Source organism: Capsicum annuum, chromosome 5 (assembly GCF_002878395.1).
Source record: "Capsicum annuum cultivar UCD-10X-F1 chromosome 5, UCD10Xv1.1, whole genome shotgun sequence".
Lineage (NCBI taxonomy): Eukaryota > Viridiplantae > Streptophyta > Magnoliopsida > Solanales > Solanaceae > Capsicum > Capsicum annuum.
In genome coordinates this window covers 170680881-170825059 of record NC_061115.1, presented here as the reverse complement: position 1 = coordinate 170825059, position 144179 = coordinate 170680881, and the positions used below count along the sequence as shown (strand labels likewise).

The 144179-nt window shown below is 33.1% G+C and overlaps 1 protein-coding gene across 8 annotated transcripts; it reads right to left on the bottom strand.

Moving 5' to 3' along the window:
• Positions 1-72286: 72286 nt before the first annotated feature.
• LOC107870929 (serine carboxypeptidase-like 19) lies at positions 72287-138534 on the bottom strand. Of its 8 annotated transcripts, none has more exons than XM_016717627.2 (14): positions 138197-138534; positions 118823-118968; positions 117824-117900; positions 106527-106649; positions 106250-106352; positions 106080-106117; positions 97522-97623; positions 91008-91094; positions 90687-90821; positions 74947-75018; positions 74742-74860; positions 73330-73443; positions 73175-73220; positions 72287-72641 (listed from the first exon to the last, which is right to left on the bottom strand). In XM_016717627.2, exons 1-14 carry the CDS (start codon positions 138331-138333, stop codon positions 72558-72560), a joined length of 1383 nt encoding a protein of 460 aa, XP_016573113.1. In that variant the 5' UTR covers positions 138334-138534; the 3' UTR covers positions 72287-72557. The 8 variants fall into 8 exon arrangements, with proteins under 8 accessions (XP_016573113.1, XP_016573114.1, XP_016573115.1 ...); XM_016717628.2 differs by having other exon boundaries at positions 74742-74857; XM_016717629.2 differs by lacking the exon at positions 91008-91094.
• Positions 138535-144179: the final 5645 nt, after the last annotated feature.

Sequence of the window (144179 nt, the reverse complement as noted above, 5' to 3'; positions counted from 1 at the left end):
ATACATAGTGTGCCCTCACAATAAACAAATCCCTTTCTCACTCATATCATGCATCAAATGTTTAACATAGGGATAATCCACATATCCTCACTCTCAGAATAAAGTTCCAATCATTGTATGTCATTTGCCATAGGTTTGCCCTTATTTTCATTTCCAAGGTCTACAGACATGTCAGCTAGGATCACTATAGGACTTTTTCTCGGCTTGTAACGTAGGCTAGGGGCTGGTATGATATTCAAGGATATTTAAAGGGACTACGTCTCCTTGACACTACACTAACCTCTTGGGGTTTTACTTCTTAACCTTTTTCTCTTTCTCTCTTTTATTGATCACACATGCTCAAAATGGGTGCGGTCTTTTCAATAATTAAATTATCTTTTTCTCATCTTTTACACAGCTTTTTCTTTTCTTATTCTTTTTGCGCCATACTCGGATTTTTATTCTTTTCTATTGTTCTACCTCTCTTTATACTCATTTTGCATCACGCACCCCTATGATATCCACCCTCAACTTAGGTTATTTGCCTAAGTCAAGGTGCATAATATCTAAGGAGGACCAGGGCCAAAATAGGTTCATTACAATGTTAATGTGAAAGTGATAGGCGTATCAAAAAGAAATAGGCAATTAAGGCTCAAAGTAGGAATCAAGGGATCTCATGCACACTGGGAAGGTCATTTAGGCTAAAAGTTGACTAAATAAAAAAAAAAGTGGCCTATGATCCTTTCCTAACCCCTATCCAATAACCTAGGCAAGAAAAATTAGGCAAGTTCTGGATTTAACACACAAAGGGAACTAGGTAGTATCTCATACACACATGGTACAAAGGTACATCACAAGCCACTACCTATCCGATTTATGCAATTGTTACCAATGATTATCATGTCCCCAGCACTAATACCATAAAAAGATTCACAGCAGTCGTATACAGATGCACATCACACAGTTAACACAGACAATTGGAAAGGTAGTTATCATTCCAAGAAAAATCAACAAAAATATGTCAACTGTTGTAGATACTTATTTTTCTCCCAATTAACCACAATGCAAAAACAATACGCCTAAACATGCCGGCTCTACTAGAAACAAGACTCCGGAGAAAAGAGGCACGACAACAAAAACCCCAGGAGGACATCAACACCCATAAGTAGCCCCACCTTCAACTTAAAACCATGAAATGTCCCTAATGTGTCAAACCAAAACAAGAGAGTCAGAAACATATCTGTGGCACCATGGGTGCGAAGATTTGATGTCAATCACATAATATGAATAAAAACAACAAAATACCTTGGGTTGCCTCCCAAGAAGCGCCTAATTTAGTGTCGCGGCACGATAATATTTAGTCATCCTTTATCCCTCCACTTAGACGATTTAAATTGTTGGCCCATCTTTTAATCTTTACATCTTTTAGGTTTGTTGGGAAAATGTGAGGGCATAATAAGGAATGCTCGATCACTCCACTTCAAAAACTTAAACCGTTTGCCTAATTTTGCATTGAACTTTCGTGTGGGCTCATTTGGCAATGGTAAGAATCTTAAACAGCCACTAAATGGACATCGATCTTTAGGCTTCTTGGCCTTCAAGATTGGGGTTGTAGTATACCCTTTTGGAAGGACAAACTCCAAAATGTAAGAATCTTTCTCCTCATTTTCAAAATTCATCATTTGCTTGGGTGATTCGACTTTCATCAAATCCACCAAGCATAATATTGAAAAATGGTTCGAATGAGGACTAACTCTCAATTTTGGGGTAGCATCCCTATTAGTATTTTTACCCTGAAATGGACTAGAGTCTTCACAAGGATTGTGGTTGATTTCTTCTTTTGACTCGAGTACCATCTCCTCGTCTTTGGCATCTTCATTCATAAATAGTTTGGTTGGTTGGGAAATCACCGAGGGTTGCTCAACATCAAGCTCATCATCAATATCAAATTCTTGCTCCTCATCTTCACACTCATCCATTATGTTAAATGATTCCACACACAAGACATCATCTAAACAAAATATGGAAAAGTGCTTTGAATGCTTGACCTCTAAATCCATATCTTGTATCATTCCTCTTTCCTCATTATTTTCCCTTATGTCTTGATGTATATCACGTATGATATCATTCATTGTTTCCATACACTCCAACATTAGTTGAAGCATAGCTTTAATGCCACTCTTTTCAGTGTTTCATTCTTCCTGTTCTTGACCATAAGACCTATCAAAATCATAAAAAGAACTAAAATTTAGGTAAGCATATCGGGGAGAGGGGGAACTTGGACAATCACTCCAATGTCCATCTTGACCACCACATTACGAACAATCATACTCTCGGTAGGATGGAGATGGTGCACACATCTCTCTCTGGGGAGTATATCTACAATCTTTCCAAAAGTGAGGTCTATCACAATATGGACATGGATCATCAAGATAAGATTTCCAACCACCAAGCTCATGTTTATTCCACGATGCCAAAGTAATAAGTAAACTAAAATAAAAATTTGCCTAACATAAGAAATAAAAGAAAACTAAAAACAAATATTTGCAAGTTTGAACTCAAGCAAGTAGGCTAAAATTCCAAACCAACTTAATACACGCCAAATTATTCCCCGACAACGGCACCTTTTTTTGATAATGCTCAACTTACACGTTAATTTAGTGCAAGGCGGTCGTTGTCAATATATTTACCTAACTTTGGAGTCGGGGCCGAATCAAGGTTTCAGCTTTTCCTCGGAATAGACGACGCCATTTCTGATGGCTTGTCAGACACCTGATGGCTTGTGCGGAATATCGTCAAAGCTTCCAGTATAATAGCATCTTCTTTTCCTGACGATAAAATCTTGACGGCTTATCAAATATGTGACTACATGTCAGAAATATCATCACATCCACACTAGCAATCATCATGTTCTGCTTTGAGTTGACGGCAATTTTGATGCCTTGTCATAGTTGTGATGACATATCAAAAATATCATCACACTTTACTTCACTTCTTCAGATTTTGTCTAAGCTTGACGGCAACTTTGATAACCAATCACCAGGCTAACGACGTGTCAAAAAAATGTCATCAGAAATAATTCAGTTTATTTGAACCAGATTTTACTTGGTTTATTCCTCTTTTCTTTAATTTCCACCCCTATCACTTACACCTGTATTTACACAACAAAAACAATCAAAAATAACAAAAGTTGCTTAAGACTTCACAATTATTTAGAGTTAAAGCCTCAAATGTGTTAGCATCTGCTCACACATCAGATACTAAGTTGTGTTGGGAAGGTTGCATATGTTCTTGAGTTACCTGAAGATTTGTCCTCCGTTCACCCTGTGTTTCATGTGTCCTTGTTAAAGAAGTGTATTGGTGAACCAGCAGTTGTAGTACCCTTAAAAAGCACAGATATTCGTGATAGACTCTCTTATGAAGAGATTCCAGTCAAATTCCTTGATCACCAAATTTGTAGACTAAGGAACAAATAAGTTCCCTTGGTCAAAGTTCTTTGGCGGAATCAATCCATTGAGGCAACCATTAGGGAAGCAGAAGTATTTATGCGAACCAAGTACCCTCATCTTTTCGCTGCAGATTCAGTTTAAGGTAACAAGCTTCCCCTTTCATTACAAGTTTCAGCTTTATATAGCCATTCTCTTGATAATTCTTGCACTTGCAAATCAGTTTAGTTATGCTTTCAGTTGTGCATGCCAATTATAGCCTTAGTTTTTTAGTATCTTCACTTCATTAGTCTCATTCGAGGATGAATACTCCCAAGAGGGAGATATTGTAATACCCAGAATATTTCTAGCTCATTCCAGCCCATAGTACTTACTTGAAGTACTTAGAACTTGAAAATAAAGCTAAGAGTTGATGGACTTAGTTATTTTGACTCCCTTTAAACTTTGAAGATTTTTAAGTTGACCTTCCAGGCTCCAAGATAATGATTTTTGAGCTAAATTATATTCAAGGGTGAAAATAGCATATCTCAGGTAAGTTTCAGAATTTTTAGATGAGTATTGGATTGCATTCAAATTGGCAAAATAGTAGATCACCATGATTAGGTCATTTTGCGGTAAGCATCGCGGTGGAGGCAAAATTGGCATTTGTCAGTTTCCAGTATCTCATCGTAATTACACCGCATCGCGTTAAGTATCGTGAGCATGCCATCACGTCACGATGAGGCCCTAATCGACAATTGTAACAATACGGTGAGTCACCGCGATTCCACTGCGTCATGGTGGGTATCACGATGACCCACTCACTACCTTGCAGTTGGGCCTTAATAAGTGTTCCAGTGGGGGGATTTTAAATTCCAAGGGCAATTTTATCTTTCAGCAAGCCCCCAAATCATGTAAATAGAAGATTAATCAGAATATTGAGCAAAATATATTCATTGTTCATCACATCCCTCTGAATTAAAATCCTAGGCTTTAACATTCAACATCAAGAATTCCCAAATTTCCACCATTCTTTTCCTAAAATAGTTCAAATTCAAGGTTTTCAATTCACGAATTCCAAGAATCAACCTTCAAGAGTACAAATAGGATCTCAAAACCAAGCTTCTTCATCTAGTTCATCAATTAAGGTATATGAGATTTTGAACAAGGATAAATTTTTCATCCTTGTTCCCAAAACTAGATTTAATTACAAATTTACATGATTTTACATGAATTTTGATTAAGGGTTCATACCCATTTATTGTTAGTTAAAGATTTTGAGATTTCAAGTGATTTGAATGCTGAATTACATGTCTACTATCTTAAATTCATGTGCATGACTATACTTTCCAGATTTTGAGTTGAATTATGAATATTTTCATTATCAAATACAAACTTGATGATAATATGACATGAAATTGCTGCATGGGTTATCAATCCCTAGTTGGATATTGCTATTTCAAGAATAATTATGCTTTTAAGCATCCCATGATATGTTTATAGACATCTTTGAATAAAGATTTGATCTTTTGATCTTTAGCTAAGATATGGAATCCACTTTACAGCTTAAATTTAGTTTTGAATTAATAGATGCACAGTTAGCTTGCAGTATGAAACATTATGACTTTTAAAAGTGGATTTCCTATAGAATGAGCATACAGATTAAAGAGAGTAGTATTTAGCAATACGTGGGTAGTGTGGGTTTAGCGCATCCTACTTTCCTAGAACTACGAGCCAACATAGGTACAAATTCAATATTATGGATGACAATTATAGATGTAATCACTTAGCTCAGGTTATACTTCCTGATAAGAGTATGATACCTCTCCCCAACATGAGGTTTTCCCCTTAGGGGAATGAGATGTTGAACTCCATGACGTCTCACGTGGTTTATGTCAGTTAGAAGAACCTCCCTAATAGAAAAGCTTTTACTAGAATTTCCTATAGTCTAACAAAAAAGAATGATAGATAACAGCTCAATTTTTAGACTTGAAATATGATAGCTCACCAGTTTTATACAGTACGTTTTATTGTTCATGATCTATGATTTTTAGCTTTGAGTTATTCCAGCCATTTATTACATAAAGCAAGCATATTCTATGAATTTTAATAACATTGAGATATTACTTTTACTTATGCATTCAACCACACATGCTCAGTACATCCTTAAAGTACTGATCCACATATATGTTTATGTGTAATATTGTTTAATAGTGTAGGTTCAGGTGCTCAGTCTCTGCAGCGTGAGTGATTTTGAGAATCTCTATCTACATCCTGACTGCCCATGAGTCCTCATGGTTCAAGGGCCCATTTATCCAAATTTCCATCTTTCATAGTATTTGATTAGATGCTTTCAGTTTAGTCTGAGTCAGTTGGGGGTTTTCACCAATGGCTCTCTAGTTTCTTAGCAGTAGAGACTTGTCAGACTACTAGCTACTATTTAGACTTTTAGTATTAGTTATTCAAATAATACATTCAGTTCTTTTCGGTTTAGTTTTAACATAATTCAGTATTATTGCTTGATTAGTTTCTTTAATATGAGTTCCAGACCTAGTAGAAGGCTTACAAGGTTAGCTTGAGAGTACTTTTAGTCTTGAGTATTGTGTGACGTCTAAGGACTCGATTCTAGAAAATTATATAAAGTCAGTCTAACTCTTCAACAGCTACAGCAGATCGCCCGAATAAGCATGATGACTTATTGAGTACAGCCGGTGGACAGCGCTAAGATAGGCTCCTTGCCCTTTAGACTTTAAAGCATCAATAGGGTTCTTCTACTGTGGTCGCTAGTATGTTACAACTCTTTCGTATTCATGTCTATGCATTGTTAGATCTTGCAGCCATACTTTTCTTTTGACTCCCTATACAGCAGTAGACTTGGGTGTGAGTCCCAAAATTCTCTCAAGACCCTTCTTAGTCTCTACTTCAGCAGGTAATTCAGTCATAGCCAAATGGGTATACAAAAATTGCCTAGTTATAATTTTCCAGAAATTTACCTCAATCGTTCTTATAGAGTTAAAAATGACAGATTTTGATACTATCAAAGTATTTTTCTCTATTGCTCTCCTATGTCCAGACTAACTCATGAGAAAGTCAAATTTCAGTGGTCTGATCATTGTAAGAAAGACTTTAATAGTTAAAGACTGACCCACAACCCAATTTTAACTCTTCCAGTGATTTTAGATGGTTTTATGGTTTACTATGATGCTTCCAGAGTTGGACTTGGTTGTGTGTTGATGCAACATGGAAAGGTTATAGTATATGCCTCTAGACATCTCAATCCTCCTGAGAAGATTTACTCAACTTATGATTTTGAGTTGGCAGCAGTTGTTTTTTACTTAAAGATTTGGAGGCATTATATCTTTGAGGTTTATTTTGATGTGTTCATAGTTCATAAAATCCTTCAGTATGTGTTCAGTCAGAAAGATCTAAATCTTCTTCAGGAAAGATGGCTAGAGTTATTGAAGAATTATGATATGAGTATCTTGTACCACCCGAGTAAAGCCAATGTGGCAACTGATGCTCTTAGTAGATTATCTATAGGAAGTGTAGCTCATGCAAAAGATGAGAAGAACGAGTTAGTTCGCGAGGTTCACAGACTGTCTAGATTAGGAGTTTGGATGGTTGATTCAGCGCTAGGTAATATCTTGATTTAGAATGGTTCAGAATCCTCTTTTATAGGTGAGGTGAAAGAAAATCAAGATAGAGATCTTGTTTTGCTTAAGCTGAAAGAAACGGTTTGGATTCAGAAGTTTGAGCATTTCTCCTAAGGTGGAGACGATGTTCTTCATTGTCAGGGAAAATTATGTATTCCAGATGAAGATGATTTGATATATCATATAATGATAGTAGCTCATAGTTCTTGATATTCTATTCACCTAGTAGTCACTAAGATGTATCATGATTTATGAGAAGTCTATTGGTGGAATGGTATGAAAAAGGATATCGCGAAATTTATGGCTAAATGTCCAAATTACCAATAGGTTAAGGTTAAGCATTAGAGACTTGGTGGTATGCTTTGGGATATTACTATTCCTATTTAAAAGTGAGAAATGGTTAACATGGACTTCATTATAGGGTTTTCTCACACACGTCGACGATATGATTCTAGTTTTGTCATTATGGACTGAATGACTAAGTCGACCCATTTTATTTTAGTTAACACTTTAGAATCAACCAAGGATTATGATAGACTCTACCTTATGGAGTTGGTGAAATTGTATGGAGTCTCTTTGACTATCATCTCAAATAAAGGTACTCAATTCACCTCTTAATTTTGGAAGATGTTTTCAAAGGATATTGGTACCCAAAATTATCTTAGCATGGCTTTTTACCCATAGATAGATGGTCAGTCAGAGGAGATCATTCAGGCCTTAGAGGACATGTTGAGAGTATGTGGCCAATTTCAAAGATAGTTAGGATGATCATTTTCCTTTAATTAAGTTTTCTTATAATAACATATATCACTCCAGTATTCATATGGACTTGTTTGAAGCACTTTATGGTAGGAGGTGTAGATCTCTAATTATTTAGTTTGAATTTGGTGAATCTACCTTCATAGGTCCAAATTCAGTTCATAAGGCAACAGAGAAAGTTCAGGTTATTACAGAAAGGCTGAAAACAACTCAGAGTCGCCAGAAATCCTATGTAAAATAAGGAAAAGGGAACTTGAGTTTGTTATTGGTGATCTTGTCTACTTGAATATTTTGCCCATAAAAGGTCTAAATAGATTTAGTAAGAAGGAAAAGCTCAGTTCCAGCTATTTTGCTCCTTATCTGATTGTGGGTTATTTTGGCAATGTAGCCTTTGAGTTAGATTTACCTTCAGACATAACATTGGTGCATCCAGTTTTTATATGTCCTTTTTAAAGAAATACATTAGTGATGCCGCATCAATGATGCCGATATAAAGTATGGGTGTGAAATATAGTCTCTTATACAAAGAGGTCCTAGTTGAGATCCTTGACCATCAGGTTTGTAAGTTGAGAAATATGGAGGTTGCTTTGGTAAAGCTTCTTTGGTGAAATCAGTCAGTTAAGAAAGATACTTGGGAAGAGTCAGATATGATGACCAAGTACCCTCCTCTTTTCTCTCTAGCCTCAGCTTCAGCTTGAGGTAATATTTTTCCCTTAATTAATTCTTTTTGTTTTATTTTTACAGAGTTATGTCATGTCATAACATGAATTCACGAGTTTAGTTAGGTCCATGTTTCAGTTATAAACTCAATTACCATGTTAGTAGTCATATCTTAGAATTCGATGTGGGAATTATAGTTTAACTCAATTTTCATTCGAGGACAAATAACCCTAAGAGGAGGATATGGTAACACCCTAAAAATTCAAGCTAAGATTTAAATCATGCTTTAAGTACATATAAAATCAAATATTATGAAGTGATTTATATAAGTATTAAGTCCACAAGTGACTTCTTTCCATGTCCAAGTCAGAACCTTCCTTACCAATTAATTTCTTAAGAAGAATCATGCTATAGTCAACTTTAAACGAGCATGACTCCTCAATTTTTAATGGATATTAGTATTAATACTAATACTTACTTATTGGAAGTGTTAATGGATATAAGTTACTTGAAAGGTGTTATGGACATTGATCTATAGTAGATATTATTGAATTGGGTAGACGGGTGTTGATGTTTTTCTACCTAATTTCTCAGGATATTAAATGAATCCCTAACTTTTAGGGTGCTAATGCATAACCAGTATATTGAAATGAGGTTTAGGAAATATTGAAAAGTTAATCCTTATAGTTCTAGTTCAATTGTGAAGTCATGTGCACTCTTATTTAGCCTAGGGCGGAGATCTAAAGGTTGGTGTATTTGAGAGGACATGTAAGTTACTTAAACTAAGTGATGACGCAAACTATTGACTGAAAGGATTTAAACTGCCTCATTATTTATACATGATTTGTCTTGAATTTTTGTATTATATGTTATGTGCTTTAACCTTGGTCGGCCAATGATGCCTACCAATATGTGTTGTTTATATTGATTCTATACTTGATATAGCCTTTTTCAAATAAAGTCTGGTTGTAGGGTTAGCTAATATTTCTCAGATGACATGGATAGTTATCTACAACGGTTTCTACACTTCTCATTTCTATGATAGGAGCTAAATACTTGGTGTTATAATTCACTTGTTAGAAGCTCTTGTATCTATTTAGGCTAATTGTTCAGTGAAAATAATTTCAATTGTATTTAGAGTTTTATAAATTAGGTGTAATAAATATAGTATTTTGATGTTTCTCATTGACTTTTATACATATTATAAATGGATAGAAAGGGTTCTCCTATCTAGGTGGATTAGAGTAGGTGGCCACGCGATTCGAATAGTTGGGTCATAATATGATGATATTCAACTATCTCCTCCTCTCCATTAGTTTTGGGTTTGGATATTTCTTTTGTTGTTTACTCTACTTTAACAACCTTGATGGAGGTGAGAGCCGGTGGAGAAGCAGGATTGCGTTTAAGAATTTTTTTGGTTTTGTTGTTCTTTGTACATAAAACCTCATATTACCTTTATAATTGGGGTAAATATCACTTTCATAAGCTTAAATGAGGTTATTTTATGTATAAGATTTATAGATCTCTTGAGGATTTAAATGCAAACTTCTCGAGGATATTTATATATATGATGCATCTCAGATCCTTCGCTTATGCCCCTCATTATACCTTGTAAGGTTTTTGTTTTCTCCTCAAGATCGAAGACAACGGGGGTTTTCAGGTATTTTCAGATTATTTTTGAAGCTATGAAAGGCAATATTATCCAGTTTCCTTCAAATGAGGTGGATTTTATTGGAACAGCATGGTTCATGAGCTGATGACATACTTGAGAGTTTCTATAGAATATTTGTACTTCATTGTCTACGGGTTTTTTTATATGTTTTCCCCTCTTCAGGGCGTTGTAATATACTCTCATATAAATTTTTGCATTTTTCCTATTACAAGGATTGCATTTTTTCTATATTCTCTTCAATGTATGATCCATTCTGAATTTGGTCAAGCTATTTTCTTATTTCGATTTTTTGCAATGTGTTTTTCTATTTTTGTCAAAGTCGTGTTGGGAAAGAGGCAGGGCATTATCAGAAAGCCCGATAGGGTAACAGCGGAAGAATTCCAAGTCAAAACTTTTCCTATCAATTTGAACCAAGAGGAGATAAGCAAATTCAAGCAAAACAAAGAATTTGCAACAATACATCAACCACACAAAAATGCGAAGACAAGAATAAAACCAATTAAGCGAAGACACCAAATTTACATGGAAAATCCTTCGGTGTGAAGAGTGAAAATCACAGGACCAAACCTCCACTATAATCACCATGAGTTATAATATTATTCTCCAAAATGGCCACCAAACAAGTGCCAAACAAAGAGCAACAACACAACAAGATAGCACCAAGACTAGAGAATAAAAAAGGAGCAAAACACCAAAATGTAGATTTGTTCAGGAATGAAAAATAAGAGATACAACCACCAAATCCAAATCAGTCAGTTTCTAATCAAAGATTGAGATGGGAGGAACAAGCAGCCCAAAAATTAGCTCAATCGAATAGAAATGAAGTAGGAATCGCAACTTGAAGTTGTCTATTGTGGCTGAAAAATTTGGGCGAAAATCAGCTTTGTTTTCTCTCTTTGGCTACTGAAAACTCTCTTTTATGATGGTGAAATAAGACCTAAGAAGATCTATATGTATGCCCCATAGTAATAGGCCAATGGTCAAAGTGGTTTGGTCCAAATTGGGTTTTATTTATCCACATAAGAAGGGAAAAGACCCATGACCTAACAATTCTCCCCCTCTCAACTATATATAGGAGACCGCCATTCCGGCGATCATGCAACAATCTTCAAACTTCCCTCTTGGAAAAGCTTTTATCATCATGTCAGAACCATTATCATTTGTATAAATCTTCTCAATTTCAAGTAACTTAGAATCCAACACATCTCGAATACAATGGTATCTCACATCAATGTGTTTAGACCGTCCATGAAACATAGAATTCTGGCCAAGTTGTATAGCACTTTGACTATTTCAATAAAGCACATACCTCTCTTGAGAAACATCTAGTTCCCCCAAGAATCTCTTCATCCAAAGAAATTCTTTACAAACTTCAAAAGCAGCAAGAAGCTCAGCTTCTGTAGTAGATAGATCAACATATTTTTGCAACCTAGATTGCCAAGACACAGCTCCCCTTGTAAAAGTAACCCCCTTGTAAAAGTAACCAAATACCCTGAAGTATACTTATGAATATCAACATCACCAGCCATGTTTGAATCAGTATAACCATAAAGAATAGGCTTCCCTATACCAAAACACAAACTCAGACTAGAAGTGCTACAAAGATATCTCACAATCCACTTCACAGTATTCTAATGTTCTTTTCTCAGACTAGAAAGAAAACAGCTAATAATACCAACAGCATAAGTAATATACAATCTTGTAAAAATCATTTCATACACCAAACTACCAACAGCTGAAGCATAAGGAATTCTCTTCATGTGTTCCTTCACATCATCTCTAGAAAAATACTGATTCGTGCTCAATTTGAAGTGCATAGCTAAAGGTGTAATGACAACCACAGCCTTATCTATGTTGATCCTTTGAAGTACTTCCTGACTGTGCTTCTCTGGTGATAACCACAACTTCTTGGCCTTTCTATTATGGATAATGTACATGCAAAGAATCTGCCTTACTGGTTGATGATAGGCGAAATTACGCGCCTATATCAATATATTTTGCCCATATTTTAGCCTAGTTTCGAGAACTAATTATCTATTTCGTACACTTTTAGTCCTTTTTCCTGTAAATGAGCTAACAAATGTGATTAGGAAAGTTTCAGGTATAAATGATGCAAAATACAGCAATTTATGGCTTACTTGACGCAAAAGAAAGCTCACAAACGAGATGGAAAGGAGCTGGACGCATAAAGGACTAAATCTGCTGCATGGAAAATCTGTCCCGGGCTAAAACAGCATTTCTGAAGACTTTGGGACTTACAGACGCAAAGCTGGATTTTTGCCATAATACATTAACCTAGTGCAATTAGGTTATGTGTTTCATCATTCTATTTGGATTATAATTTTGTAACCTTACCCTAGTACAATTTGGGTCAAGGATTTCATTAGTATATTAGGATTTGGTTATTTATTTTATTAGTTTAGTAGGAGTAGGATAGGAGTATTATAAATACCCTATCATGTTAGAGATTTTAAAGAGGGGGGGAGACATTCTGACAATTCATTCATCTCCTTACAATTAAGACATCTTCCTACAACCCATTCTCAATTCTTCATTCTTCTACTCTTAAATTCCACAACAAGAGAATCGTTACTTGCTACGGAATCACTAAAACCACACGCCAAACACCTACTATTCACGCCATCCACCATGCAAAACGTGATATCCTTCGCATTCATGGGTAACTAAATCTCTTAGTTGGGGTTATGGAAGCCGAATGAGTTACTATCTATAGCTATGAGTTTGTGAGTTCAAGACAAGTATATTGCTTATATCATTATTCTCTTCATCTTAAATCTACATTCTTTGCGGTTCAAACACAAGAACACGCCATTCTAACATCTAACCTGTTCGAGAGAAAGGTTATTTGTCTAGAAAAGAAGACGCATAGACCAACGCCAGTCTAACATCTGACTTGTTCGAGAGAAAAGTTATTTGTCTGGAAAAGAGATAATGTCAAGGTAGTAGGACACCCTTTCCTATTAAAAAGCTAGTGCCGTACCTGGACTAACTTCTTGGAGAATTCGTACCGTTAGTCACGCTTTAAGCTCGAGAGAGTTAAAGTGAAATAGTCCTTGTTTAGGTCGAGAGACGCTTGGATTTACCATCGACTACAATTCTCTATAAGCAATTACATGTCAAGACTCTACACACTCATAGCCAATAGAGACGTATACCTCAGAAGGTGGACATAACCCCAACGCCTCAATTCTCATTGTTTACAACACACGTGACAATCTCTCTTTATTTTGCTATTTTCAGTTCTTACATTCTTGTTTTGGTTACATACTACAATCCCCCCTTTCCTACGAGACTTGCACTAAAAGTCTAGTAATTTCTCTTGCTTGTTGGCCAAGCTATTCTCTGTGGGATCGATACCCAACCCAGGTTGGGTTCTATATTTGCTAACGACCGCTTTACACTCCCACGAGAGCTGTAGATTGAGCGTTATCACTGGTCCTAAGTCTTTTATAGAAAAAGACTTACTCAACTTTTGAATCCTGCAAGCATTATGACCAACAACAACCATGTCATCAACATAAAGCAACACAATAATAAAGTCACCATCAGAGATTTTTTGCACAAAACACAATGGTCTGAAGTAGTCTTCTTAAAGCCCCGTTGACTCATAAAGGAACCAAACTTCTTGTACCACTACCTGGGAGCTTGTTTCAAACCATACAAGCTCTTCTTCAATTTGCAAACATAATTCTCTTTTCTCAAGACTTCAAAGCCTTTAGGTTGTTCCATATAAATTTTTCATCTAAGTCACCATGGAAAAAGTAGTTTTAACATCCATTTGCTCAACCTCTAAATCTAGACTTACAGCTAAGCCTAGAACCACATGAATGGATTACATCTTCACAACTGGAGAGAATATCTCATCAAAATCAAATTCCTTTTTCTGGTTAAATCCCTTTACAACCAATCTAGCCTTAGATCATGGAATTAGGTTACCATCTTCATGATTCACCCAAAAAAATAACTTGTTTTTCAAAGCTTTTCTATCTTTAGGTAGCTTAACCAAATCAAATGTATGATTATCATACAAAGATTTTATCTCATATTTCATAGCACTAAATAACTTTTCTTTGTCTTTACTTTTCATGGCTTTATCAAGACTCTCAGGTTCTCTCCATTCAGGTAAAAGTACATACTCACTAGGAGAATAACGAGATGAAGATATTCTCTCTCTAGTAGATCGTTTGAGAGAACTCTCTGGAGCATCAACAATTGGTTGCTGACCAACCATATCAACTTTCACTGGAGCATCAACAACATCATTCTGGACAAGATCATCATCTTTATTATCAACTTGATTTTTATCATCATGAAGATTTTCTTTAGGAGCAGTAGTAAAGGAATAGGATCAACATCAACTAGACTCTTACTACACTAAGAATCAACCTTCTCAGCTTTGTCAAAGTCTTCGATTATTTGGTCTTTAAAGAACACAACATCACAGCTTATTACAAGTTTTTTCTCAACTGGATCATAGAGACAATAGCTAAATTTATCTTGACCACAACCAATGAAGATACACTGCCTAGTTTTGACAGCCAACTTTAACCTTTCTTTCTTAGGAACATGTACAAAAGCTTTACATCCAAAGAATTTAAGATGATTATTGTTGAGTGGTAATTTTATCACTCATTAGCACCAAACATTTATGCACACTACTATATTTTGTATGAGAAAATAAGAAATCAACATGATTTAAATGCACTAATATTCATATTTTACAGGTATATAGTTGAGAAGGTGAAAAGATATGAATTAGAGCTAAAAAGGATCAAATGGATGCAAAAGGAGTGCAGCTGGAGACCTGGAGCAGTTCAGCCTCAGATAACACAGCCGCGGTCCTCAGGCTGTGGTCGTTGTCAATCACAAAGGTCAAGAAAACATGATTGCAGAACACAACCACAGTCTCTTTGTCTGCGATCACGGACAACCTCACGCGATCTCAGCTAAGCGGAAGTATAACCTAGGGCAGATTTGTAATTTCTCTTGGACGAACCCCAAACCTTATATAGGCAAAAATCTTTCTTCTTTAGGGATAGATTACCTCATAGATATTTTAGGAATTGAGAAGAAGAAACCCTAATTGGTCAAGTGTGCAACTACTCTTGGAGGCTTAATTTCTTCATAATTTTGTAAAGAATGAATGTTTTGGATAATCCTTATAGTATATCTCTCTCTACTTTCTTCATGAGTAGCTAAGTAATTTAGTCTTGGGATTCTATTGAACTAAAGTGTAATTGTGTGTAGGTGTTGTTGTATTTACATGATTTTTAGTTGTTAAGTATGGATTCCATCATTGGTTGGGTTAATGAGTTGGAATTTGATGGGTAAAAACCCAAAATCTCCAAATGGATTTGATAGGTGAAAACACCAAACTCTAGAAACCCTTCATCATCCTTGAAAGAGATATGGAGGTAAATATCTGGTAACCCATAACATCCTTGAAAGAGGGTTATAGGGGGACAAAACAATGGTGGACAATTGAGCCTATGGTTTACTATTTTTCAATCATAGAAATAAGTATGATTAGTGTGTAAGACATGTCAAGAGCATCATCCTAGAAATAGGGATACTTGATTGAGTTTTTGGGTGATTATAACTTGTACACTTGTTTGGTGCTCGAAAGTGCTGATGGGTGAAATCGTTGTGGCTTTATTGAAAGATTGCTCAGAATGACTATAGACCTAGCCTATCTTTACTTAACAACTACATTTTATATTAAACTATTAACAACCCATATGCTTTACTTTTAGGTAGACGTAATCCTTAGATACCCTCAAATCTTGATTTCAAACAAAAAAGTGTCATATTTGTGCATTGTTAATCAATAATTATTATAAACCATCTTTAACTCAAATCCCCCATTTTAATTTATATCTCGTATTTTTTAACATTTTGGGTAATCTTTTAGTAACTAGAACACCCATAGGATTTGAAGTCTATAATTTATTTCTTGTGGATTCGACCCCAACTCTAGTTAGATTATTGACAATGACTGCCTCACCCCTCAAGCATGGGAGTGATTTGAGCATTATCAAAATGGTACCATTGTCGGGGAGTGAAATGTAGATTTTGCTTGTATGGTATGCTTCTGACTTGGATATATCTGGGGTGGTGTATTTTACTATATTTGTTGGTGTTAGACTTCTTGTAGGTAACCCTAATGTGAACGAAATTATAAGTGAAACCACTAATGATGTGGAGTCATTTGATGTTTTGCTTGACAGAGAGAGCCAACCAAAGGGTGAGGGCTAAACGGGAGCAACCAGTATCCCTCCTCATGGGAACGAGACCCTCCACTTGATGAGTGTCATGGTTCATTTATTGAAAATAAGGGTTTGTACTGGGGCAAGCACATGAGTACCTACATGTTTACTTAAGGAATTTCTTGGAGGTATGTGCACGATCCAACATTGCACACACCACTCAAGAAGCCTTTCAGCTCCATCTTTTCCCATTTTCACTAACAGGAAAAGTGGTGTTGTGGTACTGTTCACTCCCTACGACTTCAATCACTTCATGGAATGAGCTTACAAAGGTATTTTTGTATCCATATTCCCTTTCTCCAAAGGTGTGACACAAAAGATATGAGATCGTCAACTTTAGACAAAGGAGTAGGGAGTTGCTTTATGAAGTATGGGAGAGATTTAATGGAAAGTTAGCAAAATGCCCAAACCAAGAGATTTCAGAGAAGATACTTCTCTAAATATTCTATCAAACGTTAGACCCTTGGAACCAAACTATGGTGAACAATGCGGCGGAAGGTTCTCTCTTAAACTTACACTTCTATGAGACTACAAAATTGTTGAGATCGATGACTAAACACAATCGGGAATGGCATACCTAGGGCATCAACATCCTGAATAGCTCTCCCTCTATACCCATGGCCAATATAGAACAAAGAAAGTGGGATGAGGAACAAGAGGAGACTATGGCAAAGATTTTGACCCAACTTGAGCTCCAAACTAAATATGTTATGGGTGCACATACAAAAATGGGAAATGTCACAACTTCAAGATCCTATGGTGAGGAAGCTAAAAATTTGGATGAAGAGATCAAATATTTGCAAAACTATTCGAAGAATTTTCAATCAGCCAATCAACGGCAGGGTAAAAATCAAGGTTGGATGAATTAGGATGGTGGTTGATTTTGTGGAGATTGCGAACATACTTATTGTTATTTTGTGCCCCACCATGGCAGAGTTTATAACAAAGAGCCAGGCTCAATTGATCCAATAAAATTTAGGATCCAAGATGTGCTAATAGATTAGAAGGTACGAACAAAATGGTCCATAAATTTAAAGAGGACTTATCTCAAATCTCTAAAATCATGGTATCTCGCTCCACTTCTATTAAGAAATTCGATACCCAAATTGAACAAATCTATACTTGAATAAATTCTAAGCCTAGAAGTGGTCCCTCTAGTGACAAAAATGCCAATCCAGAAAGCGATGTAAAGTCTTGGCAATATGTGTAAGGAGTAAGAAAATCGAGGAAGAATTACCCCAAAGTCAAGACGAAGAAGGGAAGAAAAAAATGGTAAAAGTGGACACAAAACAAATTGATGATGGAGAGGTTGATAAGCGGGGACTTGCAGAAATCCCTTGAAAATTGAGAAAGGACAATGTCGTGCCATGATGATAACTAAGGCGCTATGTGGGAGGCAACCCAAAAATACCACGAAAGTGGCTCGTATCCTTGTGGTTATGTTTTTGTAGTGTCAATTCTAGGTTTTTTACATATAAATAACTCATGCAAGTGTGGAACTATTGAGTGCATTGTGTAAGTTTTGAAAGGGGTAAGTATGTGAAAATGTGCATTACAAATTGAATAGGGATCAAATAGGTGTAAAATGAAAAAGAGTTGAACAGGGGAAAATAGGGGAGCAAAAATACTCTTAGTTACCGCAATCGCGGCACCAAGGCACGATCGCGGTCATCTGCATACCCATAATTGCAGTCACTTAGTCATGATCGTGGTCATTTTATCCACTTATCCCCTGATTTCCCTCGCGATTTTTGCACACTCCCTTTCAAGTTTTTGACTACAAAATTGATCCAATCTTAAGGGGAATGATGGTGATGCAAAACTTGAGAGCAATGTTAGCCCTTGATGTGTTTCCAGGAGCACCCTTAGCCCTTTTATTCTTGATTATTTATGTAATGGGGACACTACTACCTTTTCAAGTTGTGGGTGTCTCCTTATTCATTTGATTTAGGCCTATATTATTGACATTTCTGCATACATTTCTGCTGTTTTGGAAAATTCTTGTTTGGGTTGTAATATTCAGGCACTCTGATGGTGCCCACATTTGCATGGATTTGTTACTCTATTCTTAGTTTGTCTCTCTATTTTAGTTTTAATAGATTATATTTTCCATAGTGATTGGGTTTCTAACCATAGGTGCATGGGAAGTCTAAGTACGCATGGCATCGAGGCCATAAAATGCAAGGGAAGTTGGAGTACCTGTGGCATTGATAATTTGAGATTGCATTGATATACATTGGTGAATTCTGAGTAGCCATGTGGGTGGTCTGCCCGTATTAGAGCCACAATGTGAGACATTAACTTGGGTTGTTGCCATGATTAGCAAATTATGCATGGTGCGGATGCAAAACAAACAACCCATTCATCCAAAAAAAATTTAAAATTCGAAGTCTTGGACGTGAGCAACCTTGTGATAAAACTATTACTCTTTCTATGACTCCAAAAATTAACTTCGGGAGAATAGTGAATACTTCATCTTTTTCTTGAGAGAGAGGAAAATTGAACCTCTTTGATGAGATTCACATGCCATGCATGTGAGCTTAATTGTCTACATCTCATGTGTATTTGTACCATCTAAATTTTCCCCATTAGTCTTTCAAAGCTATATATTGATTGTGCTTGGTTGGTAAAATGAACATAGGACATCTTGTAACATTGGAAGCCTACCAATACATTGGAGTTACCCCTAGTCATCCTCTTTGAACAGTTGGACTTTTCTTTGGCAAACACATTACAAGCCTTGACCCTTCTATTCTTCTTATTTTGAACCTTACCTCCTTGAACTTAAGAATACAAGTTGAGGCTAAAAGCTTAAGTTGGGGGTGGTGTAAATTGAAAGAGATATAGTTGGGAATGAATTTATAAGAAGGTGCCTATGAGCTTAAGCAAAGAAAGAATTTTGATTTAAAGAAAGAAAAGATCCCACAAAAGAAAGAAAGGCATTATCTATGCACATAAAAATGAAGAAGAGAAAAAAAAAAAAGTGGGAAAACCAAGAAAAGTCAAAAATAGGAAAATAGTAAAAGAAAAAGAAGTGGCCCAATAGTAAAAAGTGAAGAAAACATGATATAGAAGTTCAAGGAGGGTTTATCCCTTGTCCTAAGTTGATATCCTACCCTACCCTAAACCTACATTACAAGCTCAAAAAATCCTTTATGATTCCTAACCAAGTGTGATCATTGTAGTGTCATTGAAAATAGGGTCAAGCCTATGGCATGGTACTTGTTAACATAGAGAAATTTCTTGAGAGAGAGAGTATTTGCACTTAAAATTCCCTGTTGCATGATTAGTAACTAGGTGTGTGAAATATTCTTTCTTATGAGGAGTCATGTGAACAAGTTAAGGTAGGTGATTTTGTCATCTTCTGCACAATAAGATAAAAATAAGTGTAACATGGTTGTAGTCAACAAGCGAGTCATTTCTAGAGTGTTAGTGGTTGTTACATAGTTGCTCCCCAAAGTCTAATGTATCTTCTAAATGTTCCATTATATTGAGGGGTGTAGTTAAAATAATTTTGCCCATGTGCAAAGAGCTCTTTGTGGTAGCAATCAAGTTTAAGTCATCATGATTATTGAGTGATAGAATGAGGGCATACATGTGAAATTGTCTCATAGAAAAGGGTAGTTTTGCTTGAGGACAAGCAAAGTTTTAAGTTGGGGGTGTTGATGAATGGTGATTTTACCACTCATTTGCACCAAACATTTATGTACACTACTATGTTTTGTATTAGAAAATGAGACATCAACATGATTTAAATGCACTAATATTCACATTTTATAGGTATATAGTTGAGAAAGTGAAAAAATGTGGATTGGAGATAAAAAGGATCAAATGGAAGCAAAAAGAGGGCAACTGGAGACCTAGAGCAGTTCAGCCTCAGTTACTGCAACCGCAGTCCTCAGGCTGTGATCTCGGCCAATCACAAAGATCAAGAAAATTCAATTTTGGAACACAACCATGGTCGCATTGGCCGCGATCATCGACAACCTCATGCGATCACAGCTAAGCGGAAGTATGACCCAGGGCAGTTTGTAATTTCTCTTGGATGAACCCCAAACCTTATATAGGGAAAAAACCTTTCTTCTTTGGGTATGGCTTACCTTATATTTATTTTAGGAATTGAGAAGAGGAAACCATAATTGGGCAAGTGTGTAACTACTCTTGGAGGCTTAATTTCTTAGTAATTTTGTGAAGTATGAATGTTTTGGATAATCCTTATGATATATCTCTCCCTAATTTCTTCATGAGTAGCTAAGTAATTTAGTCTTGGGATTATGTTGAACTAAAGTGTAATTATGTGTGGATGTTGTTGTGATTGCATGACTTTTAGTTGTTGAGTATGGATTCCACCATTGCTTGGGTTAATGAGTTGGAATTTGATGGGTGAAAACCCCAAATCTCCAAATGGGTTTGATGGGTGAAAATCCCAAACTCTAAAAACCCTTTATCATCCTTGAAAGAGGGATGGAGGTGAATATATGGTAACCCATAACATCCTTGAAAGAGGGTTATAGGGGGACAAGGCAATGGTGGAGAATTAAGCCTATTGTTTGCTATCTTTTGCAATCTTAGAAATAAGTGTGATTGGTGTATAAGACATGTCAAGAGCATCGTCCTAGAAATAGGGATCCTTGATTGAGGTTTTGGGAGATTTTAACTGGTACACTTGTTTGGTTCTCGAAAGAACCAATGGATGAAGTCATTGTGGTTTATTGAAAGATTGGCCATAATGACTATAGACCTAGCCTATCCTTTACTTAACAACTAAGTTTTATGGTAAACCAATAACAAACCATATGTTTTACTTTTAGGTAGACATAATCTCAAGATCTCCTTAAATCTTGATTTCAAACCAAAAAGTTTCATATTTATGCATTGTTAATCAACAGTTATTACAAACCATCCTTAACTCAAATCCCCCATTTTAATTTATATTTTGTATTTGTTAGCATTCTGAGTAATCTTTTAGTAACTAGAACACCCATAGGATTTGAAGTCTATAATTCGCTCCTTGTGGATTCGACCCCAATACTAGTTGAGCGTTATCAATCATAAGAAACATTCTTACCTAACCAAACTTTATCAGGGACATCATCATCCAAAGAAATATTAGGAGATAAATTAATAACATAAGAAGCAGTATTAAGTGCTTCTGCCCAAAAAGAATCTGGTAGCTTAGCATCAGAAAGAATATATCTAACCTTCTCAACTAGAGTTCTATTCATCCTTTCTGCTAAACCATTTGTAATGCATCAGGAGTACACCATGGATGCCACACAATGCTTACAATCCCGAAGGACCACAAGCTAACCCATGAGCTGGTAACTAATGTGAGCATTGAATAAAATAATAAAAAACATGTCAGGAATTTAACTGTAAAAAATTCCATAAGGTTTTAGAACATAGTTTTGATAATGTATGTAACACAATACTGACAATACTGATAAAACAACGGATGATAACGACTGAAAACTTACTAACTGTCTGTACTAGTTTGAAAAGCCTCTATTGACTGACTGTGGAGATAATGGGAAAAACCCCCAACTAACTCCGAATGAATAAAAAATGATGAACTGATAAGGTAAAATGAGATAAACAACCCATGTCCTCGAAGTATGAGGACTCACCACTGCTACAATCGATAGTCTGGTATGTCTATATGCGATTAGGGAACTGAGCATCTGAACCTATTATATGAGACATCATAGCTCAAGAAACGAGTATATGGTCAGTACTTTGAATATACTGGTATGCTAGATCGGGTTAAACTATTATACAAGAGCTCATGTATATGAATAGTAATTGACTAAATAGCATGAGATAACTGAATAACTGATATAAATGTGTGAATGCTATAAAATCTGAAAATCCATGACCAAGCATATAATATGACTCTGAAAATAGTCTGTAACCTGAAATACAAAAATCTGATAACTGACTAATTGATGACTGTATGCTATGGTCAATGCAAACTTGAACTGAAGTATATTGAGTACTGAACTGAGATTGTAGGAGCTAGCTATAACCGACAGTCATAATGTACTATCAGGTTCCAACCTATAACCCCAATTGGAAGGGTGTCAGTACCGTGCCACGGGTACTAACAATGGTTGTGTGGATCCACTAATCTAATGTCCTGAAGGACGAGGGTGCCATGCCTATCTGACAGGGGACCCCTTCAAATATACGGTGGCACCGTAGGTCTAGAACTTAGGGACTGCTACTAACATCTCATGCCTACTGACGATGGAGAAAAGTGTCTTATGCCTACTGACGGGGAAGATGCCATCCCTTTGTTCACTCGGTGTTAAGATTTATTTCCAACTGAAAGACACTAAATTCTGGAGTGATCTAAATTTAACTGAATATGATAACTGTCTGAACTGAAGACACTCATGATTCATCTAAAAATATTCTGTAAATATTGAAACTATGTAAACAACTAAGTTTTTGGGTATTCATAACCCCCAGGGCTCGATAGTAATAACAATAAGAACACATCAGAGTATTTGAAACCATAAAAAGTATGAATTACTCCAAAATCTTCACTTAGGCATTTCATCAAACACTTGAGGGTCATGAATTAAAGCATTTAAAACATAAGATGGTAGTATAATTTAAATACAAGACCAGAATTAATGATTTAACATGACAAATTCCACTATTCAAATGTGGAAGGCTAGTTCAATCGAAAATTACTTGTAAATGTATATTCAAAATTTGTAAAAGTTTCATGAAGAAAATTCATGTAAACATGTGAATTCGTGATTTAAAACATGAAAATAGGTTCTTGGACCCCATGGGAGAAAAGGTCCCATGGATGAACATCAAACATACCTTAAAGTTTTCATCTTGAAAGACAATTTACTTTTTAACGTTATTGGATTAGGAATTATAATTTCTTAGTTTTCTTGAAGAAGGGCTTGAATCTTGTTCTTGGAAGATGAACAGAGAGGAAACCCTAATCTTGTTCTTAGGAATAAAGAGGGTTAGGATCTTTTAAAACTGATTCATAATATCTAAGATCGTGTTTTTGGTGATTTATGTCGTGGGAGGTAAGGTTTGAGGTGAGGGGAAAAAACCAAAATACCCCTACGAAACTAAATAATAATTGCTGAAATTTTTAGTTGACGACTTGGGTTGATAAGTCATCACTTAGGTGACAGCTAATCACCTCAAGTCGTCACTTTTGTGGCTGAAATTATCACGTATTGTTTATGGGTGACGACTTCATCTAATAATTCGTCACTTAGGTGACGGAATATCACCTCAAGTTGTCACTTGGAAGCTGAATTTGATGAGTTTCTGGTTGGGCTGATAGGTTTTCACTTATCAACTCAGGTCGTCAGTTGGAAGATAAAATTGATAAGTCAGACGACTTGGGCTGATAAGTCGTCACTTAGTTGACAGACGGACATGCTGACGTAAAATGAGTATAACTTTTCACTCTGATATCGGATTAAGGTAAAACCAAATATGTTGGAAAGAAATTCAAAGATATTTCATTTTATATAAAGTAGGACACATAAATCATTATGTACAAGAAGTAATGGTCGTTTAAAGTTGATCCAAGCTGAATCGTTCCCTAAAACTTTATCAATAGAAGCGTTCTCAACTCGTCATTGGGTTAGGAGATTCTTATGACATCGAATGATATAAAAGGACATTTCCACACTATAGAATTGATAATCACACATATATAGAAATTGAATCATTGGTTTCCAATTTGCATACTTTGTAACAAGAGTTTGAATTCTAGCCCAAAAATGTGGGGTGTTACACCATTCAACTAAGGAGTTTTGGGAGAATTTTTTTTATATCGAATATCCTGCTCTCTACAATTTCTTTCAAAAGGACCAATATACTCACCACCATTATCTGAGCAGATGCATTTTAATTTTTTCCCTGTTTGTCTGTCAATCAAGGCTTGAAAACTCTTGAACACATCAAGTACTTGATCTTTGAACTTTAAATAAAATACTCAGAGTTTGCGAGAATGATCATTAATAAAAGTCACAAAGTAAACTGCACCACCATGAGACCTTACTTTAAAAGGACCACACAAATCAGAACGTACCGGCTTGAGTAAATCAAGCTTTCTTGAAGGTGGATGAATCTAAAAAGAAATTCTTTTCTGTTTACCGGCTAAGCAATGAACATGCTTTTTAAAATTTTCTTGTTTCACTCTAGAAAGTAAATTTTTCTTAGCCAAACTATCAATACCCTTCTCACTCATATGACTCAACCTTTTATGCCACAACTCTAATGAAGTATCATTCTCCATCAAGTTTATAGAGCCTTTAGAAGTAGAAACCTAAAATACATACAAGTTAGACAACTTTTCACCTCGAGCCACAATCATCAAACCTCTAGTAAGCTTCCACTTTCCAGAACCAAGAGTGTTAACATAACCCTCATCATCAAGGTTCCCTACCAAAATAATATACAAGCGAACATCTGGAGCATGCTTGACATTACTAAGAACTAGTTTGTAACCATTGTTGTTTTCCAAACAAATAGTGCCAATGCCAAGTACTTTTAACTTCATCATTATAGTCCATTTTCAACATTCCAAAATTACCTAGAGTATAAGAAGAAAATAATTCCTTCTTTGGCGTAAAATGTGAAGCGCCAGAATCCACAAACCAGCTAAACTCATCACAAACATGATTAATGGCATTCTCACCATAAGCAACAAGAAAATCATCATTAGCAACACGGTTTTCATTATCGCCTTCTTTATTTTGTTGTCCCATATCCCTCTTATACTTGTAACAATATTTCATGATATGCCTCTTGTTGTTGCAATAGTCACATGTAACATTCTTGAATTTGAACTTCGATCTGCTTCTACTTTTATCTCTATCATTTAGATCTCTATACTTGTTTCTCTCCCTCTTTTCAGTAACCAAAATATCAGAGTGTGAAGATAATAAAGATGAGGCATAAGATCTTCTTCTCATCTCTTAATTCAAGACACCACTCTTAGCATATTTCATAGTTACAGCACCCATGGGAGAAGAATTAGTCAAAGGAACTCGAAGAGTTTCCCAAGATTCTGGCAAAGTATTAAGAAGCCAAAGCCCCTGATTTTCTTCATCGAACTTTACACCCATTTTGGAAAGATAGTCAAGGACACCTAAAAATTATTTATATAATTAGAAATAGGACTTTCCTCTTTATACCTGATATTCATCAACTACTTAAGTAGAAACAACTTGTTATTACCAATCTTCGAAGCATAAAGTGTCTCGATCTTATCCCACAAACTTCTGGCATGTGTCTCATTCAAAATATGATTTCTAACATTATCTTCAACCTATTGTCTAATATAGCCACAAATCTTTAGGTGCTCAAATTCCCATTCCTCGTCTGTCATGGATTGAGGTTTAGCAGGCGCGAACACAAGTAATGCATTTACTAGACAAAAAAAAGATCTTTTATCTTGACTTTCCAAGTATGATAATTTCTACTAGTAAAACACACCATCGTGCTCATATTTTCTTTCATCATTCAAATCAACAATTAAAAAGAACCTACGCTCTGATACCACTTTGTTAAAAAAGAGGTAGGGCACTATCAAAATGCCTGAAAGGGTAGCAGCGGAAGAATACCCAAGTCAAAACTTTTTCTTTCAATTTAAATCAAGAGTATATAAGCAAATCCAACCAAAACAAAGAATAGGCAGCAAATATAAAGAGAAGAATAAAACCAATTAAGCCAAGACACTAAATATACATGGAAAACCCTTCGGTGAGAAGAGTGATAAAATAAGGAACCAAAACCTCCACTATAATCACTAAGAGTTATAATATTATTCTCCAAAATGTCCACCAAATAAGTTTCAAACAACGAGCAACAACACAACAAGATAGCACCAAAACTAGAAAATAAAAAGAAGTAAAACGCCAAAATGTAGCTACTGTTCGAGAATGAAAAATAGGAGCTACAGGTCACCAAATCCTCCTCTGTCAGTTTCTAATCAAATAACTCAATCGGAAAAGAAATAAAGCAAGAATCACAATTTGAAGTTGACAGCTGTGGCTGAAAAATTTAGGCAAAAATCAGCTTTCTTTTCTCTCTTTGGCTGCTGAACACTCTCTTTTATGATGGTGAAATAAGACCTAAAAAGATCTATATATATGCCCCATAGTAATGGGCCTATGAGTAAAAGTGATTTGGTCCAAATTGGGCTTTATTTATCCATATAGAAAGGAGGAAAAGACCCATGACCCAATAAGTCATACAATATATTTTGATTTTCTTAAAGTGCTTTTTGCCCTTATATTTCTGTTGGAACTTCTTTAGTTAAATTATTTCCCTCTTCAAATATTCACACCCAAAGACAAATTGAAGAAACAACAAAGATTAAAGAAGACAACAATGAAGAAGAAGAAGAAGAAGAAGAAGAAGAAGAAGAAGAAAAGAAATAGATATGTTGATCAAAGAAAAGAAATCAAGGAAAATGATAAAAATTAAAAAGTCACATGTAGAAGACCTCACATAAAAAAAAGTTGGAAATTCTTATCTGTATATATATTTTTCATTTTTTGTTTGGTTTTGTATTTAATTAGATATACATTAGTTGTTCTCATCCAAAAGAAAAATAGGTATATGTATAGTTTGATTACTATAGATTCTTTTTCACTTGTATAAATACATGTACAGAATAGAAAAATCGAACAACGGAGAATTTCCTTCAAGTCTCTTTATTTTCTTCAATTTCTGGTAGTTTTGACTTTTAGATTTTACATCAAACTCTTTTGAAGCTTATTATTTATTGAGTCTGTAGCTTTTTTTGGATCTGAATATATTTCCAGTGTTTGTTCGTGGACTTAAGTTTGTGAATTTCATGGGTAAATTTGAATGTTTTCATACATTGAGATGAGTTTCGATCGATCATTTTAGTTACTTTGCTAAAGAATAAGGGAGTGTGTTATAAACCAAACGGGAGAGCCTAACCCAAAAGACTAGTCTTATATGTGGGAGAATCCATTTAGCCTATAAACCCATTAGCATTTTTTCTATTTTTCTAGTGTGGGAGAATTGGTTCATAATAGAGAGCATGGATTCTTAGTACGTCTAATTCTTCATTGAAAGATCGAGAGAATGATTAATAGTATTTTTGTAACACCCTGTATTTTTGGGCTAGACTTTGAAGTGTCGTTCTTATGTGTGTTGACTCTAATCCCATGAATTTATTTTGAATACACGTCATGGTCTTTATCCTAGGGTATAAAGTGATTTCGAGGTTTAAAATGTTCATAAGAATCACTTAAAATAAAGTTGAGCTAAGAGTCTTTGATTCGTCCAAAATTTGATATTCAATTTTACAAAGGTCGACTTTGAACGTGCATAACTTTTTATATACATGGAATTTTTTATATTAATACCCACCAAGTTGTAAATAATTAAATTATCTTTCCAATTACACCAATTTCGCATTAATCCGATACCTGTGCAAAAAGTTATGACTATTTTCGTGAGAAACATAAGGTCCAACGATAGGCTCGCGATGCGAGGTCCACTCCACCTCTCTGGGTTTCATTCCACGAGGGTTATTTACATGGGAAAAGAAGTCCAAGGGGAAGATTAGACCTTTTCCCTCATCCCCAGCCATCCAAACATGATTTATAACTCAAAAAGGGGCATTATTTGACGATCTTCTTCAAATCAACCCACGTAAAAACCCTCCCCATTCCCAAGAACAAATTCAAGTTTCTTTATCGAGAAATCAAGGTTCCAAGCTACTAAGTTCAATCAATATTTAAGAAATCTTCTATTAAGGTATGTTAGATGTTTATCCATGGGCCTTTTTCACCCATGGAGTCCAAGAACCCAATTTCAAGTTTAAAAGTATGATCCTTACATATTTTTATAAATTATGTCAATGAACTTTCACGAATTTCAAATTTTATACCATGTTTACACAAAACTATTGTTGTTATTAAACCCTACACGTTTGAATAGTGTTGTTCACTAATTTAAGCCTTAATTGGTGATTTAGTATCAAAATCATGCTACTAGTACATGTTTAAAACTATTCCCATACTTAAGCCATGCATTGCAAGTGTTTGATGAAATGCCTCAAAGAATGATTTTTAAATATTGACTACATGTCATGTCCTTAAAGTTTTAGTATGATCTTGTGGTTATTGCTATTGAGTCATAGGGGTTATGAATACCCGAAAACTTAACTATTTATAGAATTTCAGTAGTTACAAAATAGTTTAGATAAATCATTAGCATATTCATCCAGTTAGCTAATATGGTCAGTTACTTGTCCAGTTAAGCTTAGCTTAGTCCCGTAATCAGTGACAGTTTAGTTGGGAGTAGGATTCAGCACCGAGCGAGCCTAGGGATGGGGTGTCACCCGTCAGTTAGGACTGGGTCCTTAAAAGCAATCCCTAAGTTCATGAACTACGTAGGTAGAGTAGGTTATGAAATATCACCCACCAGTTTAGGACTAACACTCGTAGGGATCACCTGCCTGTTTAGGACAGATCTCAGGGGTCACCCGCCAGATTAGGACTGACTACATAACTGTTTTTGGTACCCGTGGCACGGTACTAACACCCTTTCAATTGGGGTTATAGGTTGGACCCTAATCAGTTCAAAGCGGGGTATGTCAGTTAGATGATACCTCCCATAGTTTTAGTTTCACTATTTAGTTCAGAACTCAGTGCAGTTTTGCTTGACCATAGCATATAGTTTATCAGTTATTAAGTTATCAAATTTCAGTATTTCAGTTTACAGACTATATCAGAAATATATTATAAGCTTGGTTATGCATTCTCAGATTTTACAACTCTCACACATTTATATTTAGAAATCACATACTAACCATTCAGTCTTTGCTTCATGCATGTTTACTAAGTTATCTCATATTATTCATCTAGTTATTACTTCATGTTCAGTTATCCCATGTTATTCATTCAGTCAGTTTTCATTCATGCACATGAACCCATACATCTCAACCTTACCTCATCTTACATTTTAGTACATTCAAAGTACTAATTGTATACTCATTTCTTGCGCTATGATGTTTAATGTCATAGGTTCATACGCTTAGGTTCTAAATCATACTTAGATAGATCACTCTATCAGCAGCAGTCAATAGTGGTGAGTCATCATCCTTCAAGGATGAGTTATCTTACATTCAGTATATTAGCAGTTCAGTTATTTAGTCAGCTGGGGTTAGTTGGGAGCTTGTCCCATCAACTCCACAGTTAGTCAGTTTAGAGGCTTTCAGACTAGTACAGACAGTTAGTCAGTTTTCAGTAATCATTATTATCCATTTTATCAGTATTATTAGTGTTATTTTGTTGACATTATCAGAATTATGATTTAAAATTCTTATGGCAATTTTTAGTTGAACTCCATAAATACTCTTTTGTTATTAGTTTTATTTAGTGCTCACAACAGGTAACCGTATCATGGGTTAGCTTATGGTCACTTGTGATCGTAAGCACTGTGTAGCGCCCAGGATGTACTCTTGGGGAATTACAAACTTAATATTAAAGCCTAAGGTTTTAAAGTATTCTACGGAGTCTAAAAGTCGCGTTGAGTAGAGTTTTGTGCATAGGTGTGAAGTGCGCCAAACTTATGGACAAGAGGCTACAAAATATTTTTAGGAAAGATTTCCTTACTTTCAGTATTCATGTCATGCAAGTGAGAATGAGATGAACTTAAACTCTCTTTCTAATCCATTTTCTTTTTTATTACAGACTATGCCTCTAAGAATAAACAAAGGGAGGTGGAATGGGAATCAGCCCGCACCTTCACTTGTTCAGAAAGATCCCCCAAACGAACATGTCTCCTACGCCGAATTCATAGATAATTTTATTACCTTAGCTTATTTAGTATCTGCTAAAAACTATCAGTAGGTTGTTGTCTTATCTAGACTTATAGTTGATGCTCAACAGATTGAGAGAGGGGAGTATAGGGAGAAAAAGAGAGAGAGATGGAGAGAAAGAGGGTAGAACAGGTAGTTATGCCAAAATTAGAGAGTGGTGACCATTCCCAGTTCCATCAAAAATTCTCAACCCTAGATCTACCTTCATCCAGTGCACCAGTGCTTAAGTTTAAAAATGACAGTTGAGTTAGAGTACCAGGCTTTTAAGTCACATGGTAGTGAGAAGAGTGTTCGTACTAATCCACTTTGTAGGGAATGTGGTAGGAATCATCATGGTATGTGTAGATCCAGCAATGATGTGTGTTTTGGGTATGGCAACCCAAGCCACAAGGTCAGGTATTACCCAACGAGTGATCAACAAGGTCAGTCCAATTGTCCTCCAATTCTAATCGGTCGCCCGACTTAGCAGGGTGCCACTTCCAGTGCCACCAGTGGTTAACGCCATAACACTTTATGCACTCTAGTCTTATCATGATCAGGAAAGTTCTCCTGATGTGGTTACCGATACGTTACAAGCCTTTAATTTTCATGTTTATGCTTTATTAGATCCCAGAGCTTTATTTTCTTTAGTATCCCCCTATATAGCTGTCAAATTCAGTATCAGTATAGAAACTCTAGTAGAGCCCTTCTTAGAGTCTAGTACCACAAACTTAGAATAATGGATTGAAGCCAATGGGGATATGATAGAACAAGTAACCCAGTCAGGCTCGCAGATTCTAGTAGTGATACCAATATATTGTAGAATAGCAATAAGGGAGGATGATACCCAATCCATTCTTATCTCAATGTAAATTTTTGTACTTCAGCCATCATGATATCTAATCATGCCTTACATTTTAGCCCTATGATCATAACTCATATTCGTGTATTATTATAGAAAATCATGTACGCTTTCAATTCTAAGTATAAGGATTTCCAGTTCAAACAGCATCCGAATCATATTCCATGAATTTATGAACTCCAAACTCAGGTCATATAGCTCATGACTCTTGTGCTCATGCTTTACAGTATGTTCAGTTCCAGTACTCATGCAACACTTTTAATGATCAGCGAAATTCAGATTTATGTCATGTATGTCCTCAGTTTAGATCTCTTGATGAATCCAGGATGTTGGTATTATATTCCTCAGGCCTCATTTAAGTGTCAAGTTATGTATAGCATTCATTCATGTTTTAAGTCCTCATGTGTTTATCTTCCAGTGACCTCTTTTTATGAAAAAATAGTAATGATGAGCAATTGCTTATATAGGAGAGTGTAAATATTTCTTATTAATAAAAAATTATTGTATGCTTGTTTTAGCTGAGGTTGTAAGTGTGAAGTGAGATTGAGGCTAAGTTTTAGTTGAAATTTTATGTGTGTTTTCTTAAGGTAGTGCATGAAAGTTATTAATGATAGAGGTTTGGAGGATATAAGGAAGATGTTTTTATGGGTGTTTGTTTAGAAGGGCATATGTGGTCATAAAAATAGGCTTTAATATCATGTTTTTATATATATGGATGAATGCATTGCACATTAGTAAATGTCTAGTAAGAGGTTGAATGTAGTTGTTGAAGTATAAATAATAAATATTCATGGGATGAGAAGTTGTGGGAGGGTAGGGTGTGTTGAATTCACAATTTCGACCAGTATTACAGTATGATGGGTGCACTTTGTAGATTAGAGTAGACTTGAACATAGTGAGAGAATTCAGTTCAGCTCAGACTTCAGTAGGCAGAGTTATCAGAGCCCGTGCAAATATTTTCAGTAGTCTCAAGTGAAGAGCAGTTTTGAAGTAGAATGTATAGTTGAATATAAGCTTTCAGTATGATTCAATCCGTAAGTATTCTATATATCATCTCAGTATTTTCTTAGTATTTCAGCCAAGTCGGTATCACTTGGGGAATGTTGTAATACCCTGGTTTCCCCCAGGCCTTAAAGCCATGTTTTCCCTAGGTCTTAAACCTCTCAACTTTTCTTCACAAAACCAGATCCAGCCTGAGGCAGTGGTTACTCATAAGTTGACTCTCTCATTTCTATCTTAGCCTTATAACTATTCTCATGTCAATGCATGTATTCACGAAATCAATTCAGTTTATTTATCATGCTCAGACTCAGTCATGCAGTCATGTTCCAAGTCATGCATGTTCAGAATATGATCTTAGTTACCTTCTTATAGTACTCTCAGTCTAACCAGTCTCATTCGAGGATGAATGTTCCCAGAGGGGAGATAAAGTAACACCCTTTATTTTTGGGATAGACTTTGAATCATCTTTATTACATGTGTTGACTCTAATCCCATGAATTTATTTTGAATACACATGTTATGATCTTTGTCCTAGTGAATGAAGTGATTTCGAGGTCAAAAATGTTCATAAGAATCACTTAGAACCAAGTTGAGCTAAGAGCCTTTGATTTGTCCAAAGTTTGGTATTTGATTCTACAAGGGTTGACTTTGAATGTGTATAATTTTTTATATACAATCGAATTATCTTTCCAATAATACCAATTTGAATTAGCTTTCCAATGATACCAATTTCTCCTTAATTCGATACCCGAGCAGAATGTTATGACTATTTTCGTGAGAAACAGTAAGGTCTTATGATAGGCTCACGATGCAAGGTCCATTCCACCTTTCTGGGAGTCATGATGTGAGGCCCACTCCACCTCTCTGGGGGTTGCTCCATGAGAGTTATATACATGTGAAAAAGAGTCTAGGGGGCAGTTTAGTCCTTTTCCCTCATCCCCAGCCATCCAAACATGATTTATAAATCAAAAAAGGGCATATTTGCCCTCTTCTTCAAATCAACCCACGTAAAAGCCTCCTCGTTCTGAAGAAAAAATTCAAGTTTCTTTCTCTAGAAATCAAGGTTCCAAGCTACTAAGTTCAAGCAATCTTCAAGAAATCATCAATTAAGGTATGTTAGATGTTCATCCATGGGCCCTTTTCACCCATAGAGTCTAAGAACCCAATTTCAAGTTTAAAAGCATGATCTTTACATATTTTTATGAATTATGTCCATGAACCTTCATGAATTTCAAATTTTATATCATATTTACACGAAATTGTTGTTGTTATTAAACCCTCCATGTTTGAATGGTGTTGTTCATTGATTTAAGCCTTAATTGGTGATTTAGTATCAAAATCATTCTACTACTACATGTTTAAAACTATTCTCATGCTTAAGCTATGCATTGCAAGTGTTTGATGAAATTCCTCAAAGAATGAGTTTTGAATACTGACTATATGTCATGTCCTCAAAGTTTTAGTATGATCTTGTTGTTATTACTATTGAGACCTGGTGGTTATGAATACCCGAAAACTTAGTTGTTTATAGAAGTTCAGCAGTTACAGAATAGTTCAGATAAATTATTAGCATATTCATCCAGTTAGCCATCATGATCAGTTACTTGTCTAGTTAAGCTTAGCTTGGTTCCGTAATCAGTGTCAATTCAATTAGGAGTAGAATTCAGCACCGAGCGAGCCTAGGGATGGGGGCCCACCCCTCAATTAGGACTGGGTCCTTAGAATAAATCCCTAAGTTTATGAACTACGTAGCCAGCATAGGTTATGAGATGTCACCCGCTAATTTAGGATTGACACTCTCATGATCACCAGCTAGTTTAAGACTAATCTCAAGGGTCACCTGCCAGATTAGGACCAACTCCAGAACCATTGTTAGTACCTGTGGCACAGTACTAACACTCTTCCAACTAGGGTTATAGGTATGACCCCAATCAGTTCAGAGCGGGGCATATTAGTAAGATAATACCTCCCACAGTTTCAGTTTCAGTACTCAATTCAGAACTCAGTTCAATTTTTCTTGACCATAGCATACAGTTTATCAGTTATCAAATTTCAGTATTTCAGTTTATAGACTATATCAAAAATATGTTATATGCTTGGTCATGCATTCTCAGATTTTACAAGTTTCACGCATTTATATTCTGAAATCTCATGCTAACCAGTCAGTCTTTGTTTCATGCATGTTTACTAAGTTATCTCATATTATTCAGCTAGTTATTACTTCATGTTCAGCTATCCCATGCTATCCATTCAGTCAGTTATCATTCATGCACATGAACCCATACATCTCAGCCTTACCTTATCTTGCATATCAGTACATTCAAAGTATTGATTACATACTCATTTCTTGCACTATGATGTTTAATGTCATAGGTGTTGACACCTAATTTTTGCCCTACACAACTAAATTTAATCCTGAGTTTCTTCGAACTTTAATAAAATCAAAATATTTATTTCATCCGAATAAAAAAATTTCAAAATATTTTTTGTAAGTGATTTTATCATTTTAAGTAGCGATTATATATTTTCGTGTTCAGTTATACGAGATTATATAATTTGATTACATAAATATTTATTCGATGGAATATTGGATTTTAATTAAGGATTATTTTGAAAATAAATATAATGATTAAAATCTTGGTTTCAATATAATTTATTATCAAAATATTTATTTGGATAAATATGCATTTGATTTTATAAAATCAAGAAGCTTGTGATTAAAAGAAGTATTAATTCGTGTCGAATTCCAATTTAATTTAGCCAATCTATTAGATTTGGCCATAATTGAAATCAAATTGGCCATAATTGCAATACAATCCGTCAATTGATTTTTAATTTGATCAAAATTAAATAAATATGGCTAAATTTTAAATCCCAATTGGGGTTATATTTTAAATAACCCTAAAATTCTCAAAAACTCTCATAACTTCTACCTAATTCCCACCAAAAAATAATTTTAAATTATACTACATTGTACTATTTCACCCCAACTTTGTCCTTGCCCAACTTTGAAATTCAAAAGTTGTACTACATTGTACAATTTTCCCCTATATTATCTTCCACCTCATCTTATCTTCAATTTTAAAATTCCCAAAACATTCTTAATTGTTTTTCTCCCACATTGGTGGATGACAAGAAATAGATCTTCATCCTTTCCAATAAATACTTTTCTCCCACATTGGTGGAAGAGAGGAACTAAAAACTTCATTCCCCCTATAAATACTACCACTACTTTGGTAGAAAAAGGTGTGGCAAAATAAAAAAATAAAAAAAAAAGAGGTTCAAAAGGTGAAAAAATCCGTTTGAGCAAAATAGTTATTTTTATTTAGTAAAAATTTTTGCTTCATAGAGTTGGTCGGCTAACCAAAATTTTCGAGTTGCTCGCGAAGTTTTTCGATGGTGGTTGATTTCAACGAAGCTCGTAGTCTTGTTTTGCTGCCCCCAAAAAGGTAAACACATTTTTTCTTTTTTTTTTCTTTAGTTTTATTCTCATTTTCTTCTTCATTTTTTTCTTCTTCGTAGCTCATAGCTATAGTTTTGTTTGCTGGGATTATTTGCTATAGATGGCCTTGAAGGCTATAGGATGTTTTGGTATCGATATTTTGATTAATTTCATGTTCATGATATAAAAATGAGTTAGCAATAGTTGTACGTGCCTTTTTTGACTTTATTCTTTGATTATTATAGATAAAGTTTTAATATTTGCTTAAAATATGTACTTATGCTTTTTTTAAACTCACAGTTGGTGGATATATTTTTTTTAGCATGTAAAGTTATTTTCTTTATGTTGAAAAGAATAGTTAATATTGATTGTTTTGCCTTTTGACCTTATTCTTTAATTATTTTGGATAAATTTTAGATCTTTGCTTGAAAAATATACTCATGGCTTAACTAAACTCATTGTTGGTGGATATGTTTGTTTTAGCATGTAAAGTTGTTTCCTTTATGTTGAAAAGAATAGTTAATATTGATTGTTTCTCTTTTTTGACTTTATTCTTTGATTATTATGGATAAAGTTTCAATCTTTGCTTAAAACATGTACTTATACTTTGTTTAAACTCATTGTTTGCTTATATGTTTGTTTTTAGCATGTAAAGTTGTTTCCTTTATGTTGAAAAGAATAGATAATATTGATTGTTTCTCTTTTTCTACTTTATTTTTTTAATTATTATGGATAAAGTTTCAATCTATGCTTAAAAGACGTTCTTATGCTTTATTTAAATCCATTGTTGGCAGATATATTTATTTTTAGCATGTAATGTTATTTTCTTTATGTCAAAAAGAATAGTTACTATTGTTTGTTTTGACTTAATAAAATAGTAATGGTTTAAGTCAAGAATTTGTCATTTGCTTGTTAATTATTTTAAGGAATTTCCAAAATCCTCATATAAGAGATGAAGTGCTAGATTTATTTTCCATCCACGATGTTTATTCCTTTTTGCATGTTTTTAAATTTGTCAAAATGATGAGAAAGTTTGAATTTTTGTGGCTAAATAGAATTATTTAGATATTTTTGAGTCATGCATAGTACGATCGTGAAACGATATTTCACTTTTAGAAATGCTAAACTTTTATTCTAATTTTCTTACTCCCTTTGGATTGTTATATGTGCTCTTTGTGAGTCTAAAGACTTGATTCGTGTCTCTCCTTGAATCATAATATCAAACGATAATCAATGATGTCTTAGAATGATAAATCATAGGTCGTTACACGTTTTTTTCGAAAATGTTGGTTGTAATTTAGATGTATGAATCTTTGTTAATGTCGCCTTAATTAAAAAAATTAGCCTTTATTTTACTTTATTATATGGATTAGTGTCTATGTTTATTCAATTTTAGAAGTCATGGTTATTTTTCTTATTGCCTCGTATCTTTACTTTCGTAAGCTTGCATTGTTTGTTCTCGCATTAATTTATTGAATACGGTCTTCTTCCTTTTACCTTTATTCATTCTTAATATGAACACAAAGCATGAGACATGTAAGTGGGTCTCTTTGCTTTGCATTTTATCTGTTGACTCTCATTCTTGTTATACGTGTGCAAGTGTGCTTATCATTGTCATTCAAAAATTGGTTCTTGATATTTTCTTTTGCTTTAAAATATGTCACTTTTATGCCTTAATGTATGTTAATTTCTTTATCTTTTCTTTGCATGCAAAAAATATCTCTAGTCCAAATAGACTCCTTTCCTCTTGCATTTTGTAATGGACCAATGAGGTCCACCTCTTTGAGTCAAGTTTGAAGTTTAAACCCAAGGTCGACTACATAGCGTGCGGGTGCTAGAAGACAAATGAAGAAGGACAATGGGTCAAAACTCATTAATGAGGTCGCTAAGAGACTTGAAAAGTCTTGATATTTTTTATTGTCTTCTTTTTACTTAGTCATTTATTTATTTATTTTGGCCTCGAAGACTAGGTTGTATTCTAATACAGGTGAAGCAGATTGTGGGATAAAAATGGCTCGAAAATATAGATTAGGACAGGTGATGATGGGCCGAAATTCCAAATTAGTTTAGGACAGTTTTATTGGTTTAGGCCTAACAGCTTAAATCTTCTAATTTCTCTCTTTCCCCTTTTATGTGCTTATTTTGTTTTTCATTTGGTTAAACTTGGTTAAATCCCCTGCTAAGTCATCCAAATCTATTTTATACAAGTCTTTTTCTAAAATTAATTACTTTTCAACAATCAATCTTTCTTTTTGAAATTAGTCAAAAGATATTTTCAACCAGTCCAGATAACCGCAAGTTAGCGGATACTCTTGGTGCCTTAACAACCTTCCAAGAGAATTAATAGGAACTGCTTACTCAGAATCTTCAAATTTTAAATGATTTTTCTATTTTGGATCGTTTAAAGTATCTTATAAAGGTTTCTTAATTCCTTTTCAAATAAATTAAGTGGCGACTCTGAAAGTCAAATTTTTGCAAAACAATAGGTTCGGACGTTTAGGTTCCTAACCGTACTTAGACAGATCAGCCTATCAGTTGCAGCCAACAGTGGTGAGTCCTCATCCTTCGAGGACGAGTTATCTTACATTCAGTATGTCAGCAGTTCAATTATTTAGATAGTCAGGGTTAGTTAGGGGTTTGTCCCATCAACTCCACAGTTAGTCAATTTAGAGCTTTCAGACTAGTACGGACAGTTAGTCAGTTTTCAATTGTCGTTATTAGTCATTTAATCAATATTATAAGTGTTGTTTTGCAAACATTATCAAAATTATTATTTAAAATCCTTATGGCATTTTTCAATTGAACTCCATTAATACTCTTTTGTTATCAGTTTTATTCAGTGCTCACAGCAGGTACCAGTATCATGGGTTAGCTTGTGGTCACTTGTGACCGTAAGCACCGTGTAGCTCTCAGGGTGTACTCCTGGGGCGTTACAATTTTATCTAAAATATTTCATCTGATTTTGTTCTTTTGATCGGGTAAACTTTTCCAAAATTTTGACAGCATGAGCTGGAATTTGCTTCTGATTGTTTTGATAACAAAAGACGGTAATTCAAAAAAATTTTATAGTAAAAGCTGAAAAAGTTCTTTCGGATGTTGTGATAACATAAATCAAGAATATTCATTTGATCATTTGTTTTATTGGTGTGGAGCCTCTTGATTTTGTGCTAGTGATTTCAGAATGTCTTCTATTTACTTTAGGTACGTTTTTTAAAAGATTTGAGTTCTATTGAATATTTTAAAAATTCTTCGTGTTAATGTTATTATCGTGTGATATGTTCAAATAAGTTTTAAATAAACTTTCAATTTAATCATATATATCATGTACTATAGTCATGAGTAGGGGTATTGGGTATATACCAAATTATCATACTAAATTAAATTTTTTGATATTATGGTATTTGATATGGTATGTGATATACGGTATACATTTTAAATTTTTTTTAATATTCAGTATAAATATTTGGTAATTATAAATGGCATACAAAAATACAGAATATCATATTGAAATATATTGTTGCATAAATAACTTATTTATATTATTAAAATATTAACAAACATATAAACTCAGTATTAGTATAAAACCTAATGTCTAGTCGTTGGATTACTCTATCTTGATTGAAATGTCTTTTTTATATAATTGATTAAAAAAAATATTATTTTTACTAAATTATATATATATATATATATATATATATATATATATATTTACACGTGTGATGTGTTAGTACGATCCAATTGAGGCGTATTGTAACACCCCGTATTTCCCTAGCATAATCTAAATCCCAGTGCATGAGTATTCGTAAATAAAAATTTAAAAAAACTCATTATTTTTTAGTTTAGATCCTGCCATTGGGTAGAAAATTCAATTAGCTTTTCAACGATATAAAATTCGCCGAAATCCGATAACTAGGTAAGAGGTTATGACAATTTTAAGTTTCAGTCATTAAACATCGTCATTTTAACCCTTAGCGCGTTGCGGAGACAGTCCAAATGACAATTGTCAATTTCCAGTGTGACTCCATGATGTTGTCGCATCGCGGAGCAGGTCAACTTCCAGTTTGCCAATTTCCAGTGGGCCTCCGTGATGGTGGCGCATCGCGGAGGAGGCCAAATTGGCATTCCAAAGGCTTACCATGATAGCTCTGCATCACGGTGTTCGCCCAAGTCCCAATTGTCCATTTTCAGTGGCTTGGCGCGATAGTGGCGCATCGCGCCAAGGCCAAAAATCGGGATGGTCAGTTTTCAACTTACGTATTAAATCCGTTTAAGGGTATTTGGATCTTTTTCCTAGGCCCTAAACTCGTCCAAAAATACGAAATTTAGCCCCAATTGACCTAAATAATGATTCATTATTCAATTTTCTCTCAAATTAAAGATCCCCTTTTCCAAGAACAAGAAACCCTAGCTCTCAAATTCAAGATCAATCCTCAAGAACTCACCAAGAACCTCAGGAAATTCATTATCCCAGGTATGTTAGATGTCCATCCATGGATTCCTTTCATCCATGGAGTCCAAATATCCTATTTTAATTATCAATTTCTAATCTTTTCAAGCTATTTGATTTTAAATTATGATTTCATCCATGAACCTCCATGTACTATTGATTCTATACCATGTTACCATGAAATTATTGATATCATTCAATCCTCCATGTTTTTATATTATTATTTATTGAATTAAACCATGATTTAGATTTATTATGTTGAATTCATGCTATTCCATAAGTTCCATGACATTCCTATGATTGTTTTTAACCATGAACTACCAGTGTTTGATAAAATGCCTATAAGAGTGATTGATTTAAGAAAAGCCTTCATGCTTTGTCCCCCAAGATTTAGTGTCATTTTTTTATTGTTGTTTTTGAGTCCTAGGGGTATTAAATACCCGAAAATCATAGTTGTTATGTAGTCTAATCTCAGTACATTACAAAATAATCTTCATAACATACTATGAGCATTATCAGAATAGTCAGATGTCAGTCAGTTAAACTCAGAACAGTCTAGTATTTCAGTGTATTTCAGTTGGGTGTAGGATTTAGCATCGAGCGAGTGTAGGGATGGCGGCTTACCCGTCAGATAGGCAGAGTCATTACTAGCAGTTTCTATACTCCAGAACTATATAGCCAGCATAGGATACGAGAAGTCACCCGTCAGATTAGGCTTACCTATCTCACAGGGGTCACCCGTCAGTTCAGGCTTGACACCCTTAGTCCATTGGATATTATATCAGTTTAGTGGATCCACATTGACAGCATTAGTACCCGTGGCATGGTATTAATACCCTTCCAACTAGGGTTACAGGTTAGACCCCGATTAGCTCAAATTAGGGAATATCGGTTAGATAATACCTCCCACAGTCCCAAATGCAGTCTTAGTTACAGTCCCAGTTCAGTTATGCAGTTTTCGACTTATTTAACCAAAGCATACAGATATTAGTATTTTGTCAGTATTTTAGTTTACAGATTTTACTCAGTCCATTTTATATGTTTGGTCATGCATCCCCAGTGTCTACAGATTTTTATGTATCTTTAGTATTTATAGACTGTTATGCGTACTAGGTATTTACAAATTCTCCATATTTTTAGTATCTACAGATTCCATATTCTCTACTCAGTACTCTATGTTTTATATGTATATTCAGTTAATTATTAGTTCTGTTCATGAAACCATGCATGGTAGCCTACCTCATTTAGCATACCAGTATATTTAAAGTACTAATTGCATACCTTTATTTTGCGCTATGATGTATTATATCATAGGTGTTGACGCTTAGTTCTCGGACTGTGCTTAAACTTTACTTCTCAGGTTATCAGTAGTACAATAGCAGTGGTAAGTCCTCATCATTCGAGGATAGATTATTTTACTTCATATCTCTATTTCAGTAGTTAGCAAAGTTAGTTGGGGGCCTATCCCTTCAACTCATATTCAGTCAGTCAGTTTTAGAGACTTTTCAGACATTAGAGTTGGTTATTCAGGATTTGGATTTTCAGTTGACATGTCAGTTTATCAGTATTTAATCAGATTTAGTTAGTTTTTCTATACATTCATATTTCAGTATTGATTCAGTGATAAAACCTTATGTCAATATCAGATGTTTTCTGTAATTATGATATTATTATTTAGTGCTCACAACAGGTACCAGCTCATGGGTTAGCTTGTAGTCCCTCGGGACTGTAAGCACTGTGTGACGCCTAGGGTGTACTCTGGGGCATTACAAACTTGGTATTAGAGACTAAGGTTTTAAAGTGTCCTAGGATGTCTGAAAGACGTATCAAGTAGAGTCTTGTGCATGGGTGTGTAGCGTGCCACACTTATGGATGAAAGGCTACAAGGCGTTTAGGAAAAGTTTTCCTTCTTTCAGTATTCATGTCATGCTAGTGAGTATGAGCTCAAGTTAAACTCCCTGTATAATCTATTTCTTCTTTCCATTTATAGAACATGCCTCCCAAGAAGAACGAAAAAAGAACAGAAAACCAGCCAGCCCCTCAACCTATCCTGGAAGATCCTCTGGACGAGCATGTCTCTCATCTAGAATTCAGAGTGACGTTCACTACTCTAGTAAACTCCATAGCAGCATAAAATGAACGAACAACTGTTGTTCCAGCCAACCCAGTGGCCAATACTGCTGCAACTAGAATTTAGGATTTTACCCGAATAAATCCTCCTTCTTTCATGGGATCCAAGTATGGAGAGGATCCACAGGAATTCTTAGATATGGTTCAGAAGGTCACAAATGCTATGGGGGCGACATCTAGTCAGAGTGTTGAGTTGGTTGTATACTAGTTGCAGAATATAGTGTAATGCCCCAAGTCTGTACCCTGGATGCTACATGGTGCTTATGACCCTGAAGGACCACAATCTAACCCATGACTGGTACCTGTTGTGAGCACTGAATAAAAATACTGTAATAATGTGGAAGATGGATTGAAATTCCATAAGGTTCAAAATACTATAATCAAAACTAAATAAAATACTGAACAACTGTGCATACTATAACTGAGTATACTAGAACTAAATCTAATAACTAAATATACTGATAATCAGAGATTACTTATAATTGAGTGACTATATCTGACAGTCCTAATTCTATAGAACTAAACTGAGTTCTATTTTGAAGATTGAGACTGAAACTAAAATTGTGGGAATTCTCACTTAACTAACATGCCCCTGAGTAAACTGAGTAGGGTCCAACCTGTAACTCTAGTTAGAAGGGTGCCAGTACCGTGCCATGGGTAAAGACACTGCTGTGGTCAAGCCTATCAGAAAGATGGCCCTGAATAGAAAGTCAAGCCTAATCTAACAGGTGATCCCTGGGAGGTAGCCAAGCCTTAATCTGATGGGTGACTCCTCACATACTACACTGGCTATGTAGTTTTGTAGTGTGAGACTGCTACTAACGACTCTGCCTTCCTGACAGAGAAAGTTTTCATCTCTACACTCACTCAGTGCTAGTTCCTACTCTGAACTGAATGACACTGACTGATTAGACTGGACTGGACTGGACTGAGTTAGCTGGGTTCGATAACTATTTGAGTTCTACTATTTATGATACTACAGATTTTATTCTGTAATTACTAAGGCTCTAGATAAACAGCTAGATTTTCAGGTATTGAGTACCCCCAGGACTCGATAACATTAAAAGTAAATCATGGCACAAGTTTTGGAAATATGACTATGGCTACATATTCATAAATCACTCATTAAGACGTTTAAACAAACACTTGGGAAGCATTGACTAATACATGAATGGGGAGTACATGCTATCATGGTATAATGACACTATTTTATTCACTTAGATATTTAGACAAACACTTGGGGAGCATGCTTAGGTCACATAATAGTAAACACACATGGTGATCATGGCTACATCAATCAACTTGTACATCGTAGGGTTTATCATGAAAATCATGCAATTCAAAACATATAAATGATTAATTCCATGAAAACTTGTAATTAAATCATGGACGAAAACCCAACAATAACATGAAACATGAATTCAATTTAATTCAAACATAGAAAGCATAAAATCCAAAGTCTTATATTTTGAAAAGGGGATTCTTGGGCTCCAAGGAAGGTAAGGATCCATGAATGAACATATAACATACCTGGGAATCTTAATTCTTGAAGTTCTTGAAGACTCTCTGAGGGATTCTCGAGATTGCTCTTGAAACTTGGAGGCTAGGGCTTTCTATCTTTGAGAGAGAATGTCTTAAATTGGGGAAAAGTGAGTTAATAATGACCTAAATACGTTATTAAGGATTAAATCCCACAACTGGGTGGATTAAATACATGGGAAAAGACTAATTTAACCTTAGACGAAACTTTAATTTTTCATCAAAATTTTTTATTTGGGCCCTTGGCTCGACGCGGCGCTATCGCGCCGTGTCACTGGAAACTGATAGTTGGGAACTGGGCTGACGGCGCGACACGGCGTAATCGCGAACCCTTACTAGATTTGGAAAATTGGGAAATTGGAGGCCCTCTGTGATATGGTGAGATCGTGGAGTCACACTGGAAATTGACAATTGTCATTTGGACCTATGGCGTGACGTGCTACTGACTAAAATGATGGTGTTTAATCACTGAAACTTAAAATAGCCATAACTTCTTACCCGGCTATCAGATTTAGGCAAATTTTATATCGTTGGAAAGCTAACTGAATTTCCTATAAGATGGTGGATCTAAATCTGGGAAATTCTATCTAGAACAAAAATTCTACTTAGGTATTCTCATGTACTAAAGACTAAACTAAGCTGGGAAATTGTGGGGTATTACATTAGCCCATACTTGGTTTAAGAAATGGAAGGTTAATAGGGGTGTAGATGCAGGGCCTGTAAAATAGAAAGAGTTTTCCACAACTTTCTTAGATAGATTCTTTCCATTGAAGTAGAGGGAGGCTAAAGTGTTAGAGTTTATTAACTTGAGACAGGACAGCATGAGCGTGAGGGAGTATTTCCTCAAGTTTACTCAGTTAGCTAGATATGCTCCTCGTGTGGTAGTTGATAACAGGTCCAAGATGAGCAAATTTGTGTCTGGAGTGTCTGATAGTATGATCAAAGAGAGTAGAAAAGTTCTTTGATGAAATCAGTTCGTTGAAGAAGCCACTTGGGAAGTAGAAGCAAATATGAGAACCAAGTACCTTCATCTTTTCTCCGCGAATTCAGATTCAGTATAAGGTACCAATCTTCTTAAGATTTCTCTCTATCATACTAAGTTTCAGTTTCACATCATGTTCATGTCAATCATGCATTTACAAATCAGTTCAGTCATGCATTCCATGCTTCAGATATGCATGTTCAGTGTGTAAGCTCAGCCCAGCAGCTTTCCTCAGCTTAACCAGTTTCATTTGAGGATGAATGATCCTAATGGGAATATTGTAACACCCCATATTTTCCTAGCATAATCTAAATCCCAGTGCATGAGTATTTGTAAATAAAAATTTTGAAAAACTCATCATTTTTCAGTTTAGAGACTGTCATTGCGTAGGAATTTAATTAGCTTTCCAACGATATAAAATTTGCCGAAATTCGATAACCGGGTAAGAAGTTATAGCGATTTTAAGTTTCAGTCATTAAACATCATCATTTTAACCCTTAGCGTGTCGTGGAGACAATCCAAATAATAATTTTCAATTTCCAGTGTGACTCCGTAATGTTGGCGCATCGCGGAGTAGGCCAATTTCCAGTTTGACAATTTCTAGTGGGCCTTCGCGATGGTACCGCATCGCAAAGGCGGCCAAATTGTCATTCCAAAGGCTTACCGCAATAGCTCTACATCACGGTGTTCTTCCAGGTCCCAATTGTCCATTTTAAGTGGAAGAGCGCGATAGTGGCGCGCCACGCTAAGGCCAAAAATCGAGATGATCAGTTTTCAACTTACGTTTTAAATCCGTTTAAGGGTATTTGAGTCTTTTTTCAAAGACCTAAACTCATCCTAAAACATGAAATTTAGCCCCAATTGACCTAAATAATCATTCATTATTCAATTTCCACTCAAATTAAAGATCCCCTTTTCCAAGAACAAGAAACCCTGGCTCTCAAATTCAAGATCAATCCTCAAGAACTCACCAAGAACCTTAGGAAATTCATTATCCCAGGTATGTTAGATGTTCATCCATGGAGTCCAAATATCCTATTTTAATTATCAATTTCTAATCTTTTCAAGCTATTTGATTTTAAATTATGATTTCATCTATGAACCTCCATGTACTATTGATTCTATACTATGTTACCATGAAATTATTGATATCATTCAATTATCCATGTTTTTATATTATTATTTATTGAATTAAACCATGATTTAGATCTATTATGTTGAATTCATGTTATTCCATAAGTTCCATGACATTCCTATGATTGTTTTTAACCATGAACTACGAGTGTTTGATAAAATGCCTACAAGAGTGATTGATCTAATAAAAGCCTTCATGCTTTATCCCCCAAGTTTTACTGTCATTTTTCCATTGTTGTTTTTGAGTCTTGGGAATATTGAATACCCAAAAACCATAGTTGTTGTGTAGTCTAGTCTCAGTACATTACAGAATAGTCTTCAGAACATACTATGAGCATTATCAGAATAGTCAGATATCAGTCAGTTAAACTCAGAACAGTCTAGTATTTCAGTGTCTTTTAGTTGGGAGTAGGATTTAGCACCGAGCAAGTGTAGGGAAGGCGGCTTCCCCGTCAGATAAGCAGAGTCATTAGTAGCAGTCCCTATACTCCAAAACTACGTAGCCAGCGTAGGATATGAGAAGTCACCCGTTAGATTAGGCTTGACTATCTCGCAGGGGTCACCCATCAGTTCAGGCTTGACACCCTTAGTCATTTGGACATTATATCAGTCTAGTGGATCCACACAAACAGCGTTAGTACCCGTGGCACGGTATTAACACCCTTCCAACCGGGGTTATAGGTTAGACCCTGATTAGCTCAAATTAGAAAATGTTGGTTAGATGATACCTCCCACAGTCTCAGATGTAGTCTTAGTTACAGTCCCAGTTCAGTTATGCAGTCTTAGAGTTGTTTGACCAAAGCATACAGATATCAATATTTTGTCAGTATTTTAGTTTATAGATTTTACTCAGTCCATGTTATATGCTTGGTCATGCATCCCCAGTGTCTGCAGATATTCATGTATCTTCAGTATTTACAGACTGTTATTCATACTCGGTATTTACAAATTCTCTATATTTTAAGTATCTACAAATTCCATGTTCTCTACTCAGTACTTTATATTTTACATGCATATTCAGTTAATTATTAGTTCTGTTCATGAAACCATGCATATCAGCCTACCTCATTTAGCATACCAGTACATTCAAAGTACTGGTCGCATACCTTTATTTTGCGCTATGATGTATTATATCGTAGGTGTTGATGCTCAGTTCTCAAACCGTACTTAGACTTCACTTCTCAGATTATCAGCAGTACAGTAGCAGTGGTGAGACCTCATCATTCAAGGACAGATTATTTTACTTCATATCTCTATTTTACTAGTTAGCAGAGTTAGTTGGGGGGATGTCCCATCAACTCATATTCAGTCAGTCAGTTTTAGAGGCTTTTCAGACATTAGAGTCAGTTATTCAGTATTCAAATTTTCAGCCTACATGTCACGTTATCAGTATTTAATCAGATTCAATCAGTTTTTCTATAGATTCATATTCTAGTATTGATTCAGTGATAAAACCTTATGGAAATATCAGATGTTTTCTGCAATTATGATATTATTATTCAGTATTCACAACAGGTACCAGCTCATGGGTTAGCTTGTGGTTCCTCGAGACTATAAGCACCGTGTGACGCCCAGGGTGTACTCTCGGGAGTTACACGTATTTTTGAGAAGTCAAAACCATGATACTCTATTGTACAATAATATTTTGTCGAAGTTGAACAGACTATTGTTATAGATCATCATACTACAAAATATCAAAATCAAACTTCAAAATTCTGAACCATACTTAATTAATATGATATGATAATGATATAATATTTTTAAAAATTGAATACTGAATTACCATACTGATGCTTCAACTATCGTACTGTACCATACTGTATTCAGCGCTATTAAATTTTAAATTATATTTTTGGCATAAGTTAAAAGATCTTTTTTTTCTTTCTATAACATCATGGATATTCTATCTATTGAAGGTTCTAAAATCTATAAAAGAACATCTGATGCTAAGATTGCAAAGTAAAGAAAAATTATGACTAAGAAAAGCGATGATCTCATTTTTCTTATTGGGAGAGATGAATCTTTTAGACTAAGAAAAATTATTACTAAGAAAAGTGATGATCTTGTTTTTCTTATTGGAAGAGATGAAGCTTTTAGACTATCTTTTTCAGTTAGATAGTGTGCGATAACTCTCAATAAAAGCAATTCAAGTATTGGTCCCTGTACCATTATTCCTTATCGGTTGCTATATTTTTCACCTTGAAGCTGAGACATAGTGGTTCTATCTATTGATATCGCCTATTGAACTTCCACTTTGTCATTACTTACTTTATCTTAACCTTTCAACATAATAACACGAAGATGTATAAATATTTCAGTCTTTTTTTTTTTTCTCAATCACGTACATTATAGAACATGGGTGTATATATATATATACACATATTAGGAGAAGAGTCCTCCATTACTTAGGCTAACTATATGTTGCAAAGGATCGACTTCTATCCTGGGAAGGAGTGTCTATCATCCCCCAAAAGTAGGTGTGTGGATTTCGAACAATGCCAAGCTTGGTGCGTAACACTTAGAACTGATGCTTAGGTAATGGCTTTGTAAGAATATCCATAATTTATAGCTCGGAAGGAATGAACTTGGTTTCCATTGCACCATGAACCACCTTTTCCCGCATAAAATGGTAATCAAGTTCGACATCTTTGCTGCGAGCATATAATACGGGATTTGCCATGAGGTGAAGAGCACTAATATTATATGTGAATAGCAATGGAGGACGAGATAAGTGACCCATGCCAATTCCGAAGCTAGGGAAGCTAACAAATGATACTCAGATTTGGCACTCGAATTAGCCATAGGCCTGCGGTAGACCTTTGGGTTAGAGGACAGTCAGCCCAATCCGCATCCAAAAAACCTCCTAAATTGAGAGACAAACTAGCCAAGAACGGAGACCTAAATCAGGAGTGCCTGTGAGATAACGAAGGACTATTTTAACACCCGTACAATGTACAGCATTATGACTATGCATAAACTGACACAAGAGACTAACCGAGTGAGAAATCTCAGGTCTAGTGATGGTGAGCTATTGAAGGGCGCCAATAATGCTAAGATAATCAGAGGCAGTAACGGGTGAGCCGGACGAAGTATGGAGATCATGTTTCAAAAAAGTAGAGTATGTGTTGCTCTTGCATCCAACATATTTGTATGATGGAGAATATCGGACACATATTTGTGTTGGCTAAGAAAGAGACTAGTAGAATTTTGATATACCTCGACACTAAGAAAATAATAAAGATATCCCATTTTCTTCATTACAAAATGAGACCTAAACTTATCGATCAAAGAATTCAGAAGCAGGGGATGGCTGCCATTCAAGATGATATCATCCACATAAAGGAGCAAAAGCATAGAGCCTTTGGAGGAATGGAACACAAATAGTGATGGATCTGCTTTACTACAAGAAAACCCAAGGTGAAGAATATACGGACTAAATTTGTAAAACCATGCCCTTGGGGATTGCTTCAGGCCATAAATGGCTATCTTTAATAAGCAAACATAATTTGGAAATTTAGGATCAATAAAACCTGAGATCTTCTCCATAATACTGTTTCAGAGTGATCGCCATGTAAAAATGCATTTTTGATGTCAAGTTGTTTGATGTGCCATTTCAGTGTAACTGCAATCGACAAGACAAGTTGTGGTAGAGTTGATGATAGGACTGGAGGTAGAATCAAAGTATACCCCTTCAAGCTGATTGTATCCTTTTGAAACAACACGGGCTTTGAAATATTCCACTGATCTATCAGGATTTATCTTAGTCTTGGACACCCCAAACTCAACCTCTTCAAGCTGATTGTATCCTTTTGCAACTAAACAGGCTTTGAAATGTTCCACTGATCCATCAGGCTTTAGCTTAGTCTTGAACACCCATTAAGATCCTATAACATTCATGTGGTGATGACGAGGAACAAGTGACCAAGTATCATTTGAATTCAAGGCTAGCAATTCGACGTTCATTGCTGCTAACTAATGGGGTTTATTCAGGGTTGTTTTGATGGTTTCGGGCTCAAGAATATCATTATAAAGTGAAGTTGTAAAAGTTAAGAATTGGAATGAGGGATTTGGAAGTGCTTGAGTTTTTATTCGTGTAAGCATATGATGTGTATTTTTTGTATCATCGGGTGTATCGGAGATGGTGGTAGATGAGCTCGGTATAGGTGGGAGTTCAATAAATAAATCAATGCCCCGATATAGTTTATGGATTAGGGATGGACGATATGGCTACTATTTTAGATAATGAAGAGCCATTATTTGTAGAAGTAGCTACTGTATTAGATGATGAAGAATAATCAGTTGGTGAAACAATTAGAGTTTCATGGCAAGGCACTGACAATTCACTAATATGACCAGATGTTTGGTGAGATAGTGAGGTATCTAAATATCCAGAAGACTGTCGTGTAGTAGGCCCTTCAAATGAAGCTATATAAGGCTCCAAAGTCTATTGATCATGTGTGGGAATTGAAGGGCAAAACATAGTAGGATCATCATTCTTATGAAGAAACTCCTAGAAAGTGGTGAGGTGCAAGCCATCCAAATCTGTAGAAAGTTCATCACTACTAGAAACATAAGGTAAGTAGGATTCATTAAAAATTACATGCCGTGATATAAAACTTTTTGGGTTTAAGGATGATAACACTGGTATCCTTTGTGAAGTACACTGTATCCTATGATTATGCAAGGAAAAGTTTTTGGTTGAAACTTGTTTTTATTCTGTCCTTTGAGATAGGGAAAACAGCGACACCCAAAAACTTTCAATGTATTGTAATCCGTTTCTTGCTTATGTATCTTAGAAAAGGGAGATCGCATGCTCAAAGTAGATGTAGGCATTCTGTTGATCAAAAACACGGTTCCTAAATGCTTCAACCCACAAAAATGATGGCACTTATGCATTAAATAGTAAGGTTAGACCAGTTTCAACAACATGCCTGTGCTTTCTTTCAGCCATCCCATTTTGTTCAGGAGTATGTGGACAGAACCTGTCGTTTGATTCCATTCTGTGCCTAGTAATTTATGAAGTCAAGACTGTTGAATTATCCACATCCATCAGATAGAAAAACCTAAATTCTCTTCGAAAACTAATTTTTTACTAATTTGTGAAAGATAATAAAAATAGGTAGAAATTCAGATTTCTTTTTCAATGGATAAATCCATGTAAATCTTGTACAGTCATCCACAAAAAGATCATAATATTTTATTTCTTGTGATGATGCTACCGGGCTGGTCCCCATAAATTTCTATGTATCTTTGCTAATGGTTCGAGTTCCCTTTTATTCGGCAATTGGAAAGGTAACTTACAACTTTTACCCCACTGACAACTAGTACAAACTAAAGACTTTTATTCCAACTTTTGACATCAATCATCTTATTACTATGCAAGAAACTAAGAATTCTAGAGTGCGGGTGTCCTAATCTTTGATGCCATATTGTATCTGAATTTGCCTTAACTCTTCTAGTTGTTAAGACTTCATATAAATTCCTTCCCAAAGCATACATGCCACGTCTTTTATGTCCCTTGGCCAGAATTATTCCTGTACTTTTGTCCTTAACAACAAAACCCTCGTCAGTAAATTGTAGTGAGCATGCATTATCCTTTACAAGCTTACTAACAAAAATAAGATTCTTCTTTGAGTTCGATCACAACAAACATATCTTTTAAATGAAGATTTTTTCCAATATGCTTATCTCCTATGTGTGAAATCTGTACGTTATCACCATTGCCGACCATAACAGAATCTGTTCCTTTAAATAAAGAGGAATTTTCAAGATTACCTATAGATTGCACCATGTGATTGGTAGCGCCCGAGTCCATGTAAAGGTTGTTGTCCTTTTGGTCGCTAATCGCCATCAAAGCACGTTCCTGAGGAACTTCTTGTTGTGATTGATAACAGTAATCCCATCTGTAAAAGCAAAAAAGTGTTGTATGATTGTTCCTTCCACAAATCTGACATGGATTATCTTTAGGACTCTCTTTTTGTTGATTTCCTTCATTTTGAGTTGTATTATATTATTTTTGATTGTATGGCCTGCCTCCTCTGCTTCTTTGTTGTCCTCGTCCACGGTAATAATTTTTGCAACCTAGTCCCTGTGACTTTTGGGCCATGAAAGCCATGGAAGGATCAAAAGAAGTTGGTGTTTCTTCCTCGTCTACATCTTCTCTCATTTCGACTCCCCTAAGAGCATTAACAAATTGAGTAAAAGTGGGATAAGGAGGTTTGTTTAACATAACTGTTCAAAGGATCTTATACTTTCTTCCAAGACCTCTAGCAAAATTAATAACTTTGCTATATTCATCTAAAGGTTTGTGTAGAGCCATGATGTTATCAAAAATTACCTTAAATTCCTTTATGTATTCATCTATGGATTTTGTTCCCAGCTTCACGGTTTGAAGTTGTTGCTTCAATTGAAACTCCTTATCCTTACTTGATTATAGATAAGCATCATCAAGACATACCCATATTTGTTTTTCTGTAGCACATCCAATGATGAGGAACATTGATTCTTCTGTCATTGTTCCAAAAAGCCAACTCCAAACTAGAACATCACATTCTTCCCAGGCAGCGAACTTGGGGTTGGGAATTGATTCGTCTTTCCCATCTAATATGTTTCAGATGGCGGTTCTTCTTTGATGATTTCATCAATCTTCAAAGTTTGCATGAGTTGGAGGACTTGTGTCCTCCAAACTAAGTAATTAGACGGTTTCAACTTCACAGAACATATTGTTATAAGTTGATGCAGTGAAGATGGTGATAAGGCTAAGGCAGTAGTCGAGGATGAGGCCATATCTAGTGTTTAGAGCGAAATATCTTCAGGGTCGTGTTAATCGAGCCTAAGATCTGATACCATGAATATATATGTGTGTATATATGTATATATATATGTATATATATATGTATATATATGTATATTTATACATATATATATATATATATATACACATATTAGTAGAGTCCTCCATTACTTAGCTAACTATATGTTGCAAAGGATAGACTTCTATCCAGGGAGGAGTGTCTATCACTTGCTTGACATATGCACAAATCACACTGCTCATTATACGAAATACCCCCTAAGACAGCCAGTCAATGAGAAATCGTGGCATTAGGCATTTTATTTTGCATATGAATCAACCATCTCCACGTAAAACACAAAAATTATATAGGAAATAAATAAACTGCTTCTTAATAATTTTTTCTTCAAGTTCTACCTCAAAATCATTTGATACTCATATTTCAAGCTTCAAACATTCTATTTTCCTATGGATTTAAACAATATATGGTCGCCAATTGAATTTAGAACCACCAAATTAGAAGCCTTGTGTACAACTTTTAATGAAATCTTTAGCTCTTTTTTGGTTAAATTCCAAACTATCATCCCAGTAGTAAGTCACAATTTTATAACTGAAGGATTTAAATTTAGATATTTTAAAGCTGACTATTTTTCAAGTCGCATACTGCAAGGATCATTTTGGGAATGATGCTTCCAATAGGATTTTTTTCATACATAGGACTCGAACTCAAGACCTTTAATTAAGGGTGAAACAATCTTCACTATACTACAATGGTAACTATTAAAGTTAATTATTAACTCCAAATCAAACCCTAACCAGAAACAACTGCTAATTTTTTATTTTGTTAAGAAAAATATGTTTTGAAACCCAATGATCCAAGTAATATATTGTTCTTCCAAAATAAAAATTACAAATCTTTGTATATTTTCAGCTCCACAAACACACAACACGAACTGAATTCAATCTTCAATAAACAACAACAAATATTTTTATCCATTTATTCTTGTTTAATTACTCAAAGTAGCGATCAAGCACTCCAAGAAACATGACTTCTTTTACTTAAAAAATATAATTTAATCTAAAAAAAAAGAAAAAATCTACGTGCAACAATATTTTTTCGACGATTTTAAGTTTGAAAGGTAATCTAACAAACATAGAAATTAAATGGTTGCATCGTTATATATGTGAGATATGTTGTGATATTTTGGAGTGTTGTAAAGAAGAGAAGGAGATCGGGCTCTCGGTATTTTCAGTGATTTTAAGTGTGGTTCATGACATTTCAGTAGGTCTATAAGCGATTTTGGTACGAGAGATAAAGGGATAACTAATCTCAAGATTAATTTTAGGATGCGCGTATCTTATTTTTGTTTGGATAAAATAACTTATCCAAGACCAATAATTCTGAGATTTTAATATTATTTTATCCCATATTGATGGTGAAATTACAATTTTAAAATAACTAATTCAGAATAAGTTATTTCAGAGTAACTTATTCGTCAACTAAATGAGCCCTAACTGTAAAGTTCACATGGTTCTTTTTTTTCGGTTAAAATTTTTGAATATTTAATTACTCAAGCCGAAAAAGTCTTTACAAGGCTTGGGTCAACCCAAATTTGAAACACAAAAATTAAAAAAAAAAATCCACACCCTGACTCAACCCTTCTAATCTATTATATATAACCGTAAAATAGGGTTCCTAAATCAGTACCCACTTCACTCTTCAGCTCCTGTCCTAATCCACCTGAAAAATGCCACCACTCTTCAATTTTCTGTTCATCCGCCTCTTGCTTTGGATTATCAACGCATGTCCCATTGATGCTTTTTTCGTATTGTATTGTCAGCTTGCAGAAGTAAGTGGCATGTTTTTGTCTTCCTCTTTCTCCTCTTTTCATTTATGTCCCAGTTTACATTTATCAGTTCCTATTGCAGCTGTTTTCTTTGGTGGATGGGGAATCTCTCACCTTTTTGTGTTTTGTTGAGGGATCCTGTCAAGTGAAAGTGCTTAATTTTTTCGGGCCAGCATTGAAGCTTCTCCTCCTCTTCTTTGCAACACATGACCTCTAATGTGTCCTTTCTACAACTATGGCTGGTATGGAGATATTGGGTGTTGGGTTATTGGGTCTTTTTTTCTTCCTATGTTGATAAATGAAACTCAATTTGGACCAATCCACTTTTGCCCAGAGGCCCATAATACTATGGGGCATATATATTTATCTTTTTAGGTCTTATTTATCATCACAAAAAGAGAGTTTTCAGCAGCCAAAGAGAGAAAAACAAAGCTGATTTTCGCACTTAAATTTCCGTCACAACTGTCAACTTTAAATTGTGATTCCCGCTTCGTTTCTTGTCCGATTGAGCTGATTTTTGGACTACTTGTTTCTCTCATCTCAATCTTTGATTAGAAACTGATGGAGCTTGATTTGGTGGCCTATAGCTCCTGTTCTTCATTCTCGAACAGTAGCTGCATTTTTTGTGTTTTCACTCTTTTATTTCTCTAGTGTTTGGTGTTGTGGTTTATGTATTGTTTCTTGTTGTTTGGCACTTGTTTTGTGGCCATTTTGGAGGACAATATTGTAACTCTTTAGTGATTATAGTGGAGATTTGGTCCCGTGGTTTTCTACTCTTCACACCGAAGGATTTTTCACGTAAATTTGGTGTCTCGTGTGATTTCCTTTATTCTTATCTTATTTCATTTGTTGATTTGTTTGTTGTATATTACTCTATTTTACTTTGATTTATTTGTCTCCTCTTAGTTCAAGTTGAAAGGGAAAATTTAGTCTTGGGTATTTTCCACTGCTACTCTGTTGGGCTCTTTGATTGTGTGTTCGTCTTTTCTAACAAGTGGTATCAGAGTGTTGGTTATTGTTGATTGTCGATTTGAATGATGGAGGCAAATATGAGCAAGATGCTGTGTTTGAATGGAAGTAACAATCATACTTGAAAAGGCAAGATGAAAGATCTTCTATTTGTCAAGAAAATGCATCTACCTGTGTTTGCATCTATTAAACCTGAATCCATGACAGATAAGGATTGGGAAATTGAGCACTTACAGGTTTGTGGCTATATCAGACAATGGGTTGAAGATAATGTTAGAAATCATATTGTGAATGAGACACATGCTAGAAGTTTGTGGGACAAGCTAGAGACACTTTATGCTTCAAAGACTGGCAATAACAAGTTGTTACTGCTTAAGCAATTGATGAATATCAGGTATAAAGAGGGCAGTCCTATTTCTAATCATATAAATGATTTTCAGGGTGTCCTTTACCAGCTGTCCGGAATGGGTGTAAAGTTCGATGAAGAAATTCAGGGACTTTGGCTTCTTAATACTCTGCCTGACTCTTGGAAAACTCTTCGAGTTTCTTTGACTAATTATGCTCTCGGTGGTATTGTAACTATGGAATATGTTAAGAGTAGTATTTTGAATGAAGAGATGAGAAAAGATATCAGGCCTCATGTTCTTCATCTTCATACTCTGATGTTTTGGTTACTGAAGAAAGGGAGAGAAACAAGTCCAGAGATTCAAATGATAGAGATAAAAGTAGAAGCAAGTCAAGGTCCAAATTCAAGAATGTTACATGTGACTATTGCAACAAAAAGGAGCATATCATGAAATATTATTACAAGCATAAGAGAGATATAAGACGGCAAAAGAAAGAAGACAATAATGAAAATTGTGTTGTTATTGTTGCTAATGATGATCCACTTGTTGCTTGTGGTGAGAACGTCATTAATCTTGTTCGCGATGAGTCTAGCTGGTTTGTGGATTCTGGTGCTACTTCTCAGGTTATGCCAAAGAAGAAATTATTTTCTTCTTATACTCCAGGTAATTTTGGGATGTTGAAAATGGGTAATAATGATGAAGTTAAAGTACTTGGCATTGGCACGATTTGTTTGGAAAGTAACAATGGTTCCAAACTAGTTCTCAATAATGTCAAGCATGCTTCAGATGTTCGCCTGAATTTGATTTCTGTAGGAAGTCTTGATGATGAGGGTTATGTTAATACCCTGGTGCTGGTCAGTGGAAGCTTACTAGAGGTTCGATGATTGTGGCTCGAGGCGGCAAGTTGTCTAACTTGTACGTATTTCAGGGATCTACATCTAGAGGATTGATAAACTTGGTAGATAATAATACTTCATCAGAGTTGTGGCATAGAAGGTTGAGTCATATGAGTGAGAAGGGGATTGATAGTTTGGACAAGAAAAACTTCCTTTCTGGAGTAAAACAAGCAAAGTTGAAGAAGTCTATTCATTGATTAGCCGGTAAACAGAAATGAGTTTCTTTTCAGAGTCATCCTTCTTCAAGAAAGTTCGATTTGCTAGAGTTAGTGCATTCTGATTTGTGCGGTCCTTTTAAAGTAAGGTTTCATGGTAGTGCACTTTACTTTATGACTTTTATTGATGATTATTCTCGCAAACTCTGGGTATTTTCTTTGAAGTCCAAGAATCAAGTACTTGATGTGTTCAAGAATTTTCAGGCCTTGGTTAAAAGACAGAAAGGGAAGAAATTGAAATGCATCCATTCAGATAATGATGGTGAGTATATTGGTCCTTTTTATAGATATTGCAGAGAGCAGGGTATTCGGCATCAGAAAACTCCTCCAAAGACTCTTCAGTTGAATGGCTTAGCAGAGAAGATGAACAGAACACTAGTTGAGAGCGTTACATGTATGCTTTCAGATTGCTAAGCTGCCAGATTTCTTTTGGACAGAAGCACTTAATACGGCTGTTTATGTTATCAATTTATCTCCTACTGTTGCTTTGAATGGTGATGTCCCTGACTGAGTTTGGTCTGGTAAGAATGTTTTTTATGATCATCTTAGAGTCTTTGGGTGTAAATCTTCTGTTCATGTTTCTAAGGATGAAAGGTCAAAGTTGGATGTTAAAACTAGACAGTGTATCTTCATTGGTTATGGTCAAGATGAATTTGGCTATCGCTTCTATGATTCAGTTGAGAAGAAACTTGTTAGAAGCCGCGATGTTGTGTTCTTTAAAAATCAAACAATTGAAGATTTTAACAAAGCTGAGAAGGTTGATTCTCAGAGTAGTGAGAGCCTAGTTGATGTTGATCCAGTTTCTTTGACTACTGCTCCTGAAGAAAATCTTCATGATGATAAAAATCAAGTTGATAATGAAGATGATGATCATCTTCAGAATGACCAGCAAGAAGTTGTTGATGCTTCAGTGCAAGTTGATATGGTTGATCAGCAACCAGTTTTTGATGTTCCAGAGAGTTCTCTCAGATGATCTACAAGAGAGAGAATACCTTCATCTCGTTATTCTCCCAGTGAATTATGTACTCTTGACTGACGGGAGAGAACCTGAGAGTCTTGATGAGGCCATGGAAAGTGAAGAAAAAGAAAAGTGGTTTGATGCTATGGAAGATGAAATTAAATCTTTGCAAGATAATCATACCTTTGATTTTGTTAAGCTGCCTAAAGACAAAAAAGCTTTGAAAAATAGGTGGATTTTTCAGGTGAAGCATGAAGATGGTAATCCAATTCCACTGTACAAAGCTAGATTAGTTGTGAAGGGATTTAACCAGAAAAAGGGAGTTGATTTTGATGAGATATTTTCTCTGGTTGTAAAGATGTCATCCATTCATGTAGTTCTAAGCTTAGCTGCAAGTCTAGATTTAGAGGTTGAGCAAATGGATGTTAAAACTGCTTTTCTCCATGGTGACTTAGATGAAGAAATTTATATGAAGCAACCTGAAGGTTTTGAAGTCAAGGGAAAAGAGAATTATGTTTGCAAATTGAAGAAAAGCTTGTATGGTTTGAAACAAGATCCTAGGCAGTGGTACAGGAAGTTTGGTTCCCTTATAAGTCAGCAGGGCTTCAAGAAAACTACTTCAAACCATTGTGTTTTTGTGCAAAAATTCTCTGATGGTGACTTTATTATTGTGTTGCTTTATGTTGATGACATGCTTGTTATTGGTCATAATGCTTGCAGGATTCAAAAGTTAAAGCAAGAGTTGAGTAAGTCTTTTTCTATGAAAGACTTAGGACCAGCAAAGCAGATTCTTGGCATGCAGATTGTCCATGAAAGAAAGACCAAGAAATTATGGTTATCACAAGAGAAGTATATTCAGAAAGTACTTTGAAGGTTTAACATGGACAAGGCTAAGGTTGTCAGTACACCTTTAGCTATGCACTTCAAGTTGAGCAAGCAGTGCCCTTCCAGTGATGATGAGAAGGAAGATATGAAGAAAGTTTCTTATACTTCAGCTGTTGGTAGTTTGATGTATGCAATGATTTGCACAAGACCGAATATTGCTCATGTTGTTGGTTTTGCTAGTTGTTTTCATTCTAATCAGAGAAGAGAACATTGGAATACTGTGAAGTGGATTATGAGATATCTTTGTGGCACTTCTAGTCTAAGTTTGTGTTTTGTTACAGGGAAGCCTATTCTTTATGGTTATACTGATTCAGATATGGCCGGTGATGTTGATACTCGCAAGTCTACTTCAGGGTATTTGGTTACTTTTGCAGGGGGAGCTATGTCTTAGCAATCTAGGTTGAAAAAATATATTGCTCTATCTACTACAGAAGCTGAGCTTATTGCTGCCATTGAAGTTTGTAAAGAATTTCTTTGGATGAAGGGATTCTTGGGGGAACTTGGTTATGCTCAAGAGAGGTATGTGCTTTATTGCGACAGTCAAAGTACCATACATCTTGGCAAAAATTCTACATTTCATAGGGTCTAAACATATTGATGTGAGATACCATTGGATTCGGGATGTGTTGGATTCTAAGTTGCTTGAACTTGAGAAGATTCATACAGATGATAATAGTTCCGACATGATGACTAAAGCTTTGCCAAGAGGGAAGTTTGAAGATTGCTGCATGATTGCCGGGATGGCGGTCTCCTCCACATAGTTGGGAGGGGGTGAATTGTTGGGTTATTGGGTCTTTTTTCCTTCCTATGTGGATAAATGAAGTCCAATTTGGACCAACCCACTTTTTCCTAGAGGCCCATTACTATGGGGCATATATATTGATCTTTTTAGGTCTTATTCGTCATCACAAAAAGAGAGTTTTCAGCAGCCAAAGAGAGAAAAACAAAGCTGATTTTCGCACCTAAATTTCAGCCACTGCTATCAACTTCAAATTGCGATTTCCGCTTCATTTCTTGTCCGATTAAGCTGATTTTTGGAATGCTTGTTCCTCTCATATCAATCTTTGATTAGGAACTGACTGAGATTGATTTGGTGGCCTGTAGCTCCTGTTCTTCAGTCCCGAACAGAAGCTATATTTTTTGTGCTTTCACTCCTTTATTTCTCTAGTGTTTGGTGCTGTAGTTTATGTATTGTTTCTTGTTGTTTGGCACTTGTTTTATGAACATTATGGAGGACAATATTATAACTCTTTAGTGATTATAGTGGAGGTTTGGTCCCGTGATTTTTTACTCTCACACCGAAAGGTTTTCCACGTAAATTTGGTGTCTCATGTGATTACCTTTATTCTTATCTTGTTTCATTTGGTTGATTTGTTTGTTGTATATTACTCTATTTTTCTTGGGTTAATTTGTCTCCTCTTGGTTCAAATTGAAAGAGAAAGTTTAGTCTTAGGTATTTTTCGTTGCTACCCTATCGGGCTCTTTGATTTTGTGCCCGTCTTTCCTAACAATGGGAAGCTCGAAATCACAAATATTCGGCGATTAATTTAGCTTTCAGATTTCACAACTCTGATCTGACTAAGTGATCCTCCCATTTTGTTGTGAGCTCTTTTTGTTGGTTGCTATAGTGTAGGCTGGATAATTGTTTCATTACTTTTGTTACCCTCGTCACATGTATATATATGTGTGAAAAAACTAAGATTTAGCCTTCCCATCTCCCTCACCTTTTTGCTGGCAACAATCTTATGTAAGGACATTTAGACTTATCAATATTTATGATTCTCTTTCCTATAGATTCCAATGGATAAAGTTTATGTAGTTGCAATTTCCCTTGTCAATTGCTAGATTTATTAGGTATTTGCTAACTTATTCCTTTCCCTCAATATGTGCTGATACTGAACTTGCTTATGTGTCATTAATTTTTTATCTGCAATACTGTATCTGATATATTTTGTGGATAGTCTCATTCTCCTTTAATACCTACCAATGAGTTAGTCTGAATAATGACTTTGCTATATTTTAGTTATTGCAATGCTTAAAAGCATGTAGAATTGTTGTTGCCTCCACTTTTGTATTTGTGGTGTCTTCTATCTTAGTATCTTTTGCATACAATAGATCCCCTCTATCATTTCTAAGATAAAATATATTTAAACTCGTTTCAAGATTGCCTCTTGATATTCCATCTGCGTTAGACTTTATCTATCCTACATTTGGGGTCTTTCATTGCACTTTGATGACTTTAATTATTGCCCTTAGCTTCTCTAACTCTTTTAGGGTCTCTGCCCAACTGAAGGAAAATTCTTGTCTTGGCTTTCTTACCTTCAATAATATTCTCAAGTTTCTGGTAATGTTGTGTATCAACCTTTGCCATGTTCTATTTTTCCGTTCATGCTTTATGTTGTTCCTTCTCCTTCATAATTCCTAAATTATGATACTTGTTAGAGCTTGATAATATGCTTCTTACCATGTCTTACATTTACTCCCCATTATTTCATTATGACCTTCCTTAAGCTCGGCCCTTGTATGTTTCTTCCTGGAAAAGAAGAAAAATAGGATCAAGTCTTGTTAGCAGTTTCTAATCTTAGGAACACATGAGACATAGTCTCTTGTGATGGATTTATGCAACACCAACATCTGAAAGGTCCTTCATAGCCCCATATCCTTATTCAATCATCCACTGAAACCTTAAACTTTCACATTCTCCACACACAAAAAAGTTATTTTGAAAGAAAGTCCCTTAACCCAAATATCCTTTAAAATCTTATTAGATTGTTCCTTTTGCATGATGTATTGCCGTGTTCACCTTACAGAAAAATTTCCATTAAATTCAGCATCCACTATGGTGTGTCATTATCTTCTATACTCCTAGGTAAACCTGTCATTTGGGTCAGGTCAGCCCATTTTGGCCCGATTAACCTGGCCCGTTTAGTGCGATCACCCCAGTTGGGATCGATCCGGTTGTGCACCGAGTTCCTAGGCCACCGGTCCCGGGCTGGGCCATCTGGGATAGCCAATTCGGTAGATCGTCCCAGTTAAGAAATCAGACTAGGCCCATCGGTGACCTGGTGGGTTAGTAAAAAAAATTCTTTTAAATTGGATTTGGAATTGATCATTAGAGCCTAATCGACTGTTGAGGCCCAACAGTAATATTGTAGTTGTAGACACCAATGTTCATTTTGGCCTTTTTCCTTTTTAAAAAAAAAATAAATTAATTCAAAAAAAATCTATAAATACCCCAAATTCATTTTCACACATTCTTAATCTCTCATTCTCTCTCAAATATTCTAATTATCTCCTAAAGTGCTCAATTTTAATTTTTAATTTTGCAATTACAAATATCAAGTGGAAGTTTTCTAAAGTCACAACTTTCGAATACTTTCAAAATTTGATATTATCATTCCACCTCTTACTTTTAATTTTTAATTAGTGTATTATTTGTTGAATATTTATTTTTATTATTTTTATGTATTTTGAATATTTATTAGTTTAATTTGTAATATCGATAAATTAAGAAACCTCGGTAAAAGTGTTAAAAAAAATTATTCCGAAAGTGGTAGTGGTAGTAAAAAATGAATTGCCGGCGATTCCGATAGAGGTAGTTCAAGTACTAGATATACCAGTGTGCCTCCGATACCAATTAGTCAACCTTCTGAGGATGAAATAGGTGTAGGTGCTCACGATATGAATTATTTAGAAGCTCAGAAAAATTATGGTATAAAAAAAGAGAATGAAGTAGACGCGATTGATTTAGATGTAGATGATGATAATATTGATGTGACATCGGAAGTCGAAAATGCTAATGTTAGATCTAAATCGGTTAAAAGTCGAAAATGCTAATGTTAGATCTAAATCGGTTAATCTTCTTCCCCGTCCTCCCTGTGCCCTTGTAAAAACTCGTAGAAGAACTAGTATTGCATGAAAAAGAAAATTAAAAATAGAAGGAGAAACTAAGGTGCAATGTAAAATTTGTGAAATTGTACATGAGCATAAAATCGAAGGCAATAAAAGGGGTACAAATTCATTGAAGAGAAATTTAAGAGAAAAACATGCGGTAGAGCTAAGTCTTGTACAAGATGGTGAGGCTGTTGGTGGACCAGCTCAAAGTAGGTTGAAACCAACAACCGGTCAATTAATTAAGAAGTATAATAAAATGAAGGACCGAAAAGAGATAGCAAAAATGATAGTTGTGGGTTGTTTGCCTTTCACTTTTGCTTCTTCAGATATTTTTATTCATTATATTCGAGCAATTTATAATACAATGTTTACAAGTATTCCTAGAAATACTTGTCAGATCGATATTTTTAGACTCCGTGCACAATATGCTTATTATTTATCTACATTATTAAATAATATTCCATGTAGAATTGCTTTAACTTCTGATCTTGGTCGTGCTGTTAATAAAAATAATTATTTAATAATTACTTGTCACTGAATAGATAGGAATTTTGTTATGCAAAAATGGATTCTAGCATTTTGTATGATGAAGATCGTAGATACACTGAAAAATTTATTTCTGAATCTATTTCTAAAGTTATAAAATATTATGGTATTAAAAGAAAGGTTTTATGCATAGCTTTTGATAATGCATGTAACAACAAAACTGTTGTTGACTTGTTAAAAGTTGAACTTTCTCCATCGTTATCCGAAATATTTCATGTTAAGTGTGCTTGTCATATATATAATTAATCGTAAAAGATGATCTTGAATTTTTTAAGTTTTATATTAAAAATGTCCGACTTGTTGTTGACTTTATTCAAGAAAATAATTGAAAAAAGTTAGAGTGAAAGAATTAAATCAAATGTGAACAAAATGGACTTAGACCGATATTTATACTTGAAGAATGTGATACTAGATGGAATGCTACTTATAATTATTTTAAAACTTGCCTTACTTATAAAGTTTCTATTACAATGACTTTTAATCAATATTCTAGTTCTTTTTCTGGGTTATGGTACATGATTTTGATTGGGCTGCAATTGCTGATCTTGTTAATTTTTTGGAAAATTTTTATATAACTATAGTTAAATTTTCTGGTGCTTATTATCCTACTATTTGTAATACTTTAGGTTATTTAAATGACATTTCGTGCTTGCTTAACTAATATAAGAATAAAGAAGGTTACAAAGAAGTTATTACTACTATAATTGCTAAATCTAAAAAATATTTTTATCCGCTTCCCTGCAATTTACTTGATTGGTGCTATAATAAATCTATGTATGAAAAATAATACTATGACCAAATTTAGTTCAATTATTTATAATGTTTTAGAAATAAAGTCTGAAAAAGAACCTTCTTTTTTTACTGCTATGAGTGATGCGAATAGTTACATGAAAGCATTATATAACCATTATGTCGATTTACTTGATGAAACCGTACCGACAAATATCACTCCAACTATCGCTCCTCAAACTCCTGAGGAGACATCATTTTCTAAAAAGCGGGCACATTGTAGTTATCCTGATTACTTTTTTTATTTAAATGATTGAGACAGGATGCAACCTTCATCACACAGAACACATTTTCGGAAAGAGCTTAAGTATTATATTCGACAACCGATAGAGGGTCATAGAACAAGGATCAGTGCCCTGGATTGGTGGAAGAATAATGAAAAATAATATCTTGTGTTTTCAAGATTAGCTAGATATATGAATGTTTCAATGTCAACCGTTGCATCAGATATCGTTGTTAGTCAGAGACAATAATAGCTTGGAGACAACCGACACTCATTGGGAGGCAATGCTATGAATGTTCTAGTTTACCTTAAAGATTGGATTATAGCGGAACGAAAAAATTAAGGAATGGAGGTGGAGCCGACAGACGGACGAAATCTTGAAGAAATTATGAATTAAAGGGATAACTCAGCACAGTCAAGTCCAACGCATGATTTTGCCCCCATTGATTTTGACTTTCCTATGGCAGTTCCCGTTAATATTAACATGCATGAATTGGAAAAAATGATGCAAAATTTGTAGATTTCTCAATCATGTAACTTATAAGTTTTGGATCATTTTGCAATCAATAAAATACAACATTCATTCACCCTTTACTTATTTTTTTTCATTTAAATTGAATGTCCAATTTGAATTAAACACTTTTAATATATTACTATCAAAATTTACACTAAGTAATAAGCATAACAACAAATATACATATAATAAAAAAATAAAAGTAATGTTAGCAAATATTACCTAGACAACTAGTATTGACATATGAAAATACTATATAAGACTATAAGTTTATCTTTTAAGTGGTGTATGTAAATTTTTTAATATATGTTCAAAACTTCAAGTATTAATATATTTAGTATACATTGTAATACATATGTGTGTATATTTTATAAAGTACTATAACATGTAATGTATATATATTTCAACTTTCAAGTGGTATTTTAAGTAGTATATATTCTACATATATGTGTATATATTTTCTATACACTAAAGTAGTATATATGAATGTATACATGTGTATATGTTTTCTAAAGTAGTATATATGTAATGTATATATGTTGTATGTATATTATTTTAAGTAATTTTTTAAGTAGTATATATATTATATTGTACGTATATATGTGTATATATTTTTTATACACTGAAGTAGTATATATAAATGTATACATGTGTATATGTTTTCTAAAGTAGTATATATGAAATGTATATATGTTGTATGTATATTGTTTCAAGTAGTATTTTAAATAGTATATATATTATATTGTACGTATATATGTGTATATACTTTCTATAGACTAAAGTAATATATATTTAATGTGTATATATTTTCTAAAGTAGATAAGTAGTATATATGTAATGTATATATGTTGTATGTATATTGTTTCAAGTAGTATTTTGTAGTAGTATATATATTATATTGCATGTATATATGTGTATATATTTTCTATATAGACTAAAGTCTAAACTCTAAAGTAGTATATATTTACTGTATATATGTGCATATATTTTCTAAAGTAGTTTAATATGTAATGTATACATGCTATACATTTATTGTTTAACATATTTAAATTGTATATAGGTGTGTATATATAGTATATATTGGAAAAAAACATGTAAATTCGAATTTAATTTAATTTTTTTTGCATAACGAACAGGTAATCGGCCCATTTCTCGAAGTGGGCCGGGCTTAATCGGTTCAAATCGATCAAACCGATTCAAGATTAAGTGGGTCGAGCAATTTTTACTGTTGGGTTCAAACCGAACTGGCCCATTAAAAATTAAGCCTGAATTGGGCCGGATTGGCCCATTAAAACTGGACTCGGATCGAACCGGCCCAAAGATCGATTACAATTAATGGGCCGGTGCCGGATTGAACCAGATCGGTCCGGTTGACAGGTATACTCTTAGGGGATCTAACCTTATCAATGATATGGTTAGCCATCTCTTTTGGTAGTACTTTCCTGATTAGCTGCACATTCCATTTCTTTTATAATTATTTACAATGTCCTAATGCCTGTCCAGCTATCAAATCATAAATGAGCATTTTCTTTTCTAGTTTGCCACAATATTTGATGTTCTATCAAGCCTCTAGCTTGTAGCTTTTTTTTTATATTTGTGATCCACTTGCACCTATTTTCCACATTACTATGCTTGAATTATCTTTTTTGCAGTATTTGTTGAACATAAAGCTATTCCACAGATGGTTTAGTTCTGAAGTTCCACCACAATTTGAAAAAAAAAGGGTCATGAACCTAGTCATCTTTCCTCCTCTAGTAAATACAAATTTTTTCACCTTGTCCAGTGTCTTCCTCTTTCCCCTATACAGTTGCTCCAAAAGAATTGGGCCATCAACCTTTGAATATAATTCATTACAGATTATCAATGTATAGAGATGCTTTGCAGTACATGGTTAATAAGAATAGTTCTATCTAAATATGATAGAAGCTTACTTTTTTATCCTTGTAATTTGGAGTTGATTCTGTGGGTATGCTAATAATAAACCTTCTTCTTTCTCATATAGAAAATAGGGCATCCCAAGTAGGTAAATGGGAATTCTTTGCTCAGAATTCCTGTGGCCTACTTCTGCTACTATTACCTCCTCCTGAGAAACATTTTTATGTAGATATATTGCACTCTTATCTTTGTTAACCTTCTGGGCATCGAGCTGAATCCAAACGAAGTCCAGTAGAGTCGTGGATGTATCAAATCAAACTAAAGTAACTGAGTTTTAAGCAGTGCCAAGTTAAGTCGAGCCTGAGTCAAGTTCAACGAGATTTGCTATATTTTCACCGAGACCGTGTTGAGCCCAAGCTAAATAAAGCCTACTCTTTTCTATTAAATTAAAAAAAAAAATTAAAATTTAAAAATTAAGATTGAACGGATATCACATTTAATGTAACTTGAAAGTGAAAGAAAGTAAATAAATGATAAAATAGAATTATTTGAATAAGATAGCATGGTATTAATTTAGTAAATCACACATAATATTTGTGGGATTACATTAACATACAAATGAAAACTTAACATAAAAATAATTTTACTCTAAGCATCTAAATAGAGCTAAAACCATCATCACTAGAAATAAAATCTACATTTTTAAATTAAAAATTTTAATTGCATCAACGAATGATATAAAGAAATGTATTGTATTTGATTTAATTTAATTTTAATAATTGAAAATTTGATTACATTGATTTGATAATAGTAAGCTCAAGTTACATTATATTGTCGTTAAAAATGTGCTTACATTTGAATAAATATTTATACTGATTTACTTGCATTAATAAATATTAATTATAAACTATTAATTTAACATAGTATTTTTAGTTAAATTTATGATGTCCTTACTAATTGATAATATTTAATGGGTATTATTTCTTAAATTGAGTCTAGCTGAGCTAGCTCAACTGAGCCGACCTTTGGCCGAGCCGAGCTTGATCGAGTTTTGATCAAACCGAGCTGAGAAAATTAAATAAAAATCAAGCCGAGTCAAATCGAATTTTTTTTCAAAATAAGTCGAGTCAAAATGAAAGGATGAACTAAAAGAATATGATTTTGGTAAAAGAGGTGTGTAGCCATAGGGGGTGGTGAGTGAAAGACTCGGAGGGAAAATAAGTTGGCCAGGTCTTGAATTTTATTCGGCAATGGGGTTTGAGTTTATGGGTTAGGCCTTTCATTTTTTGAGCCTCTGGTTGTTCGGTCTGTCAATTAGGTGTAGATACAAAACTTTGACTAAGGTAAAGATATATTTATATCTATATTTATAATCTATAATTTATAATATACTAAAAGTGTGAAAACCTTTATAAATGTGATTTAAATTTTTTGTCCTTCGTTAAAAGACTCTTCTTTAGATAAAATTGTCTTTTCATTATTTTTTTAAATTTATTATTTTTTATTATATTAACTAGACTTCCTAAAATATATGAGACTCCTAAAATATATTGTAGGAGTATTAATTAGTGTTTTTCTTTTTAGTAGACTTCTTAAAATATATGAGACTCCTAAAATATATGATAGGAGAATTAATTAATATTTTTTTCTACTGTTCAGTTAGAAAAATACTCCTAAAATAGAACGAAAATACTTTTATAAATATTAAGATGTACGTTAAACTAGAGAACAAATCGGTTTGCCTATTGGGAGAATATGATTGATGTTTATCTAACTTAATTCGATTGCACGTCTAGATTGATAGATGTTTAATTTTCTAACCCTCAACTTTTTCACTGTTTTTGTCAGCATAATAGAATTCAACATATGTGTGTATATATATATATATATATATATTTCTTCTTTGTTTTCATTCAAAATCATTCTTCAGGGTCAAAATTTTCGCTCAGAAAAAAATTAGTTGGATCAAAATCGATGTTTTGTGATCACTATTATATATTTTTTTATATAGTTTACAGGTCGTAGATCAATGTTGGTTGGCTTTGAAGAATTTCTTGTGTAAAAGTTAGGTCTAATTGTATTGTTTTGATATCTTTATTATCTTATTGTTTTATTTTAATTTACAAATGCTAGATGAATGTGAGTCGACTTTGAAATTTTTTTTTAGGTAAAGGTTAAGTTTAATTGTATTATCGTAATATCTCTATTAGTTTATTATAGTTTACAGTTCGTAGATGAATCTCGATCGGCTTTGAGAAAGTTTTGTGTGTGAAATTTAAGTTTAATTGTATTGTTTTGATATCACTTTTATCGTATTATTTTGTTGCAGTATACAGATGATAGATAAATGTTGGTTGGCTTTGAGAATTTTTTTTATGTAAAGGTTAGGTTTAGTTGTACTATTTTGATATCTCTATTATCGTATTATTTTTATATTGTTTATAGGTGGTAGATGAGTGTCGGACGACTTTGAGAAAAAATGTGTGTGTAAAGATAAGATTTAATCGTATTATTTTGATATCTCTATCATTGTATTGTTTTATTGCAATTTACTGATGGTAGATGAATATCGATCGACTTTTAAAAATATTTTTGATAAAGATTATGTTTAATAAATAAATTCTCCATCTTTACATACTCAAAAGATATTAAATTTAATTATTATATTCATCTTTATTATTTAAACAAATATCATATTTAGTGTAATGTTTGAACTCATTAAAGTATACGCGCGCAATACACGTACAACTAAACTAGTATAACTAAATAATATAATTGAAGATTGGTTTGAACAATAGCAAATAGTAGAGGGTTATATCCGATCCTAACTAGCCGATATTTAGAATTTATTAGGTGAATCAAATTCTACATGTTTTATTGCTGTCGTTGTCTTAGAAATAGAAGTCAAAATTTTTACCCTAAAATAAAAGAATTAATTGAAAATAAATAAATTCTATTAGTTTTGAGGGGAAAACATGAGATAGTTCACTCATAATAAGAGAATATTTGAAATCAAATTTAAACGAATAATAAATTTATTTTATTTTATTTTTCATAGTTAAGAAGCAAATCTAAACTAATCCGCCAGTGATTGATAAAGAGTATGCTTGGGACCAAATTCAAAATAAGGGCAATTTTATTCTATTCATAATTAAAAGGGTATTTTTGAATATTTTCTCCTAAAAATATAATAGGTTCCATCCTAAACCTTAAAAATTTAAGACAAAAAAATTTATATCATTAGGTTAAATAGCTCACTTATCTTACAACAACAGATAATTCTTCGTAATAAACTTGATATAACAACTTGAAAAATAAAATAATTTATAACTTATCATAACCAATTAAGTAGTGTAAACACCTAATTTTTGACCAAAACCTAATGTTTTACGTCATTTTTAGTGTTTAATATATATATGTATTTTATTTTTAGGTCTAAGTTAGATATTTCAATTTTATCTTAGTTTAACAAAGTTTGTTTTAAAAATTTTTAAAACTACAAAAATAGAGTCACATTTTAAATAAGTTTCATTTTTAGTTTTTATTTATTTATTTATTTATTTTTAGAAAAAAAAATTCTTCTTTCAATTTTAATAAAGAATGGTGTGATATTTCTTAATCATATTCCCAAGACTAGTTATTAGCTTATGTTATATTTTATTAGTTTTTAATTATTTTCATCTTATTAATAATAATAATAAAAAAAAAAAAAAAAAAAAAAAAAAACCTAAACTACCCAAACCACCCACAATTCCCCACACCTAATTGACCTCTCCCACTCTCCTACATGCACACATACACGACACAAACTAACTACGTGCACACATGCACACAAACTAACTACATGCACACATGCACTAAGACTACTATATATATAATACACAAGACACACACACAGAAGGGAAAAAAAGAAAAAACATATACAAACATACATACACGAAAAAACAAAGGCAAAAAAATAAAAACAGAAGAGGAGTAAGTGAGAAAAAGATTTAAAAACAAAGAAAAAACAAAGGAGAAGAGGAAAAGAAATTCGGGTTTGGAGTTTAAGATCTCCGTTTGAGTTTCTGGTTCGACATAAAAGCTTCTCTTTTGATTTAGTTCGTCATACAGGTTTTATTCAAATCCCGTACTCTTCTTTTACAAGTTTTGTTGCGAAAACAGAGCATGAATGAAGTTATTTCAATGGTTCTTCTTTAGATTATTTAGTGTGTATTTATTATTTCTATTGTAGTTTGCTCTAGGTCTTTGTTTATAACTTATTGTCGTTCCAGAATAATGATTAAGTGAATTAATTTTGAACTTATACGAGATAACTTGTTAAAGTAATTAGCGTTGAAAACGTAACTTTAAGTTTAGTTGACATGTGATTGGTATAGTTGAGATATAAATTACAACTTAGAACTCATGCATGCCTGTAATAAAAATAATGAATGAATAAAATAGATGTGTGAAAACCGTAAACACAATTATTTTTTTTAAAGAAAGGCAGTGAGTAAAAGAGAGAGAGACGAAAATCAGTAAAAAAAAAAAAACTGAAAAGAAAAAAAAACGTGCTAAAGAAAAAAGGGCATGGCAAATTAACTAAAATATTTTGAACATTTGTACATTTATTGTCTAAACAACAAATGATGTCAACGATGCTAAAGTGATCATTTTATTATATTTCCACGATCTATAAAATAATTAGATGAACTTATGGTATGGATGCTAAAATAATATAAATTTAAGTATTTTCTTCTTCTTTTCCGAAAGAAATTTGTCCAACTACCTTTACATTATTCTTAGTCAGTTTTTAGTTAGAATTTTCTTCTTTTGTTAAATCAATTCTATATTTCATGATTGGTTGTTCGCTTGTTTGATACTGTGTTTTCTTTAGTTTGGAATGAATTATTGGTATACGCTAATGTTACTGTGGCTTAGAGTTAGCATGTATGATTAATTAATTTACTATTTATTAGTATAAAAAATGAATGAGACGAGACACGAGTATTACTTTCAAACCCATTATTAAAAGGATTTTTTAATTCATAAAAGAATGAATTAGTACCTTAACCTCTAGAAAATTAAAATTGTGTACAAGCAAAAATTGACGATGAAGTTGGAAAGCCCTGCTACCGACCATTCGTCATAATTAAATTAAATTACCATTTGAAGTCAATTGAAATGGGTTGGGGAGGTTTAAAACCCATTAGGTGCATATTTGGATTGGGAAAATAGGGACGACTTATAAATGCCGTAAAGGCGCGAGAAACGTGCCTAAATTTGTGGTGAGGCCGAAAAATACTACTATCGGTAAGCCACACGTCAATAAATAATTTCAAAATAAATTAAAAGCGGGAGGCAAACAACTTTTAGGTTGACAAATATTATAAATCCTAAAAAAAAAAAAAAGGGGTTTTAATTTAAGCCGGACGTAAGTCATTAAAGCGACCGTGCTAGAACCACGGGACTCGAGGGGTGCCTAACACCTTCCCCTCGGTCAACAGAATTCCTTATTCGGATTTCTAGTTCGCAGATCGAAAAATAAAAATTAAAGAGTCATTTTCTTTTTGAATAGGGATTCAATAAGGTGACTTGGAACACCCAAACTCAATTCCAAGTGGCGACTCTGTAAATAAAATAATCCCTTTTCAAAACGTCACTTTAATTGGAAAGACCCATTTTCTCTAAAAACCAACTTCCTAGCGGGGTCGGATGCGGTGAAAAACAAGGGGTGTGACAAGTAGAATTTATGTAATGTCAATTTATAATATTATCTATACATACATACATACACTATAAGATTTCATCGAGAGAGCTTTCAAACTCAAAATTAACTTACTACAGCTTCATTAAAGATTCTCCAAATCAAGCTATTCGAGTTTTCTTCGCATGCTTGAGCTATGATTGTCAAATTTCATTTAGTTTCTTTACGACTATATAATATAAATAATTGGAATAGGAGCGCTAACAAGCAAATAAAAAGAGTGTGCTAAGGCGCAACGACTTATACGCTGCTGCTATAATGGTTCATATGATAACCAACGCTTTAACATGGAAAAACATTCCACGGGTTTGGACTCTGGGGCAGTATGCCCTCCTCCCTGTATTAAAAAGGCATTAAATAGAATTACAAAAGTTACTTAAACTATACTTACATGCATATGATGTTTATGCTAAACTAAACAAGTTTGCAGTTAAAAATGAAAGTAAGAGAATAGATATTACTTGGTAGTTGGTACTTGTTTGGCCATAAAAGATATTAATTCATTTTTCTTTAGAATAATTTTTACTTTATTTGAAAATTAGCATTTGATCATGAAAATTCTAAATTCAACTTGAAATTGTATTTTAAATTTAGAAAATAACTTATAACCTATTTTTCAATTCACTTTTCACTTTGAAGTTGTATTTAATTACATTTAAGCATGAACATTACTCTAAATATAATTAGCAAAAGTATAACGAAACACAACTAGATAATGAACAGTACTCAAACTATGAAATGTTGAAAAATAAAATTAAAAATTACCCAAAAAAGGAAAAGAAACATTCCTAGTGGAACAAAAAAGAAAGTAAGATAGATAAATTAAAACGAACGCAATTAGATAAATGCAAAATGAAGTTAGTTTCTTACCTTGACCGTGGCGAACGTCATTTGGTTGGAGTAACTTCTTGTATACCTATATTCAACAAATTTAATTAATATTTTCAATTTATTTTTTTGCATAACATATTAACATTAATCATCCAATGAATAATTAAAAAAAAATATTTAAATTCGGAACTTGCCCCGCAACTTGACCATCGACAATCCAGGGCTTCCAATCAACAACAATTGGGTAATTTAGTGATGTAATCCATGCTTCAGTTGAAATAAATGGTACAACCATATCGTGATCACCACTACTCCAAACAGAAAAATTAATTAGGAAAAAAAAAAGAAACATATTTATGCTCAATACATCTTAATGTCTGAAAAATCACACCTACAATATGATGTTGATTTCATAAAAAAAATTGCTTTCATTTTACACCACCAAAATTGATTAACTACTTTTTAGATCAGAAAGGTTACTCAGCATCGCAAGTCACTAAGGAACTGTTTAGAAAGTAACATGTTAATTAAAATTGATGTAATTATTAAGATAGTAATTATATAGTCAAATAATTAACGGTATAGTAACTATCATGATCTATTTATTATATTTGGCACAATATAACTATAATGTAATTACAATTGTATTAGTCCAGATGAATTCATTTTTTATAAAATAATATTTGGTTGCACAGGTGTAATTACATAATTATATCAAATTTTTAAAATAAAATTTAATTATCAAAAAATAAAACTAATATTTGACAAATAAGGGTCTGTATAAATGATATTAAATTAGGTATTTGAAAGATATATTGTATCTTGAAAATATATTAATTAATAACATACATTCAAATATTATGTTCTTAACAAATATCATGAAAAATAATTGATATATATTTTTTAAATTAGTTTATTTTAATTAAATTAATCATAAAAATTAAAAGTACATAATTTTTAAGAACATCACGAAATGTATGTTTGACAAAAAGATTAATATTATAAATATAATGTCATTAAATCATTAAATACTATGTAAAAAAACAATCTATCAATTCTAATTAAAAATTAAATGACATACAATGTAAACTATGAAATAAATAAATTGAAAAAAAAATATAACATAAGTTAAAAATTCAAACACAAAAAGTCAGCATAAGATTGCTAGACAATGGTAATAGTTTTGTTTTTGTGGGTAACTATGTATTTTTCTTTTTCAATTTTTGTGTGTGGCTAAAATACCACTCAATTTTACCTAAATATCACGCTAAGTCAGTAGGAGGAAACCAATGAGACAATTTTTTGACAATTTAGTTACAAAAAGTTACTTGGTGACTTTCTATGTTACTTACCAAACACTTTTTGTTACCAACATAATTTACTGAATTTTTGTGATACTTGGAAAAATTGAATAATCTTTTCATTATGGAAAATAGTTTAGTAATTTTATTGCAATAATATTAAATTAAGTGACTAAAATTAACCCAAAAATAGTTTAGAGAATTATTATTGAGTTAATTTACTAACCATAAAGTATACAATAAATAACAATAACATATTAAATATAATTCTATAAATAAGATCCGGGTAATAATCTAATAAATACCTGTAAATAAGAGATCTAAAACCTTTACGGCTAAGATTCTCATGATATGGTATAGTATTGTCAATAATTGCTCCAAAAGAAATATTGCTCCTGCATTCCTCCCATGCTCCATTAGTCTTCTGAGTGTGATTCGTTTTGTATTTTAATAAAAATAGCATCAAGGTTCCAATATGAAAATTTCTCTTTTGTTGTTAAAATTGCATACCTTTCGAACATGAAGAGCATCTTGTACATTCTTATCATTGGCCCAAATCAAACCGAGGTCGTGCCATTGTCCCTACAAAAATAATTACGGACCCAGAAAATTGTTGGATATTTTTCCTGATTTTCATACAATAATATGTAATAACTAAAATAGAGAAGGCTAAATATATCCCTCGATATACTTTGGATTTAAATATACAAGAACACTTCAGGTCATTTTTTTTTATTTTTATAATTTTTTTATATTTAGAACTTTTCTATTGTTGTCCAAGTCACTCGTGACTTATTGGGATCGATAGTTTGGTTCTCCAAAAGTTCATTTGGTTTCTATGCTTATTTTCCTATTCTAGAGCTTTTGAAGTCGAAAAATAAGTCTTCGATCCAACTTTCTAGCAAACATCCTCGGGTGAGAATTTCGATAGCGGTGTTAGCTCTGAAGCTAAGATTTTAGGCCAAGGGTATCTTTGGTTTGGGTCTTGAGGCTTCCAGTCTCGTTTTAGGCTGTTGGTTGAAATTTGGTAAAAATAAAATAATGAATGTGGAGCTCATATTTTGTCGAAACGATCTCAGTTGAGAATTCTAATGGTTCTATTAAGTCTGAAATATTGTTTCTGATAGGGTTGCATATTTTATTTATATGCATGAAATTTTTTATCAAATTCACAAAACCTGATCAGAGTTTCTAAACTTGATCGAAAATCTGGAGCTGAACTATTTGGTACAACCACTAAAGCACCCATATTTCCGTTTTAGCGTTGCCACCTTAGTGGCTGGGGAGCTGCTTTGGCTACAACTAATGGCATCAGCATCAATGCTACTTAGGCGACCCTTGGCTGCTTTAGAAAAGCCACATTAGCGGTTAGGGAATAGCCTTAGCAAAGCCTGATCACCATGGCAGCAGAAGCTTTAGTAGTAGTTTGGCCGTTTTAACGATAAATTAGTCGCCTTAGCAATCAGTGTTGGTGCTTTATATACCTTGTCCTTCATGATTTAAACTCATTTCAAACTTTATTTTTATCATTTTTATGGGCTCGAAGCTTGGAGAAACACTATAGGTTCATAATTGAGAGTTAGAATTGGTTATGGCTTGATTCTTCAATATATTTTCGTTGTTAGTTTGTAAGTTTCTGACCTTGATTGCGTCAGTTTTATAGTTGTAATTCTTGATTTTCTTTGGATCTTCTAGACTATTTTGGGCACGCAATTGGAGTCTGATCATGCTCAATATTTAGCATGATATCCTTATCTTACGAGAAATATAATTTGGATTCAATTTCTGAATTTCATAGGGGGGTCTCATGGGTGAATTTTGATTCAACTTCAAATTCGGAGCATAAATTTGCAATATAAATATCTTATTTTTAGTTGAACACCTAAATTACTACTTTAACAGCGTGACAGTGGTCGAAGCTTCTCGAAAGAAAAAACTTTAATTTAGTGTAGAGTGGGTGCGTTCTTCGGCATTCAGATAGGCTACGGCTTACCTACTTTTAGATTTTACTCATTTAATGTATTAGTGTAATAATTTGATAATTGTTGGTGAGATATTGTGGATTGAATAATTTATTTAGGTGTTTATGTTCTTAATACGGCTAAAGGGCCTTAAAGTAGAATCTCGTCTTAGAACTTTTAGGCTCCATCGTCGCTTTTTTTAGGACCTGAATTAGAGTGCATAGTATCTACAGGGTTGGACTTAGATGTCTTATTCTAGTTTCCAATAGATCTTTGCCTTAGGTTGAAATTCTCGAGTCTTGTACCTAGTTTTACCGCCCTTTCAGATGATTCACCTTAGGTCGCATATTGGTGGCCTGATTATTGATATTGAATTGGTTTATCACTCTGATATACTTGTTTGATTTTGTATCCTTGACATATTTGTAATTTGGTCTAAAGTATTATTTTCAACTTGATAAATGGGATTTTGTATATTTTAAATGAATCTGACTTTCGAAAAAAAATGGTCTATTTAGTTTGGTTCAAGTCAGCGCACCTAAGCTTACTTCTTATTATATATTTAGTCCCAATTCAAATTCGAACATGCATTGTTATTAATTTTTGGTGGGGATGCTAGTTCGAGTCTGGGCGTAGATTGTTATTAATTTTGAGTTGTGAGTTAATTTTGAGTACGAACAGGATTTATGAATATAACTTGAGGAAGACTATATGGTATATTTACTGCATATCATGATATTCTTTCGCATTACATACTATTGTACCTGGTCTACATTAGTATTACTTATCTTTTGCATTCATCGGGCTTATGAAAGCTCGGTTGAATTTAATTATTGTTATGTGTATTTACTGGGCTTATGAGGGTCCGGCTAGGTCATAGTAAAATGCTTATTTATGCTTTTTAAGTTATTTACTTATATTTCTCGTAGTTGTCTTGACTTAGCCTAGTACCCGTTTTTCTGACCTTTTCTCTTACATTTATCGTATAATCACACTTTATTATGTCTTAATTTTATTTGATCTCAGTTTGCTTATGATGCCTTCTAAGTAACGTGTGTTTTGATTTTTATACTACACTTCTGCATTATTTTTCTAATGCAGATCCTCATACGAATCATTGTCACCGACATCATCCTCATATGGAGTTGTTGATTGGAGATTAGGATGAGCTTTTGACGTTTAGATCTGATCTATAGGTCTCTTCATCTTAAGTTATGTAAGTAGTTATTATGATCTATGTATTTTCTCCTTAATATGTAAATACATATACATGTGTTTGTAATATTAATGTTATTTGTTGCTTTATCTCTACACTCCTAGTATATAGTTAATCTCTCAGTTTTTAGTAATGACGATGGATTAATCTGTAATCTCCTAGAAAATTAAGATGTCTTACCAGATTAAATTATATAAAAAAAAATTGATGTTGTCTTAGGGTGTGATTAAAGAGGAAATTATTAAATACATAAACTGAAGAGAAAGAGATGAATGAGGTATTAAATTTTTTTTAAAAAATATTAAATGAGAGAAAGTACTTTGATCTTAATGAAATCATTATGACAAGGAGGGAGTACTGAGTAGGATTTTTACATCATATTTGAAAACAAACACATATAACAATTCTATTATTTATTTACTCCTTAATATATTATTTAATCTTATATTTGAGTTTATCTTTTTATTTTTCAATCTTATTTGGTTCTACCTTTTTACTTTTCAAACTTATTTGGTATCAGAGCCCTAAGATTTTAGAAAATAAAATTTATTTATGTTTATGAATATATTATTTGAACCTATGAGAACATATAAGAGAATACCTAGAACATATGACAAAGAAATAATAATAAACAAAGAATATTATTGATATCTCAAAAAATTAAAAGAGCTAAATTTGAATTTATACAATTCCTTAATAGAACAAAGATATTTACATATTAATATACAAAAAAAATTGAGAAGTACATATAGATCAGATTACAGAAATTCAATAAAATATAAGAAAAATAGAAGTCAAAATATCAAAAGTAGATTCCAAAATAAATTATTACATACGAAGGATAAGACTAGAAACTAAAGTAAGAAAAAACTAAGGTATTTATCTTACTTAATTTATGACTACATATCAAAGATAAAAACTAAATTGAACAAATTATGTCCAACATATATTAGAATAGATCAAAATAAACAAGAAACAGAAAAATTAGAGAAACTAAAAACTAAGATATGAAAGCTAGAAGCTGGACTCATAAAATATTTACAACTAAGATATAAAATAACTAAAAATAAAACGCAACAGATACCCTAATACGTGTAATTTTAGCAAAATAAGTAAAAATTATTAAATTCTAAAATATTATACAATGCAGGAGTTTTTTCTTTAGAAGCACAATTATATAGACATTATAGAGAAGAACAAATATGTGTTATTGACGATCACACTGTTGCTATTATCGTCAAAAACATATATTTGTTCCTCTCTATAATGTCTATATAATTGTGCTTTTGAAGAAAAAACTCCTCCATTATATAATATTTTAGGATTTTAAAACTTTAATTTATTTTACTGAAAAATCTATGTATCTTTGTCTACATTTATTACTTTTTTTGGCTATTGTTTTGAAATCATTTTTAATGTATACATCAGCCGAGTTAACATATTATTTTCTAGTCTGTGTTGAGCGAAGCTTATCCTTGACTTATTTGTGAATGTTGAAAAAAAGATTCATAACTGTTTTTTTTAGTAATTTTAATTCTTTCTTTTTGAGAGGTTACTTCTAATCGTTCTAATTGTTCAATTAATTCGTCTATATTTTTGTCTTGGCTAATTTATTTATTTGATTGAGTTTTTTCTTTAATAAGTTTTTCTAAAATTAATTTTCAATAATAAGAATGTTATTGTGCTATTTTATTTTATTGCTAATGCGTTTGTTCTTCTTAGGGGCTGCTAATTTTGACAGTCCCTCTAGGTTTGGTTGATTTTGTTCTGTTTTCTTTAAAATCTTTATATAAAATAGATCATTCATGAGAGAGCTAATTTCTTAATTTGTTCGATATCTTTTCTCCATTCATGTAACTCTTTTCAAAAATTATTTATTTTAGGATACTGTATGATACTTCTTTCTTTACTATTTAAGATTTGGACTTTCTATCTATTCCTGATTGTTGAATTTTTATGAAATCAAAGTATTGTTCTAGTTTGTCTAGAAGTTTCTTTTGTTTAATTTGCAGATCTTCAAGGATTTCTATAATTTTTAATATTCTCGTATTATCTTTTTTAATGATTTCTCCTAAGTTTATTATAAAATTTATCATAGTATTTAGCTGTTGATCATCTCCTTGTAATACATGTTTTTCATTATTAAAATTACATCTAATAACTGAATTATCCTTCAGCCGTTTGTATTTTTTTTCTGTTTGTATTTTTAAATCTAAGCAGTCTAGTTTCTTTAGGGTATGTATTGTATTTTATTTTTAGTTATTTTATATCTTAGTTGTAAATATTTTATGAGTTTAGCTTCTAGATTTGAGATTTTAGTTATTAGTTTCTCTAATTTCTCTGGGTTTTGATTATTTTGATTTAGTCTAATATATGTTCGATATAATTTGTTTAACTTAGTTTTTGCCTTTTGATATTTAGTCAGATTAAGCAAGATAAATATTTTTATTTTTTCTTACTTTATTTTCTAGTCTTATCCTTCGTATGTAATAGTTTATTTTGGAACCTACTTCTGATATTCTGACTTCTATTTTTCTTATATTTCGTTGAATTTCTACAATCTGATCTATAGGTACTTTTGGGAGGATTTTTACTATATTAATGTATAAATATCTTTGTTCTATTAAGAAATTGCATAAATTTGAATATAGCACTTTTAATTTTTTCACAGGGTCTAGGTATTCTCTTATATGTCCTCATAGGTTCAAATAATATATTCATAAATATAAATAAATCTTATTTTTTAGAATCTTAGGGCTCTGATACCAAATAAAATTAGAATTCTTTTACTGATTGTACCAGGTCTTAGGAATTCTTTTTGTGTGTATTGTTCGTTTCTCTACTATTGGTGTGCATGCTTCATATATTTTTTTCTATTAGTCTCCTTATTTACTATTATCACTCTGTTTTTCTCTCTTCCACCCGTTAGCTCATTATTTGTCATTTCAAACTGTGGTTTTGGCTTACCTACTGGTGAATTATATGATAGGTGTTATCACGACTTGAATTTTTGAGTTATGCTAATATACCTCTCTCATTATATTTTGGGTCCAAATATACTCTTCTTGTTATATTATGATATAATGTGTCCTTGTACTTAACATATTGACACATGACAGGCCTAAAACAAAATAATCCATCCAGAATTTAAAATATTCAAATTTTAATTTAACCCGCCCTACCCAGACCCAATTAACTATATTCAATCTCATAATTGTTGTAATAATCTCTACATCAATAAAAAAAGTCCAAATCATTGTCGTTAAACTCAATGAACACTATTACAAATATTTGTGATCTCATCAGCGAATATCCTACTCATACTCTGACTCCATTGTTGCACTATTCGATGCCTAAATTCAGTCCTTATTATGTTAAAAAATAGAGATAAAATGAACTTATATCGGATATTCATCCTTCAGACCATACACATGTGTGTGGTACTATTGCTTCATTGTCGCCTTGTTGCAGAACAGAACTGCTAAAGCTAAGCACAAAGTGAGTATCCTATTTGATGCCATTAGAAAGAAATCTTGTTCAATTATTTGTGCTTATTATTTATCAATTACCATGAAGAGAAAGTCTTAATCAATTATTTGTGCACATGATGCCCCTCTCAGCAGCTGCTCGCAGACCAAAATTGCTAAGGCTAAGTACAAGGCGGGTTAATTTAATTGAGTCTGGATGGGGTGAGTTAAATTAGATTTGGATAGTTTATATTTGGGATGGGTTATTTTGTTCCTGCCCTACCACTTGTCAGTCTGTTAATAAAAGGGCAAATCAATGTCATATTACAACGAGAGGGGAATATTTAGATCCAAAGTACAACAAGAGGAGTATATTTAGATTCAAAGTATAATGAGAATTATATTTAAACTATTTTAATATTACAAGAATATATTTGGTCATTCTTCATAACAAAAACGTCTAAATTTGTCCCTCTATCTGAAATTGTTCAATTTTATCTTTCATTTATAATTTTATTCAGGTAAAAAACTTGAGTTTGTAATCTAAATGAAACAATCATTATTAATGCAGGAGCTTAAATGACGGAATATATAAACCATTACTCCAGCAAAGATGTTGGGGACAAGATAGAAAGCACAAACTAAATTATGGAGACAACAGGCAGAAGATTACCATTATCAGTTAAGACCTAAAATGAGTCATTATAAGAAGTAGAAGAAGATAAGAGAGCAAGATCATAAGTTATGTAGTTTGAGTGTTGAAGTCACCGGGTGTTGTGACATTTATATGCACTTCTTCTATTAACAAGAGTGGTCTTAAGGCGATGAAGAAGTGGAGTGGCCAAGTGACATTTAGTTCAGAAACAAACTATGGCAGTAAGTAGGTAATCATTGTGTGTCTGTGTGACAAGATCATCTCTTGTGACTGAGTTTTTCATTAGCCTCAAAGAACTGATAATTGAGTGCAACCATTAAAGGTATTCTTTATGGAGAAACACTTTCTTGAATTCTATTTAATTTAAAATGAATGAATGAAGAGGATATTTGATGTATATAGATAAAGAGAGGCTAAACTATCTATGTTTCTTTAGAAGTTTCTCATGCAAAGATTAGGAGAGAATCAAGAACTAATGGCGAAAGAGTGACGTTTACCCAACATAGAGTAGTAGCATCACATTGAATCTATAAATAATATTCTTCGTATATGAGATATGAATGGAATATTGAACCATCAATTAAGGTAAGAGGATTCAAAAACAAAAATAACGGGGGAAGATTGCGATTTTAATATTTAAAGTTATTAAAAAGACTCTGATATAATCCTGATTGGCTCCAAGTCATTCACTAAAAGTCAAACCCGGGAGCTTCAAAGGATCCAAGGATTGTTCATGAAGTGGGAGGTACTTAAAGAAGCCTCTTTACCATCAAGAGGGTGTTATTTGTTGATGATCGCACTCACATTGGTCCAAGAATCGTTGGAGGAGGCAAGCAAAGTCAAAATGGGGCTAGAAATCCCCTTGGAAATGACTTGTGCCCAAGGTGCTTTGGATCTACTTTTGATCTACTCTAGCATTTCAAGAGCGGATCAAAACAGCTCCTAGTGGGACTTATCTTGCAATTGGATTACTTTTGGGCCCTAAAATTATAATAATTAGCCTAAACTATAAATATTTTTTAGGCTAGCTCATTCTCTTGGTTTTGCTTGATTATTGATGAATTAATGAATGCTTCTCCATTGAGTGAGAGTATTGGACAACTTTTATTGAACTTTGATTTAGAAACATTGGTTTAGAGGGCGTTCATCTCCCTCTTGGTCACCGTAGAAATTAGGTGTTTGATTAGATTGTAATAGAGGGTATTAGAGTTTGACATACTCTTTTATTTTTGGTTACTTCTTTTCTTGTGCCTAATTGTCTATCTTATCGATTATCTTTACGTTTTTATATCGTCTTTAGTTTTCGTAGTTCAATTCCATATTATTTGGTATCAGAGCGGAGTTTGATTTCCTTCCTACAAAGTCAATCTTGGGTTTAGTCGTCTAAAAAAATCAAAAATCACAAAAAAAGGTTATTATTCACGTTTTAGGTCTTAGGTCAAATTTGAGTCTTTGATTTTTGTGTTTTCTTGTGTTTCTATTGTTAGATTGCATTCCCTAACACTATACAAGTCTATAAACCAAATTTGAGTCAAATCGGAGCTTATTTAAGAGTTCTATCCTTGTTGAAAGATGGGTTGAAGACGTTTGAAGTGAATTGAAAATCTGAAGATTTTGGTGAATAATTTGGATAAATTGATGTTTGGAATGAGTTTACAAGGATAAAAAGTACCTAAGTTTAAAATTTCAACTCATTCCAAGCTCCGGAGAAAAAGTTAGAAAGATTGATGTTCTTAGTGGTCTTGGTGTGTTCTTGAGAAGATTGTTATATTCATATTGAAATTTATCCAAAAGAAGGTGTTTGATCTAAAAAGAAGGAAGAAAAAGAGCCAAAGGGTGTTTGTGTTTGAGCATCTAAAAAGATTTCAAGAATATTCCTAGAGAAAATTACACAAAGGGCATCAAGAAGGACATTTTTGGCCTTGGAACAAGCAAGGGGCGGCCAACATGCCCTTGACCTACGCCCAAGGTGTGCTGCAGCTGTTCCCAGCCAACTACCGTACCTCAAGGCAGTGTCTAAGTGATCTCCTGCATCCAACCTGCGCTGGAAGTGCGTTGGAACTACTGCCACAGCTTAAAACAGTGAGTAACTTTCCCCACCTGCGCTGGAAGTGCTCTAGAGGTGCGCCCAAGGTATGTACCTCCCAAACGCATGTCAAGACTTCCCAACGTCCAATTCAAGTTTCAAATGCATTCTAGCACTTCTAAACTCCAATTTACTCAGGTTTGATTCCTTAGTTTCATTCCTTGATTCATAAATTAAACTCTTGATTCTTAAAACTATCAACAACTAGTAATCCACCTACTAAGTTGGATGATTAGTTCTTGAGTCCAAATTCTTTCATCATCCCATTTCTTTCAAGATTTTCTCTTTTAATATTGTTGTTAATTCTTGATCCAAATCCTTATATCTTTATTTGATTCCATCAAACAAGAATCCAATTTGATCAAGACTAGAACTTGACACCTCGATTACCACACAAAGTATAAACCATCTTTCAACATTTGTGATCCAAGTGTGAGGTAAACAGAGGTGTGAAGAGTTTCTGAGGTTGATTTCTCCAACGCTAACGTATTTGTTGTTTGTGAGTGTATTTCTTCATAGGTACAATGGCTACAAAAGGAGAAACTTCGCAAACAATGGATAACCACTCAACAAATACTATCTTAACGGCCATTGAAACTCTCAGTCGTAAAATTGATTCTATGGGCGCTAAGATAAACTCACTTAATCTTAAGGTGGATTCTCTTGAAGGGAGTGTATCCCTCATTAGTGAAAGAGTGAATATCGTGGAAGGTAGACAAAACACGTCCCTTTCCATATCTTAACACTTTCATGCTTTAACTAGTGGGCATGCTCCAAATCCTTCGGTTCATATTTCCTCAAAAAATCGCCACCAAATGATCAATCCACCAATACAAGCACATGATTCTATTTCACAAGCCACTACATATCCATAAAATTGAAATCCCGTTAGACCACTCCAACCTCAATGCAACCAAATACAACATAATGAATCTCGAACCCGAATGCCCCAACCTCCACTTAACCGAATTTCCCAATTCCAAGCACTCCTTAACCAAAACCAACCCCTCCAAATAGACGAGGAAAAAGGAGAAGAAAAACAAGCGGACTTTGGAGCATTTGATGAAGCCGACATGTTTGTAGAGGAAATGAGAGGCAGACCAATGGATTAATAAGGTTATCGAGGTCGAGGAGAAAGATTTGATCCAGTGCCTAATGGTAGAGGAAACTTGGGAAACTGACCTCAAGGTTATGATCAATGGAACCAACAAGGTAATAGGGATCGAGATATAGGTATCAATTCAATCAAGGTTAGTCTTCCAACTTTCAAAGGCGAGAGTGATCCCGTAGCTTATCTCTCATGGGAGTCCTCTTATGAATGGATCTTCTAAGTTAATCATATCACCGAAGAGAAAAAGAGTTTCTATGTCATAGCCCATTTTAAAGGGTACGCCAATACATGGTGGGATTATGTCGATATTTGGAAATGTGTTAAATGAAGGACAACCCCCTTCATAGGAAGCACTGAAGGTATTCATGAGACAAAGGTATGTTCCGAAGAGGTATAGACATGAACTACTTGCCAAGTTGTACAACTTGAGGCAAGGTAGCAAGAGTGTTATGGCCTATTATGATGAATTCCAATAATTGATCTTGAAGATCGACCATCGAGAGAACGTGAACCATGACATGATACGCTTTAAGGTTGGATTGAACAAAGATATCTCCTTATACATGACTATCCACAAGTTTTATACCATAGAAGAAATCTTCCAAACGGCCTTGGAGATTGAGGAGGATATCAAAGAAAGGGCAACTTACAAACTAAAAGGGTACTCATCTACCAACACTTGGAGTAAAAGTAAAGAGGTAGAGAAATCCTTATCGGGCTGGAACAAGAACAAGGACTACAAGTCCAATGACAAGAAGCTCGTAGAGAAGACCAATCCAAAGTACCCGCCAAGGAATGAAGGTAACAAATATCCTACTCACAATCCTAAAGGTTTTTAATATTTTAAATGTCAAGGGTGGGGACATAAGGAAAGTGAATTTCCAACCAGAGAAATGTGATCCTTAAGAAAGGGAAATTGTATTACCTTGGAGAATAGGTGGGATTGGAAGATAAGAATGATGAAAAAACCCAAGATAGAGAGAGATCCCAAGAAGTTGAGTAAGTAGAGGAGGATAATGAAGATGTTTGGCCTCAAGATGGAGAGTATGAGGTTCCAAATTATGTTATGAGGCGTGCAATGATTAGTAAGGTGATAGATGACCCTAATCAAAAGGAGAATCTATTGCATATTAAATGTCTTATAAAGGACAATGTATGCTCTTTGATCACTGATAACGGAAGTTGTGCTAATGTGTCTAGTTCAACTTTGGTTGATTTCTTAAAGTTTCCCAACACTAAATATGCCATACCATACAAGCTTCAATGGTTAAATAATTGTAGTGAGTTGAAGGTGAGTAGGCAAGTGGTGATTCAATTTAAAGTCGGGAATTATCATAATGAGGTGCATTGTAATGTGATACCTATGCAAGCTTTTCATCTCTTGCTTGGGAGACCATGGCAATATGACCGTTCAAGCAAGCATGATGGGAGGACTAATCGGTACTCTTTTGAGTTTAATGGTCAGAAATTCACTCTCCATCCTCTTTCGTCATCTCAAGTGAATGAGGGTCACCAAGAATTGAGAGAATTGAAAGAGAAGGGTAAGAAACAAGGTGAGGACGAGGACCAAATTGAGGAGCGAGATTAAGAAGAAGAGAGGAGGAGGTCAAAAGGGAAGAGACCCTTGGTGATGTTGGCTAGGAACAAAGATCTTTTCAAAGAGCATGATGGCAAAACACCCATGATCCTCCTAGCCCATGATTTTCATGCTAACCACTCTACTTCTTCTATCCTCATTTTATTTTTCTTATTTTGCAAGATTATGGAGATGTGTTCCCAAAGGATCTTCCCCGAGGATTACCCCCACTTCGGGGACTTGGGCGTCAAATTGATTTTGTGTTGGGTTCTCAATTACCCAATAAACCTGCCTACCGAAGTAATCTAAAGGACACAAAAGAGCTCCAAAGGCAAGTTGAGGAACTCCTTAACAAGGGATACATCAAAGAAAGCATGAGTCCATGTGCGGTTCTGATATTTCTAGTGCTAAAGAAAGATGAAACATGGCGCATGTGCATTGGTTGTCGAGCCATCAATAAAATAATGGTAAAGTATCCCACCCAATTCCCCGTTTAGATGATATACTTGATGAGTTGAATGGTCCATGTGTGTTTTCTAAGATAGATCTCAGGAGCGGGTACCACCAAATTTGGATACAATCGGGTGATGAGTGAAAGACCACATTCAAGACCAAGTTTGATCTATATGAATGGTTGGTCATGCCTTTTGGCCTCACCAATGCTCCTAGTACCTTTATGCAGTTGGTGAACCATGTGATGAAATCGTTCATATGGAAGTTTGTAGTGGTATACTTTGATGATGTTATAGTTTATAGCAAATCCCTTGAAGAACATGTCTTACATTTGTATGATGTGTTTAAAGTTTTTAGAAAAGTGAAGTTGTATGCTAATCTTGAAAAATGTTCTTTTGGTGTGAATGAAGTTATTTTTTTGGGATTTGTTGTGAGCTCAAGAGGAGTCGAGGTGGATGAATCTAAGATAGACGCCATCAATAATTGGCCAATTCCAAAATCCATTAGTAAAGTAAGAAGCTTTCATGGGTTGGCTAGTTTTTATAGGCAATTTTTCAAAGAATTTAGTACCATCGCCGTTCCCTTGATTGAGATGATCCATAAGGATAAACCTTTTAAATGGGGTGATAAGCAAGCCAATGTATTTGAATCTTTGAAGGCTATGTTTAGCTCTGCCCCCTTATTGCAATTACCTAATTTTGATAAGATATTTGAGATTGAATGTGATGCAAGTAAGGTAGGAACAGGTGTCGTCTTAATACAAGATCATAAACCTATTGCCTATTTTAGTGAAAAGCTCAAGGGCACAACTCTAAATTATTCCACCTATGATCTAGAGTCATACGCCTTAATTAGAGCCTTGGGTAATTGACAACATTATTTGTGGCCCAAGGAGTTTGTGATTAGAACCGATCATGAATCTTTGAAATATCTCCGAGCCCAAGATAAACTCAATAAAAGACATGCCAAGTGGATTGCTTTCCTAGAAACTTTTCCTTATGTAATTCATACATAAAGGGAAAAGAAAATGTGGAAGCCGATGCATTGTCTAGAAAGCATGTACTTATCTCTACATTGTCTTCTAAATTAATGGAATTTGAGAGTCTAAAGACCATGTACCTCGAGGACCCTAAATTTTCTCAAATCTATCATGATTGTGAGATATGGGGTAGGGAAAGGCGGGAGAGGAATAATGCTTCTATGCCATACTCCAAGTTTGATGGTTTCTTGTTCAAAGGAAGAAGGCTCATGGAGAGAATTGTTTGTAAGAGAGACACACGATGAGGGTATGATGGGTCACTTTGGAATTGACAAGACCCTTGGAATCCTAGAGGAACAATTCTATTGGCCCAAGATGTGTTAAGATGTTGCTAGAATTTATGGAAAATGTATGAATTGTAGAAGTGAGAAATCCCACCTTCTCCCTCAAGGATTATATACCCCACTACCCACTCCTCAACACCCATGGCTTGACATCTCTATGGATTTAATTTTAGGATTGCCTAGGACAAGGAGGGGTAGAGATTGCATTTTTGTTGCGGTTGATAGGTTCTCTAAAATGACCCATTTCATTTCATGTCATAAAATTTATGATGATTCTAATATGGCTTCTTTGTTTGTTGAGCATCTTGTCAAAATACATGGAATTCCTCGGACCATTATTAGTGATAGGGACTCTAAGTTCCTTAGTCACTTTTGGAGGTCGTTGTGGAGTAGGCTTGGCACCAAATTGCTTTTCTCAACATCTTTCCACCCACAAACGAATGGGCAAACGGACGTGGTAAATAGAACCTTGGGTTCTATGTTGTGCTCCTTAGTTAAAGGAAAAATAGCCTCTTGGGAGGACCACTTACTTCTAGTTGAATTTGCTTATAATCGTGTTATCCATTCGGCTATTGGTATGACTCTGTTTGAATGTGTTTATGGTTTGAACCCTCTTACCCCTTTAGATCTCACTCCTTTTACTAGTGATGTTGTGATAAGATTAGATGGAGATAAGAGGGCATAAACCATGAAGAATTTGTACAAGAAAATGAGAATTCGCCTTGAGAAGAAGAATCAAAAGATGGCCAAAAGAATAAACAAGGGAAGGAAGCGTCTTGTGCTTGAACCGGGTGATTGGGTATGGGTGCACCTTCGGAAGGATAGGTTTCCAACCTAAAGAAAGTCCATATTAATGCCCTGAGGTAATGATCCATTTCAAGTACTTGGAAGGATAAACGACAATGCCTATAAGCTTGACCTTCCTTCGGAATATCAAGTACACAATACCTTTAATGTGTGCGATCTTTCACTCTTTGATATGATAGAAGATGATCGCCCTTTGAATTTGAGGTCAAATTCTTCTTAAGATGGAGAGGATAATACAATTCAGATTGGCTCCAAGCCATTCACTAGAAGTCAAGCCCGGGAGCTTCAAAGGATCCAAGGATTTTTCATGAAGAGGGAGGTACTTGAAGAAGCCTCCTTACTATCAAGAGGGTGTTATTTGTTGATGATTGCATTCACATTGGTCCAAGGATCATTAGGGGAGGCAAGCGAAGGCAAAATAGGGCTAGAAATCCCCTTGGGAAGAACTTGCGGCCAAGGCGCTTTGGATCCGCTTTGGATCCACTCTAGCATTTTAAGAGTGGATCAAAACAGCCCCTAGTGGGACTCATCTTGCAATTGGGTCACTTTTGGGCTCTAAAATTGTAATAACTAGCCTAAACTATAAATACTTTTGAGGCTAGCTTATTCTCTTAGTTTTGCTTGATTATTGATAAATTGATGAATGCTTATCCATTGAGTGAGAGTATTGGACAACTGTTGTTGAACTTTAGTTTAGAAACATTGGTTTAGAGAGAGTTCATCTCCCTCTTGGTCACCTAAGGAATTAGGTTTTCGATTAGATTGTAATTGAGGGTATTAGAGTTTGACATACTCTTTTGTTTTTGGTTATTTCTTTTCTTGAGTCTAATTTTCTATCTTATCGATTATCTTTACTTTTTTGTGTCGTCTTTAGTTTTCATAGTATGATTCCGTATCACTTTCTTCCAAGTCAAAACATTCAATAAGTTTAATAAATATGAAACCATTGACGTTAGAAATAGTTGGGGGAGGATGTGAAAGTCCAATGGAAGCTTAAAGGGAGTGATTAGGGTGGAGAGAGAGGAGGAAGTCGTGGAATTAGTCATGGACTGATACCAAGTTGAATTTTTCAAGCTAATATGTTGTCGTAGATTACATGAGACTTTTATTGTGTTTATTGTCCCTATTATAGAGAAGTAATACAGATAAACTAAATATTGAAAATTAAAAGTTAGATATAATATTATTCTTGCATTAACAAATTGTCTCATATTTATCATTATGATTAGCAGCGTTTCAACATGAAATATGTGAATTTTATGTGTCCAAATGATGATATAGAAAAAAAAAAGGTCCAAATTCACCCAACCTATGGCTATAGTTTCAATTACTCTCAAGTTAGAGCTTCGTTAGGGTTCAGGGGTTCAATTTTTTGTTTATATAGGGACAAATTTAACTCTTTTACGGAGAATAAAATACTAATCAAGAGGGATCAATATATATATAGATAGATAGATGTATATGTATATATATACATACATACATACATACATACATATATATATATATATATATATATATATATATATATATTACAAAGAAATATGAAACTATTAGACTAAAAACATGAAAATAAAGAACTGATGGTAACTTACTCGACATTTAATTCCAGAATGTGTAGCAGGATTTTTGAGCTTTTGAATATTCTCAATCAACGATCTTCTTGATTCATATGATGCAAGTTCACAAGGGGGCTCTAGGATATTATATTGATAAATATCCTTAACCAACTGCATTAGTATATCAATGACTCTTAACTATTAACTTGGCAATCAAAATTATTCTTCCAAAAAGAAGCTCCCAAAAGAAATGATTGAGATCGTACCCACGCAGTGTGATTTAAAAAAGAGCCACAGACGTCGATTCTTGTTTTTTGTTTGTTTTGATAAAAAGGAAAAAAAGGACTGAGAGCTTACCCACTCTATCATAATCATGTCACTAGAACAAAGTGAATTGGTTGGACCATTATGTAGGTACTCTCCTTCACAGTTATTCACTGATGACTATTTATGAAATTAAGACACAGTTAGCAACGGATTTCAAGGAATGAATTAATGGTATACTACCTCTGGTCCATATTTACTTAATTTGTGAAGCAATGCACACCTATTTAAAAAAATAAGACATAAATTAGATACTATTTTCCACTTTTATCCTTTTAAAGTCAAATTAAGATCATAAATATGAGTAATTAAGTCTCTTGAACTCAAAATGAAGAATAAAAACGGAAAAAGTTTCCAACAACTCTCTTGAAGATTGAACAATTAAGTTATTAAGAACAATAAAAAATGACTCACAAATTAATAATATGAATTAGAAGGAGTAAATTTTACTTTATTGCATCAAGGTCATTAAATTGCACCCCTATTGTTTTAAAATAAAGCCTGAACACCCCTCTTAAAAGAATTACTCATTGTCAGCCTTGTTATAAAACAAGAAAGAACAAGAAGAAGAGTAGAGAGAATAGAGAGAGTGCTTCTTATTTCTTCTCTTGAGGGATGATTTATAATGAAGGAAGCCCTTCTATTTATAAGGAGAATTTGCCCCTAATTTTACACTAAAGACAAATACATCAAATCCTGATAGACATCAAATAAATCTTGATAGATCCTGATAGATATTCACTATAATTGATATATATCATAATACCCCCCTTGAATGTCTAACAATACGCATATATGTTACCTCATTACAAACCTTACAAAGAAAATCCAGTGGGACAAAACCTTGTAAGGGAAAAAGAGTACAACGCGTATTAACTCCCCCTAATAAGAACATCCTTGATTCTCTGCATTCCGATCTTGTGCACCATCTTCTTGAAAGTTGTAGTTGGAAGAGACTAGGTGAATAAATCAACCACATTGTCACTTGAATGAATCTGTTGTACGTCAATATCATCATTCTTTTGGAGCTCATGTGTATAGAAGAGCTTTGACGAAATGTGTTTCATTCTATCTCCTTTTATGAATCCACCTTTCAGTTATGCTATGCATACTGCATTATCTTCATATAAAATTATGGGTATTTTGTCATATTTCAAGCTATATTTTTCTCGAATGAGATGTATTATGGACCTCAACCACACACACTCTCGGCTTGCTTCATGAATAGCTATAATCTCAGCGTGATTCGATGAAGTGGCTACGTTAGACTGCTTTGTTGATCTCTAAGATATGGCAGTACCCTCACATATGAATACATAGCCTGTTTGAGATCGAGCTTTATGTGGGTCGGATAAGTACCCAGCATCAGCATACCCAACAAGATCGGAACTGCAATCTTTAGAATAAAATAAGCCCATATTGGTAGTTTTCTTTAGATACCGTAATATATGTTTGATCCCATTCCAATGTCTCCTAGTAGGAACAGAACTATACCTTGCTAGCAAATTTATTGAAAAGACAATATCAGGCCTTGTAGTATTTGCAAGATACATTAGTGGACCAATTGTACTAAGATATGGTATTTCAGGACCAAGGAGTTCCTCATTCTTTTCTTAAGGTTGGAATGGATCCTTATTCACATCAAGTGATCGAACAATCATCGGAGTACTTAATGGATATGCTCCATCCATATAGAATCGTTTCAACACCTTTTCTGTGTAGGTAGATTGATGAACAAAGTTGTCGTTTGCCAAATGCTCAATTTGCAAACCAAGGCATAACTTTGTCTTTACGAGATCTTTCATCTCAAATTTTTTTTTTAGGTAATTAATTGCCTTTTGAAGCTCTATTGGTGTTCCAATAAGGTTTATGTCATCGACATAGACAGTAAGTGTAACAAACTCCGACGTTGTTTTCTTTATAAAAATACATGGACAAATTTCGTCATTGTATAACCTTCTTTAGATAAATATTCACTAAGACGGTTATACCACATGCGTCCAGATTGATTCAAACCATACAATGATCTTTGCAATCTAATGGAATACATTTCCCTAGGGTTTGAACTATATGCTTTCGACATTTTAAATCCTTCAAAAATTTTCATGTATATCTCATTATCAAGTGATCTATATAGATAGGCTGTTAACACATCCATCAAATGCATTTCAAGTCTCTCATGGACAGTGGAACTAATAAGATAACGCAATATTATTGCATCCATAACTGGTGAATATGTCTCATCATAATCCACACTAGGCCGTTGTGAAAATCCTTATGCAACAAGGAGTGCTTTATACCTTTGTATTTCATTTTTCTCATTTCTTTTTTGCACAAAGACCCATTTATAGCCAATAGTCTTAACATCATTAGGTGTTTGAGTTATAGGTCCAAAAACTTCACGTTTGGCAAGTGAATTCAATTCAGATTAAATTGTTTCTTGCCATTTTGGCCAGTCATTTCTTTGTCGACATTCTGTGAAAAATTGAGGTTCAAGATCCTCATTGTCTTGCATGATTTTTGTTGCAACATTATATGCAAAGACATAATCCACTACTATTTCAGATCGATTCAAATTAGTTTCAACATCACTTGAATTTATGGATAGTTCCTCATTTTCTTGAGTCTCAGGCTTATTGATTCCTTCACGGATATCAACATTGCTCAAATCTTGAGATTTCATATGAGGATCTTTTGCAGTGTCATCTTGACCATTTGTTTTTCTTTTTCTAGTATTTCGATCCTTAGAACCTAATGGTCTGCCACGCTTCAAGAGTGCTTTAGATTCATTAGCTATGACTCTAGTGGATGGTCCTTTAGAGACATCAATTCGAATTGAGACATTCTCTGTAGGAATATGTGATTTGGTGATCCTTTTCAGATCAGTAAATGCGTCCGACATTTGATTTGCAATTTTCTGCATATGAATAATCTTTTGTACTTCTTGCTCACAAATAGAAGCACGTGGATCAAGATAAGATAGTGGTGGATTTTTCCACAAAATTTCTCTTTTGATATCACTATCTTCTCCCCTAATTTGGGGAAAAGTATCTCATCAAACCGACAATCTACAAATCGAGCAGTGAACATATCTTCCATTAATGGTTCAAGATAGCGAATAATAAAGGGTGATTCAAACCCAACATAAATTTCTAACCTTCTTTGGAGCCCATCTTGGTGCGGTTTGGTGGTGCTATAGGTGCATATACATCGCACCCAAAAGTTCTCAAGTGAGATATATTAGGCTCTTGACCCAAAACCAATTGCAACGGAGAAAATTTATGATAATTTATCGGTCTAAGATGAACAAGTGTTGCAGCATGCAAAATTGCATGACCCCAAATAGAAGTGGGCAACTTAGTTTTCATCAGTAATGGTCTTGCTATCAACTGCAGACGTTTAATTAATGACTCAGCAAGGCCATTTTGAGAGTGAACATGGGGTACAGGATATTTCACTCTTATCCCAATCGATAAGAAATAGTCATTAAATGCTTAGGATGAAAATTCTACTGCATTATCAAGGAGAATAGACTTAATTTGATTATCAAGAAATTGTACCCGTAATCATATTATTTGTGCCAACAATTTTGCAAATGCCAAGTTGCGAGATAACAAAAGACACACATGAGACCATCTAGAAGAAGCATCTATTAGGATCATGAAGTATCTAAACGACCCACTTGGTAGGTGAATTGGTCCACAAATGTCCCTATGTATGTGTTCCAAGAACGCGGGGGACTCAATCCCAACTTTTATTGGCGATGGTATCACAATCAGTTTGCCTTGATAACAAGCATTACATGAAAATTCACCATTCGAAAAAACCTTCAAGTTCTTTAATGGATGCCCATTTGAATTTTCTATTATTCATCTCATCATTATTGATCCAGGATGTCCCAGATGATCATGCCAAAGTATGAAAGTATTGGAATCAGTAAACTTCCGATTTACTATAGAATGTGCCTCAATTGCACAAATCTTTGTCCAATACAGGCTAGAAGATAAAGCAGGAAACTTTTCAACAACACATGTCTACCCAAAGACATTCTTGGTGATACCAAGATATTCAAGATTCATCTCATCAAATGTCTTGATATGATAACCATTTTCACGGATATCTTTAAAACTCATCAAGTTTCTTCAAGACTTGGGAGAGAACATAACATTATTTATGACGACTGTAGTTCCCTTGGGCAAGATTATAATGGCTTTTTCGAAGCCTTCAATCAAATTAGCGCTACCAAAAATTGTAGTAACGTTAATCTTGTCCATGTTTAGATGAAATAAATATTTCTTGTCTTTGAATATCGTATGTGCAATGCCAGAATCAATCAAACAAATATCTTCTTGAAAATTATCCATATCTTCAAATAAAATGACATACACCAAATAAGATATTTATTAAATTTTGGTACAAAGTGAAAGATTATGAATTGTTAATCATACTTTACTAAGCAATTAAAAATATGTCCAACTCAAAATCTCATAATTTTCGGACACCTTAACATTAACCCCTATAATTTATGCAACTACTAAAAACTGCCTCTTATTAAATCAAGCAGCTAGGCCAAATTAAGTACAATATAATTTGAAAATATTTCTAAGTAATTAATACATAGAGACAAGGAAAGTAAAATAATTCAACTACATTATTGTTCTAATGACTATGCGAGGACAAATTAATGTTAACAATAAAGTTTGTAGTAAAATTTATAGCTGTGTGTACTTTGTTTTCAGGTCACTTAAAAATATTTTATTATTTTATAAGAATATAAGTGCATGGCCACAATTTTCCTGCTGGTCAAATTGTAGTTCTATTTATTCTTGTCTTTAAAATATTTTCAACCCCTGTACGTATCGTTTCATTTTTTTTTAAATAATGACAAAATTAAAATTCAATTCACTTCAATAATAAATTACAATAATATAATTGAACTAATCAATATGAATTAAAAATCAATACTCATGCAAACAACTATTTTTACATGATTTTTATTCTCTAAATCTTAATAAAAATAAAACAAAATTAAAAATCATTCATTCTTTCATATTTACGGAACCATCACCAATAAAGTGATCAATCTTTCCTTTAGGATGCTCGTAAAAGTCTGTTACATCCAAGCATGTGATGTCAACATTATTTTCAGAGAGAAAGTTAGCCTCCGGATTCCTCTCTTTCTTCTTTAATGATGCTTGATAAAGATCAACTAAGTGCTTGAGAGCACGATAGTCACATGAATAATGTCCTTTTCCACCATATTGGAAACAAGTAATTGCTTCATGTTTCTCATCTTTTTTCTTTTTGTTTGATGAATGATTAACACCCGGAACAAGGTTTCTTTCTTGGTCATCATGACCACGACCACAACCATGTCCACGACTAGGACCGCGACCTTTTCCATGCCTAGCATAGTGAGCGTGCACATCATTCACCTCAGGGAATGGTGCAGATCCAGTTGGTCGGTTCTCGTGATTTTTCATCAATAAATCATTATTTTGTTCAGCTACGAGAAGATGAGAACTCAGTTCAGTATACTTCTTGAAACCTTTTTCTCGATATTGCTGCTGTAATAGCATATTTGAGGCATGAAAAATGGAGAGCACCTTTTTCATCATATCATCATCATTGACTGTCTCTCCACATAGTTTTAATTGAGAAGAAATTCTGAACATGACAGAATTGTATTCATGAATAGACTTATAGTCTTGAAATCTTAGATGCATCCACTCATATCGTGCTTTCGAGAGGATGACTATCTTTAAGTGGCCAAACCTTTCTTTTAGACTATTTCACAATACGAGTGGATATTTAGTAGTAAGGTACTCAATTTTTAGAACTTCATCAAGATGATGACGCAAAAAAATCATAGCCTTAGCACGATTTTGACTAGATGTTGTATTTTCATTCTTTATGGCATCTTCAAGACCCATATCATCTAGGTGGATTTCAGCATCCAACACCCATGAAATATAGTTCTTGCTCGAACTTTGAAGGGCAACGAACTCACACTTCGTAAGATTGTTAGCCATATGGAAAAGGGGAAGAAAAATAATAATACCTTAGCCTTAGCCTTCAAATTTGAGACAGTAGAGTCTCGTGCTGATAACGTGTTATAAAATAAGAAAGAACAAGAAGAAGAGTAGAGAGAATAGAGAGAATGATTCTTATTTCTTCTCGTGTTATAAAACTAGAAAGAATAAAGAAGAAGAGTAGAGAGAATAGAGAGAGTGGCTCTTATTTCTTCTCTTGAGGGATGATTTACAATGAAGGAAGCTCTTCTATTTATAGGGGGAATTTTCCCCTAGTTTCACACTAAAAGACAAATACATCAAATCCTGATAGACATCAAATAGATCTTGATAAATTTTGATAGACATTCACTATAATTGATACATATCATAACAAGTCTGAAATTATTCCGAAAATAGACAAGCAATTTTTCCTTTTTTTTTAATAAATTATGTACAAATTAAGTTGTGTTGAAATAGGGTGCCAATGAAACTAATACAAAAAAATAGCATATGAATAAGCCCATACCTAATACCTCGTATAGTTCGTTAGAAATTAGGCCCATCCCACGAGCAAAATGGATCCGATAGTAATGATCTTGGTCTTTAAATGTTAATGGATTGCCAAGAATATATCCCTGTTAATGCCTTTTATTGAAAATAAACGCATAAAATCATGGAAAAAATTCAAAAATAGCATACTTATCCCCTTAATTATGAATTTCATAGCAACAGTTTCATAATTACATAATATAGCAAGTTGTATTTTGTATTTTTGTAAACCGTTGCTACAAAAATACAAATGCATATGCTACAAAATGTAATTTGATAAAAGCGTTGTTATTTTTTGTAATTTAATACTTAAGTATGCTACTTTATGTATTTTTTTTCCTAAAATCATTAATATAAATGAAAGGTGCAGCTAGGGGTATACAGGTCAACGATCAAGCCAAATCGAATCGACGAATTAAATCAAATAATAATAATTAAAAACAAACTTGTAATTAATTTAGTGTTATAAAAAATAATCTGACAATTCTTGACTTAGTTTGGTATTAACAAAAATCAAAAAGTCAAACCGAATTCACCAAACCAACATAATACATATATAATTTTAATATTTTTAGTACATAAAAAATATTAATTATAAGGAATAGTTTCAAATGTATACAATAAAGTTATTCGTTTACGAAAAGTATAGCCAAGTTTTTTACATAAAAAATATCCAAAAAATGTACTACCAACAAAACAAAATTACAACAAAAATAACCGCACAAATGTGTAATGTATATGTGATGCATCGATACTGTATAAATAGTTATGAAATGTATATATAATGTATTGATATTGTATATATAATATATCAGTATGTATATATAATGTATAACTATGTATCAGAATATATATACATCCATAAACACTGTTTATACAATATTTATATACTCCCTCCGTTTAAAAAAAAATGATCTACTTTTCTTTTTAGTACGTTTCAAAAAGAATGACTCCTTTTCTTTTTTGGCAATACTTTAATTTCAATTTTCCACATGGCATGCTTAAGACCACAAGATTAAAGGGCATTTTAGTACATTTGACACAACTTTAATTTAAGACCACAAGATTCAAAAATCTTCTTTATTTTCTTAAACTTTGTGCTAAGTTAAAGTAGGTCATTCTTTTTTAAAAGGAGGGGGTACTAGATTGTTAATAGAGTTGTCAATACTGACTGGCCCAGCCCATCCAGACTAGCTCACACGGGCTTTGGAGTTAAGCTGGCCCATCAACATGACGGATCAGGTCAGGTTGACCCATCAACATGACAGGTTAGAAAATAGCAAGTCCAACCCATCACACTGTGGGCTGCGGGCCTCCACAGGCTAGCCCATTTTTAAAATATATTATTTTTATGATCTTAATTTAAATTTTAAATTCTTAATTACATAAATATTTACAACATAATATTATATGAAGTTACGACTTGTTAATCAAGTCTCAAATTTACAAAAAAAAAATAAAAAATTAATAATCTGTGAAATTAAATAACTTTTGATACAAATTCAAACCAAATAAAGATGTTGAAAAACAAACGAAATTGTTAATGAGTAATGATATAACTAGCTAAATAACAATATTAAGCCAATTTTATTTTAGTTGATCACAATAAAACACAAAGAAATGTCAATATTTAGTCCATTAAATGTGAAAATGAACTCCTAAAAAAAAACTCACATGACTTTTATGGCGTTTTCAACATCGCCACATCATCTTCATCAAACAAATTTAATTCCTTAAAAGATTTAGTATTTTATATTTTAATTATTTATGTATTTTATAAACATATTTAATATTTAAATATTTATGATGGTACAACTAGACTTTGAGTTTAGATTTTTTTTTAATTCTTTAATACTCTATTCTATTTTTTAATTATTTTTTGTTTGACCCATGAAGCAGTCCAATTCATATTGCTCAAGGCCCACAGGCCCACAAATTTATACAAGTCAGGTTAAAAAGCTCTAATATTAAATGGATTATAAAAATTATAATCTGACCCTAACAATTTACAGGCTGAGCCAGCCCTACCCAACAGCCTGTCATATTGACGGCTCTAATTGTTAATCTTAAAAAAAAAGGGAGTTTTGGACCGAAACCCACTAATACATTAGTAAACGGAGACAAAATGCCAAAATGGCCCATAGTAAAAATAGGCAACAAAATCTGAAAGCTTGAATAATCCACACAATCTAGATTCTTTCAAGATGGCCACTTTGAGTCCTTGAGGGTCTGAGCCAGGGTCGGGTCAAGCAAATCAGTCGCCTAGGATAAAAATTAAATGAAGGTCTTAAATTTTTAAGATTTTTTTTATTTATAAAGTCTATATTTTAAATTTTAAGATGCAAAGTTGTAAATATTATAGTCAATTTCTTCTAATATTTTTTTTGTTAATATACCTAATGATATGATCTGTGTACACTCTATCCTCCCCAGACCCTACTAGGTGGAATTATACTGAGTATGTTGTCGTTGTTGTAATATAACTAATGCATTTAATCTTTCTTGAGACATTATTTAAATACATCAAAATTCTTCTATAATTCTTTATTTTAATATAAGAAATTTACTTTTTCTATAAATAATATTTAACACTCTCTCCGTCTCAATATATGTCATCATTTTCTTTTTAGTTCGACCCAAAATAAATATCGTCTTTCCTTATTAGGTAACTTTTTAAAGACACAATTACCCTTTTTACCTTATTGGACCCACTTAATTAAAAAGAAAATATTGCCATATTTTTTGATAAAGAATAATTTGATAAATTTTACCAACACGGAGGAAGTATTTTTTTAATAAAAGCTATAATCTATTATTATTATTAAAAAAAAAAAAAAAAAGACGCACTCAAATTTGAGGTCTTAGACGGTTGTCGTTTTTCTAAAAGGGTGGAGCAGACACTGGTCTGAGCCATGTAGATGCAGACATCCATAGCTGTCGGAGGAGCATCACAAAACTCTTGAAGGTCGTTTTAATAGAAAAGAAGATAAAATATAATGCTAATGGAGATACTAGGGTGAGATACGATAGAGCAGAGGATTGGAGATGCTAAATTATAGTGGAGGAGGTAAACTAATTGAGAAGGATGCTGATGGGTGTTGTTTTAATGGTGGAGGGGTATTTAGCGGCCAAGAGTTGGGCGGAGTGGTCGTGGTGACGTAGCAGTGATGTTCGATTGTGAAGAAATTGTTAGAAGTGACGAAGGAAAAAAAAAATCACTGGTGAATCGAGGAAGAATTTGATTGTTGGTCCAAAATTATTAATAGAGGCGATGGAGATGGTAATGACATGTGTCTTTCATTGGGTGGTTAATGATGCTGAAAATGGTGGAATTCGAGGGTGGTGATCAGTCTATGATGGCATTCATTGGTGGAGATGAATATGATCGAAAGAGGGATAAACGAGAGAATTTTAATGATTGTTAATGAAGCAAAGTAGTGGAGGAAGGTATTAGTGGAGTGTTAAGATGTGAGGATGAGAAAGAAAGAAAAAGGAAAAAGAAGAAGCATAGGAAGCAGGTACAAGAACAACGGCCGAATGCCTCCTTGTAAATATTTCGCTGAATGACTAATTTGGGTAATTTTTATAAAATTGGGTCAATTTCTTTGAAAATCAAACAAAAGGGAAAAGGACTTGGGCTGATTACTTAAAAAAAAAGGGCCCATAATTTAAAAATGTAGACAATTATAGTTAGTCAGACAATTTATTTCCCTCTTTTAGCCATTGACCCAGTCGGCTACATGCAATTTCTATATCCAACGGATATACTTTTATATTATATTGATACACTTTTATACTAGAGTGATACACTTTTATACCATGTTAATACAGTATATATACCACATAAATACACCTTTTACAGAGAAAATTCTCAAGCTCTTTTTCCATTTCTCCTCTCTCTCTCCTATTCTCTATCTCTTTCCCACAAATACCAAGAGATCACAACAACTCATCAATGGTAGTTTTAGTCCTTATTCAAGAATTTGTTGTGATACAGGAATAATCATAGATATGGACTTATAAGGGTGCACGTTGGTCTCGAGACTTGAATTATGCAATTTAAGTGTAGAAGAGGCCCAAAACACACCAAAATAAGCTCATAACTTACACTTGATGGGCAACCCACTCTTTGAAGGCCCTTTTAGTCATTTTAACTTCTATCTTGTAATAGTTATATAAAGAAAAATATAGGGTTTTATTTACTTAGATTATTATGAATGTTGAAGTGAGAAACACTTGAAAAACACAAAGTCCTCTCTTCTCTTGATGAGGCAAAATCGAAACTTGGAGACAACAATAGGGTGGATTCTCTTTGTTGTTGATTGCTTGGAAACATTGATGCTAGAGAGGTGGATTCCGATCTTGTGTCTTTGTAAGAGATAGGTTTATTGTTGTATGTAGTATTAAGGGTTCAAGAATTGCCATTCTTGGGTTCTTAACATTATATCTTCATGTGGTCTATCTATCTATCCTTTTCCTTTTGTAATCTTGTATCCATTTTGTATCTTGTATTGTGAAGCCGTTTTTGTTGTTGTTGTTGTTGTTCTCATTGTGATTTAATCTTGTGTTGTTAACTTAGTTTGTTGTTGGCTGCAAAGGTGTCAAACACCTAGTAATATTGTCCTTCTTGTATTGCATTCTTGAATTCGAGAATGGTCTCCAAAAGGGTCCTCGGTTCTTTGAATTAGTGGACTATTTTTGGAGTGTATTTGGACTGTTTTGAGCCAATTTCATGTCTTTCAAGTTTTTACAGTATCACGCTGCAAAGCAGCAAGCTTGGAAGGAACAAAAATAGCCTGATATGAAATGATTAATTTAACAACATGATTATTGCACCAGGAACAAACAAACAATATAGATGCAGAATTAGCTATAGTTCTTTCAAGCATATCACTGGCCTGCAAGCAAATCGCATCGTTTTTACAAAGGTCCAACATTATTAACATTATTGGAACTCAAGGCACTATTAATATCCAAGGTGAAGATCAAAAGAAATTTGATGTTATATCCAACGAGGTTTGTTACTTCTTCACCTTCCAACAATTAGATTATTGTGACATTTAGTGCACTGATCAATAAAAAGTTAATCTTTTGAGTGTTGTAGTTGTTCTGCAATTGTCTAAGATCAAGTGGGAGGATGGGAATTATCGCATCAGAGGAAGAAGATGTACCTGTTGCAGTTGTACCAAATGGCTAGAAATGGGATTTTGAAATTCTTTAGCTATTTTATATCTTTTTTTTTCAATCGAGTGGCTATTTTCGTCCTTTCCCCAAAACCAAATGGTTGAACGGCCATATAGCATAATTATTCCTAATATGGCATAATTATCCCTAATTATAATTTACTTTGTAAATATCTTTTATATTAGGTTATAGTTTTTAATGTTAGATATATAATTTAAGATTTGGATTTGTAAATATTCATTGTTCAGTAAACACGTGATTCAAAATCCAAACCTAAAGGCCAAACAAAAATTTAACAAGAGGAAAAAACTTTGTTGCTTTCACGAAAATTCTAAATCTAAAGTTTCATCTCCTCATTCATTTTGTGCTAGTGTTGCTTTAATGAGTTTGTATTGAAATAGTTAGGTATTAACAAAATCTCCCATGGCCTTTCCTACTAGAGCTTGCCTCAAGTGCAAAGATTGAATATTCTGTCAATCCAATGAAGAATTCACATAACTTAGTCATTACTGTACTAATCAATAAGATATCCTTCAAAAAGTTTTTATTTGATATTTCTCCTGTAATATTTGTTGGCGCAGTTATTAATACACAATTATTATTTTGTATGTATTGAATTTCTTAGTATTTCCTTTCTAGTTGGTAGTAGTTTCTGAATTTTTCAAATGTTCTATTTCTTCTGAAGATTATATGATTCAATTACACTTTCATTTATAATGTAATTGTAAAATAAGTTACATAAATATACAAGTTAACTATTGGTTATTACATAATATCTCTATTTTCAAAAGTAATTACAAATATCCTATATTAATTATACAATATCCCTTTCTTTTATTGTTTCTCTCTCTTTCGTTCTTATACACTCCAAGTCCAACACCCCGTTTTTTGCTCTTAGTTGTGCTTCTTTTTCTTCATCTCAAATCAAGCTTTGTGATTTGGTGGGTTTCAAAATTTTTAGTTTTTCAAGCATTAAACTGAACAAGGTAATTAACTTTATCACATTCTTCATTTAATTTTGAGGTTTGTTTACTTTTTTTATTCAACTTTACCAAATCAAACATTGTTTTGATTTCTTCTGTAATCTAACTACATACAACAAAAACTTCCATAGAACTCCGACATCCCTGCCACCGTCTCTGGCTAACCTTCCGACAACAGCTTCGCCACCAAATACAGTGGCAGAGTTGTGGTAGAAGTCGAAAACGATCATTCATTCGCAGTCGAAGTCAACGCCCCTACACTCCAAACCGATTTCCAAGGATACGTACGCTCTTCCCCGCGGTGACCTAATTTGTACAATCTCCCAAATTCTCAAATCACCTCCTTCAACTTCTTCCGATCTTTTTAGATTGTTTACATTATACATTAGAATAATAATATAACTTTACCTTGACTGTGTTAACCTCATACATAACAAAACTTTTCTTAACGTTGTTAACCTAATACGTTTAATTGGTTACATTATACATTAGATTGGTTACATTATACATTAGAATGTTAATATCACTTACCTTGAATGTGTTAACCTTATACATAAAATTTTTACATTATACATTAGAATTGTAACCTCATACATTAGAATGGAGGAATAACTTTTTACATTATACCACAGAATTGTAACCTGATACATTAGAATGAAAAAATAACTTAATTTGACTGACTTAACCTCATACATTATAATGGTAATATTATACATTAAAAATGATAGCATAACTTACTTTGATTGTGTTAACCTCATACTTTAGAAATGGTAATATTATGCCTTACGAAATCTTTTTTCAATTTGAATTACTGTTATTGATTTTAATAATCCACCAAATCAATAAACTAATGAGTTCTCTTAATTAAGTTAGAGAATAATGGTGGTTGGTTTGATTTACTTAATTATAGGAAAAAAATGATTTACCTTATCTGATTTTATCTCTTTAATTTTAGGCAAAACGATTACCTCATACATTGCACTAACGTATAAGATACAGAGATATGTATATGTATTTTTTCAAATCTGGGAGAGAAACTAAATCTGAGATCCTAAGTAATTACTTTCATTCAAGGTGGGATTTTTGTTGTTTATACTAAAACTTGTAAAAATGAGAAAATCAAAACTGAGAGAATCGAAAGAACTTATTAAAATTAAAATCGAAAAAACCAACTCTGCAATTGGTTTTATTTAGTTTATAGATTTAGTAAATCAACATAATTATTTAGTACTCCCTCCTTTTCGGAATAAGTGAATTGTTGGGGTATTTATTAATGTTTCAAAATAAGTGAATCATTGAATCTTTTTTCAAATTTGCCCTTATGATTTGGCAACCAATTAACTTTTAAAAAGGATTACAAGGTCAGTTTTTTCTTTTTTTTTGGAGTAAAAATGAAAAGTTGTATTAAATTTATTTCTTTAATACTTTTTTCTTAACATGTGTGCCAAAATCCAACAATTCATTTATTATGAAATGGAGGGAGTAATTTTTAATGAAAAATCAAATAAACTCGAGATATGTACACCCTAATTGCAACTATTATTTTTACCCTAAAATACATTTTTAGCACTAAGATGCATAATCCAGGTGTATTCTCGTAAGTTCATTGAACTTCACTCACTATTATAATAAAGTCACAATACTAGTTTTCTTTTCTTTTTGAAATCCCAAGAAACCTATAATTTATGTACAATCTATGTACTTTGGTTGAGCATTTTATGGTGAACATTTTGTAGTAATTTACTCACTGTTCAATAGTTCGCAAATCACATAGAAATATAAATCGCACTAGCCAAGTCTAATACAACGAGTTCATGGCTAAGCAGTAAATAAAAACTGAATTTGATCCCTATTCCACCTGAAAAACTTACAATCTAACTACCCAACCATGTGCCTGCAGGCCCGTACTAGTTTTTTATCATATTAAATTGCTGAATTTTACCTTCAATAACAGCAAATTACTTTGACAGATATGTTTTTCAATTATTTTCTATGTCCATCTTTACTTGTTTAGTATGTTAAAAATAATTGTTTCACTTTACTTGCTCATTTTAAAAATTAAGAGATTAACTTATTATTTTCCGTCTATTTTATCGTTATTATTAAATATTATTTATTTTTTAATATTTAAATGACTTATAATCACAAGTCTGATAGGTTAAACTTGCTCTTTTATTGATGTTTTTTTAAGGATATGATAAGTTAACATAGACAAGTAAAATGGACAAAATATATTCCTTACTATCGTGATAGAAATTCACAGCCGACATGTGTTATCAACTCTAAATAAAATCATCAAATGAACTTGGTTTAACTAATTTCCATCAACATGTACATATAAATTCACCTTAAATAATACGTGTAAGATTACCAACCTTAAGATTGATCCATGGCTTGATCCCCATATCAATCCCTGCATTACAATTTACATCCAAAATATATATTGCTTATATATCAAATCTATTTTAAAACAGGCAACAAATATGACAAGTTTGGTCTAACAAAAACAATTTATATAGTAACAAACTAATTATTCATTTATTACCATTTGATATGACTTCAGTAACAATAGGAACTGTAATTCCACTATAGGAGTCTCCAGCAACATAAAAAGGATTTTTGAGATATTCTTGATGCTCAACAAACCACTGTAAAATATTTAAGAAAATTAGTGAATTGAACTTTGAAAAGCTTTTAGATTTAAAATTGTATCTCAGTATTATGCATGATAATAATAGTAATTACATTCAACCATCCAAGTGATTTAGATTTAAGGAACCGATCCGGTTCAGTCGGAATAACATTAATTTTTTATATTTTACCTTTCGAAGAAATTCATAAGCATAATGAGCTGATTGTAAGTCATCTGAGTAATTTGCTTTTTGTGTTGTTGCATAGGAGAATCCAGTCCCAACTGGTAAATCCACAAAGATCATGTTTGCGACCTATAATTCAATTCAACCATTAGGGACATTATTAACCAGAAGCAAAAATCATAGAAGAAAAGAAAAATGTACTCCTTCTGGTCCAAAAGAAGCGAATTTTTGAGCTATTTTTCAACGTCCAAAATAAGTGAATTATTCATTCACTTATTTTGAATAAGAGGGAGTAAGTAACTTGTAACTTCTCTCTCATATGCACACTAATGGCAATGGTGGTAGTAGATGATGTGTAAAAATGAGGGAAATAGACATTTGAGGTAATGTAGATATACGTGCATCACCTACACATTTGCGAATATTTGAAAATTTTATATAAATATACTCGACATATAGATAGGATATACATTTGATGTGATGCTTTCAAGACCATTTCAGATATGATTTCGACTTAAAATAAATACAAATCACCTTAAATTTTCCTCGAATTTGATATACTGCTTTATCTAAGTACTTCCAACGAATTCAAGCAACCCACTCAAAAAAAAAAAAAATTAAAAAAAATAGATTTTCAAATCTTTTTGAGATCGGGGTTTGAATAAGATTTGCCAGGGATGATTGTTTAAGAGGATTTTTTTGACAGTAGCAGTTCAACAGTGATTTGAATGTGATGCGATAATGGATGATGATCAAAGAAAATTCAATTTAGTCATTAGTGCATAAATCACTCAATCAAAATTTGGCTATCCACTCTCATTTTTTGAGGATACAACTTTTTTTATAACTAACTCACCAAAGAGCACTATAAAGTTATAAAGTTATAGCCATATTTATTCACAACATGCTATTTTCTTAACAGACAAACTCTAAAACACTAGAAAGTCAAAAAGTTTAATAAGCTAACATAAGAGTTGATGAACTGCTAGCATATTTCCTTTTGTAACTCCAAAATTATACAAATACACAATTTCTCTGGCTAAGGACTCTTAGGCTCTACTCTTCTGCTAAAAGTGCCCCTAGTTTCTCTCAGTTCACATAAAACAAACTTAGCATATACCATTATGAATACTTAAGCTCTCGAAGACTAATCATGTGATTAAATTGAGGTGTTAATCTCAACTGAAACATGATCCTGATATTGTGTTTCCACTACATGAGTCTGGCACAAACTTGTTAAATATAAGGGCAACAAACAAATAAATGATCACTAGATTTAGACTGACTTTGACATAACAGAATAAAGTCAAAATCCACATTTAATCCAACTGTTGTCAGCAATCTATGTTTTAGTTGGAGCCTATGTAAAGATTGCTTTCGATCTAGCAGCATTCCTGAACATTAGGCACTTTTAGGCACCCATAGTTGTGCCCCAAGAAGGTGAAAATAAAAAAGGGCAGCCAGTTCGGTGCACTAAACCATCCAACATCCTTGTTGAGGAATGTTCATCTCTTGAAATATCTCCCCTTTGACATGCTAAATATGGGACCATCAGATTCCTAACTTGTTTGGTTTGTATTCTAAAACCCAGTGGGTTTTAGCAATAACAGCCTTGGTAACAAAGCTGGAGGTTAATGAGATTAATTGAGATCCCTAATAATTTATGTGAGCAAATTTATCCTGTGTGATCAATGTCTTCTTCATATGACATTTGATCCGACCATAGATTACTTCTACAATGCCCTTCAATTACTTTTATCACTATAGCAGGAATGATCAAAAGTTGTACCCAATAGGACTAAATACAAAAGATATATAACTGACTGAAAAAATTAAATGTCTTCAAACCTATTGTTGTATCAAAGGATTAGAGAGCTTACCTTTGATCATTGAAAGTATAATTGACTTCCTAACACATTCCATAACCTAACCAAGGAATTTTCTGGGGAATTCTAACTTTGCATAACTTATCTTAGGAAGATCCAATCCATAAAATCAAAAGTTTCTTGAAGATTTGTTTTAAGCACACATCTCGGATAGATATGCTTTCTAATACAGGCCTTCACCAATTCATGAGCTAAAATTATATTGTTTGATATTTTTCTTATTGGTAAAAATCATGCATTAGCTTCATATATAGCTGTCGTTGTCATTGATTTCATTCATATAGATAAAATCTCTCCAATCAACTTATCTATCCATCCATCTATCTATCTATCTATCTATAAACAAGATAAAATGCCAAGTGGCAACATATTAAAATAGTTGCGCGACAGTTTTTAAGAAAAAATTAAAAAATATTTTAAGACAAAGTTAAAAATATTATAATAAAAATTTTGAATTGAAAGATTAAGTATTTGAATTTGAAATACATTATCTTAATAAGTAGGAACTCATAAATAAGAGTTCTAATATACTATTATTATTTCAAACTTATCTCTTTTATAATTTAAAGAGAAAATGGTCAAAGCCCCCAACCTTTACCCCAAATCCCAACTACACACTTATACTTTACGAGGGTCCTATGACCCCCTAAGGAGGAGGAAGAAGAGGAGGAAAAAGAGGAAGAGGAAGAGGAAGAAGAAGAAGAAGGTTCACCTTCTTCTTCCTCTTCTTCTTCTTCTTCGCTTTCTTCTTCTTCTTCGCCTTCTTCTTCTTCTTCTTCGCCTTCTTTTTCTTCGCATTCTTCTTCTTTGCCTTCTTCTTCTCCTTCATCCTCTTCTTTCTCTTCTTCCTCTTTGCCTTCTTCTTCTTCTTCTTCTTCTTCGCCTTCTTCTTCCTCTTCTTCCTCTTCGCCTTCTTCTTCTTCTTCTTCTTCTTCCTCTTCTTCTTCTTCTTCCTCTTCTTCCTCTTCGCCTTCCTCTTCTTCTTCTTCGCCTTCTTCTTCTTTCTCTTCTTCTTCTTCTTCTTCATCCTCTTCTTCGCCTTCATCTTCTTCTTCTTCTTCGTCTTCTTCCTCTTCCTCTTCCTCTTCTTCTTCGTCTTCTTCTTCTTCTTCTTCTTTGCCTTCGCCTTTGTCTTCTTCACCTTCGCCTTCTTCTTTGAAGAAGAAGAAGAAGAAGAAGGAGGAGAAGAAGAAGAAGAAGGAGAAGGAGAAGGAGAAGGAGAAGGAGAAGAAGAAGGAGAAGGAGAAGGAGAAGGAGAAGGAGAAGAAGAAGAAGAAGAAGAAGAAGAAGAAGAAGAAGAAGAATATATATATATATATATATATAGAAGAAGAAGGAGGAGGAGGAGGAGGAGGAGGAGGAGAAGAAGAAGAAGAATATATATATATATATATATATGTATAGAAGAACAAGAAGAAGAAGGACGAATAAGAAGAAGGCGAAGAAGAAGAAGAAGAAGGCGAAGAAGAGGAAGAAGAAGAGGAGGAAGAGAAAGAAGAAAAAGAAGAGGAGAAGAAGATGGCGAAGAAGATGAAGAAGGCGAAGAAGATGAAGAAGAAGAAGAAGAAGAAGAAGAAGAAGAAGAAGAAGAAGAATGGATTTGAGGTTGTTAATGGAGGAATTTGAGTGTTGTGGATGTTTTGGAGAATAAAGAATAAAAGGTGTTTAATAGAGAATTTTATTTTTAATTTAGTGTTTTTTGGTTGTTTTTTATGGTGTTAATGGAGGAAAATGAAAAAAATTGAAGAAGAGTGTTGGTGGAGAATGGATTTGAGGTTGTTAATGGAGGAATTTGAGTGTTGTTGATGTTTTGGAGAAGAAAGAATAAAAGATGTATTTTTAAATTTTTTTAAATTTTTTTTATTATATTTTAAATATAATATTAGTGTTTTTTTCCTTTTTACAAGTATATGCATTTTTTTTCTTAAAATAAATATTTAAAAGAAATTAAATAGACCAAAAAATAAGCTTTAACGCGCTCAACGACGCTTGTTTAGACGCTGGTAGTTAAGGGAGGATTTTAATTCACTTTAAAGATGTTAAGGGAGTAAATAAATGGAAGTTAAGTTTAAATATTAAAATGAGTTGGGAGGACAAGTTCATGAGGAAAAGATGTCTTTTCTCTTATCTTTTAATACTATATAACCTCATCATCATCAACTCATGATTCCCAAATGGCTTATCAATTTTACGTTAAATTTTATTTGAGCTTTGTTATTTGGTACGCCATGTATAATAGTCACCATTCCAGTTTCAGTTAACTTCAGTAACAACTTGGTGTAAACAATAAGAAAACTCCAAAACTTCAGGGTAGGTCATAGGATGTTCATATAATCTTTCATTTAGAGCAATACTCACCACATATCAGCCCAAGAGACGCAATGCCTCAAGTAATATCAATTAGTATCGTCCATAAATATTTTCTCTGCTCTAATGTATTGAATCCATCAATCACAATTAGTACATACTCCAAATTAGTTGTTCTTCTTCTTCTAACTAAACAATAAACAAACTGAGTCCCACTTCTTATTTATCTCAATTAACATTTCAGCTAAAGAAATCTTTGTTTTCTTAGATGTTCATCCACCAACAAGATAGGGGTTTAATGCCACTGACAAAAATTTACACTACAACAATTTATAATGTAGCTTTAAAAAATTCGTGACTCAAAGTGGGACAGAAAATTGATATTAAAATCAAAATTAGGTGTTCAATTTTTAAGTATACAACATTTACCTTTTATATATCAGCTATTGTCTGAAATTTTAGCATATAATATCGTTCATGATATTAGCCCATATCTGAGCAATGTGTCTTCTCATAGTAGAGTAGAGTAGTCACAGAAAGCCCCAATAAAGTACGCAATGAGGGCACACTTTCACGTAGCAGCTTGGAATTTCACTTTTTTGTTTTCCAATTTCACAGTTGATTGTACATTTATTAGCCCGAGGAGATGTAAGTGAGGTAGGAAAGAACATTAACTGCCAGCTTGCTTCCCCTTAAGATGGTATCTCATGGAGCTTCAGTTGTAGATTATTATTATTCCTCAATATAGCTTTTGCATCCACAATCATTATTCTATTATGGGTTCATCAGTAGCAGTGACTGCTATTTCGTTGACCATTAGGGTACAAGGTACTAGTTTACTAGATTTCTCATCCCTTTGGGGTTTCATTGACCAGATCTGCAGAGGCAGAAGCTGCTACTCCACTAAATCAATTTCTTATCCATCCCTTCGGTTCTAACATCGGATCTAGTTCACTTTCCCCGAGTTTTAATTTATTTTTCGACATTAAATATCTATATTTTGTCCAATATTTATTTTAATACTTATTTCATTTTTATAGATTTTATTTGAAAATAAATAAATAAAATTACATGTTGAAATATTTTATTTTATTGTTATATTTATTTTTAAAATGATACGAAAAATATCAAAAAATATATTTCTCTTTTAATTTTAATAAATAAATTAGTAGTTTTCATATTCTCTTAATTATATTATTTTAGGTTATTTATAAACTTTCATTATATTTTTCTTAAATATAAAAATTAATTAATAAATATTATTATATTATTTTTTTAAAAAAAATTAATTATCCTAATAAAACTAGAGATAATACATCGAAACCCCCCTAAACTTGCAGCCAAAACTTAATTTAGACCCTAAACTAATCGGGCAATTATATACCCCTCTTAACAACTTTAAAGTGAATTTTTTACACCCCAAATTGCTGACGTGGCAAATTCTTTAAAAATCTGAGCGTAAGTGGTCCAAAAAATGTAGAAAAAAGCGCTTATATATATATATATATATATATATATATATATATATATATATATTTATTTACCCCCCCCCTCCTGTTCTTCGTTGCCCCCCTTCCGTTCCCCTCACCCCCACCCTCCACCTCCAACACATCATTTCTTTATCTTTTTCATAATTCTACACCCACCCCATTTCTTTATTAAGGCGAAGCCATGGAATGTTACGTAAAAGGTGAAATTGAATGTTTTGAGAAGTTTGTGAATTGAAGCTTTTATGTTTTTAAGTTAAAAAATTGTGAAATTTATAATACTTGATAGGCAATTTATGTCAAAATTTTCTCAGAGTTGACAACTTTATTGTTTAAATGAATTTTTTTGAATTTCCCTCTACCCTGATTTTTCCCATTTCTCTACTCTGATTTTTTCCAATTACGTGTGTGTGTTGTGTGAAATTGGGAGTCTGTGTGGGTGTTTATTTGCTGTGAGTGAGCAAAGAAAATTGGAGGCTCTCCTCTGTGAATGAAGAATCTCTATATGTATATCTCAGTGTGTGCATATTGTGAAGGGATGGTGATATGTGTACTTATGGTGTGTGATGTAGTATCGTGAGAGTGATGATGGAAGGAGTGGTGATAATTCTCTTCTGTGTGTGTCTATATTATGAATTAAATTATTGTTCATGATTGTTATCTAATGGTGTTAATGAAAAAATTAGAGGAGAAGGCATTAGGGTTGGAAGGAGAGAAAGAGAGGAGGGGGGACGGGGAATGGTTTGAGCAGAAGAAAAATGGGTGGTGGGGTGGGGTGGGGGGGTTCGATGAAGAAGGAAAATGGTTGGGGGTGGGGGGGTTCGAAGAAGAAGGAAATTATAATTTTTTTTTAAATAAATATATAAAAATAGTATATGTATATAAAAATTGTATATGTGTGGGATTATTTTTTTTAAAAAAAATATATAATTTCTTACGTGGCAATGACATGACACTAACATGGCTTAAATTGGGGCGTGTGTACTTCACTCTCCGCAGTGAGAGTGGTATAATTTTTTTAGGGGGTAAAAAATTCACTTTAAAGTTGTTAAGGGGGGTATATAATTGCCCGATTAGTTTAGGATCTAAAGTAAGTTTTGGCTACAAGTTTAGGGGTGTTTCGATGTATTATCTCATAAAACTACCCTCAACTTTTCCACCTATATGACATATCCCATTCTCCTCAACTACCCCGCATTCCCTTTTCAAGGGAAACTCCTCAACTCCACAAGAAAAAAAATTACATACATTATCACACACAAAAAAAAAAAACAAAGTCGCGTATATTGACAGAAGAAAAAATAAGAGAGAAAGACAGAGAGAGAAATTAGAAGAAGCAAAAATAGGATAGACAAAAAGCAGAAACGAAGAAGAAAACAAAAGAAAGAAAAAAGAGAAGGTGAGGTCTCTGTTTGAATTTTCGGTGGCGGTATTTTTATTCTTACAATTGTTTAAGTTCATCACACAGATTCTTATCCCATTTTGTATTGTTATTTCATAAGTTTTATCATTATGAATTTGATATATGAAATCAAATTAGTTCAATGGCTTCATGCATTATCCAATATGCAAAAGTTTAATTATTAATGTGAATACGTTATCATAAATTATATTGTGTATCTTGTCATCTAAATATTTTTATTGTGTAAATGATGAAGCAAAAGTGAATGAGAGTTTAAATTTTATAAAAGTGGATATTTAAAAGAATGTAGAAGGATTATAGACGTGTTTGTACTGATACTAGTGAGAAGAAGCCCGTGCAAATCACGGACCCAACATATATTCTAAGTTAATATTATAATAATAATCATATCAATTAATGTGACGTCTTTTGAATTTTAAAATTTAAATAATTTATTTTTTAAAGTAATTTTTGCATATATTCTTAAAATATTTAAATTATCAATAATCATGATTTACTATTCAAATACATAATTTTATTTAAAAAATTTAATTCACAATGAAAATTAAACTCTACAAATATATAGATTAATAAAGAGTGTGAAAAACAAAATTCGACGGGCCTATATTACTGTTTTTCAAATAAAATGGGATTAGTATATGTTGTTTTTTTGTCTCAATTTATGCAACACAAATAAAATTTAGATAATCAATCATACTTTTAATATATTTTTTAGATATTTTAAGCTGTTAACTATTGTAATTTATAATTTTTTTTAGTTTTCAAATAATATATGTTACTCTCCTTGTCCAAATTTTTATGGCGTTGAAAGTCAATTATATTTTTAAAATAATTTAAGTTTTTAATTATTGTGATTTATAATACTTTTCTTATATTTCAATTCAAGTGACATTGATATAATTTTGAGAGTCAATCAAATATTTTATATCTTTTAAAATTTTTAAATTGTTAATTATTGTGATTTATAATATTTTTTTACGTATCTTTTTTTTTAAATATATAATAGATTAATTTTTTTTGAATGTTTTAAGTTGTTAACTATTGTTATTCATAATACTTTTTATGTAATTTTAAAATAATATATATTGCTCTCCTTGTTCAAAATTTTATGTTATTGATAGTCAACTATATTTTTAAATAACCTAAGATTTTAATTATTGTGATTTATAAAACTTTTCTTTATATTCTAATTTAAGTAGCATAATGTTTAGAGCATAATAATTAATTAAAAGTGATATAGAAAAATCATGATTGAAACAACAAAACAAACATGTCTTAAATGGCTCACAACAATTAATTAGAAGTGATATAATAAAATTACTATAAAAAATACTCACGAAAAAAATTACGTGGATCTCATATAAGATATGAAATTAATTTAAAATATCAAAAGTTAACTCATAATTTTATATCTATTTTGTCCTTTTTTATTAAACATATATATTTTAAATATTTAGATGATTTATAATAATTAGTTAAGATAATATTTAATAAAATTATGATAAAAGCAGTTAAATCAAATTATAAATGGCTATTTTATATTTTTATTAAATAATATTATTAATTTTTAATATATAAATAATTTATAATAATTAATTAAGAATGATACATAATCGACGCAAAGTGCGTCAGCCGCCCAACCCACTCTTACCAACTCACTCTTATATAATAAGAGAATATGCACACGCTCACCGGAGGACGCACGCAAATACCCAACCTCACAGTTCACCCACACAGCTTCATAATACAACACACAAAATTCACGCATACACACACAGAAATGGCGAAAGAGAGTGAACTGAGAGAGGAAAATTGAGAGAAAATCAATGAAACAGTTTGTTCCGCTCTTTCCGGCGAAGTGTTTCGTTGGAGTTGTCGCTCAACCACAGAATCCGGTCAACATATCGACGGTTAAAACCGTCGACTGGCTGACCCCCAGTCGAAAAATAACGAAGATCTATCCACCATCGAAAAAACAAGAAAGCCACATAAAATCTACCTCCCGTCATTGTTCCGGCGACCTTTTTCTTCGCCGAAAAACGACGAAAACCCGTCGAAATCACGTAAACCAGCAACCAATAACCCACCCTACGGTTGTCTTTCGAATTCCGATCTACACGTACCAAAACGACCCCTTTTTAGTTGGTTCAGGTCAAACCCGACGGAAATATCCTTTCACCGGCGAAATCCGTTTACTCCTTCATAAAATCCGGCCAAAACACCCCTTTCCCGTCGTTCCATCAAATAAATCTGGCCACCCATGCTCGAAATTCGCCGGGAAACCCCCAAATCCGACCCCTGTTTCGACGTAGGCGACAATCCGGCGGAATTTGTCCGGCGGCGTCGACTGGTGGTGCTGCAGTGGTACAAGGTGGAGGAAGAGCGAGCCAGTTTACGTCGACGTCGTTGTATGTTGGCATTTAGATTTTAATGTGATGGATTCGTTGCTGTATGATCTGTTTAATCAAATGGGACAGGTGGTTTCAATTTGGGTTTGTATTAATTTAGAGAGATTAAATCTGAAGGTCATTAATAAGGATTTTTATAATGTATAGCTAGTGTATTTTATTATTCTTATCATTAACAAGGTTTTATAATTATTTTGTTATATTAATTGATTCCTTAAGCCAATATTATTCAAGGATAATGTTAAGGTTAGGTAGCACTTCGAGTAGACAAACTTTCAATTGTTAGGCAAATATAAAATAGCTAAATGTTGTCTCGATTACGAATGCAGCTTACACATTTTTTTTTGAGACGTTTAAAAGTAATTTGAGGATGCAACATTGTATCTCAGCAAAGATCATATTAAAATCAAGAGAAAATGCTCTGTTTTCACTTGAACTATACACAAAATTGCTGAGACACACTCAAATTTTAGGAGGGTTCTATTACCCACTTGACTAATTAAAATCGTATTTTTTGTAACTTTAATGCCTACGTAGCACATACGTGGCATATACGTGTGCCTACGTGGACCTTTAATGTGTTGATTCACTGATGTGCCATGTAGGCACTAAGGTTGCCAAAAATACTATTTTAGTTAGGCCATGGAGAATACTGGGACCCTCGTAAAGTTCGGGTGTATCGTCTCAGCGATTTCGTGTATAGTTCAGGGTGGAAATAAAACATTTTCTCTAAAATCAATTTCCACTAGTTTAATTTAAGATATATAGATAGATTTTAGATATTAAAATTGAGCGAATTTAGGCTTTAACATAATTCATCAAAAATAATTTAAGTCAAGATAAGTCAATAAAAGCGATCGTGCTAGAACCCTGAGACTCGAGGGGTGCCTCACACCTTTCCCTCGGTCAACAGAATTCCTTACTCGATCTTTAGTTTTCGCAGACCAATAAAGAGTCATTTCCTTTTAATTAGGGATTCAATAAGATGACTTGAAACACCATAACTCAATTTTAAGTGGCGACTCCATAAATAAAATAATTCTTATTCAAAAATATCACTTTAATTAGAAATACCCTTCGATCCTCATCGGACGGAAAAGGGGTGTGACACTGAGAGCTCATGTGGACACTTAGATTTACTAGGGTGACCACTTCTTGCACTTATTTCTCAATTATTATGTGCAAATAACCTCCTACCGAGCTTCCAAACACTGGTATGGGTTGCTTTCGTGGTCGTCTCATGCCCTTCGCAACCTCCTCTCGCATGGATGTTAACTAATGTGAGATTAGGGCATGGGGAGAAAATATTTAAGATAATTTGATTAGGTTAAAGTTATTAAACATATTCTTTTAATTAATCTTGTCAATAACCATTATCAGTGATGTTATGATCGGACAGAATAAGCAATATCACAAAGTAAAAGAAAACAAGAAGAAGACACACAGATTTATGTGGAAACCCTTGACGAAAAAAATCATTGGCGCAGAGGCGGAAGAATTCATTTTAATGGAGAGGAGTACAATGAGGAGACGAAAATCGCAATGATGTATAGAAGCCGTCCAAAACAACCCACTAAATTATACTTATATAATACGTACGTACAAATAAATCCTAGACCCTCTGATCCCTATGCTACCACCACAGACCCCACAAAAAATTACAAACATGGATCGCAGCGGATCAACAAAATTTATTTGTCACAAACTCTAACAAGTGATATATATAAATGTGTCAATTTTCTAAGCTTATCCGCAAAAGAATACATCATTAAAATGTTTATGTTTCACTCACCTTGGTATATGCATATGGATTTAAAGACAACGTTGGCAAGCTCCCATTATACGCTCTAATATCCAATGTAACGGGGCCTGCAGATTTTAGGAAGAAATTTAAATAATATCAACAACTTGAAATATGATTTGAGTATTTCGTTCGAACCAATAAGTACAATTGCATTTTGTAACAATTTCTGCTTTACTTTATGACTATAGGTTTGTATATTTAGGTAAATAATAATTATTTTCCCCGTCTTATAAAATTGGATAACCACTTATCTTTGGTAATATATTAATGATGTATCTATTATGTTATTAGCATCATTTGGAAAATGTTATTCAAATAAATAAATAAGTAGTTATTTCTGTTATGATTATTTTAGATATTCTCATTCAATCATTTTCTCAGTATGTTTAGTATAGTATAGATAGAATATCAATACGAGAACTTAATGCATAATATGAAAATTATAAAGATATACTATTTGTTTGTAAATATGATTTTTTCCCTATATGAGTATTCTCGTCCAGAAGAAAATACTCAGAAAACACCTATTTTTGTGAGAAGCTAACTTTTCAATTTTGTTTAAAAGTAAAAATAAAAATCTTCTTAACTACTATTCAAAAAGTACCTATTTCTTTATCAAAAATGTCAAAAACTCTGATCGTCCCAATTTCTTCTCTCCTCCACCTTCCCCGATCCCCATTGTAATAAAAGCAGAAACTAAAATGAAAAAGGAATAGTTGTCCTTTTGGACTGTCCTAAGAAATGATAGCTGAAAAACGTATATTTCTTGTATATTAGAAAGAATAAAAGTATATGTCATGTTTATCAAAAGGAAAGAAATATTATAGGTCATGTATATTAATATAAATTTACATCTTACATATCAATCCGTGTATATATTTTATTTAACTAAGTCTATATTAATTCCGATTGCAAAGACCAAAAATGAGAAAAGCCTTGAACACCAATTCATATGATATAATTAAGGATAAAAGATGAATAATTTACCTAATTCATATAAAATCGCACTTAATGGAGAGCAACCAGGACCTCCCGTAAACCAATATATAAGAGGATCAATTTTAGGATTAGACTGCGACTTTATAAAGTAATAGAAGAGTTGCACCTCATCTGCTTCACCTACTCCTATATACCTGACAACAATAATTCATATAAATTAATTTGGGAGTCATCAACATATATATAGAAAATAATGATCATCTCATTATCAAAAGTGACAAAAAGGAATAGGAACATAATGGACCACCGAATTATTTGATACAATTTTATAGTGCAATTTAAGTATTTTTCCAATATAATAAAGAAACCAATAAATAAAGAGTGAATAAGTTTTTTTAAAATAAAAAACTTTAAACTACCATCATTTTAAGAGTTTATACTTTTATTATTGAGTGTTTGTAGAATCTACTTAAATTATCATGAGCTCATATTAAAATATTTCTGAATGAATATAACATGCTACCATAAAATCAAGCTCCAAAAGCCCTTCCAAAGAGTTCTAAAGAGCAGTACACATAAACAAAATTTGAGTGTTTCGTGCCTAAACTATTGAATATTCACATAAACTATCAAATTGCCACAAACGTAATATGTCAAGTGAACTCACTTTAAAGATTTTTTTAAATCTCTCATGCACCTCTCAGTTTCAAACATTTTGCTACATATTCAAATGGGGGATTTATATTGAAGGAAAGTTACAGTACAGGAAACAACAAGATTACCCAATAGTTTAGATATACTACGAATCTTGCAAACTAATCTATATATATAATATAAAAGAGAGTTATAAGCAAGTGATGTGGCACCTCTCTATGGGCTTCATTTCTATTTTTTTTTTTCACCTTTTTGGACATTTTTCTCATTTCTTTCAATTAAGTTATTTTACAAAATCATGTCCTTAATTCATATATTCAATTACATAAATTCTATTCTTAAATATTAGTAATGCCCATAAATCTGAAGCCTTTCATTTTCATAACCCTCAATTAGTAATGTACAAGAAGAAGATCAATTATCTTTTTCTATTTTTTTTTAAACTCTAAATATTTTGTTAATTATTTTTATCTTTCTCTATAATTAATATAATTGATTTGTATTAAATTAAATCAATACATAATAATAAAGGAAAAACAAAATAAAGTGATGTAACATCTTTCTTTGGCCAAAAATCCTATTTATCTTTTTTTCATATTTTTGATAGTTTTTTCTATTTATCTAATTTGACTTTTTTTGCTACCTATCTAATTTTTATTATTGATTAGAATATAAATAAATATGTCAATTACTACTTCATTTATTCATATTTATTAATATATAAATTTAATTGTCTTTAGTTTCATTGCTCCCATGACTTTTGATGTTTATCACTCTTAAATTATTTATACTCATATTCATGTTATCATTTGGTGTTCCATAATATTGTCCTATGAATAAAAACATGATAAAAAAATATTTACAAAAAGAGACGATTACATTAGTCAAAAGAATATATGTAGTTGAAAGAGTTGTCGAGATAAATATTTTCATTTACAAATTTTATTTTTTTATGATCCTAGTTAACATCTTACTTTGTCTCTTCATTTTTTTCAAGAAAGAAGTATCTATTACCCTCTTGAACTTGTCGAATTTTATTCATAGTATACCTGAATTTTGACCTGTCCTAAGTACCCCCGAACTTGTTATTTTAGTAAGTCGCGTGACCCTTTTTTGTTGGTGTGGCAAAATGTTTATAGTCACACTTCATCACGCGCGTGATGGAGTATTTTTTGGGCCAAATTAGCATTTTTTATTATTAAAAAATGAAAAAAAAATCATTTTTCTTTAATTTTTTCAAAAAATTTAACTATTCCTCTCCCTATTTATTATCCCTCTTCCTCCATTACTTTCAATCTAAAAAAAATTTCATCCATTTATTAATTTTGTAAAATTCTAGTTTATTAATTAATTTATGAAATAAAAATTTCATCCGTTTATTAATTTTGTAAAAATTCCGTTTATTAATCTAAAAAAAAAAATTTCATCCATTTATTAATCCAATCTAAAACTTCAATTTTTATTCCTATGACACTTTTTCAATTTTGTAATCTTAATTATGCATATCATATGAGTTATTGTAACTAAAAAAATATACTAAATATCGAAACAAATATTTTAAAAAATAATAACAAAATAAATACTAAAGAAATTAAGACACATACTTATAATAAAGAGAATGTAGTTATATTGATTATCGATTTTTATTCCCTAACAATTTGATTTTTAATTTAACCGATAAGAAAATACTCATAAAATAGAAAATCAAAAAAGTAGTGACTAACATGAAAAGAAATCGAATCTTAGTCACAACCAAAATCCTACTTATTGGGTGTAGTATGTATGTATATATATATATATGAGGTGTAAAATAATAATTTAGCATAAACTTATTGGGTTATCGATTTACCCAATAAAAAAAATCAAAATCGAATCAATGACCCAATAATTTTTTAAAAAAAATCGTTAACCATATAACGATAAATCAATAACATTTTTATCGGTTTGATTTTTGTATGCCCCTAACTTAAATTGCAATTTCTTACCCCGTTAATTATAATAAGAAACGTATTTGTGCATGTGAGTCTCCTCAAAATCCCAATCGAAACACTAATCGGAAACTACTATGAAACACTAACCGAAAAAAAAATAATTTCATATTTTTAACACACCCAAAAATATAAATTTTTAGATAATAGCTTACTTGATTGACGAAAATTCAACCTTTTACTATTTTGGAGTAGAGGAAAACTAAAAAAAAATATTTCTTTTTAGAGAGAAATCGGATAACTAAGGGTAGAAGTGAGTTATTTTTTAATATAGGATAAATATAAGGGAAGTGGATGGTATTTATCCACATGGACAACCTCATCAACACTTTTTTCACGTGTAAGCGTGTGGTGTACACGGACTGAATAGTCAACAAAAAAGGGTCTCGTGACTTACTAAAACAACAAGTTCAGGGGTACTTAGGACAAGTCAAAGTTTAGGTGTACCATGAATAAAAATCGACAAGTTCAGGAGGGTAATGCATACTTCTCTTTTCTTATATAATTTTAATTTGTTATATGTGCTACATATACTTTGTCCGTCATATAAATGTGTATTTTTTTAAACTTTTTAAATTTAATTTAATAATATTAGGTATTTGATTTTCTTTAAAGATTAACGGAGTATATATTGAATGTTCTAATGTTGAATATAATGTAATTCTTTTTCTGAGATCAATATAGTTGTACTTGTAATTTTATTCTTTATGCTAATTAGAGAATGTTCTTGCGGAAACTATTTCAGAGAATATGTCATTCACAACGATTGAAAATTTGCAGATATATGTATATTATATATTTATCACTTTATTCTCATAAAATTGAATTTATAAAGCATTTCTATCCTAGATATTAATGAAACAATTCTTTTGTTATGTTTTTCAAAATTGTAAATGTAATTTTAATCGACAAGATATACACCCTATGCATGTTTTTAAAAAATGCATTACGTAGTTGAATCCTTTGATTTTTCATCCAGATAGATAGGTATACGTGATTGTTCATTTTGATGATATGATTTTTGTGGAGGACTAGCTTTGTTATTTTGATTCATTTATAGAAAAAATATCATGTATTCTAATTTAAAGTGCATTGTGTATTTCATTAATTTCTTAAAAAACATAAAAAAAAATATCAAAGTATTGTACTTGTATAATCTTATCCCGAAAGAATATTATTTAAAAAATATCTAATTAAAATTTTTGAAAACAAAAATTGACCTAAACACATTGAAGTATGAAATAATAATTTTTGCTTCTTTTTTCATTCATTTTGAGAAATGATGGATCGTGTAGTGTTTTTTTTGTTTTTTTTTTTTTTTATAATGCAAGCTTTATGAATGAATAGCTTGTCTTTTGATATATTTTTGAACGTTTTGTATTTATTACATTTTGTATTCTTAAAATTAAGATACATTTTGTAAAAAATTGAGTTATGTGTTGAACATAACAAGTTTTGAAGTGGTATTTTTTATTTATATTTGATATTTTAAAAATTATATGTTTTTCTTTTATCTTATTGGAGTACCTTATTTTGCAATCCAATTCTAAGATACAAAAGGAGAGGAAAAGAAGAATTTTATACAAATTGTATAAGAATATAAAAGTAAATTTTGTATTGAAATTTTTATAGTTGTTATTCATAAAATTAATATTATATGATAAGATTATAACATTATTATAATGATACATAAAATTATATGTTGTTTGAATTTTTATTTCAGTTCTTTTATGAAATATAATATTTACTTTAAGATTAAATATTTAATTATGATAATATCATTTTGTAGGTAAACTAAATGATATTGTTCTGTTTTGACAAATAGCATAACAAGGTATAAAAATCAACTGTTAAGTGAGACAAGAGGATTTTAAAAAAGCAAACAATATCTTGAAAATACTATGATATAAAGAAACAATTCATAATATTACGATTGAAAAACATAATGAAATGAATCTCTTAATTACGAACCTATGACAAATTTAATTAATAATAATTCATTAACAAAGCGCGAAAATATCCACTAGTCATAGTAAAGAGGAGTTTTAACCTATTCACTCTCAACTAAACGTAGGGAAGTAGAACAGTATGAGTTGACTAAAGGAACGAGACATAAGAATAGTACATTAATTCCTTCTTCTATCTATATTTGTTTACTATATTAAAATTAAATATTTAATAATATATGTTCAGTTTAAAAAATCAATGGATAATGTATCATGTTGTGCCCATTTAACTTTGTTATTAAATATTATTTATTACTCAATGTATTTTTTAAAACTTTAAATAATTATATTAAAAGAGTAATATAATAAAATTACTCCTATTATACCTTATTTCTTAAAATATTTATCAAATTAATATTTTAATGAACAAATAAAAACAAACGAAGAAAGACTAACTTTAGTCCATTTGGGACACGATCACACAAACTTCGTAGCTAAGGCACTCACTACCACTAGTTGTGTCTAAGAATGTTCAATGGATGCTTTGATATCTGCCCACCCCCATAGTAGTTGGTCAATTTATTAAAAATAGATATCTCATATTAGTTGGTTATCTTATTAAGAATAATTATCTCATATTAGTTTGTCACCTTACTAAATCAAGAAACATTAATTAATTTTTTTTTATATTACCCTTGCAATTAACTTTTTTTTTGAAAGTTTTCACACTTATTTGTGAAATTTTCAAAAAGTTTTTTAAGGGGTAATTACCTTTCTATTTATGATATCTTAATCACCATGTAAAATGGAATGTGCCCAAGTAATATAGAATGAAGGAAGTAATACATATATTGCTCGGACTCAACATTTAGGTAGGAACAACTACTATGGTTGCGGATTTAAAAGTTGAATTCATCATACATAAATGGACTTGGATGCAAATACAAAGTGTTTGATATATGGTCATTATGGTTGAGAGATAGTTATGCGTATTCAAACACCAGTTTTTTGTTTTTTGCACCCTTATGTGTAAGTGATCACTATTATGATTTATCCTTGTTCTATTACTCGCTCCATTTTATATTACTTGATTTTGATTGACTTGACATACTTTTAAGAAAATTTTAATTAGATGTATATTTTTACTAAATTAATCTTATTATTTTGATCACTAATATTTTTACTATTAGAAAAGTGATCACAGATAACACAAGTCAACATAAACTGTTGGATCACCATTCCCACAGTTATCTTTAGCAAGTTTGTAACAAAGCAGCAAATTTCTAATTACACACTATCCAGTTTTAATTCTACTCTAGCCATTAGCTCAGATAAAATTAAAATTCTCTAGCTATTCCGCCATTTTGGCATTCTTGATGGCTCGAGGTGAATCTCTTGGGTAATGAGTTTGATCACTACTTGTGGAGCCAACTGCTTGGTTTGAAACACTCTAGCATTTCGTTCCCTCCACATGAAGTACACAGTTGTAAACAACATCAGCCTGAACACCTCATTCTTTGGAGATTTCCCCTTCGCATACGCCTTAACCTAACACAACTCTTCTAACCATTTCTTGGGCCCCGTCCCCATCGAATCATTAACCAGTTTAAGAACTTTTGCCATATAGTAGAGGACATTTTGATTAAAAGAAAATATAGTAGAGAACACTTTACATTCATAAAATAGATGGTTTGAACTCTCATACTTATCTTCACACATCGAGCAAATCATGGTAACCCCCCCCCCCCCCCCCCAAATCCTTATAGAGCCTATGTCTTGTGCTCAATCTATCAAATGTAGCAACCTCAAAATGAAAATACTCATAGAAGAGCCATATTTATTATATACTAATCTCCTTCATGAGACCTTTGGAGTAGAGCCTCTCTGAGTTTCAAGTAAAATTGCTTGATTGAGAAAGTTTGCATTTCCTTTATATCCTCTGATTAATACCCTTCTGCAATGAAATATTTTGTAGCCTTCAAGATCTTTTGGATGATCCAGAAGGCCTGTTGAGGTATCACATTCAGTGGGTTCCTGTTATCATAGCTAATAGTAGCTATGGATCCACTTTATCCATAATTTATCTTTCTTCCTACAAATTTCCAAAGTAATTTACTAACTGCTGCCTTATTTCATATTGTCATATCTAGTATACTAAGTTCTCCAATAACTTTAGGTAGCATACTTTGTCTCATGCCACTAGCTCTCTTTGAGAGCTCAGTACCCACAATCCATAAAAAGATTTGACATGTAGCTTTAATTACCTGGATGAACTTCTTGGATAGAAAAAATACTTGCGTCTAGAATACTTGAATAAAGAACATAAATTTGACCAGTTGGGTTCTACCTGCGTAAGGAAGAAACCTTATAGTTCATGACTTGATTCTACCTAACATTTTCTCCAATAGAGGTTAACATTGTACAATGAGAACTCTTTTGGTACTTAATAGGACTCCTAAGTACCTAAAGGTAGCTGATCTCTACTCTTATTGCATTAAAATACACATTCCACCACAATAAAAGAGTTCATATTCAGGTTTGCAACCAAATCAAAGGCAACCGAGAATTTATTGAACTCCTCAAATAACAACTGCACCGGCTTGATGTCCCCTATGTATAAAAGTAGGAGATCATCGGCAAATCCCAAGTATACATCCCCAACTTGTCACATTTTGGGTGAAACCTAAATTGTCGGTGCTTCTTGAGTTTCTTGAGTAGCCTACTAATATACTCTTTAATCATAATAAAGAGGAAAGGCGACAAAGGGTCTCCTTGCCTCAACCCATTTTCATCCTCAAACTATTTAGCTGATTGGCCATTTTTTTTTTGAAATTGGTAACTTTACTCTATATATCCACAGGTATACTACAACCAAAAGTGTAGTTCCCTCCAAAAACTGTTAAACTTACATCATTTTTGAGCTAGCTAGTGCCTATAAACAATCTAACACATCAAAAATTTCTTCTGCCTGAGCTAATACATCAAGTTTACACCAAAAATAAAAAACACCTAGACAATTTATCTTTGATCTTCTGCAAGCTGTTTTACATATTCTCAAAACATTTGTTGTTTCTTTCTCTCCAAATTGTCCACCATATACATACTGGAACAGTCTTCCATCTCTCTTTGCCCTTTACAGCATTACCGTCCCTGTTCCAACTACTTAGAACTCTCTTAATGCTCCCTGATTTCACCCACCTGATCCCTTTCAGGCAAATGAACATTCTCCAAAGTTGATCTGTCCATGGGTAATGCAAAAAGAGATGGTTTATTGTCTCAACTTGCTCTCCACATAGAAAACACCTGGATGCCAATTGATAACCTCTTTTTTAAGGTTTTCGTGAGTTAAAACTGCTTCTTTAGTTAGTAATCATAGAAAACAGTTTAATTTGTAAGGAACCTTAGTTTTCCAAATCATCTTCCATGGCCAGCTAATCTCCTGTCCTACATCCATATTAAGCTCCTTGTAGATTGATTTGACGAAGAACCGCCCTTAACTGTCTCTCTCCCATATCAACAGATCTTTCTAATCAGTGAGATTAGTGAAGGAAGCCAAGGAATTCTAAAATTCTGCCACTTTGTCAATTTCCCAGTCATATAAATGTCTTCTTAGTTCCAAATTCCACCCTTATCCCGTCCACATGGTAGCCACAGTGGCAAGTTTTTGTTGGCTTAAGTTAAATAGCTCAGGATGCAGTTGTTTCATTGTAGAGTCGCCATTTCACTTATCTTCCCAGAATGAGGTCTTTTGACCATTGCCCACCTTCACTCCTGTTCTGTGGTATAAGATAGGCCATAAATTCCTAATTGTCTTCCACACGGTACAATTATATGGTGTGTTTATCACCTTTGTCATCCACTTATCTTCCATACCATATTTTGCTATGATCACATCCCTCCAAAGCATGTCTTCCTCATTAGTGAACTTCCAAAGCCACTACATCATGAGACTTTGATTTTGCTTTCTCAAATTTCTAATTCCCAAACCTCCTTCTTTCTTGTTCACAATTAGTTCCTCTCATTTAACTAACTGAACCTTCTCCTTGTCTTTGCTTTCTTTCCACAAAAAATTTCTTCTGAGAGCATCAATGTTTTTAGCTACACTGGTTGGCATTGGGAATACTGACATTATATAGGACGGTATTACATCCAACACACTCTTTACTAGTAGCAATCTACCTCCTAAAGACAAGTATTGACTCTTTCAATTGGTGAGCTTCTTTTCACATTTCACCAGAACCCCTTTCTAGATACCTTTTGATTTACTCTTGGCACCTAAAGGCATGCCTAGGTAAGTTGTAGGTAGCTCACCTACTCTACCTCTTAATTTTGTAGCCAACAACTCTATCTCAGTAACTATATTGATAGGATAAATGAAACTCTTTTTCCAATTAATAGAGACGTGATACTGCCTCAAAATATGACCCTGAGAATCAAAACTTGATCTATTTATGCGGCACAAAACACCAAGGTATCATCTGCAATTAGAGGTGAGTTATCTCCAAGTTTTTTAATTTACCAGCTAAAAATCCCCTGATCCATCCCTTTCTTTTTGCGTTGTTGATCAAACTACTCATCCCCTCCATAGCTAATATGAACAAAAATGAGGATAATGGGTCCCCCTGCCTCAAGCCTCTCTACGAAGGTAAAAAAACACATGGAGATCTGTTAATAAAGATTGAGAACCTCACAGTGCTAATGCAATGTTTGATTCAGCTTATCTATCTTCTTCCAAATCCCATTTTTTCTAATAACCGAAGTAGAAAATTTCAATTCAAAAAGTCATAAGCTTTCTGAATATCTAGCTTGCAAACTATCCCTGGCATATTTCTTCTTTGTCTCGTCTCTCCATATTCATTGGCTATCAACACAGCATCCATGATCTGTCTCCCCTTAATGAATGTCATTTGTTGCCTATCCACTAGGCCGTGCATCACTTTCTTAAGTCGCTCTGCTAAAAGCTTGGCTATGATCTTGTAGACTCCCCCAATAAGACTAATTGGTCTATAGACTTTTAGTTCATCAGCACCCACCTTCTTTGGAATTAGAGCCATAAAAGTTGCATTTAGACTCTTTTCAAAGAAACTTCTTTCATGAAACTTCTGGATAGCTGCCACTAAATCAACACTAATAACATCCCAACATTGTTTGAAAAACTCCATAGTAAATCCATCAGGTCCCGGGGCCTTATCTCCCGCACATGCCTTGATGCTTTCCAAAGTCTCATGGGCGTCAAAAGGAACCTCAAGCATGGATTTCTCCACTTCACTGATCTTCGGACAGTTTACCATATCCAGTTGAGGTCTCCAATCTTCTGTCTCTGCATATAAGTTTTTGTAAAAGGAGATTACTTTTTTCTTAATATCCTCGGGATTTTCTATCATTTCTTCTTTTACTTTCAACTTACCAATTGTATTGACTCTTCTATGTGCATTGGCTGTTTTGTGAAAGAAGCTGGTATCTTTTGTCCCCTTCTTTTAGCCAGGTGGCCCTAGACCTCTGTCTCCAAAATATTTTTTCTCTTCTAGTAATATCTTCAAATTCATTGGTCAAAGACATTCTGGAGGCAATTTCTTCCTCTCGAAGGATCTTGTGTTCTTGTATTTCCTTTAATTTTACTAGTTGAGCAAGAACCCTCTATTTTTGAATGCCCAAATTTTCATGAGCTGTCTTTTTCCATTCCTTCAATTTGATCTTCAAAGCCTTCATCTTAGAAACAAGGACAAAATCTGAACTGTCATTGCTACTAAAAGAATTCCACCAGTTTTTTACTTTCTCTTTGAACCTTTCTATTTGCAGCCGCCAATTCTCAAATTTGAAATATAAGTTGGACGCCTCCCAATCTCCACACTGCAACATGATAGGAGAGTGGTCTGATACAATCCTCTGAATGATGGATTGTTTTATGTATCTGAAGCTGCTATCCAAATCCTCATAAATGAGAAATCTATCTAGTCTAGCAGTTATGTCATGTTTGTCTCCTTTCTTCCAGGTGTATTCACCTCCTTTTAGTTCCAAGTCCAGCAACTCTATATCCTCTATGAATTCAGAGAAGTCGATCATAGACTTATTGATTTTGACACAATTTTTTTTCTCAGATGGATGCCTAGTAGTGTTAAAATCACCACATAAGACCCATGGGCCTGTCGTGAGACCCCTAGAAGCCCCTATTTCTCTTCAAGTATCTTCTCTCTCTACTCTCCCATTAGGAGCAATACGCCAGTTAAGTGTCATTCATAGCTTTGATCTCTTCCGGTGAGCTTGCAAGAAATAGAGTACACCTCACACTGATTACTACTCCTTTCCAAACCCTTTTATCCCACATTATGATAATTCCCCCTAGTCCCACTAGCTTCAAGTTTAACATAATAAACCCACCTATTACCCCAGATCTCTTTTGCCCTCTCTGTGATATCCCTCTTCATCTTTGTCTCTTGGAGACATACTATATCTACCTTCCAAGATTTCAAAATGTTCCTAACTAATCCCCTCTTCCTCCCACAATTCAACCCCCTTACATTCCACAAAATAATTTTTAAATATATTTGTCTTTTATTGGCAAATATCCCCCTTACTTCTAGTTCCATAGCTTCAAAATTTGTCATCTATCTCTAGCCTTTTCAATTTATTAGACCCCTTCTTTTTCACTGTCAATCAATTTTCATTGGTCTGAACTGTTACTTGATTGCCTCTGTTCTGCTGCTTCTTGTCATCTATTTTTCTGAAAATTTTCTTCGCCTTTTCCTCATGACCCTTAAAATCCACACCCAGTTCTGCGCTTAATTTGATGATATATTTGTAAATCTATTTAGAGGTATTATCCTCCTGTTCACTTCCTTTTGCAAACAGTTTCACTGTCAATGGGACAACTTCTTCTACAAATTGATTTAGAATTTCTCCTTGACTCTTCAATTGCATGTCTAATGTCTCTCCTTCGTCTATTTTTTTTGGAGATTTTTGCCACCTGATTATCAGGAATAGAGTGGGTAATTGATATCTCCATGTTCGCCTGTGTGTTCTCCAACTTGTCATTAAGTGACTTCTGTTGTGTGATATTTGCCAGAATTTCTAAGTCCATTATGTCTTCTCTCTGAGCCTTTTTAATAGGTTCCTGAAATCTGATCTTTTTTATGTTTGAGATTTGGCCCAAATTCTTTTTAATTATGCCCGCTACAGCCCACATCTTCTCTTTTCCTCTCACATGATCTTCACGTGACACTTTATTTGAATTCTCTTCAATTTCTGTTGTACCCATATAGCTGGGTTCCATACCAGCTAGATCTTTCTCATTTTTTTTGTATGTACATAGCTGGCCCCCATGACTTCTATATCTTTCACTAATAAAGATAATTTTTCTGTATCACCCCCTGACTTATAGCGTCCACTTTCACTGTTCTCTCTCTCCATTCTGAAGGTGACCGGCGACTCCACCTATATCGGGATCGTATACACTACACCCTCACTGGACACCTCAATCTCTAGCAAAATTAATTTTCCATCAACTTTAACCTTTAAGCGAGCCCAGTGCAGGTGGTTCTTTATTATTTTTGTGTTGTTATTGCGAATGATTTTTTTGACCTCCTCTCTGTTGTTATATAGGTTGTGGATTATGTGATTATCATCATATTGGCATTCCTACTGAAATTTTCATCATAATTTGGTGATTTACGATAAGATTTGCTTTTAACAAAATACTTTGGTGTCTAATGATATTACCTAATTTACTTTGATTGAAAATAATGTAAGTATTGACATTGTTTCTCATGTACTTGAAATTTCTCTTCTACTTCTAAAATTCTCATGTACATCATATTGGCACGACTATTTTTGATAATTTTTGGTAGGAGTTAATTTTTACAGAATACTTTAGTTGCGTATTATGTGATTTTTTTGACATATTGACACTGCTACTAAAATTTTCATCCTATTGATCAGGTAATTTACGGTAAAAGTTAATTTTGACACAATACTTTAGTACTTAATAGTAATTATCTAATTTCCTTTGATTGAAAATAATGTAACTATTGATATTGTTTCTCATTTATTCATAAGTTCCTCCTATAAATCATATTGGCACGACTACTGAAATTTTATGATAAGAGTTAGCTTTTACAAAATAATTTGATACTTAATAATCATATCCTAATTTTCTTTTATTGAAGATGTAATTATTGTTTCTTCTATAGTTGAAAATTCTTATTTGCTTTTGAATTTGTTGGATAAAACTAAGTGAATTTTGATATCGGATTTATAACACGATATGATATGCTACATTTCTTCCTTATTAGAATTGAGTATTAAACTGAATTTATCTTTTGTAAAAAAAAATTATAATGTGACAACATAAAGGAAGTTCATTGAGAAGATGTTACATGATTTTTAAAACATTTACTCTTTTTATTTCATATAATAAAATTTTTTACTTGACTTGTATATAGTTTAACATTAGAATAAAAGAAAAAGACCAAGAAGGATATCCCTTATTTAAATTTATTTATTTAGGATATGAAATATTAAAGAGGAGTGAACAATAAAACAACAATGATGAAAAGAAAATTTTGAAAAAAAAAAAAAGATAATTAGAATAATAAATCAAATACACAATTTATTTTTATTTATTTCTTCTTGTTTTTAACTTTTTTACATTTTATTTCATGTTCTATTTTATACTATTAGTTATTACAAGAAAATTCAAGGAAAATAATTTTTTATTTCACTCATATGATGTGTATCTATATTAGTTTGAGAGGATTGTACCTAGTTAAAAGTGATAAACTTTCTTACATTTTCTCCTTCTTAGAAGAATCAAAAATTGAATGAAAATCAACTAATTCATAATGCTAAATTTTATAAAATATATTTTTCTATGATTTGAGCAATATATATCTATGATTTTGTATGTATGTGAATGAAATATGTTATTCTCCCTTTTATCATGACTATATTTGACAAGTTTATTTTTAAAATTTATGAGTATTTTCTATTATCGCGCGAAGAAGTGGATAAATTTACTAGTGTGTGTATGTATATAAAAGGGCAGTCCGGTGCATTAAAGCTATCGCTATGCACGGTATCCGGAGAAGGGCCTCACCATAAGAGTGTATCGTACGCAGCCTTACCTTGCATTCTGGAGCAGATTTTGATTTTTTTTAAAGGCCACGATGTTGTACTTGAGCGCACACATTTAATTATGCACCTACTTTTCCGTACATGTTATGATATAATAACATAAAATAGTTGGATGAAATATTCCTGTGAAAGAAATACTATTATGATATCGCAAGGTCCATCATGATGCACCAAACTCAACAGAAATTGATATGCAGTTTTAAAAGGATTATTGTTGATAATGAAAGAAAATCACAATAATGTTGATTTTCCACCAACGTAATTCACATGATTAGAAGATGACAAATAAATATTTCTTTTTAAAAAACACTTTTCTCAGAATATATACAAAATCTTATTCTGTATGTTTACCACCTGATAATACAAATTAAAATAAATAAGGTGATAAATATAATACCCCTACCTTTTTACTCTGTAAGTTTAATTACACAAGAGTTACATATATTTCATCATGCATTATTTATTTGATCTTTTCGTTATCAATAATTAATTAAATAATTAGAAAGCTAAATCAAATTAGATTAATAAAACTAAATATACATCTTTAGAAACTATGTTAGAAGTATGAAATGAGAAACTATGTTAGAAGTATGAAATGATAAATGTATTTCCCTCCATCCGTTTTCATTGTCTTTTGAGCTTTTGACACACTTATTTATAAAATCAAATTATATTACTCCATTCGTTTAAAAAAGAATGATCTATTTTGATTTGACACGAAACGTAAGAAAATAAAAATAAATTGAATCTTATAATTTTAAATTAATGTTATGTCAACAACAACAACAACAAACCCAGTGTATTCCCACATAGTGGGGTCTGGGGGGTAAGATGTACCCAGTCCATACCACTACTTCCGAATAAGTAACAAGGCTGTTTCCGATAGACCTCCGACTCAAGATAAGGAATAGTAATCAAATTCATACAAAAAGCATGGAACAAGGTGGCAAGACATAAATACGACACCTACAGGGAATAGTAAATAAAGAATAGTAAGCGATCGTAATACAACATGCAACAAGCTAGCATAACAAGAATAATACACCCACCAAGTAATGCCCTACCCTACCTACCCAACTTGGCACTAGCCGTCAATCCTAATACGCGTCCTCCAGATCTTCCTATCTAGGGTCATGCCTCCGTAAGCTGTATCTGCTCCATGTCTCGCCTAATCACCCCTCTCTAGTAATTCTTCGGCCTACCCCTATCTCGTCTGAAACCATCTAAAGCAAGCCGCTCACACCTACGAACCGGTGCATCTGTGCCCCTCCTCATCACGTGTCTTAACCACATCAAACGGACTTCCCGCAACTTGTCCTCCACCGAAGTCACTCTAACCTTCTCCCGGATAGTTTCATTCTGAACTCTATTACCCCTAGTAATCCCACACATCCATCGCAACATCCGCATTTCCGCCACCTTCAATTTCTGAATGTGAGAGTTCTTGACTGGCCAGCACTCCGCTCCATACAACATGGTCAGACAGACTGCCACCCTATAAAATTTGCCTTTAATCTTGGGCGGCACTTTCTTATCACACAACACCCCCGAGGCGAGCCTCCACTTCATCCATCCTGCCCCAATACGGTGGGAGACGTCCTCATCAATCTCACTATTCCCTTGAATCATTGACCCGAGATACTTGAAACTATCCCTCTTACACACCACCTGAGAATTCAACCTTACTACCACCTCGTCCTCCTCCCTCGAGCCATTAAACTTACATTTCAAATATTCGGTCTTGCTCCTACTCAATCTGAACCTTTTAGACTCAAGAGTCTGTTTCCACACCTCTAGCTTATCATTCACACCCCCTCGAGTCTCATCAATCAACACCACATCATCTGCAAAAAAACATACACCATGACACCTCTCCTTGGATACGTCATGTCAGTACATCCATCACCAAAGCAAACAAAAATGGATTAAGAGTAGATCCCTGATGCAACCTTATCAAGACAGAAAAATGTTCTGAATCGCCCCTCTTCGTACTCACTTGGGTCTTAGCTCCATCATACATGTCCTTGATTGCTCTGATATACGCCACCGGGACCCCGCTTACCTCCAACCATCTCCAAAAAACTTTCCTAGGAACTTTATCATATGCCTTCTCCAAGTCGATAAACACCATGTGCAGGTCCTTCTTCCTTTCCCTGTACTGTTCCACCAGTTTCCGCACCAGGTGAATTGCCTCCGTAGTAGAGCGTCCGGGCATAAATCCAAACTGGTTTTTCGAAGTAGACACTATCCTCCTCAACCTCAACTCGACCACTCTCTCCCAAATCTTCATAGTATGACTCAATAGATTAATACCCCTATAGTTGTTGCAACTCTGAATATCACCCTTATTCTTATACAGAGGGATCATAGTACTCCATCTCCAGGCCTCGGGCATTTTTGCCGACTTAAAAATGTCGTTAAACAGATCAGTCAACCACCTTAAACCAGCCTCACCAGAAAACTTTCAAAAATCACGGGAATCTCATCAGGCCCCGTCGCCCTACCCCTTCGTATCCGGCGAACGGCCTTTCTGACCTCCTCCATCTTAAAACGTCTACAATAACTAAAATTACGACACTCCTCTGATTGCTCCAGCTCCCTTAACGCAATAACTCTATCCCCTTCATCATTCAAAAGCCTATGAAAATACAACTGCCAACTTTTCTTAATATGACCATCCTCCACCAATACTCTACTATCCTCTCCCTTAATGTACTTTACCTGATCGAGGTCCCAACCCTTCCTCTCCCTAGCCTTAGCCAACCTAAACAACCTCTTTTCCCCTTCTTTCTCCACTAACCCCGCATATAGGCTCTCAAACGCAGCCGTCTTAGCCGCCGTAACTGCTAGCTTAGCCTCCTTCATCGCTAACTTGTACTCCTCCCTATTTACCCGCTTCTCTTCTTCATCCTTGCTTTCAAACAACATAGCATACGCCTCCTTCTTAGTCTCGACTTTCTTCTTAACTTCTTGATTCCACCACCAATCCCCCTGATGATGACCGGCCCGACCCCTAGACACACCCAACACCTCACTAGCAGTCTCCTTGATGCACCTAGCCACCCTTCCCACATACCATTTACGTCTCCCCTACAATCCCACACCCCCAAACCCGCCAACTTCTCCCCTAACCCCTGCGCGTTCACCAGCGTCAAGCTGCCCCACTTAATTCTTGATCGACCCCTCTCACCTCTATTCTTCTTATCCTTTTCTATACCCAAGTCCATGACCAATAGCCTATGCTGGGTCAAAAGATTCTCACTCGGAATGACTTTACAGTCCTTACACAATACCCTATCCCCTTTCCTAAGCAGTAAAAAGTCAATTTGGGTCTTGGCAATCGCGGTTCAAAAAGTGATCAGGTGATCGTCCTTTTTTGGAAAGCTCGAATTTACCACCAGCAGCCCAAAGGACCGTGCAAATTCCAACAGAGCAGCTCCCTCTTCATTTTTCTCCCCAAAATCAAAACCAAAACCACCATGCACATCACCAAAGCCTCCCGGTAATGCACCGATGTTCCCATTGAAATCCCCTGCTACAATAATTTTCTCAGAGCTAGGCACGTCTCTCACCACCTCATCCAAGTCCTCCTAAAATCGCATCTTCTCCTCCCCGTCTAAGCCCACCTGCGGCGCATACACACTACACACGTTCAGGGTAAACCCCCCAAAGACCAACTTAATAATTATCAGCCTATCACTAAACCACTTAACCTTCACTACCTGCCCTCTAAGCTCTTCATCTACTAAGATGCCAACTCCATTCTTACGCCTCACGCTTCCAGAGTACCAAAGCTTGTAACCATCCACATCCCTAGCCTTAGACCCTACCCACTTGGTCTCTTGGACACACGCAATATTGATCCTCCTCTTTCTAGGAATCTTCATCAGCTCTATGGACTTTCCCTGGAGAGTCCCTATATTTCAAGATCCAACCCTCAGTCTATCAACTCTAGCAACACGCTTTCCTCTACCGCCCTTCACGCCAGACCTTACCCCCACTCCCCCACCTGCCCTACTCTCGTCCCCCACCCCCAACACAGCGCCCCGCCCCACCCCCCTCGGACATGACCCTATCCTACCATCAACAACCACAACCACTATCCCATGGAAATAAAAACAACTATAGTAACAAAGCACTAGCAATAACTACAAAGCAACATCAGGAAAAATAAGGCACACGCAAAGTAGATGGAATAAGCAAGCAAAAATCAATCCCACAAATTAAACGAATTCAAGAGAATTCAATAGATGTCAATAGATAAAATTAATGTTATGTCAAATGTACCAAAATATTATTTAATTTTGTAGTCTCAAACATGCTACATGAAAAGTTGAAATTAAAATATTATTATAAAAGAAAAGAAATTATTCTTTTTGAAATAGAAGGAGTATTATATATATATATATATTAATTGTAAGCTATATATTTTATTTTATTTTTTGAATCATGGAAAGAAAGAATATCTTCTTGATCTTTTGTTGAAGTAATGAATATTTAATTTGTGGTGGTTGTAAAAATGACAGAAATTTAGAGGCTAGTTGAACAAGTAAATTAAAATATTTATTTTTATAAATTTCAACCTTATTAGAATTATTTATACTCTCTCACTTTCTTAATTACTTTACTCTCTCTCAATTCATATACATAACAAGACCGACATATACATATAAACATTTGTATATGACAAGGCCGAATATACATAACAAGGCTGATGCATACACATAGTAAGTATAGTAAGACCGACATATACATAATAAGGCCAACATATACATAATAAAGTTGATTAATATACATAACAGGGCCGATATATATATAGAAGCTATATATATGTATTTTTAGAGAAAAATAGAATTTTTGTAATATGTTTGGAGAGATGAGATTTTTATGATAAGTGAAACTTAAGTTATAAATTCGTGTAATTTTTAGTTTATTTTTAATATAAAGGTCGAATAATATGATACTGAAGAAGTAATTATGCTGATGTGTACATTCTTTATATAGAAGAAATAATTTTTTTTTTCTTAAATAATCCTTGAGGTCAAAACATGTCTGCATCATTCTACTAACCCTATGTTTAAATTATGAATCCATTTGGCCATGAATACTATTTATTTTAAAATAATATTTTATTTTATTTAAAAATAATATTTAGTATCTGAAATTTGAAAAATAATTAAAACCTTGTTTTCATTTATTAAATTTTTTTCTTAAAAAAAATTCTAAATATTTTATTTTTATAAAATAATTTCATTTAAATTATATTCTATGTTTAAATAAAATTTTACACTTTTTCGAAAGTTAGATTTAAATTTTAAATACTAACGAATAAAATATGAGCAAACATAATTCTAACTCCAAAAATTTCAAATAAAGTGAATTTCTTGACCAACTACCTACTATATTCCCATCAAGACCAAATGGTGGAGGTGGAGATGTGAATCGATTTTCGTTGCGCTCCTTATTTATTTTTCTTGTTTCTCCTAGGGAGATAATCCAGAAGGAAAGTGTTTTTGTTGTTTTGCAAAAAATAAAAATAAAGAGACAACATTTGAATCGTTAAAAATAATATAAGATATTGCAAATTACAGATCATATATTAGCATTGCAAAATAGAAAGAAGTCATTCAAATATGCATCCGTTAGTTTCTATATAAATATTAGTTGCGAATAAATTTTTACCCAAGATAAAATAATAAATTTACCCGGTTTCGAGTTGAAAAGGAAGTGATCCTTCAAATCCAGGAAGATACTTGACAGGCAAACCAGCAAGAGCAGGTTGCGGATAGATGATCTCAAATACAACAATTAGGAAGAGAATCGGGAGCACTAGCCGAGACATCTTTATGAGAACCTAGGTTGTATGGTCTATTGAACAAATAAATTTTAAATTTTGAATCGATATGTGATCTTCTAGTGTTCCACTTTTCTCTGTCAAATAGCTTGTGAATGGAGTTGTGATAAACAGAATAGATAGTGACGACGAGAGCAGTATGAGGGTCTCAATTTTATGTTAAAGCTAAGATTATGGGTGTGTTTGGTAGGAAGGGAAATGTTTCCATAGAAAATATTTTTCTGAAAAATAAGTTGATTTCTTACTTATTTTTTTATGTTTGTTTGGTCGACTAAAAAATATTTTCTAGTGTTTGATTCGTGAATGAAAAAATATATTTTAAAAATAACATATTAATGTTTAGTTAAAGCGTAAAAATACATTTTAGAAAAATAATTTTTGATCTCAATTTCTTTTTCTTTTCGAGTGTATTCGATATGAAGAAGAAAAACGTTTTTAAGAAAAATAAATTGTTTCTTACTTATACGCTTGTGTTTGTTATGCAAATTGGGTAAGTATATATTTTCTAAAAGTATTTGTTTATATTTAATAAAAATAATAAGAACGAATAGAATAAGAAGAGTGAAATAAGAAAAAAGATTTAAATTTTTTCTAAAAATTAAATTAAAAAATTATTCGTTTTTTGGAGAGGGGGTCGGAGGTTGTCAAAGTAAGGGGTGGAGGTAAGAAAATAATTTAAAATTTTTTTCTTAAAAAATAAATTTTGTTTGGATGTAGGGGGGGGACTTTTTTCAAAACTTTTCAAAAAATAAATTTTAGAAGTTTAATTTTATTTAAGGGGGAGGAGGAAGTTGGTAGGGGTGGAGGTCAGGTAATGGAGATAAAAAAAGTTTGAATTTTTTGTAAATAAATTAAATATTTTTTTTGGAGAGGGAGGGAATAGAGGTTTTGAGTTGGGGCAGGGATGAGTTAAAAAAAAAGTTGAATTTTTTTTAGATGGAGGTGGGGATTGAGGGTCGAAAAAGGGTGAGTGATTTTAAAAATTACATTAATATTTTAACTTAAGTGTGAGATTGAAAGAAAACTTTGAAAAATACTTTTCTTAACTTTTAAAAGAAAAACATTATTTTTAGATCTGAAAAAAATAAATTAATTTTAAAAATACTTTCCAAAACCTTTAAATCAACAAAACATGAATAAATTAAAAATCATTTTCCAAAAAATATTATCCTTCATACCACACACACCCTATGTGGACAAGGATCTTGGTCGACGAGAGCAATCTGAGGGGTCTCAGTTTTCTTATCTTAAAGCTAACATTATGTGGACAAGGATCATGGTACTTGTGCTATAGGTAAGTGGATATTTGTTGGTCATTTCTTTGAAAGATTTTATTTCCAAAATATATATGTTACTCTTAATCTCTAATTTTTAATAGATCTTTAATCTCTAGTCTTTAATTTCTAAATTATTAAAAATATGATTAAATTATCAAAAATAATTTATTTATATCATTAGTTAAAAGTTCGGTTCAATCATGTCATTACCACTACAAAATCAGTTCATTCATGTCATTTTTTTAAGAGTAAATTTTCAAAATTAAATTTGTCATGTGACCTTTTATTATATGTCCATGTCATTAATTAAAATAAATTAACATTAATTTCAAAATATTTTAGACCAACTAAAAAGAATTGATTTTAACATAATCCGACTCACACACCCGACCCACACGCATTAAAGTATTTTTTTTTCTACAACAACAATAATTTTCTAATAAAAAAAATAGTGGTTAATGTATATCTTTGATTGTTTCTTAATGATTCTAAATTATTATAAATGTTACGCTTAACAAAAACTTAAAAGTTCTATCCTTATTGATTAGTTGTAATTTAAGTGACTCCAATATATACTTCGAAGTTGCATAAAAAAGAAGTCAATGAACGATTAAAGCAAGCAAGAAAAAAGAAGAAGGTGTGTCAATAGGACTTCTTCATTCTCTCATCACGAATTAGGGGAGCATACTTTGTTGAAAATTCATTTTCAAATAACGGCTTAAAAGAAGTCCGCTATTCTAATTATCCTATCATGTATATGAGATAACTTATTTCATCAATATGGTATAAATGGTGGGATAACTAATCCCGATAATAATTAATTTTAGATATTTTAAAATTAATATTAACTTATTTTAATTAATGACGTGGACCTCTAATAAAAGGTCAAGTGGTAAAGCTGTTTTTGAAAACCCACCATTAAAAGGTGGGTGAGCTGGTTTTCTAACGGGGATGACATGAATGCGCCAAACTTTTAACTGATGTCATAAATGAGTTATTTCTGATAGTTCAATGGCATATATGAGTCGTTTTTCTTATTTTAATTAATGACGTGGACCTCTAATAAAAGGCCACGTGGCAAAACTGTTTTTGAAAATTCATCGTTAAAAAGTAATGGCATGGATGAGCTGGTTTTGTAACGGCGATGGCATGAATGAGCCGAACTTTTCACTGATGACATAAATGAGCCATTGATGATAATTCAACGGCATATTTGAGCATTTTTCCTATAAATATTATTTGAACTTTTTGTCCTTTATTAAAAGTTTTCGCAATAGACAAAATTATTTTTTCACATAATTTATTTAATTTTTTATTCTAATATTTAGGACTTTAAAATTAATTAAAGTCCTTATTTTATTTAGATAAATATTAAACACTTCTAAATATATTAAAATTTTACCTTATATAAAAAAGAATTTGACAATTCTATTTAAGTACAAGAGAAATGGTAAGAAATATACATGTAAATTAACGACTTCAAAATATGTAGAGACCTAATAAAGTTGAATAATTCATCATCCATTTTCGAGAAGCAGATGAGGTCGTTGGCAACGTCGGACAAGGATGGAAAGATCATGGTATATGATTTCTGCAACAAAGAGAGTGCATCTTTGATGCTGCATGGTATTTGTGGTATATATAGCGATACAACTTATATGCGTGTGAACTTCTCATAGATTAGGTGAGTTGTGCAATTATTTTAAGTTAAAATATAACTTTCTAACTGATTAACATGTGTGTTTTTATGTTCCGCTGAATTCAATAGCATTAATTAAAATTTTTGTATTGGTGTTAAGAAATACACTTAATAGATATAAATAATTCATTCCAAACTTAGTAAGCTGTCTTTAAAAAAAAATCAAAGGAAAAATGGAGCCAAATCAACAAATTATATTCATATTTTATCATTTGTATTTGTAATAGGTGTTATGGAAAACCTATGATGTTGTTAGCCTCTTGATAAATGGCTTTAAATTTTCTCCCATCACAACTTTCAGGTTGTCATCTTCTATTTTACCATAATATTTTCTACTATTGCAATTTGTTACAAATAATTGTATTATATTAATATGGTCATATATAATGTAATTCGCTTTTCATTTATATTGTTTAGAGTGTTTCAAGTATCAATACCAACATAATTTTGAAATTTAAAAGTTCACAATATATCAAATTCTATTAATATATAAATTCTTGAAAACATCAGTTTTTTTTTAGTCAAGCTCAAAGGTTGGAGGTTCTTCTAGATTATCCAGTTCAATTTTAGCCAATTTTTTAATAAAATTGGGCGAAATTCATCGACAAGACACCTAAAGTTTCAGCGATCTTTTACTTTGGCACCTAAAATAGACGATATTTATTTTTGGCACCTCAACTAGCATTTCGATGTGTCACTTTAACACTTTTTGCACAATCAACAAACCTATATGTTGCGTGTGTATTACACACGCTATGAAATGTAAAGGGATCAATTATAAGAGGACATTTGTCATTTTTATCAAAATAATTTTTATATAATAAATTTGAATAAAAAAGCATTAATAACCCCACCCCAGCCTGCTATATTATCTTCCTCAACCACCCCACCCCATATCATCTTCCTCAACCAACCCACCCCCAAATTGTCTGCCGCCACCCTCACTCCCCAGTCATCTTCTCCCACCCTCTCCCTCCCCTCACCCACCCACCTCTTCTAAATTATCTTCTCCAACCCACCAACTTCCGCCCTCAAATTTTTGTTGCAACAATCCCCTCCCCAGCCCCACCAACCACCCGAATCTAAACACCGCCTCAGTCTCCGCCGCCACAATCAACCATCCCAATTTGAAGTTTAAGTATAATTGTTGAGTATGTATTGGATATTAAACTATATATACCATTATGTTGATTATCTTGTAGTGGTGTATAATTAAGATGCTTTTGATTGATTATTAAATCGTTCACGAGTAAAGGAATTCTCGATTGCTACTTTAGTTTGGTGATTAATTAGTCCTATGACTTTGTCATAAAGTATGATTATTCCTTATTGTATTGTCCTAGTGGAAGCTAAGCTATCTTAATTTGGAGAAGACGACTGAGGGTGCGGAGTGGGCGAAGGGTGGGGGTCGGTGGGTGGGCTGGAGAATATAGATTTCGGGGTGGGGTAAATTATAATCCCTTTTTTATAATTATTTGGGTTAAAAGATTTTGCTTGGTGGTTTTTTTCATTTCAATTTATTTTACATTATTTTCCTGAAAAAAAACTTACTGCATTCGATACTAGATCAAATTAATGAATTATATCAATTTTATTTATGTGAGTGTATTTTTATAAATTATATGACTTATTCAATTTTAGATTTAATTTTATAAATTATTTTACTAGTTAAATCAATTTTATAAATTATATGACTAGGTAAATTTTTATTTTAGATTCAATTTAGTTATTATTCACCCAACTAAACTAATTAAATTGAATATTATTTGCAAACCTGATTCGTATGGGAGAGGATGAACCCCTAAATGTGTATTTAATTATTAAATCTCTCTTAATAATTTTTACCATTAAATAAGTTTAAGATTGATAAAAATAGTGGATAAATACGAAGCAGAAGGTATAAATTAATAGGGGTGAGTTAATATATTGCTTGTGGGACAACTTGAACGCCACATTAACTGAAAAATACCTTCCACGCGCCTTTAGGCAAGTGTAATACACGAACCATGCCAGCTGTGCAAAAGGTGCCAAAATGATATAGTTGAATGTTAGTTGAGGTGCTTAAAATGAATATCGTTGACTTTAGGTGCCTAAGTGAAAGATCGCTGAAACTTTAGGTATCTGTCGATGAATTACTCTATAAAAATTAATAGTCACCAAGAGTTTAAAACTCATTGTATAAATTCATTAGAAAGGAGTTGTTATACACGTGTAGAAGAAATAATGTGCATTATAAAAAGATGTTGTGATGCTATTGAAAGGTAAAACAAATACGGTATTTCTTTCAATCCTTCCCAATCCTCTTTTATATATACATTTGAAATAATTTCAATTTTACATCTCTGTTATAGTGTACTTAAAAAATAATAGTGAGATTAAGTTTGTAGAAGTGTAACACCACATTTTTTTGGCTAAAATTTGAACCGTTCTTTCTGCGTGTATAGACCCAAACACAATAATTTTTATTTATATCTAAGTTTGAATATTAATTATTTAGTGTGGAAACATCTTTAAAGATGAATTGAGGTCATAGAAATCTCCTAGCTCAAAGTTGAGTTGAGAACTTTTCTACCGATTGAATTTTAGCAGGTATTCTTACCTGAGTCAACTTCCAATGACCATTACTCCTAGATTATAACGAGTTAGGTGGGATACTATATACCAAATTTAAGGTCTTTTTCTACGCAACTGACGGTTCATCAATATGAGTTCGGAGTAAAAAATTATGAGAGTTTTAGTGAGACATTGTCTGAGGTGCGCGATTGGCTGTGCGAGGCATGGCTAGGGCCATGCGATTTGTCCTGTGATGCGACCCCCACTTTCCCAACATAAAAATATATTTTTCTCTTGTTAAATCA

Coding starts and splice junctions, on each gene's coding strand:
- LOC107870929 (XM_016717627.2), bottom strand. CDS start 138,333: ATGTCTCGGCTAGTGCTCCCGATTCTCTTCCTAATTGTTGTATTTGAG. Junction 106,650..117,823: donor ATCCATATGCATATACCAAG/GTGAGTGAAACA, acceptor ATTGAATTATAG/GTCGCAAACATGATCTTTGT. Junction 106,353..106,526: donor CTTATGAATTTCTTCGAAAG/GTAAAATATAAA, acceptor AATATTTTACAG/TGGTTTGTTGAGCATCAAGA.